This window comes from Strigops habroptila, chromosome 10 (assembly GCF_004027225.2).
Source record: "Strigops habroptila isolate Jane chromosome 10, bStrHab1.2.pri, whole genome shotgun sequence".
Lineage (NCBI taxonomy): Eukaryota > Metazoa > Chordata > Aves > Psittaciformes > Psittacidae > Strigops > Strigops habroptila.
In genome coordinates this window covers 36,300,333-36,442,026 of record NC_046359.1, presented here as the reverse complement: position 1 = coordinate 36,442,026, position 141,694 = coordinate 36,300,333, and the positions used below count along the sequence as shown (strand labels likewise).

Genomic DNA, 141,694 nt, shown 5'->3' with positions numbered 1-141,694 from the left:
CAAAGCTGAGAAAGAAAGCTTTAAGGGAGGTTATGAAGGGAGGTAACAAATGGTGATGGAGACCTCTTGCTAAACATCAGAGTCAGCATGAGTCTGAACACCAAGATGGGCATGGGAGCCAAGCCCAGCCTAAGTGGACAGCAATCCTAACATCTCAATAACAAATGAGAGAGGAACAAGGAGTGGTAGTAAGCTAGGATGGGCCTTCAAAGTGAAGGCTCACCAAATGGTGAGCACAGGGAGAAGCACAAAGAGAGAAGAGACATAAACATAGGGAAAGTCCAGGAAAGTTTGTTTGAAAGCAAACTTAAATGGGGGGGAAATAAGGAGGAAAAAAATGGCCCAAAGAATGTTGATAATCAAGAAATAAGGAGCTGTGTGGTTGGGTCAGATTGTGCTGGAGATCACACACAGACAGAACCAAGGCTTAGGCACAAACCTGTCTTGTTTGATCACACCCTGGCTGAGCAGAAGTCATTCTGCCTACAGACCTAGCTGACAGACAGAGGGGCAGCCCCGTGCACAGGATCAAACCCAAAGCAGGACACGGGCTGAAGAGCTCACAGGGGAAGGTAAAAAGCTCCACATAAGACTCGGCTTGAGCTAGTGATGATTTGTATCCCTGACAGGGTGACTGAAGCTGCACTTGAGGCAGAAGATGAGTGCAGACATAGGTTTGTAAGAGCAGAAAACTCACTGGTTATGGCCTTTTTGGTCACATACAGAAATAAAAGAGGGAGTGAGAGCAGACAGCTATGGGAACTCCCCAGAAACGCAGTGTGTGGCAGAAGAATAACCCACTCACACTGTCCTGTAACTAAAGAACAACAGAAAGCTTTAGTGCAGATGAGGTGTCTGAGAAACAGCAGTTCTACACAACCAAACAGCACTAACCCAGAAGCAAACAGGGTTTGAAACACTTTTGTTTCCTGTGATTCACCAGTGCGCTCCAGACCATGGACTGACATTATGTGTAACAGCCTGAAAATTACTCTGAAAATTTACCAGTTTTGACCACAGCATTGTTCCAAGAAGAACACCAGTAGATTAAGAATCTGAATGCAGCCACCTTTTCCCTGGCTATGTTCCCAAGCAGCAGCAGAGAGAAGATGGTCACACAGACTCTATCACAAAAGCTCCATGCCATTTGCTGCAGAGTGCAATTCCCTGTGGCAGGAAATCCCTCAGCAATAAGATGCTTTGCCTGCCATGCATCACAGAATCATAGAACGGCTTGGGTTGGAAAGGACCTTGAGATCATCTAGTTCCAACCCCCTGCCATGGGCAGGGACACCTTCCACTAGACCATGTCACCCAAGGCTCTGTCCAACCTGGCCTTGAACACCATCACCAGCATCCTGACAATCCCAACCCACCTCTGCACAGCAGTCTCATTCTCAACATCTCCAAAGCCCCAGGGCATCCAAACCCAGACACAAGCACATGGGTAGAGAAAGTGAGAAGTACTAAATGAAAAGAAGCAATGAAAACTAAAGTTTGACTCAATCCTATAAGCAATGTGAATGCTATTAAGGAGGTTATGGGTTGTTCTTTGCTAACGACCTGCTGGAATCAGCAAAGAGCTTTGTCACACACATATTTGCAGCACATTGCAACACCAAGTACCTAGAAAGCTGCTCCTCCAAGGCTGTATGATTCCTCAGCTTCCATTAGAGTGACAGCTACAGCCTTCCACTCAGACATGGCCCTCAGCCACAGACACTCATAGTATCTTTAATGCTCAGGTGAAATTAAATACCTTCACTAATTCAAACTCAGTAAGAATTAATTACTTAGTGTCATATTGAGGATTTCTGATTTTGGAATTTCTCACTGAATTTGGACTCGTAAATCACTGAATGCTCCCAATCACTTCCAAGAATAACCATTTACGATCTTTTTCCACATACATATTTTTTCCATATACATAATATATAAAAAACATACAAGAAACAACTTTGTGCTCAACAGAAAATAACTGCTTGTCTAACAATACCAAGGAAAAAACCCTACGGTGCCCAGGCAGACTGCATATGAAAATAAATCTATTCTAAATGGGTATATTGACTGCTCTCAGGGTTATTATACACAACACCCAGCTCAAAGTGGACAAATAGCATGTTACTCACAATCATTTTCTCAGCTAACCCCACACTCACCACTCAGGCAGTGAATAGGAGGTTTTCTACAGCTGTGTCTTTATCTTCGTATCTAATACCCTGCAGGGGAAATGAGCTTTTTATTTTCATCAGAGTATGGCCATAGTGAAGAGATTTCAAGCTGCATCTCTTGAAAGGATCTCAGAGAGGAATAAGAGCCTTGAAGCTATGGACCATTTATGCCTCAACATTGTATTTCAGTAAATGCCAAGATTTCTCTTTTTTCCTCCATGCAGACAGGCCCAAAACACTTGTATGCAGGTTTGGATATGGATTCATTGCTTGGATTTAATTTTCTTATTTGGTTTCTTTCACTGTTCCAAAGAAGCAGCCATTCCAGAAGGATGATGTCTTGACTATTTTTGGTGATAACAGTATGCAATTCTGTCATTTTGGGGTTCTTACACTGTACTCACACATCTAAGGTCCAAGAACCATAGAGTAGTGCATTCACAGTTGTTATAATCGCTTGCTTTTTTCCCCTCCTTCACTTCCTAGGGGAAAGGAGCACATAGATCAGAGTGCACTGCTTGGGAAAGCAATCTTCAAAGTGGAGGAGGGAATGATCCTGACTAATGTGATTTATTTTATAGCACGTTCCTGCACTAGTAACAGTCACAATAAAATGCAGCTGGGAACAACCTGAAGAGATCATCCAATCCACATTCTGCCCCAAGGAAGAGTCAGCTGTACCTTTGTCCTTTCTGACAAAGGTTTGTCTAGTAAATTTGTCTTCTACTGGCCCCCACTGCCTCTTCATGCAATATCTGTTTGCTTCATTTCCCAGGTTATCTAGTACCTGTCCTAAATCCTTCTTACTGCAGAATAAGCCCAATGATGTAGAGAAGTGATTACTCCCTTAAAAGTGTCATTATTTCCTCAGTACACGGATGGCTTATGCTCTCCCTTCATCCCTTTTCCAACAGATATCTGAATAGCTCCAATTCCCTCAAATTCCCTTTCCACCAACCCTGTGCTTCAGAGGATTCTCCTCATTGTTCAGAAAACCCCACAGATCTCCCTCTACCTGGTCTTCCTGGTGTGGTAAACTGGAGTAGGTCCTCATCTCGAAGTGTCCATGCTCTTCCCTCTTTCCATACCCATGAAACTAACTCCATTCATATTTTGGATTTCAAAGCAAGTATCCATACTGTTGATAAAAGGGGAAAGCCTTCTCTTGTGTTGCATCTCACTTCTTTAAGCAAGTGATGTTCTTTTTTATCCCAATTCACATATAGTTTTCCCAAGAGGTCTCAGACAGGCAGGTAAATCATACTGTTTAGCACATATCACAACTTCCCATTCCTTTTATTTATTCCCTTGCTTCAGTATAGCCTTCATCTAAGAAACCATTTGTTACAGGCATTATTCCCAGCATGTGTCATACTGCTAGAAATTTTCCCTTGGGATCTTCAAAATTCCATCTTTTAAAGAGTTTTCATTTTATGTGATTTGGTTCAAAGAAAGGCAACGGTTTAGAAGTTCTGCCTTGGTAAAACACACTCACCTCCAGTCCATCCTACGTAAGCAGTGGGTTCTAAAAAGCCTAATTTACACCCAGGATTTCTGTCTGCCTGTTCAATGTCATTCTAACATTAACACTGCTGTTGAAAGGTGAGTGTTGCCAGCAATAGGCTAAGTGGAAACATTAATGTGACAGTTTATTAAGCAATTCCATCCCACAAACCCTAATGTAACAAAAAGAAGCATAAATAAATGCCTGATCTGGTAAAGTAATATATGGCCTTCACACTGAGACATAGGCCTGCTTTAAACTTCTTGGCAGTTTTAGTTCAGGCTGCTAACACTTTGGAGGATAATATACTACCTAAATGCATTACTGGTTTAAGTTTGGTTTGTGTTTGCATTGGATTTCTAGTGAAGTTCAGCACTGTTGAAAGGTGCTGGATCGATAGTGCTGGTTTTGAGCCCATTCATCTTAAACTTTCCCCTGTGGTCTTAATGGCTCTCAGATGGGAAACAGGATTCAGCTTAGCTGGTACTTGGTTAGCACTTGCTGGTTGCTCGACTTGTGAGGCCCAATCCTAAGTAAAAAGTAATGTGGAAGATACCAGGCATGAGGCAGTGTGTTCACTATAGAGAAGGCTCAAAAGAGATCTTGGAGCTTTAGGCTGGCAGCATTTCCAGCTCTGTGTCCCCTTGCCCCAGCTACTCCTCTCACTCCCATGTTGCCCCTTCCCTTGTGCTGACAGGAGAGGCTGTGCCCGCACATGGGGAACCAGAGGGAGAGCTGGGTTAAAACAACCCCGTTCATCACACTTGCGCTGCCACAAGGCAGGGGGCTGGATGGGCAGGAATGACGCGGAGGGGTCCAGCTGCTTCTATCAGTAGCTGTGCTGGCTTCCTCCCTGCTTAAAGCACCCATGAAATCCTGATGTCCATTTACAGCCTAAAATCAGACAGGATGAATCCAGATCTCCCTCAGTTTTCCCTCTCTTGTACAGGAACCGTGCTGTTCAGCTTGGAAAACAGTTTCACATGGGGTGAAGGAGAACTGAGCGAGATAAAGTCTGTGACATTCCTTGTCGTAATCGGGTACAGATGTTCCATATTAAAAACTAATATTTACTGAAATACTTTCAAAGTTGCATCAGAGCTCCTCAGAGTGTGTTAAAAATAAGCACATGCAAAATATTACATTTAGCTGGGAGCCAGATTCCTTCATCACAACTACAGACAACTATACAACTGTATTATGTGATGAGCCAAATCAATCCCCCTTCATCTGAACATCTCTGAACTCTGGGACTGGCTTTATCTGAAACTGTATTTGGCCAAATGATTTTTACCCTCCAGTGAGTACATGGCCACATACAAAGAGTTCACAGCGTGATTAAGTTTGTTACATGAAGAAATGTAATAAACTGTAATTTAAAGAGTCTCAGACACATTTGCCTGTTTGTTCAACGGAGTGAACTGTCAACCTTGGCTCATTTACAGACACCCAAGATTCCTCCAATCCAAATTGTCTCAGTAATTCACAGAATCATCAAAAATCCACTACGGACACCCCTGTGGATGTTGGGTTTCATTCCTGATGAAGAATTCATCTTCTTCCAAACGATGCCTTTGTTTTTGTTATAGAACAACAGACTGGTTTGGGGTGGAAGGACCTTGAAGCTCATCCAGTTCCAATCCCCTGCCACGGGCAGGGACACCTTCCACTAGAGCAGGTTGCTCCAAGCCCCTGCGTCCAACCTGGCCTTGAACACTGCCAGGGATGGGGCAGCCACAGCTTCTCTGGGCACCCTGTGCCAGCGCCTCAGCACCCTCATAAGAAAGATTTGTTTCCCCTAATAATAAGTAACAATAATAATAAACCAGCACATGTGGTTCTGATAAGAACGAGCTAAATGGGATGGCTTCAAATTCCTATTTGATTAAGAGACCATCATGCGACAAATCCAGCAGAATCAAGTATCTGCCTAAAAAGCAGGGAAAGTGCTTGATTTACAGCACTAAGTAGATGTCTGCCATGGTTTTCGCACACTTTGCTATCTTGGCTGACCTCTTCCAGACTTATTTTCTGCACACCAACAGATTTCACATGTTTTTAAATATGGTGACAACTGGGAATTCATAAATAATCTATCTCCAGTGAAATATAACTGCCATGTCTGAGCAGTTCCGGCTCCAGGCTTGGGCTGCACCAAAAGCCAGACACAGCTGAGGTTTATAGCAGCTCTCCCCACTCTGCAGCTATTGAAATGACTCCACTTGCACTCAGCTGCCCAGAGGTAGACAGCTCAAGCTAATGGCACCTAAATAGAAGCATGAAATACTGCCTCTTTTCAGGAGAAGTTAGTGTCACGCATGATAAATTTAGGTAGGTAAAAGTGCAGAAGAAATGCATCAAGGTGTGGACATGAACATCTTGTTTCAAAACCCAAATATGAACATATCACATTTGTGTTTGTCAATAGATGTCTTCAGCATCATTCATGCCTATCACATAGGAATGGCAAACAGCAGCCATGCACTGGAATATCACTTCATCCCTGCACCCCAGGCCATGTGTCCTCCACCCCTTCCATAGTAGCGCAGGGAGAGCAAAGCCCAGAGGTATCACTTTCAAAAGGGACTACTAATTTGCTGGGTAGGTGCTAAGTATAAAAGGCTGGCTCGCTGGCAATCCCTCTGTTCTTTCTTGCCTCTCAAATCGTTAGAGCTGCCATCCTAGCAAAAACAGGATTCACTCTAGTCTTCAAATTTGCAATTCTAGCCTTCAGCGTGAAAAAGAAGTGATAAATAATGAACATACAGGGGAATTTCCACAGAGACAAGTACACGTTCATAGGTATTTCGGTCTTCTCACCATCTCCCTTCATCTATTTCCTTATTGTTTTAAAGTTTAGGTGGTTTTTCTTCTATGTTTCCTGAGCATCTACACTAAAGACACTGTGTGCTGCTTGGGACAGCTTAAATAGTCTACCCTGATCTGAAACCACCAGTCACAGACTGACTGATACTAAAACCTCTTCCTCTTCCTCCCCAGAAATAAACATGTTCTGCCCAATCACAACCTTAAGACACCATCTGAGACAGTAACAGCTCCTTGTTACTCATTCCAGATTCAACAAATTTGCACTATTAAAAGTCCCACCTCTCTCCCCTGTACAATACACAACAGCTCAAGCAAGAAAAGCTGCTCAAAATGCTCAATCACCCCTTCAAACAGCCATATGAGGGAAGACTTCTCAGTGTGCATGAAAATCTTTAGTATGTGGAGCGCTCAGAACAACTTCTGACCTTCTTTGAAATATTCCATGTAGTCACTCCCATACAGGTGATTTATAACTGTCCTGAAAGTTCTTAAAATACTTAGGAAGCATTTAAAAGCAGCCACCAAGATACCTTCACATGCAGGAGCCTGGTATTCTGTGGGTGTGAGAACCACAGAAGACAGCCAAGACCTTTTGGCACAGAGAAAGAGAGTCCTGTTACTCTCTTCACTCCAACACACAGTCCTTGAAAAGAGAGATGGGAAAGTCCAAGTCCATCTCGCACTCTAACAAGAAGGATCTTTCCCCTGGGCTTATCCACCCATCAGTTTCCAATTACTCAAGCGATGGATTCTTCCACCTCATGTCCTGGGAAAGTATCTGTTGGTCTAATGAATCCCACAGCTACACCCATTTCCTACCTCCTCGGCCGAAGCTTTCCTTTGTCCCATTCCCTTACTCTTAAACAGCACTCTCGGAATGTCTTCTTCTTCTGTGAGGAGTTGTCGATTCCCATTTTATGCCTTTTAAACATTACACTTGCATTTCTAATGAATCACATGGCTCTTTCCCACTGTTGATGTTGTACTGTGGTCATTTTTAATCTTTCATTGCTATTACCAATGATGTGATCTCCAAATCCAGCCAGGGTGGAACGAGGGTGGAGAACACTTTGTAAGAAAAAGTAGTAAGGGTCCCCAGGCAGTGTGAATTATTCTGTTTTTGAGACCCCACTTGGAGTACTGCGTACAGTTCTGGTGTCCTCAACATAAAAAGGACATGGAGCTGTTGGAGCGAGTCCAGAGGAGGGCCACGAGGATGATAAGAGGGCTGGAGCACCTCCCGTATGAAGACAGGCTGAGAAAGTTGGGGCTGTTCAGCCTGGAGAAGAGAAGGCTGCGTGGTGACCTCATAGCAGCCTTCCAGTATCTGAAGGGGGTCTACAAGGATGCTGGGGAGGGACTCTTCCTTAGGGACTGTAGTGGTAGGACAAGGGGTAATGGGTTCAAACTTAAACAGAGGAAGTTTAGATTAGATATAAGGAAGAAGTTCTTTACAGTGAGGGTGCTGAGGCGCTGGAACAGGTTGCCCAGGGAGGTTGTGGATGCTCCATCCCTGGCGGTGTTCAAGGCCAGGTTGGACAGAGCCTTGAGCCACATGGTTTAGGGCAAGGTGTCCCTGCCCATGGCAGGGGGGTTGGAACTAGATGATCTTAAGGTCCTTTCCAACCTTTACGATTCTATGATTCTATAACTCTGTAATGAAAAGAGAGTATGGTCTTCTACACCCCAGAAAAACCCTAGATAGCAAACAGATGGACACAATCAGTGACCACCTCTCAAATGCATCCCTCTCACTGCTCCATGCTGATGCTCCACATAAGAAAAAGCTGCTTTCAGCACCAGCTCCCAGACTCTTAAGTTCTTCCCAAAGCACCAGTGGACTGGCCTAAGGGTTCTTGAGTTGCTCAGGTTGTCTTCTCAGCACCCCTGCCCATGGCAGGGGATTGGAACTATATGATCTTAAGGTCTTTTCCAACCCTAACTATTCCATGATTCTAAACTCCTAGGCCTTTGGGTCCTCAGTTTGCTCCACAAGTAACTACACCAGCACAGTCCATGGTAGAATTTGGGTAGAGAAGAACAAGAGCATAGAAATGCCATTACGCTACTGTCACTGCTGGAGCATCTAAGCCCTTCCTCACTAGTGACAAATTTGCCCTCCCATGGTTTGCCCTTCCATCCTGGTCCAGAAAGAACCACGATACAGGAGGCAGGGGTTTTTTTTGGTAGAGCAAATGGTCTTGTTTCTTTTAATGTGCCCCTTGCCATGGATAAGTATGAGCCAAGGAAATGCATGTTGGAGTAGTGAGCAAGCAAGCCTAAGAGTTGTGCAGAAGATCAGATGGACAGTTAGAGGAGGCCTGTGAAATCCAGGGCTAGAAGAGGCACAGGGAGTGAGTTACAAAACACATTCTCTTCCATGCTCCCGGCTGAGTTCACTCCGAGCACTGTCTTTCCTGTGGAGAACTGAGACAACTCATGATGATATATGAATGCCCAAGTGCTAGTGCAGACACATCCATCTACTCCACTGAGCTATGGCCAGCTCAGATGGTGCTGACTGGCTGAGTGCTTGCTAATACCCTGCGCAGGCACTGGGCACTGAAATGGCTCTTTGTGAGATGTTTTCCAGGTACTGCCTTACTCTTCCACGGACACAAACTGCATCAATGACTGCAGCAAAACCCCAATGCTCTAAAGTAGTGCGGAGCTGAAAGAGGACAGGGAACAGCACTTGGCTGGAGTGCATCCTAGAGTCACACAGGGCCACCTCTGCTCTCAGCTCTGAACTTGTAAATGTGGTCAAACTCAGTCTAAGGGTCATATTGACTGGGGACAGGCATGTCTCATGGTTTGCTCCTAGCAAACAGTCAGTGACCGAGCTGCTCTAGAGAAAGGGCTGCAGTCAGACAAAAGCAGGCAGAGTCCCAGAGCCCAGCAGGCATGTGCACCCCATCAGGGTGGCTACACAACAAGCAGCTCTCGAGGAGGTCCAATAAGCAAACATGCACAAGGGTCTGCAGGGGCAAAGTCATGCTCTCCTCTGATCTGCTGCATGCCTTGTTCATTGCCTGTGGCAGGCCCCAAGTCAGAAGGACAGACCCTAAATCCCGCATTTACCTTGAGACAAACCACTCGAGCTAATCTAACATGATGAACTCTTTCAAACATTGTCAACCTTTGCTTTTGTAGGACATACCCAAACCCTTCCATGATTCTGTAACAACAGCAAAGGCATCCTTTTAAGAAATAAACTCCTTCCATCAGGAATGAAACCTCGCATCCACAGGTATGTCTATACTGATTTTCACTGTCACAGGTTAAGAAAAGTGCCCTTAGATGGAATTCTGACTTGGAGGTTTAAGTTTAAAAGCAGGTTTGTCCCTCTGCAACAAAAAAGTGGACATCACAAATACATGTAGCTTATGGAATGAGTGTGTATCAATGCCTGTTGCATTTTACTTTCACATAAGCTATTTACTGTGCTGGAACAAGAAGGAAAATACAGGTGAAGCCCCTGAAAACATCAGTGACAAGGATAAACACCAGCTCAGCTGATGGAGATAAAAAGGTCCTGTAAAAATCAGAACAAATTAAGCCAAATGTTTTCACTGGAGCAATGTAATAATCTTCTTTTTAATTTAGAGCTTACCAGAAATGGGTCCAAAGAGCAACTCAAACTCTGGTTTTATTTGAGTGCTTTTTAACGATATGGAGGAACTGATAGAACAATGCAATATAAAAGATGTTCCATATTCATTCATGTTGGGTCACAGCCAAACTCAGCTCCAGATTTGGACTCCAACCATGCCAAAGTTTAGACATAGTCAGCGTTGTTGTTTCTATTAATTCTAATTTTAATTATTTCTAACTTCTATTCTACTTCTGGCATCTGCTGGGAACTGGAAGAAATAATCCCAAAATAGGCCTATGCAGTACCATCCATTTATACACTGAAACAGGAAAGGAAACTACTAAAGTCTGCAGTGTGCAACGGGACTGTGAGTCAGACCTGCAACGGGAACCTGAATTCTGCACTTCCGGACCCTCAGCTATTTTAAACACGCAGTCTGAGCTGCCATGAGATTCTGCACTTCTAATAGAAAACAAGGACTCAGCACTCAAACACCACTTTATTCTCAGGAGCTGTGTCAGGAAGCAAAAGCTTTCCTGTAGCTTTGCTACTACTGCCTGCCCATAGCTGCTTTGTGGGCAGCTAAGTAAGAGCTGTCTGAGTAGGGGAGTATCTGTGCATTGCAAAATGAAGACACCAGGGGAGAGGGTCAGGAAATGAGGCTTCAGGCTTCTCTTCTAATTTAATAAATACTTCCATGAAAATCTGTCTCTCCATTTCCCACCTTTTCTTTGCTTTTGGTCAGAGAACCAAAAGGCCCTCTTTTCTCCAGGAGCTGCTGTAAGAAGCTCTTTACAGTGAGGGTGCTGAGGCGCTGGAACAGGCTGCCCAGAGAAGTGGTGAATGCTCCATCCCTGGCAGGGTTCAAGGCCAGGTTGGACAGAGCCTTGGGTGACATGGTCTAGTGTGAGGCGTCCCTGCCCATGGCAGGGGGTTGGAACTGGATGATCTTAAAGTCCTTTCCAACCCAAACCAGTTCGTGATTCTGTGATTAGCCTCATCATGAAGTACAAACCATCTTTCACATAGGAGCCCCTTTTAAGCCAGGGCTTTCACCCTCGGCCCTGCCAGAGCTATGCTGTACCATAGCCATGCCCAGCCACGCACCTCACTGCTCTGGACACTGCCACTATAGAATTGCTTGGCAACCACTGCAGTGCATCAACCCCAGTTACTGTCCTGACCTGCTCCTCAGCTAACCCCATACAATGGGCAAGGTCTAACAGGAGCTCACCATAACAGCAGTGTGGCTCAGGAGTCATCTTTTCATCCAGTATTATTTTCCCAGGCATCCACTCTCTTGCCATATAATGAGAAAGGAGGAAGACTGCACCTACTGCAAACAAGGCTGGACTCACAGCAAGGTCTTAGTTATATGCTGAGCTGTACGAATGCACAAGAGACTCAATATAGCTGGAATGCCTCCACTCTGCTTTTTTCCCCCACCACTGACAGACAGCAAAACTTGCCCCCCAATATATTAAAATGTGGCTTCTGTAACACCAAAGTTCATAGACGCCAACTCTTGCAACACCGCAAAGAAATAACAGAAGCATTTTACAGAACTGAAATCCATTTCAGCCTCCACACACCCCTCCAGCAATACAGCAGCAGCTACAGAGCAGCACAGGGCCCGCATGTATTTGTGCAGTGCCACCATCTCTGTCCTTGGCACAAGGGCAGTGCCAGGGCAGGGGGTGTGATGAAGGCATTCTGTGCTCCAGAAAGAGAAGCAGCTGGGTAAAGCGTCTGCAAGAGCACCCACGGGGGCTGCTCTAATTTAAACTGGCCCCTGAGCAGCTGAGAAGCTGAGGAATAGAAGCAGAGATGGCCTCAAGCCACTGTTGTACTCTCTCTTCCTGAAGCTGCACCTTCTGAAGCACAGAACAGCAGAATGTAAGAGAGCCAGGAATGAAGCTGGGCAGAACAAAGCCTCTTCACCCAGCAAAGTTCCTGTTACCCAGACACCAAAACCACCCCCAAACCTGCAGCCCTGCTGCAAGCTGGCACCGCTTGCTGTGTCACCTAAATAAAGGTGAGGAAGAGGGAAATGGCTCGGCTTCTCATCATTATCCCAGCTCTGCCACTGAATAATGTCGTTTCGTGTCCACAGCATTGCTTTTGAATTATTCCTAGGAAACCAGGAGCAGTCAGCCCCTCTTAGCATACGGAACTGATCACAGTTTGAGCTGTGATCTTGGGATCAGCCCAGACAGTCAGAGCAATCACTTTGGGACTTTTCCTCATCAGAGGAAGAGGGTTAAACAGGTAAGAACCAAAGAACTCCTCTGTGTCTTACAACTAATGAACGTTACTCAAGCACAGCACACTGACTGCCCACATCTGATAGATTAGATTGGTTGTGTAAAGCAAACTGTTCTTCCCTAATAATAAATGCTTTCAATAGGAACAACTGAGAAAAGGGTAAGAGAAGGAGAGACAGGAGAGCAAAGGGGAAGGAATAAAGCAGTTTGACATTTGTTCCATGGCACGGTGAACATACAGAAGCTGAAGCAAGAAGCTGCAAAGTCTCCCGTGTCCCACACAAGCTGTAAGTCTCCTGGATGCTCAGCCCTGCCAGTGAGACACTGGCAAACCCAGAAGGGAGAAAAGCATTTCCTTCTGCATTGCTGAACATCTGATGATGGAGTGTAAGTTCTAGCTTAGCACAGTTAATTCCTCATTTGGACTCACTTCCTATCTTAGCATTGGGAGGAATGGGGTGGCCTTCAGTTATGGTTTCAGGTTCAAAGACAGGGAAGGTTCAGGATTTTATTTCTAACCAAAGTTAGGCTTCTCCTGTAAATTTAAGTGTGATTCTCTTGAGCCTCAGGCCTGGAGAACCTTCTGTGGTCCACAGCATTTCTGGGAAATATGTATTCTTGGGCCTAAAAACTGACACATTCAAACACACAAACAGATCCCCAGTCTGCAAATAGAAACTCTTGGTTTATTGGCCAAAATAATATCTAAAACCAAGCCTGCAGTGGATACAATATGCAACTGAAAGCATTCCTCTGGCTGTCTCTCTTCCCTTTCAGCACTGTTCACCCTGCCTCCCCTTGCCAGCACTAAATACAGCTCATTACAGAAGAGAACAAAAACCTACTGCTGTACTTTATGTGGAAAGTCAGCATCCCCAAACCCCCTGAGCTGCCAGCACAGGACACACCAACCACATGATGAGAGGGCATTTGTAAGCTCCCCATCCCATTGAAAGAGGTGTTTTCCCAAGCGCACCACACACCATGTGTGCACGCTCAGCCTGGGAACATCCCATCTCCTCCAGGGAATCTCTCAGCAAGTTACTTGCAGAGTTTCTCTGCCTTGGGGAAGAGAGGGAGCACACAGGAACCAGCAGGTATAAACCAGCACTGAAGTGGCTTTCATGCAGCTGGTGTAGTCCTTAAAGCCACCTTCTCCTACATAACCTTCTTGCTCTGTACATCCTCCTGTTGCTACTACAAGGGTAACCATATTCCCAACTTCATGTGGGTGTTGCAAGAGGAAAAGCATCAAAGCTTCTATGTGCTGTAGTAATCAAGCCTTAACTACCTTAAAAGTCCACAAGAATTTGTTCTGAAAGCAGAGTGGGCTTTGTAGGTTTATAACAAATACAAAGCAACTGAAACAACAATGTCACTTGTAATGGTTTGGACTGGGGGTAGTCTCTTGACAAAGGCAAGAGAGTTGTATTTTTAGCCTGATAAATCAAAACTAATGAGCCCCTAAATCCTTATGTTTCTCTCCATCCACACACTATCAGCAGTGACAATATTGTAGCCTTCTCCATCAAAGAGCAGCCCAGGGGCCATCTAATGACACTCCAGCATGAGTGACTCAGAGTTCCTCCATGAAGTAAAGCTTGCCTACATTTCCAGAGCAGATGGTAGAGCTGTGAGACAGTGCATCAGATGGCTCTGAAGTGTTTAATACAATTAAGGATATGCAATCTGGAAATGCCCCAGGCTCAGACAATTTGTCCGCATGTTTCTATCAAGCTTTCTGCACAAATCTGCACAGGCTCCTTCTGAACAAGCTGCATGATTTCTTAGCCAACAGCAAGGGAATCAGCCAGTAAGGGAAGCAAACAGAACCCCCCTTGTTAATGCCTTCTCACTCCTGTAATGGGCAAGATGGCAAACAAAACATCAACTGTTGATAAACATGAAATAGGATCAGTTTCTCAATAGCAAACACTGTGTGTGCATAGTGCTTCTCATCCAAGCAATAGAAACATTCATTCTCTCCATGCTCCTCAAAGACTTGCAATTATACCTAATGTGCAGGTAGGAAACCTGAGGTACATCCCTACACACCTTGTGTCCATCCAGGAGATGGTGAGAGAACAGCACATACGGGGGCCTACCTGCGTTTTCCTCTTCACTCACCCTCTTCTCCCTTTCTTTGCTTTCCATCTGCACCACCACCAGCCTAAGGAAGCAGGTCCCAAAGCCCTGACAACTTCCCAAGCTCAGGAAGAGAGCTTGCCTTCAACACCACGTGAGACAGAGGACTCCCAGCGGAGGGGACAAGCTCACACTTCTCACTTCAGAACAGCAGAGCTGAGTGAAGGGTAACTGTGAACATCACCAACACATGGTCCTAAGCACCCTTCCTCAAATCATCACACCAGCAAGAGGATCTCGGTACCTGGTAGCAACCATCCCACATGTGACACCTCTCACACAGGTGTTTTGTCTATTGTGGAGAGACTTACTGCCTAAAACATAGGCCCACAGAGGCAGAAAAAGGAAAGGAGATGGATGGAGAAGAGTCAAACTGAGAGGCTGAGCTGCTCTAGGGCAAAGCTAAAAACTAGTACCTATGGCTGAGTTCCAGATCTCTTGCTTCCAGGTGTGCTTTGTGATCTGTCAAAGGGCAGCAGGGAGATGACAGCAATGCCATAGTGGGGTAACCCAAACCAATCCCTGCGCTCCAGGCAGGGATTTGTCCTCTTTGATCTCCGAATAGAAATACATGAAGAACTTAAGAGTGCTTCCAATAACTTGAGGTGCATTGTACAGAAAGCATATTACATGTGTTTCCAAAACAAGAAGTGAAGATCCAGGATATTCAATTTAAAGAATGTGGAAAGAACAGATAATAATTGCATGGCTACAACCAAAACCTGTGGGTGCTTAGAGTCACATGTTGTGGTTCCATTACTACCTTAAGCCAACATAACCACCAGCGGCTGCCAAAAACCAACTCTCCCACTTCCCACTCGTGTCACTCCTTCCCATTCACACCAGCAACTGGGAGCTGCACTAAGCTGTATTGGTTTATGAATGCTTATGCCAGCACCAGTAACAGGATTGGAGAAGCAGAGAAGAGAGCAAAAGGCTGGAAATGATTGTGGCATTGTCATCCCAAATTAAACTCATCTGCCTTTAAAAGATACATGTGACTTTCTACCCTTCACACTCACCTTGAGGGCAACAGGTCTGACTCCTCCTGCCAAAAAGGTGCAGGTTCTTCTGCCAAGACCCATGGGCTCCTCTCCAGGCTGAGCTTCACAGCACAGAACACTTCCTTGTGACCCTTCAGCTCATGAAAGAGGCTGTTGTGCAGCCACACAAGTACCACACTTACCGCTGCTCAACAACCAGAGAGGAAAACCCCATGTGCCTGGGCAGCTGAGAGCAGTACTGAGGACTGTGTTGGGTGCACATCCTCAGATGGACAAACTAACACCTTGCAGATGAGCTTCAGTTCCTGCACCACCCATCTCCTGCTGTTTGTTTCCATATATTTTTCTGCTTCAGGTTTTCCCTTGTGATACACAGAATAACCTCTTCCATTGGGCAAGATTGCTGATGTAGCTATGCCTGGGTAAATGGCTGTGCACTACACTTTAGGTATACGACAGCACACCTAAAAGCAAGTGAAAACCTCCTGCTGCATATTTTATTATGTACAATAAATGGAAATTATGTATTCTAGTGTATATATTCTAGTAAGACTAGAGGGTAGAATCTGATGGTAGAGTACAAGCAAAGAGCAAACAGGCCATAGGAGGTATTTCAGGGTGGAAGACCTCATCTGCCCAATGTCCTGGAAGGTCAGAACTCAGTTCAGTCAGTATATCCTTAACAGGCTAGCCAAGCCTGAAAAAGCTAGCCAAGGGTACCCAAAAGCCTTAAACTGGGGGTTGTGACAGATCAAAACTGAAACAATCACATGCATTACTGCCTTAAATATCATGTTTTATAGCTCTTTCAAAATGCTGGAAGATTATGACAGAACTTCCAGTGTTTGGGGTGCTACGCTTATTGCTGAGTGCAAGGCAAGCGCACAGGGACACAAGAGGAGCACTTACAAGGACACTGCATGCCTCCTTGCATGATGCTGCAGTGAGCCCGCAAGGATCACTCACTAGTTGGAAACTTCACCTGCTCAAACGAGTTCCAAACTGTCCCAGATTATATAGTTCAAAGACTATATAATCTGAGCTCCCTTCCAGGTCCTACACCATAAATCCACCCCAACACTTGGCTCAAGCTGGCAGATGCAGCAGGCACAAGAAGTGCAGAAGCCATATCAGTTGAAGCATCACTGTTCCCACTAGAAGACATTCCCATGCTTCTCCTTGAATCATTGCTGTACTAGGCTGGCAGGTTTAAGGGGTGAGAAGTGACCTGTTATGACCTTATAGCTGAGCAATTCTGCCACTCTTTAGAGCTGTCAAGCACTGTTAAATTTATAGTTTACATGCAGATTATTTGCAAATGAGTTCAATAGATACTGAATTTGTAGCATTACACTGGCAGTTGCACAAAGCTTGTCAGAGTCTGAGATGAATTCTCCCATTTCTCCAATATGTACTTGTAACCTTCTCCTGTTTCACAGGATCTCATCCTGCATGTAACACCTGCCAAAAACCCCTACACACAGCTCTGGGTCCACTCTCAACCTGCTACATTCCCTCTGTCCCCAAGCTCATGAAAAACAGCTTCCTTAGACAGCTGCTTCAAAGAAATACATGTCTACAGATGCTTTGATAACCAGTCTGTGTTACCAAAAGGATGTATCTATCAGGCAGTATAACTGGTGATTCACAGATAGGGTCCCCTGGTACACTTCCATAATGTTTTCTTACTGCTATTACTCAGCAGAACTACTGATGAAAGTCAGGGGGATGATAAGATAAATAGTAAAAGGCAAATAAAATCATCATGTGTTGTGCTGACAGCAACCTTCAAACACTGAGCTTCATTCTGTATGTGACCCAGTGCATTAGTGACACTGTACATTAGCTGCCAGGCCCTGGCTGGAGTGTGAGGGAAAGACAGGAGGGAGCATACAGGAGACTTTACTTGGCCCCTGCGAGTACTATGGGGGTCAGCAAATCACTTCATCCTGCTCTAAACCTGCAAGGTGTGACATTCTGGCTGACATTCTCTTTTTGCTAGCAACTTTGGACAACTCATTGTGTGTGTGGTTTTATGTACTCCAACTCTGACAGCTTCAGATGATGCCCTTTCCTGCACAACAAGGACATTTCAACCTGAGTGTGTAATTCAAGTATCATTTCACTGGGCACTTGCAGATTAGAGCTCTGAAAAGGTTTCACTTTCATCTCCCTGCTCCTGAGGCAGAAATGAAAACCAGAGGGGAGCACCTGATGAAGATTCTGCTGATGGGATCACCTCCCATTTTCTTTACTGGGACTGACCACAGCCCATAAATTCAGACATAAAGGATTATTTTTATTAGCTAGCATCCCACAAACCAGATGATTTTTTTCCATCCAACAGCAGCTCTGACAGACAGAAAGGATGTTAAACGTAAGGAGTCTAGTTTGAAATGTGAGCACCTCAAAAGCATGTCCAGATGCTGAATTACACAGCATTTAAAATCATCATCCTAGATATCATGGGCTCAGGTTGTCATCTGGCACAGATTAGGACAGCACAGTGTAAAGCAGGATTTGGGCTTTACAGTGTAAACACAGTACACAACTTGCTCCAATTTGCTCCTAGAAGAAAGAAACTCCATGTCCTTCACTTCTACTCTGACCTGCTGTGCAGCTTACGTAAATTGCTCATCCTGCACAAAGTACATCAATTGGATGTACCATAGCTCTAATACAGGGAGTAGGTGAACTCATGATCAGGTGGAAGAGCTTTGCACAGCTCAACCTCTAATGTTAATTGAGTTCAAGATTCCACAATGCAGCGTAATTCATGCTGCCAAGAGCACAAAGTGCCTTCACCCGTGTCTGTCACAGGGGCACCTGCAATCTAGGGTACACCCACAGGGACCTGCAGGGCAGCCACTGACAGATTCAGTGATCATCTAACATCTGACAGCTACCTCCAAGCGTAAGGATGTACTGTGAGGGTGCTGAGGCGCCAGAATGAGCTGCCCAAGGAAGTTGTGAATGCTCCATCCATGGCAGTGTTTAAGGCCAGGTTGGACAGAGCCTTGGGCGACATGGTCTAGTGTGAGGTGTCCCTGCCCACTGCAGGGGGTTGGAACTGGATGATCTTCAGGTCCTTTCCAACCCAAACTGTTCTATGGTAAGGAGCACTTAAGGAAGAAACTTGAAGGACAAAGTGTTGCAGTGTTCCATAGGTGAGGACTGATGCCATGAATCTGGAACTCCTTGCACCAGGCAGTGTCTACCTACGTGAGTAAAACTAATGATACAGCATCCAAACCAGCTGGGAGGTGGACATGCACACCTGGAAACACCATTCCAGCCTCTGAGGCTGTATTTGGGTACTATGTACCAAAACATCTACATGTCACCCCAGCCTGGGCCACAACATACTGATCCACAGAACGAACATCAGCCTCTGATGTTCCTTTCCCAAGCAACACTTAAAGAGAACATGAGCTACAAGCTTCATTCTGTTGCACCACAGGAGAAATGCTAAAATGGAAACTGGGAGAACGAGCCTGGAGAAGGCATTAAAAGGACTAACCTTAGGTCAGAAGGATGAGATAAAGGTTTTCAGACTGCCAATTCATCTAAACGTTGCTGTGGCCAGGGCCCAGGGGCTTTGGGATCTTCATCTACATAATCTTTAAATCTGTTAGACTGGGAAGTTTTCAGGGTTTGCTTTTTATTTCCTCTTGGCAAAGGTGTATTTGTAAAAGGAGAAGCATTACAATTAAGGTAGAAAATGCAGTCCCCCCCCTTCTTCCCTCAAAAACACACAGAGGACTCTAAATGCACACTGCAGCAGCCAATAGCTGGTGTTACTGAGGTTTTCTAATCTGTCCCCCAGCAGGTCAGGTGGAAAGGGTCATAGAATCACAGAACGGTTTGGGTTGGAAAGGACCTTAAGATCATCTAGTTCCAACCCCCTGCCATGGGCAGGGACACCTCACACTAGACCATTACAAGGTTCCCAACATGGCCTTGAACACTGCCAGGGATGGAGCATTCACCGCTTCTCTGGGCAACTTGCGCCTCACCACCCTCACAGTAAAGAACTTCTTCCTTGTATCTAACCTGAACTTCCCCTGTTTAAGTTTAAACCCATCACCCCTTGTTCTAGCAGTACAGTCCCTGATGAGTCCCTCTCCAGCATCCTTGTAGCCCCCTTCAGATACTGGACATTCTGGGGTTTCTTCAGCTGAAGTTCGATTGATCAGTTCTTGCTGTATGAAATTGTTTCTGTAAGTGCTTCTGCAAACAAACTAACAAAGCCCTACTAGACTGTATTTAGTTTACACATTTCGCATGGCATCTGAACAAGCTGAATCAGCCTGGAGTGAGCACACCTACTCCAGCACAGCATCTAATGGAAAAAACAGAAGACTTCTTTTTGTTCACAGTTTTTAGCTTCTTTCCCTCAAACCTGGTGACCCTCTGTGACAAAGATTCATAGAACCAGCAGTCTAAAGGGGGTCATTGCAGAGCAAGCATAAAATGAAACTGGAAGAGGTGGCCAGAGATTAGATTCATGTTGTACAATTATCCCCATAAATTCAGGAGCTCAGAGGAGCCAGCAGTGTGCTGCTGCTTCTCACTAAGCACATCTGAGTGATTTACAACAAGTGACCATCGGTTCAGCTCAAAACAACAACTTAGTCTTGAAACTACCTTGACTTGCTACTCGCTGCTTTGAACATGAGCTGCGACGCTCCACTTTCCGGTCTGCAATTCTCCATTCCCATGAGGAAAGGCAGCAATAGCTGAGATCTTCAGCAAGATATCTGTAAAAACATCCTTTTGCTGGGACTGCCGAGGAACATTCACTGGGGAAAGAAAAAGGAGAACTGAACATCAAAGAACAGAAAGCCTCTTTGCATTGATTTATTCTCCAGTTCACATTCTTAGGCACTGCATTATCCATCTTCCATACAAAATGATGTATTTATCGCTATCTATTTCCCAGACATCCCACAATATATACCAAGAATTCTCCTTACAGAGAACTCTCAGCCCAAGGACACATCTAAGGGGATGGGTACAAGCAAACCCAGGTTTCTTTGCCTTTCCTTCTCAACTTAATGCACTAAGAACAATGTGGGTCTCTGCTCTTGCTTCATAGACACGTTCAAGGACTCCAGATGTGTGTGAGGCATAAGAATGGTTTAGGACTGACCATGAGCACTCCATACTAACACAAAAGTATCTGGTGGACTAGAGATTAAACTAGTGCTTCTGTATTGCTGCTGCTGCTTCTATTCTCCAGAGGACTTTAAAATCATGTATATTTACTCTGGGAAGAATCCAAACAAGTTCCATTCACTTGTCCCATAAAACCATAATAGCTGAGTCAGTCTTTAAAAGCATTTCTCTTTTTAGTTTCCTTCCTAGAGTACTTATTTATTTACCATAAATAGGAATGGATCAATTTTTATTTACTTAAAAATGTGACCATTTTCTTTCCAGAACTGTCAGAAAGAGCTATTTCCCAATTGCAATCTCCTGTACCACATTAACAGGCACCAGTGCCTTCAATCCTGAAGGAATTCTGCCTCAACTGTAGAACTAAATGAAAATCAGTTTGGTTTTTTTTCAGGAAAACAACAATAACACAGCACAATCCCACAATTCAGTAATGTCTTAACTGGAAGACTAAGAACACTCCCTCAGTGATAAGGTTTAGTGGTGGTCTTGGCAGTCCTGGGGTAATGGTTGGACTTGATCTTAAAGATCTTTTCCAACCAGTTGATCCTATGATTCTGTTTCATAGATAAACTGTTAAATTATTCCCTACTTTGTAAGGTGTGTTTGATAGCCCAGAAAGTATAAAGCCACTGTAAGACCTAACAAATACCAGGCAAAGGATATTCCACGTAATCTATATTTAAATTGCCCTGCTGATAAGGAATGTGGTCTTAACACACTGGATCTCATGCTCTGGGTCACAGAGGATGACCCCAGTCTGTTTCACAGCCTGTACTTTGGTGAATGGAGTGACTCCCTGTTCCTCTCCTCATTCTCAATAGGAGATTAAAAGGAAAACCAACCAGTACAATAACAAATCCTGAAGAGCAGCAAGACTTTACACCACTCAAACAAAGACATACTAGAAGGTGCAGAAAAGGACTACGGACTGGTACAAGGCAGACATTTCAGCACACTTCTGAAGGCTATTGAAAGTGACACCACTTTAGTATTTTGCTGATCTGATATCTAAACAGGCTTCGATTCAGACAAACTCTTCATAGAATCAGAGAATAAGCTGGGGTTGGCAGGGAACATTAAAGATCATCTAGTCCAATGAGCAGGGACACCTTCAACTAGAACAGGTAGTTCTCACCTCCTTTCAATCCCACTGGACATGTAAGTCCTGTGTTTACCAATATAACTTGTAGAATGATTTGTTCATCATATATTTGGCAGAAGCACGTCTGCATCCTGGCCCTAATCACATCCCGACCCAGCCTTTCCACAGGGATTGAATCAGTTCCATTCCACACTGCGGAACTCCTGGGCTTGATGAATCCGCTGCCCTTCACCCAGACCTGGCTGGAGGTTACAAATGAGTCACTTCTAAATTTACTCACATAATAGCAAAGCAAATTGGGACAAGCATTTCCCAACACACTAAAAGCATTAATACACCAGTTACCTCAGTGAATTAAGATGCTTAAGATACCTTCTGTGCCCTATGGCAAGTTGAGGCATCCTTCTATTAAAGTTTGGTGAGGAGAATTAATATACATGTATAAGCTTTGAAAGAGATCTGTCATGTATGAAGAACAGCTGCTGCTATTTATGCCCTACAGAGAGGCTCACTTGGAGTTTGATTACAATAGTCTAATGCTCTGATTTGTGAATTACACTCAGGAACAATTTATCCCCTCACGCAGATGTGAGCTTAACCTCATCAGTCCTGTCTGACATTCTCAGTGGTGCTTTTAAAGCTTTTGAGCACATTTGATCATGGAGTCAGCTTGGTAATTCTGCTTGAGGGGATTTGTCAAAGCCATTAGAGCGCAGACTGGATGCCAGTGTCTGAAGGATGTAGTATCACCTGTGTTAGCCTTCATTAGCTGGTCAGGACTATTATATAGTGAGCTAATTTAAAAGAGACAAGCCTCAAAACTAAAAGCTTTACACAAAGCTTAATCCAAATCCTCAAGATTCAAAACATTTTCATTCATTCTCTTCCCATCCATTTTCAGCTCTGCATGATGCGTTACATTTGGGAAAGCCAAGGAAAACAGACAGTACCCCGAGGAAGGCTCTACTCTCAGTATTTCCAACACAATCAAAGGCAGGAAAAATGGCAAGGGAGACACAAACCCAATCCCAAAGATGAACTGTGGGTCCAGGCTTACTCAAAAGAAGGGAAGTTCAAGGGCCTGCAGGCAGTTTGGTCCTTCAGAAGCAAAGGAAGGAACCAAAGCCCTTGTTAGGTTTTACACAGTGAGGCTGCAGCACACGTATTACTAGCTGCTATCTTTGTTCACCTCATACACTGTAGATATTCATAACTTGGTCAGAGCATACACAGGATCCTCAGCAGTTTGGCAGCTGAAGACAACACACCCAGAACACGCAGAACTGATTGTGCAATCCACATTCCAAACCTCAACCAGCAAGGGGAACCAAGGGAATGGGTTGCAGAGGAGAGCTTTGATACAACACAGAATTTCACAAGTGGGAAAGCATACAGAAACCTGCCATCCAACGTTCTCTCAGTTCAGCTTCTTCTGTGGCCTATGTTGGTCCAGTCCAAGAAGTGGGAAGATGAATGTGTTCTGGGAGAGAAGACCAGAGCTGCTGAGCTCATTTCACCTACGGAACAACTGTTAGGCCTGTGTATAGACAGGACCATGCAAGTCCATCCAGTTTAGTCCTCAAACCAGAGAAGGGAATGTGAAAATTTCCACTCTTATTTGGTTTCCAGGGCCCCCCTACCTGGGGGCTGAAGCACCTGGTCCCAGCCACTGCTCCAGAGCACGTTTCTGCTCCAGCAGAGGTGTCCCATGCTGCTCATCCTGGAGTGGTGAGGACAGGTCTCCAAACGCCTGGAGCTCAGAGGATGAGCACACAGGAAATGGGAGCAGGATATTCTGAACTAACAGCACAGAAGAATAGTACATGGCCATTTCCGTGCCTCTAACCCACAAACCGTTGTCTCTAGCAGCAAACATATGGCAAAATCAGAAACAGAGCTGGGAACAAACCCATATTTTCAGTTCATTGACCTATTCTAAGAGGAAAAGTACAAACCACCCAGCTCCAGTTATCGTGTCCAGCACTTGAGCAACAGTTGGCTTTTTACAGTTTATGTATTCTTTATCATCCATGCACCATTCCTCCATCTACCCAAAGAGAGCTCTAGAACAAGGAGCAATTTATTCCTTCATTAGCATAGAGACTGCCTGCCTTTGGGACCTGGATGTGTTTTACAGCAAAGGGAATGCGAGCACTTGAGAAGGCTCCCGATAGTTGTGACAGGTCTTTTGCCTTTCCCAGGAATTGAAACCCAGAGCAGAGCCACACATTTGTGTCTTGCTTGAGTAGCTGCACCTTCACTTGAGCCAAATATGCAAACCTTTGCTGAGACAACAGCCTCCCATCCACAGCAGTGCTGACCACACTGGGACACATTCCCACTTCCCTACCTCCAAAAGGAACTTGGTGCCTACAGCTTTACAGCTCCTTGGAAGAAAACATCACAGAAAGTTTATTTAGAACACAAATTCTGATGCCTATTAAGCAGCAAAGAAATTAACTTGTTTGGGTTTCGTTCCCCGGAAGCAGGGAGGTTTTATTCCATTACAGCCCACTTGCAATCTTCTGAGTGTATTTTTATGCTGATAATAATAAGACTTTGCATTTATAGAGCATGCTACAAACACACGCATCCGCCATCCCTCTGGGAGTCGGGGAGGGAAGTGCTGGACAGCCGTGGAAACAGGGCACAGGGTCAAGGGGCAGAGTCCATAGCGGAGTAAGGATACGCACTTTGGATCTCCTGGTTCCTCTGCCTCACACTCAGCCCTGAATGGTCTGTTTTCCACAGAACTTTAAAAACTCGCTTGGAAAATGTGATCAGTATATTTTTAGCTTGGCTTTCCGTGGAAAAGGGTTCATGTAACCACACTGGTTGCCAATCCCAAGGAACTTTCAAATCTGCTCACTGGTTTCAGCCAAATTTGAGAGGATTAATGGCCTCAAAGCTGGTCCTATATTTCTGCACTGTTTGGAAACCAACAATCTGGCCTTCAGGTTAGTGTCTCCAGAGAAGGAGAACACAGCTCTACACTCTGCTTGGCAGCACAAATGTACATACATGTTCAGTGACAGACCAACCAGCACGTGCACAGGTCAGCTCTTTCCTTCCTTGTGGACTTCTGCAGGGACACTTTGAAGAACACTACGTCCTTCAGCTAAGATATGGGCCTCCTAAAAGTTTTCAACATGGAGATGATCTCTTTGATAGTAACATGGATAGACACAACTTATTTTAATCCAGGGCAAGAAAGAAATATTCTAGCTCTTCCCCAGACTACACAACGGTCATGAAAACATCTTTCACTTGCAGCCAATAATACCTTGATTTTGCAAAGATCCAAAGGATCACCAGCTACCTGATGTTCACAATCAGGAACACTTTATTAGAATAGCTTCAAATCTGATCTGGATTGGAGAAATAACTCTGAAGCAAAAAAAAATCAGATTATTCCTTTCCTGTTTCAGGAAGGTCAAATCATAAAGCATTTGAAGACAACATTCCTCCTGCTTGGATCCCTCACGTTATGAAAGTACACAAGATGCACATTAGCTTCATGTGCTAAAGCATGTTTGTCCAAAAGAAGAGCATTGAGACTACCAAAGTCATTCTGAAAGGGACTGAATCTATTGCATGTTTGAACTTTTTTCCTCTGGAAAGGAAAAGTATCAGAGCAGGGAGAGGCTGCATAACAGTATCTCAGGCCAGGATGGAGTAGGGATGCAAGCTTAAACCTGGAATCAGCCTTCATGGCACCTTACCCAGCCTCTGTTACAAATGGTAATGGTTAGTGGAAAAGTCATAGCAGGTTATTTTTGCTGATTTTTTAATCTAGTTCCAGCTCATGTTTTGTATCCAATGTTTCAAGGACAAGTGGATCATTCCTGTGTAATTCAAAACCAGTGGTTTTACAAGGATTGATTGGGTCAAAACTGCAGAACAACAGGATATTTCCTCAGGCATACCTCAATCAAACTGGACTTAAAGCTCCACATGCAGAAGAGAAGGCAGGCCTCAACCACATGTCAAAATCTTTCCATGCCTAAATACCCCAAGAACCAGCTCCAAAAGCCACCCAAACTCAGCAGGAAGCATTGCACTGATTTTAGTAACCTTTCACTCAAACTTTGCATTTGTACAAGACAAAGTAACCCATCAGCACTTGCCAATTAAAATGAACACATTAAACTCGGACACCTTCATGTTACTGCAGAGTTACTTTAAGAAATAAACCCAACAGGACTGAACCTGTCAAACCAACCCCCCAGAACATCCCGGTTCATGGGAGGCCTGGAGCTGTGCTGCAAGTCCTTTCTCTCAGTGGTTGACAGGGAAAGGCCCATTCTGCTGCTCTCTGCTTGTGCAGAGATAAACCCATATGCACTGGGCTGCAGCGACCAGATATGAAGAGGACAGAGGTAGGCAAGCCCCAAAGACCTATTAGGAGACACCCGTCACTGCTGTTTATCTCATACACTGCAGCCCAAAGCTGGTTTGTGCAACAAAACTGAACCCTGAAAAACACCAGTGCAACTGAATTGAGCAGGGAACTGGGTGGCAAACTGGGCAATGGAGTTTAGAAAGGAGAACACTGTAGTGTAAGAGAATTTCTAGGGTTAATTCAAGAACCAGCTGCCTGAAGAGTCGTTCCCTTGGTTCGCTTCTCCTGTTAGCGTTTGAATATGGCAATAAGATCGTATGGAATATGCATGAGATTAGCTCACTGCTCTTAGCGAGACGGATGTGAATTCACAGCAACACGGTTGACATCTGTGGCCTGACATCAGCTTTACACACAGTTACACACATATTTGTTCAGTGGGGCTGGTAAGGTCAGGCAAGGAGCTCATCAGGAACAACTAAGTCTTGTTCTAACAGCAGCCTTGGTCCAGACTGAGTGCAACGCTACATCTATTCTCTAGCTTGATGCCTATCCTTGTTGTAGAGGTAGTCTGGGATACATCTTTCAAATCCTGCTCCTTAACAACTTGCCTTAGGAAAAGGAAACTTTTCTGCACGCTGCTCCCAATAACCTTCAACATTGCTCCTACCTTGGAAGCACGTCTTGTGAAACTGAAAGGAAAAGCCCAATGGGTTGTATCAGCAAGGCAGCTTGCAAAGGGCACTTACTCCACTTTTACCAGTGTTAGTTCACTGAATCAGGCAAAAAGAACATGTGCTTGGGAAAGCCCCGACTTAGCAAGAGGGACACACTACACAAGTTGAATCTTGCTGCACATCAGAAGGAATTCTACACAGTATAGAGAAACGTGGATCTCTAGATGTTTGGCACGTCTTTAGAGGTAAATCATCCTACAGATTTTTAGATTTATTTAACCAGTGTGGTAAAAATCCACTCTTCTCAGCATTTGAAGGCTGGGTTTTCCTCATGTCTTCACACAGTACTTAGGTTCCACCTCGTGGCGTTCAACAGCAATGACCAGCAGGCTAGACAGGCATTTTATTGCCTCAATATTTCGTTTTCAAATCTGTGTCTACTTGCAGAGAGAACCAGAGAGCCTTCTTTAGATACAAAATTTCTCTTGCTATCTCCCCAAAAATGCTCTTGGTCCTCCGATGGGACTTTCCCAGCTACAGTTACTCTAGTTTAAACATCTAAAGCGCAAGGGTATGAAGTTTAACTTACTCTTATTCTTGTGCAAATGGGACTGAGAGGATGGGCTGAGAGCATTAGGAGCTTGCGGCCAAGCAATAAGCAGTGCTGATGTGCCTGTTAACGCAGCTGCTCGTCCCTCTGCAGCCAGGTCCCTGCAGGGTATCTGCTCAACACCAGAACTTACTTGGTACAAACCAAGTGAGACATGTCTCATTAACCACTGACATGCTCAGCTTCGACTCCCTTCACAGTCAACTGAGAAACAAGCACTTCCAGACCGTGATTTAGGTGAGTTATTTTCGAGGTTTACCTTCAGGTGAGATGATCTGCATCCCAGCAGTGTCTCCCTTCCCCATTTCCATTACAAAGAGAAGCTATAGGGCTTGCTGATAGCGTGGTACCTCCACCTTCAATCCCACCCAAGGTGTCCGACTTAATGCTCTACTACACAGCATTTGAAGTGCAGCCCGCCATGCAATGAGCTGTAAGCAGGCAGCAGTGGGAATCTGGAAGCAGGGCAACCACAGCAGTTACAGAGTGCACCTAAGTTAAAAAGCAACAGCAACAGGTACACCTACTACCACAGAAAGCTTGATTTCAACAACGTTCTGTTCTCAGAATACGTTTCACCCTCTTGCTGAGCCCTGTGAAACTGATGAAGGCAGGTTTGTTTCATAGACAGTTCTGCTCCTGCCTACTTTAAGCTTACAAAACAATTACGCTTTGTATTTCAGTTCCCTAAGGCAGTAGCACAACACTTGCCACAGACATTTTAGCCCTTTGGAAGAGCTTTACCAGCTCCAAAGAGTCACCATCTTCAAAGGGAAGGGGGGAAAAAAGCAATGAAAGAAATGTGAAACTTCACGAGTTTATCAGCTGCCCCATTAGAGGTCAAAAGCAGGTATTTTAGAGTCATTTTAGTGTTTCACATAAACAACAAGACAGAGTTCACCAGAACCAGTCTACTTTGCCCGCAGAGATCACATCCATTTAAAGAGAAGGCGAAATAAGACATAAAACAAGAGGAAGTTGCCCCAGTTCATGATTTGTGGAGTGCGGGCTGGATGAAAGGTCTTTAATTCCTTAATGCAGCTTTTTCTGTCCATTTTCATTTCAAGGAGCTTTCCTTCTGCTCACACGCAGTTTGGGGCTTGCACCCAGCAAATCATGTCTGCTTGGCTGGAAAGTGACTCCGACGTGCAGCACAACAGCTCAGATTTATGACTGCCTCTCAGTTTCCTCTCTTAGCTCACCTCTTCACCTTCACCTCAGCTTTAAGGGGGCTGCATGGGACAGGCTGGCTCTTTAATGCAGAGAAAATCTTCGCTGGTTTCAAACCTCCTTACTCTATCATAACAAAGAAGGAAACTAAGCCTACACAATGCCTATCCTGCCGTTGAGTTTATATCCCAGTCAACCTACACTTGCAGTTTATTTTAAACATAATTAAACCCGTTTTTCTTGTAACATTTCGCAAAACCTGAGAATATTTACCAATTTGACCATAATCTCTCCGTTTAAAACGACTTATTTTTAAACACTTTGCACAAAACCGTATGTTGGACAGCCTTACCTCCCCAAATCCTCAATCAGCTCCTACCACAGGGAGCAAGTGCTCTCTCCTTCACACCATGGCGGATACTGGTAGATGGGAGGAGAGCACGGCAGTAATCCTTGAAGCGACCTTCTCATGAGCCTCAATTGGCCACTCAAACACTTCTCAGTGCAATGGTAGTTTTACTCTCAGGTGCAGTTTTACCCTCAGGTGCGCTCCCCACTGATAAGGGGGAAGGAGCCTCGGTTACCCTCGGGCAACGCCATACAGGTGAGCTGGGATTTGGATTCACACACGCCTCGGCCATCAGTGGCTTCTCTCATGGAGGAAACCGCTGTGGGGGACGCTCCAGGGGCCGGGCTCTGAACCGGACGTGCCGCAGGGCAAGCGGCCGGCACAGCCGCATGGCGCGGGAGGGCTGGTGGGGGCTGCCGCCCCTGCCCTCCGCTGCACGGTGCCGAGGAAACGCGGCTGGTGCCGCCTCAGGTCGCACCGGGGAGGGCGGGACGCGGGGCGGGCGGCTGGTGCCCGCCGGGGCGGTGCCGCAGCTGCGTTAGTTTCACCGCCGAGGCTTAGCGGGCCACAGGACAGCGGGGCCGCCATGACACGTTCGTGCCTTAAGAAGGCTGATGAGCCCCATGGGCGGCGGCACCGCGACCCGCAGCCCCCCTGAGGCGGCGGCACCGGCACCGTGAGGCGGCGGCCGCGGCAGAGGGACACGAGCCGTCGGCAGAAATAGAACTGATAGGTGGCTCCATAGCTCAGTGGTTAGAGCACTGGTCTTGTAAACCAGGGGTCGCGAGTTCGATCCTCGCTGGGGCCTTTCGAGTTTTTCGCCTATATTTTACCTCTTTTTTTCCCCCTTTTCCTGCCCAGAAGCAGCGTCATGGTTAGAGGGGAGGAGACAGCGGACAACCGGGGATCCTTCCGCGCTGGCAGAAAGCCTCGGCTGCGATAGGAGGTTGCTGCTTTTTGCATACCAAAACGCCGCGACCGGAGGGTGGCGGTAGGAGACAAACGTTACCGGACGTTGCAGAACGTTAATGTGTGCTGCAAAAGGACGTCTTGTGCTTTGGCTCCCTCTTAGACCGACGGCAGGAAGCCAAGCCAGGCCGTGGCTCTGCTGTACAAAGAAATACACTTCTCTAGAAAAGAATATTCGAGGTTTGTTGCTGCCCCTCTTTCAGTGTGGAAAATGCAACCCCCTGGTCCTCGCTCCCCAATTCTCCATGCAGCAGCACAGCATATGAAAGAGCACCCCTCCAGCTCAGTTCCAAACCCACACTACTCCCAGGGAGAAAAGGCTGCACCCATCCCTCACATGCAGGCCAAGAGATGCTTTCCAGTGTCCTTTGGCACCTGCACGTTACCCATACCTTGGGAAAAACATTGCTTAAAAGAATGGTAATTTCATTGTCTGAATGACAACTACTCTTAAAATACAGTCTTCACTTCGGTTAAAGGACACAAAAAGAAGGTGAGGTCACTGACATGCTTATTTTGTGTTCTCGGATAAAAAGATGCAAGTCCTGAAAGTTGAAGGCACTTGGATTTATTAGGCAGTCATACAGAGCCAAATCCTACCTGTGAATGTCCACCACAGACTCTCATAACTACTTACATGAGAAGAGGACACACAGCAGGATTTACAAAGACAGTTAATAGTGGGAGGCTGGTGCTGTTGAGGTTTAATAAGACATACATCAGGACTGCTAACACTGACGTGGATGGAGCCACCCCTGGGAGCACTGGCGCAAGTCAGATGATTCTCTTCTATTTGGTCACTATCCAAAATATTTGTCTCAGCATCTTAGAAGTGACTTGGTTTCGTTGTGACATCACTGAGCTTCAAGAGCTGCTGCTTAACCTGCCCTTCTTCCTCCTCTCCTGTTTTTCCTTCCCTAATGCTGCTTTCTTTGGAAGAAGCTTCTTGGTTCTGGTTAGGTGGGAGCTCTTGTTTTTTGGCAAAGGTGATGCTGGTGTAGTTCTGTCAAGGCGTGCGACCTTCTCTTCCTGCTTTGGCTTGTGAGGCTTAGCCTCAGCTTTGATTTTCTGTCTCTTTTTACCAGATGGAGCTGGTTTTGCTGTTGATGCTTTTATTTTGGTGGATGGGGTCTTTTTACCTTTCTGAGAAGCAGCTGCTGGGGTAGCTGCAGTGGGGGTAGAAGTCTTCTTCAGAGGCTTGGTTGTTGAAGGTTCATTAAGCAGCTCAAGAACAGTCTCTGAGGAAAGTAATTAACATGGTTCAGCATCCTCATGCTTCAAGGCAAAAGGCTAATTCAGAGCTATTACTGCTATAAACCCTTATTAGAGCTAGTTAGGAGAAATAGCTGGCACTCTGAAAGAAGAAATACACACTGTATAAACCTCTTCCGTCACGAGAGCCATGGGTTTCTTAGAAGTAAGATTTGTTTAATTTTATGAACGATTAATGTGTATTTAAGGAAAATAAATGCAGACAGAATATGACAAAACCTCACACGCTTCTTTGGCACACTGCACAATAGGAATTTTTCATGCTGCACTAATATCGGGAAATCCCAGGCAAGATAACTTCAACTTGCTAAATGCTGTTTCTACTCCATAATAAGAGGGAACCCCTGCTCTAGTTGCATGAGACATAAAACAGAAAAAGGCCAGGAAAAAGGAAGATTTAGTCCCCAGATGTACTGAGAAGGGATCAGTTGACTCAAGGAGCTTATCACAGAGCCAGGGACAGGCACTCAAAACTTCCCAGACCAAATCCAATGCCTGAATCAAAGCCATCAGGTCCCTTGTGTGCCTGTTTACGCTATTACTTGGCAACACCTTGGGTTAAAAAGATGATCAGAGACTGGGATTAAGGAAAACCATGGCATGTAGTAAATGACGGAAGCACACATTAAATGTGATAACCTAACTTCAACCTTACTCCTGCTCATGCTTTAATGTTTAAGGCTGCTAAAGATTTCAGTCACCTGATGGTTCTGTGTTTTGCTTCTCAGTAAAATTAAAGCCTAGCAACTTACTTGCACGTGGAACAAACAGTATCCGTTTACTCTTTGTTTTCACTGGAATGGGCTTGTATTTACACTTCCCTGGTGGAGCTCTCCTTCAGAAACAGAAAGCCATATGCAGATATCAGGGATTGTTAAGGAAGTTTGTTTATTCCAGAGCACACATAAATCCCCCATTGTTCTTTGCCTCTGCTGGAAGAGGCATGAAGGCATTTTAGGCATTTAAGTGGAATTCAAGAGCCTAACTCAGGGCTGCAAGCCATAAAATCCCTGTCTGATCAGCAATAGCAGCTGGAAGGCTGCACCTTCTCTTTCACCACCCTTCTGGCCAACTCCCTGCCGTCAGGCAGTCTGGACTGACTTTATCCAACAGGGATAGCTGGTTTGTTTGTGTGGAGGATGTTGGCCTGCCTGTCACTGAACTCAAGGATGCTGATTAGGTGTGTTCAGCTACATGTCCTGCTGCTGGAAGCACAGCACAATGCTGTTTCTAGAAAACTGGTGGATGCCTTGGTTGATCTTCAGACTATCATTCACTTTGGGTTGACCTCACCAATACTGGCTCATGCATCCCACCTTGAAGTGGAGGGGTCCTATTCCTGCCCATAAGGCTTGTCAGTGACAGCACTTTCTGCTCAGGGTGCAGCATGAGGATCTCTGTACATGCAGCAGAACATTCCCACACAGCCCCATGAGGGATAATGTGGTCTTCGAAGGGTGCTGCTCTGGACACAGCATAGTGCTGCAGCAAGAGCAGTGAGAAAGGAAAAGAACAGGTAAAAGGGAAGAAGCAACAACTGCAAAGAAAGTATATCCACGTTCCAATTCTGCCATTCCCTGACAACTTCCCACAGTACAAAAGCACCCAAAAAGCAGCACATTTTTCCTCAGGTAAAGCTGTCACACATTAAATGACAGGAAGGGGGTACACAGACCTGTGATTTTTCTTACCCACCAAGGGAACTGCTCCAGGACAAACAGGAAGAGGCTCTTCCAATTTGGCATGCTTGACAGCGCAGAGGCAGGACTTAAGGCATCACGTTTTCTTGTGATTAGCATTCTCCTTCAGACAGGAGCAACAGCCAAGTGCTTCCTCCATACCATTTCAATTAAAAAGGTTACCAAAGCAGGGTCATTAGCATTGCTAATAACCTAAGTTATTAGAGTGCTGTTTGGGCACTCTCAACTTTTAAAAGACTTTAACACCTCTTCCCTCCACTCCTGACAAAGGGATTTGGTGCTAATCCAGGCAGGGGCACACCAGCCATTCTGCTATCTCCCAGAGCACTGCTGGAGAGGCAGTCTGAAGTGGGGACACTGGACGTTGCTGCTATTAGTTTTACTGGGAGTTTCCTAGGGAAGTTTGAATGCCATCAGGTAGATGGCAATGGCTCTGCCAGCCTTCTGAAGGTCATTTTTGGGTGGCTTGCAGCCCTTGCCAGCATGCTTGCTGAAGTGTGGGCAGGAAGCAGGGAGTGCCTGGGCTGGCACCCATCAGAGGAGGTGATTATCTCAGCCACTGCTCACAGTGAGACAAAATGGAAGAATCCTATAAACAGCATTAAAATGCTAAGGCAAATAAATTCCAAGCAGCCAAGGGAATAAATGCCTGGTCCTGCTCTGGAAGTGAAGGATATGAAGCTCCAAAAGCACAGGGAAGAGCTGGCTTCTTTCCACAAAGCCCCTTCGAGCAGTGGAGCCATGGCAGTCCTGGCAGGAGCCATTGTGACATGGTGCGTTGCTGCAACCAGACCTCGGGGCAGGCAGGCTCCGGGAAAGGCTCCCACAGGCTGCTTGTGACAGAGAAAGCTGCATTTCCCCCTTTACAGTGGGAAAAGAGGAGAGGATTTATCACCCCAATAGTCTTCACAATGCATTGAGGAGTGGCAGAGGGACTGCAGAGGGTTTGGGGTTTTTTGTTTTGGGGGGTTGTTTTGTTTGGTTGTTCTTTTTCGTGACACAGAGGATGCTTAAGATCATAATTTTACTTTTTATAGTTGAAAATACTCCCTTTTGGCCAGCCACAGTTAGTGCAGTTCAAAAGCTTCCTGGCAGACAATAAGCTGTTAAAGGCAGGAGTCTCCTCACGTAGTTGCAGCAAGGAAAAGACCCAATCTCCTATTCCCATCACCTTGGTACAGGGCCTGAGTTAGATAGGTAGCTTGGGATTTAACTTCTAAAGAAAACAGAACTGGTTTTCCTCACTTTGTTAGTGTCTGAGGTCTCAGCAACAGCACAGACACATTAGTACTGTATCTACAGGGCGATTTGAAACTCATTCAATGCTTTTTAGCAAGACCCAAAAACTTGGGGAGGGTAAAAACTCACATAAGTATGCTTATTATTGGAAAAACAGATAGCTGGGATAGCTGCTTAATGGGGAAAGAAAACATTTTGCTTGGAAGAACTCTGGTTCAGGCTCCAATTATTATTTGAACACTGCATAAAGCACTAGGGTTCATTAGAAAACTAAAGTGTGGGCTGCAATTTATTTATGTATATAAAAGTGCATCACATATTTGCTGTCATCACCCTGAAGGATACAGACTGTCATTTTTAAAACAGCACTGTGCTATACCTTAGGTAGGCAACCAAGGAGATGTTATTTGCATCCTTATTGTCCCAGCCCTTTAAGTTATCTGAATTCTGTCTATTTCTGGGTGCACAGATATGAGTGAGGAATAATTCACTAAAACTGGCTGAGCTTGCACTAGGTGTATGGTGGATGAACAAAAAACAAGGACTGGATGTGGAGGTCAGATCATCTATCAGTAGCACTTAGCAGTCTTTCTACTGCGGTAGCTAGAGAATGTATGGTGATTATAGAAGAATTTAGCATGGAAAAACATCTTTACTAACCTTGCAGGATCAATAAACTTGTAGAGTGATCCGTGTGGTGCATAGGCACTGGGATAAGAAGTGGACAGAAAATACAGCTCACCTAAACGGAAGTGAAAACAGAAAACTCAGCCCCAGGTTCAAGTGCCCAAGAAAAATCACAGTTCTCCATTTCCCTCTTTCCTGGCTCTTCACTAATTCACATGGTCAGAAAATCAGAAAGCTCCTTCAGGCACTCCATCAGTCATGTCTTACTTCCAGAAAGCGGGATTTGGTCTCCCTCTGGCCTGTGCAAGTGGATTCCCAGAGGCACCAAATGATGTCTTGGCTGCAGCAGGGTTCCCCACAGAACCAGCAGCTCTCAATCAAGCACAGTGCCTGAGCAGGACCTCCATTACCTCATGTCAGCGGCCCTCCAAAAGGTTACTTTCCTCTGTATAAATATGTACTTTTAACAACTTGTTTGTACCAAAGCAGCAGCCAGAAGCTACAAACAGAGGGGAAGATCATACATCAAATATTAGCTATCTCATAGTCGTCCAAAAAAACATCCAACAAGAGCCAACTTGGCTAATCCATAGGAGACAGAAACTTCTTATTCTTGTATGGTTGCTAAGGAGAGCAACTATTCCTCATGCCTTCCCTTCAGCACCCACTAGAACAATATCCAGGCAAACTACAGTGGATTGCAAAAGAGGCAGAACAGTTGTCTTTCAAGCTACATGATAACACCACAGTGGTTTCTAAAAGAGCAACCAGTAGAAGAGACATGTAACATGCACCCACTCTGCATGTTGCTAGAACAGGTAAAACTTGTTCATATTTCACAAAGAAGCCTGCATTTCCCTGCATCTTTGATGGGATATGCTGGCCAGGTGATCCAGGATCTTGCCATTACATTCAGATCTCTTTCCTGCTGAATCCTGAAGCATCAGAGCTCGCTAAAGCACGTGTGTTCTCAACACCCTTGAAGCCATTATCTGTATGACATAGCTCTCTGTCAGGAGACTGTACAAAAGTGACCCAAGTATGCTTTGGTACTCTCACCTTGGTGAGAGATCTGGTCATTGTAACCACAGCAATAATCCTGTGTACTGAGACATTCCCACTACAGTTTAAAATGAGTGGTTTTCCTCATTCCCCCCAAAAAAGCCTTGGTCAATAATCCACAGCGTGAAGTGCTGCTGTTGTAAGACTGAGGGATTTATAGTAATCAAGTAGGGGAACTTCAAATAAGCTGTAAGAACTCAAGGGAGGATGAGGTGTTACAATTAAAGAATAAACTGCATTAATATAGTCTTTTCATTAATGAAATGGCATAAATAGCAGCAAAAGGACAGGGAAAGGCTGAAACAGGAGTTCAGACTCCTAAAAGGACGTGGAGTGCTCAGACTGCAAGTTCACATGAGGATCTGTCTGCCGAGCTCTCCGTCAAGCCTATCTGCAATAGCCTCACAGGGCAGGAGACCTCTCTGAACCACACACCAAGCTATGCTGAGCTCGACACCAACCTGTTCTGCAGTGCCTGCTCTCCAATATATGTGAGGAACAACACGATCTTACACATTTGCCCTACAATAAGAACTGACCAGTAGTTTCCAGTAAAGGTATGGCCAGCACAATACCTACCTGCTTCATCCTCAGCAAATGAGATGATGAATTTGCTGTAAGAACTGATCATTCTAGGGAAAGCACAAGTTTTTGTGCTGCCAATGCAGATATCTTGCTTCTGCCACTTATTTCTCTTCTCATCTTCCTGTAAAGCCATAAGTCGACTAGACGAAAAATAAAACCCTGTGTTTTATGTTTCCATTATCAAGATTAGTTCCTGACAAAATTATTACCGAAAAAAGGTGGGGTGATTGGCTTTAATGGTTGTCTTTTTGAAAAATAGACATGAAAAAAAGCAAATCTAGCCTAAGAACTCTCAATTGGAGGGAGAGGCACTCTTCATCAGGGACTGTAGCGATAGGACAAGGGGTTTAAACTTAAACAAAGGAAGTTCAGCTTAGATATAAGGAAGAAGTTCTTTACTCTGAGGGTGCTGAGGCGCTGGCACAGGGTGCCCAGAGAAGCTGTGGCTGCCCCATCCCTGGCAGTGTTCAAGGCCAGGTTGGACACAGGGGCTTGGAGCAACCTGCTCTAGTGGAAGGTGTCCCTGTCCATTGCAGGGGGTGGAACTAGATGATCTTAAGGTCCTTTCCAACCCAAACCATTCTGTGATTCTATGAAGTGTGGATTCCAACCAACATGTTGTTATAACAATCAAACAGAGCACTTAATCTAATACATAGACATCTGCGAATCTCATTTACTCCAGCTCAGAAGGTTTTGGGATGCTCGGATGCTTATTTGCCCACATAAGGCAAATGTGGGTCCAGAATGGGAGCTGCAGAGAAGACAGTCTCACCCATTCATGAAATCACCAAAGATGTAAAGGCCATTCAAGTTGGGTGATTCACATCCTCTGTACACAAAACCTCCAGTAACTGACTTCCCCACGCTGCGGCCATATGCAAATATTGGAAGAATGTCATCTGTTAAACACAGAAGAGTAAGAAATGAGAAAATTTATATACAGAGAGTATCAAAAAGCACTTGGTCAATGACATAGACGGGCACAAACATTACTAGAAGGGCCAGTACAGATGCACAAACTATCCCTAGGAAGAGGTGGATTCCCCAACACTGGATACGTTCAAGATTCAACCGGACAGGGTGCTGGGACATCCAGTCTAGGTCACGCTTTGCCCAGAAAGGCTGGACCAGATGATCCTTGAGGTCCCTTCCAACCTGGTGTTCTATGATTCTAGTTAAATTTCAGTGAGAATACAGTAGTTTACTCCAGGACAGAAAAGACCCAATGATTCCATAGCAATCTCCATTTAATACACAACTCTGGATTATTCAGTTTCACTGGAAAACTAGTGCTATATCCCACTAAATACATATGTATAATAAAGTAATCTTCTATGAGACACTTCTTCCTTACCCAAAGAGGAATTGTGGCAAAGCCTTGTGTCGTAGCATTCAAATCCCTCCTTTGCTCTCCAGCCGTAGTTCCCTCCTTTAACAATGACGTCGACTTCTTCAAACCTGTTCTGCCCAACATCCCCACAGAATATCCTCCCTCTTCCCTTCTTTGTGACAGGGTCCCCTCTGTCAACTGCACAGCGCCACATATTCCTGACCCCATATGCATAAACCTCAGGGCGGGCCTTGGGATCAGACACAAATGGGTTATCGGGAGGGATGCGATAAGGTTTTCCATCAGAGCTTCTTCCATCCACATCAATCCTCAGGACTTTCCCCAAAAAAGTACTCCTAAAGAGAATGACAGAAAAAGAAATCCCAGCGTGAGAGGCAGCTGAAAACACAATTCCCCCTTTCCAAAGGAAAAGTTCTCTCTCCAAAATAAACCAGCCAGTGGCTGGTATGTCTTGTAACTGCTCAAGTCCTAGAAGACTCTCTCCTCTCAACATCACAGGATGGTTTGGGTTGGAAAGGACCTTAAGATCATCCAGTTCCAACCCCCTACCATGGGCAGGGATGCCTCACACTAGACCATGTCACCCAAGGCTCTGTCCAACCTGGCCTTGAACACTGCCAGGGATGAAGCATTCACCATTTCTCTGGGCAACCTGTTCCAGCGCCTCACCACCCTCACTGTAAAGAGCTTCTTCCTTAGATCTAACCTTAACTTCCCCTGTTTAAGTTTGAACCCATCACCCCTTGTCCTACCGCTACAGCCCCTGATGAAGAGTCCTTCTCCAGCACCCTTGTAGCCCTCTTCAGACACTGGAAGCTGCTCTGACATCTTGGATTCCCTCAGCTTTCAAAATGTAGAATGTTAACTGTTGCCCTACTGCACTGACCAGACTGGCAGATGCACAAGCACTTCCAGGAAGCATTCTTATTCTTCCACACTGTCTCAGTTCCAAAACCTTGTATCTCAGTGAAAAAACAAGCTCAAAGCTTTTACCTGCCCTCCTACTTACTTGTTCTGAGCATTCCCAAATGTTCCAAAAGGGTCTCCAGCTTTCCCTCCATCCCCTGTGAACAGATACATGTAGCCATCCACACCAAAGTGCAGCTGCCCACCGTTATGATTTGCAGCTGGTTCCTCAAGCTCCAGGAGATTCCTTAAAAAAAGAGGGAGAAATAAGTCCAGATGTAGCTACTGGGAAGGACTGAACATTCAGGTAGGCTGCAGAAACACTGCCTTGCTGCTTCTACAGAAGCAAGCAAGACTTCCACGCTGTATAGACTGCAGCAGGGGGGTTCTGCTTTCTTATATGAGCAGAAGTTGGTGAATTTGAGGGCTTCAGAACCATCTTGTGGTGATTGTGAAACTCGAGAGAAAATAAGTCTGCTATTAACAAATTCTTCTCCATAACTGAGGATTAGCTTCTTAGTGGGGATAGGGGGTAGGTGCACATGTCAGATTAAATGGATGTATAGTACCTTTATTTGTAGTGAAGCATCCTTGTTCTCTTACTGTCCAAAAGACTTTAAGAGCAGATGTTAATTCCACAATAGGCTTAAGGCCATAACTACTCTTTAGAAGCAAAGGTCCAAGATGGAGGGAGAAGACAACCTGGAATCCTAGATCCTCTTTGCAGTTTCATTTCTAGTTTGCTGGGTGACTTTGAGCCAACCTGTCTCTGGTAGCTTCATGCAGGCCAATCACACACCTGAAGCAGGGTAACTGGGAATCATAGACTGGTTTGGGTTGGAAAGGACCTTAAGATCATCCACTTCCAACCCCCTGCCATGGGCAGGGACACCTCACACTAGACCATGTCACCCAAGACTCCGTCCAACCTGGAATGTACAGGTTCTGCATGGGGGAAGGACAGGGCCAGGGACAAATACTTTCTCCTGGTGGCATGCAGCAGCATTCAACATGAACTTTACCTTTCTGAGCGTGGATCAGCTTTGTTGGCATCAGATGCCAAAACCTTCAGTTCACTGATCCTGATCTTTTCCACTCGGTTCTTATCCATGTACGAGTAATAGATATAAAACTTGCTGTTGTCCTTGTACTTGGGGTGGAAAGCCATCCCCAGAAAGCCCCTCTCATCCCCTAGCCATGGTGTAGCCAGCACTAGACTTCTAATATCCAGAAAGGGCTCCTCCAGCCGACTGCCATCAGGTAGATAAACCCAGATGACTCCAACCTGCTCCGCTATGAACATGCGGTGGGTATGGTCATTCGCATGCACCATGAGCACCGGGTTCCTCAGGCCATTGGCAACCTCCGTCAGACAGAGCTGGAGGCAGCCTTTGTGGTCCTCCACCACTGAGCCCAGGTTGTGGTTGAGGGCTGTGTTCTTCAGCACGTTGGGGAAGCAGTAGTCCTCATCGTGGAGGTGAAGGAGGTCGCAGAAGCGCGTCTTGTTTGTCTCGCAACATTCCTGGATGTGCCTGTCGCTGGTCAGCAGGCTGATGGCAGAGTGGCAGCTGGAATGAAACTCGGAGCAGTAGTCAAAACAAAGCCCTGGGAGGTTTCTCAGAGGTGTCCGAGGGTTTTCGGCATCATAGAGATGTGCAGCGTATGGAGAACATTCCTGGGAAGTGAAAAACTGAATCCATGGCTGTGTACACACATCCAGGAGAAGCCAAGACACCTTCATGGAAGCAAACTGGTTAGTAAATGAAGACTCAGTAAGGCAGAGAACATCAGTCACCTCCACACATGGTGTTTGCCTGGTGAACAATGCCTACAGCACACAGACCCAGCAGGAGATGGAGGCCAGTCCTCAGGATCTACATAAACTCCCAGGATTACGTTGCCTTGACAGTCACTGTTGTCTGCTTTCATTTCATTGTGCATTGAAACAACACAATTAATCCTGCTACTACACTAATTCCTATCCCAGGCTAATATCATGGCTTTCAATCAGCTTGAACAAGGTGTAATTGGCCTTTTGGGGGTTTAAGCCTCTCTTGTAGCTGTTGTCCTAACAGAGAAGCACCCTCTCAGCCATCAGCCAAATAGCTGTCCTAGTGCATGCAGCAAGGTTTCACCCAGGGCGTTTCTATAGCCATGCAACTTGCACAACACCTCCTTAAGAACATTACAGGCAGTTTTCAGAGTTTCACGTTCAGTTTTTAGGCTAAACCCTGGAACAGCTCAGCTGAAGGTCAGACTCTAACCTACAAATGCTTAGTACACATGTAGCTAGCAAAAATAAACCCACATATTGCCTGATGCAAACAGATGCAACTTTACCAACAGGGCCAGAATGCTTTAGATGCCTCTTCCAGCCTGTTTTCGGGAGAAACATATTTGGTTTAGAGTGACAGCAGAAAACCCATGATTCAGAACACATCCCCATTTAATCATCTTCTATTTGTTAAGAAACACACTTGGAGTGCCAAGGTGAGATGCACTCCATGGCATCCTTCTTGGGTTCTGCGGGATTAGCTGCAGTCCCCAAAACCAGGTTCCCGTGTGCAAGGCTCAGCACCACTGAGCACCAGGAAGGCTGGGAAGTTGTTTGGGTTTTATGGTCTGCTGGTTTTGGCACTGAAGGAACACCTAACTGAATGAGCTGCTTTGTTATGATGCATTGTTACTACTGTGATCTCCCCCAGAGGCGTGATAGAATGCTGTTCTCACCAAGTTAGAGCATCAACTAATAACTCAGGCTTATCAATAAGAACCTACTCTTCTTTCTTGAAGCTGGTTTTGTTCAAAAGACAAAAGCTGGTGCTATAATTTTGTCTACCACTGCTTCTGAGACTAATCTGTGTGTTCCATGTGAATAACATCAACAAAAGCACTTGTTACAGCAGCGGTTGATCTGAAGTCTTGCCATACACAGCAGAACAGCACTTGGCACAGTTATATCCTGATTACATATCAACATCTGCCTTTTTGATTTGACATGCCACTGAGTACATGTACTTAGTGACTAAAAACTATCAGGATACTGTGGAGGTGGAAGAATGGGGATGGCATTTTCCATCCCTTCCACAAGATCATCAGTAACAATTTGATGGAGCAAAGCAACTTCACTAAAGCAAAACCATTTGGTAGATCTTTGCTCCTCCACTGATCCAACAGCCAAATAAGATCTGCCGGAGAACCCAACCTCATTGTCACCAACCTGAACAGGAAGAGCAACACACAACACAATCACAAGCTCCAAATCCTAACAGCAATCAGACTCTAAAAGATATGAAAAGAGCAATAGCTTATTACTTGGAAAATCTAGAAGGAAATATAAGGGTAGTTTGGGGTTTTTTTTTGCTACATAATACACAACAAATGCAAAACAAATTGTACTCTGCAGAATGAGCAACGCAGCAACAGTCATTTCTATAGAGGGCTTTTTCTACTTGCAACATGTAGAAAACTCTTCATGACACCAACACTGGTGGTCTGCCAGGAGCTGTAATGTGTCTTTTTCTGGTTTACCAACTGTAAAGCAACAAACAACCCTGATGCTGCTTTTTCCAGCCCTGGTGCTGAAAGAGTGTCTCCCTCCTACCCCAAGGAGATGCCAGAATCTTGCCAGCATCCAAAAAGAATGGAAACATTTTGGTACACAGACTATATTTTAGGGCTAAGGAAATATTAACTAGAAAAGATTTATATGTTCTTAATGAGATTAAATGCGTCTTTTGGCTGCTGTGTGTTTTGGCATACAGCAAGTCCAGCTCTGCATGACTAATGGTTGTTAAAAAGGCAGGTCAGTTCTGCTCTCTGACTCCAGGGAGGCAGGGGAGCTCAGGAAGAACAGCGCTGTTGGTCTTTTCTCACTGCACAATCCCTGTTTCCCTGCACTTGGCAGACAGTGGGGACAGAGCACTGATGGAAATGCAGTGACTGAAGCCTCAGCTGTGTGAAACCATTGCCTGGTAAGTTTTGTTCTGCTTTAACCACCACACCATTTGGAGCATCCTCACCAGGAACAGAATCAACGCACATCCTTCACACAGTCCAGGGATCCAAACACTTGGCCTGATAAATCCTATCTGCCATTTGATCCTGTAGAATTTGTAATCCAGCACCCAGCAGCTGCAAGCAACAAGTAAATATTGACCTGTAACTCCCCTTTGTTATGAGAACATGAGCAGAGCAGCATGATTGCCATCATCAGCATCATCATCAATGTCACTAGATATTGCCAGATACCACAAAGGGATGCACCTTACACAAAGCACTTTGCAAAATGCATGCTGAGGATTAGGTACCATTACCCTGTCAGCCTACTTTTCCCCCGCTCCCAACACCTCTTCCCACAGCAACACAGACTGTCAGAACCACAGTTGACCCCCAAATCAGCCCAAAACATAGGATACAGGTATTGGTTTTCTGCCCTACCTGACAGAGGATGTCTTTGATATATGTTCCACACAGCTTATGCTCCCGGGGATCAATATAATCCATGATGTCCCAGTATTTTGCTGCAATGCTGTTGTCTCTCTCCTGGTCACAGCAGCCAAAATTCTCATAGGCAGAGCAGAATTCCAAGTGAAAAGGGGGCTGGAAGGGTGGCCCATAATCCAGACACTGAGGATGCGCCAGCAGACAGCCTATGAGGCACAATAAGAGGTAAAGCAAGATATGTGGGCAAGAAAAGGTAACTCCAGAGCTGCTGTTGCTCTTCCCAGTGCATGGCCAAACGTTCACTTCCTTCAGTGTAGGTTTCTTGAGGTCAGATGTATAGAAATCCTGCACCTCTTTGTAGTATAGTTCATTCATCCTCTGTGTTTTATTAATTGCCAGCCCCAGAGCTCTGCATTCACTCAGCTTTGCTTACATTCTCTCTCCCTTTTTCTCTCTGAAGTTTACAACTTGGCAGGAGAGAAGCCCTCCAGGCTGCCTCTCTGGTATTTCACACGTCACACAGCTGAACCCTCCCCTCTGGGCATCGCTCATGCCCCTAGAAGCACTCACAGATCTAATCCATATTAAATTGGCTGAGAAATCCTTCAGCAAGAAATACAAATAACAAAAATATGAACTATGATACCTATATACAGAACATGATCATCCCTCCCCATTTACAACACACAAGTGAATAGTTTTCAATTGCTAACTACCATTTTACTCAGCTTTTAAAATGCACCAAACCTAGGGCTGGTTTCATAAAGACTGAAGAAGGGTTGTAAAATACAACCAAATTAAGGCAGCAGTTTACCAACGGCACAAGTAACTTCAGGACACAAAGTTTTACAGAGAGATTGCTGTTACCCACAAACCCAGGTGCGCTTTCAGAGTTAAAATAAGAAGAAACTCATAAAGCGTGAAGGAGTAAAGACATACTTAAGGCAGCAGCACTGTGATGTTGTGTGTTAACCCTGTACTTCGGGTAATTGATTTTAGTGGGATTGATCCCAGCTGATGTTAAACTGATTTAAAGATACGTAAGATTCTTGCCCACTTTGCCCTCTGGTGAAGGATGCACAAAGCAAGCCGTGCAGTTAGTGAGGCACAGCATCAGCTGTGTGTGCAGGAATACACACAATGTGTACACACATTGTACCCAGCCTCTATTTGGGAATGATACTTCCCCAGCTCTGCTCTCCTACTGTTTAATCACAACCAAGCTCCTTTATCACTTTCCTTTGATATAGACATCATACTTATACCAAGGCAACAGAGCACTCCTCACCACTGTGCTGCATCACATGAGTTCAGGCTGATAGCGACCCAACGAAGAGGAGTAGCTTTACCTTGCAGTTGCAGGAGTGCTCTGCCATTCAGCTGCTGTTAGGAAGAGGCTTTAGCATGCACACACTCACTAAACATTTCCGTACAACAGAGCTTATTAGACAGCAAGGCATTGTGATCTGTTCACATCAGTAAGGAATAAAGCAATTTAGAAAAGGCTATTAGATATTCCTCCTCCGTACAAATCCTAGGAGAAGCTATTACAGCCAATGCACAGATATCCTTTGTGTTGTTTCTAGCAGCTTCCTACTTACTGCTTTCCCTCCATGGGACACAGGCAGAGAGTGGGGAAAGTGAAGCTGCAGGGGGAATCTCATGTATAGGAACTCCTCCACTCACCCTACACATCACCATTTACTCCCAGGAGCTATCTGTATGTAGCTCATGAAGTCAAAGCTCCCAGTCCTAGCTTCTCAATACAACCACCAGTGTAACATGACAGCTGAGAATACTCTGTGATTATGGAGTCAATATTGGGAAAGAGTTGTTTTAAAAACCTCTAGGGTTTTAACATGCACCTCTTTTGCTGTGGCTCTAACTTACGGCACTGCCAATAATCCTGTCTCTGCTTAGACTTCACTGAACTGGAAACACACCAATCACAAGATTCAGCACTGTCACGAGATAAAGCATTTTAAATCCAAGTATTTAGATCTGCTGAAGTATCAGCTTATCTCAGTTATTGCTCTCATACCTTGCAAACCATCACTGGAATTAAGGCATTAGTGTCCTGGGGCAATTGTCTTATTTTGAAGCCACAACAAACAATGAGGATCAGTGAGGATATTTGCATACTCTCCATTTGTAACTGCAGCCTGGGAGTTCCCTATACTTTTAATTCCTTTATCATTACAGAGCAATTTGGGATAACTGACATTACTAATTACTGACCAGGAGACAAGAACACTTCTTGCTGCACCCCTGATGAGAGCAGAAAAGCTAGCAGAGCCTTAAGCACATTCTGACAATGAGAGAACACACAGAGCTTACTACTTGCATTATCCAAGGTCTCCTTGCCGTGGGCAGTCTGGTTTTGTTTGGCCAACATACCACTTCCAGCCATTCTTTAAATGCAATGAAAGACTGAGTGGAACTTCCCATTTCCCACTGCAGATCAGAACACCAGTAACAGAAATCCCTGAAGAACTGTAAATTCAGACCAGTTCACAACACATCAATCCTCTGATTCCGCAGGGAGCACTCCAAGGGCAAGGTAGACACTTGTTCTGTGCTGACAATGTGCTTACACTGCTCTAAAAGCTGAGGCAGATCCTGCCAAGGTCTCCAGAATGAGACAGCTGCTGAGAATACAGAGAACCTGGTGGGGAAAAGCAAGGGGGATAGAGCACACAGGGTTGGCATGCTTTAAAAAGCAGCTGACACTTCACCAGCTTGCTTTTCTTGAACATCAGTAAAGACACTCTTAAAGCAGGAAAGCACAAGCACAGAAAACACAACAGGGAAAGCAAGAGAGTAGAGCTGAAGTGATTTTGTGTGCTTATTACATTAGGTTTTAATATTAACAAGAGCAAGAGGTGGAAAAACAGAAGGACAAGAGACACTGGGTCTGCACAGAAAACATGATTCCATGAACAAGTTCCTTGCCTCAGCATAAAGGGGAACAGCAAAGAAAAGATGTGCTATTTGTTTCATGGAAGGGGGGTGGAAATCCTCACAGAGGTTCTGCACACAGGATGAAGACCACAGTTTGTCAGAAACCTAGAGCAGAATTCAGAGCCAAAAAGGAATACTCTGATCCACTCACTTACCATATTCAAAGTACAACACACAAGCTTGAAAACCCAGCATGTCCTGAATAGTTTGCATAGGAAATTTCACTCAGGACTTGTGATATGCAGGTTTGTCTCAGGTGTAAGTACTGTGGTGTTAGGAAACAGCAAGTTTCTTGCAGGACATGAAAGCAATGAACAATGCTTAAAGATAGTTACATGAAAGCTGGGACTGTGCTGCTCTTCTGCTTGCGGACTGCAGCATGGTAGTTGTAGCACCAGGAGAGAACAGGATCCCTGGCAGCAATCCTGCTTTCAGAGGTCACAGGAGAAAGCTGCGAGCACAAAGGATTCAAGCTTCTCTTTGTCCTCTCATTCTCCTTACAGCATCCTTCTTACCTCCACCTCAATCCCTGCTGCTTTGTTTCACTTTTCTTCCTCAATAGATGGTTTCTCAGCTGCTGCAAGGCAGACATTTCCCACAGGCAGCTAAGGGGACAGAAGAGAAATGACACAGGAGCTCTCAACAAGCAGCAGGGGCTCTAGCATTCAATTCTTACACTATTTGTGTTAGGTTTTATGATAAAAGCTCCTCTGCATACCCATAAAGGAGCACAGAGAGACAATGGAAGGGGAAGCCCAAATACCCACCTGCTGGGATGCTCCAGGCCCATCACATGAGAGTCACCAGCCCACCAAAGGTCCATCTTTGCAGGTCCAAAGGAGCAGAACAGGAAGGCAGGGAGCCAACTAAGGGCTCCAAGGAAGGGATACCCTGCCTGGTTGCCTCCCAGGACAGCTTTAGCTGCACTGTGCAGGCAAGAAACTCATCTAGGTGAGTCATTTGGAGCAATGATGTGGATCACCTTTGGGACTCAGGGGAAGCAACCACTTCCCAGGAGTGTTGGACACCTTACAGGATGCTGGGAATAGCATTTTGAAAGCTCACAATCAACATGAAAATAGTCAAAGCTCAGTTGAAGATCTCCAAGAAAAAATAATCCCAACTATTACAGAACAAGGCTGTCTTAGGGAGTCAGAACTGGAAACAGGACAACAGCACACAGGTCAGGAACAAGGAATAACTGCCTCTTTTGATACAACATACAGTTATGGCAAATAGCTCAATGTTTAAGACACGTTGTCTTAAGGCACATTTCATGACACCCATATTAACCCAGCCTAAAATCCTAGATAAACACTCAGCTTTTAGAAGCAGAGCTGTACTTATCCATATACTACCATGCTATTAAAGACAGCTTTATTTCATTCCCAGCAGCAGTTCAAGCAGTTCATCCACCAGAGTTCTACGGATCTGCCATTAAAACAGAAGTAGTATTTGGAAACCATTTTGTTGTTGTTTTCGAGCAGCCTGGAACACCAGTTTGTGAGAACACATCAACATTTGCTTTCCAAACATGCCACCACTGCATATTTCACCCCATAGGCAAGACTGCAAGAAGATTTAGGAAGTCTCTTCCACCAGGTAGAGAAGTCTGCAGTAGTTCTGGGCCTTTGCTCTTTCAAAGCACTGCAGCATTAGCTTCCCTCTGCAGCCACGCAGCTACAGCAACCCTTCACTCTGCTACCAGTCATGTGAAAACAAGTCCTGAACTGGACAAACATGTGGAACTCTGCCTTTGGATACATTGAAGTGCATCATCTGAACAAGCCGCGGTAGATCTTCACAACCTGGAATTCTTCTCACTATACAATGCACACAGAAGTGACACCTGCCTCTCCCTTTCCCATAGATTTCAGGAAATGATCAGTTATAAGCAGCAAGCTATGTAACCTTTGCAGGTTGAGAAGGTGTTTTTACAGTGCACCATGTGCTTAATGCTCCTAGGTTAAGACACCACACCCATGAATGCCACTGCTAGTCCTGAATGGATTTTGAGCTACATTCCAGCAGTCATTCCATCTATGCAACATGAGGATCAGCCCTACAATACTCCTGACACAGAAGCTCCACACCATAACCACTAAATATTTGAAATCAATGCTGTTTGTATTTCACACAGAAATATGGGACTAACCTTAAAGAAACTCCTCAACCTTATCAGTTGATTTATATTCATTTTATTAGAAAATAAATAAAACCCAAAGCATTTTTTACAGCAATATATTCAAAAGTCTAGTCCCGAGTCAATAGGTGTTGCCTAGAAGTTCTAGAATGACAGCTAAAGAAGTCAGTTTCACAAAGATGAAAAAGCACAAGAACCTTGAGGATGCCTTCTAATCAAGGTTGCCCAGAGGACTCTGAAAGGCCAGATATTCTCATGTAGACAGGATTGTGCTTATGCACAAACTTCTTCAGTATCCGAAACCTCTTCATCCGAGCTTTGCAGCCTTGGTGGGATACATATTTAAAGTACTTGCCATCTAAAGGGGAAAAATAAAAAGGCACTGTAAGTTATAGCCATGACACAAGCAAATCCAAGGTGCTTTCATTGTTTAAATAACATGCAAGCATTTAAGAAAGTTTTCAGTAATGAAAGGTAATAAAATAACCCAACACATGCCCATGGCAGGGAGTTGGAACTAGATAATCTTAAGGTCCTTTCCAACCCAAACCATTCTATGATTTTATGCACACTGAAACATAATTGCAGCTTTAAATAATCTATCCTCATTTGAACCAGAAAACATTCTGCATGTATAGGACAAGGGGTGATGGGTTCAAACTTAAACAGGGGAAGTTCAGGTTAGATATAGGGAAGAAGTTCTTTACTGTGAGGGTGATGAGGCGCTGGCACAGGTTGCCCAGAGAAGTGGTGAATGCTCCATCCCTGGCAGTGTTCAAGGCCAGGCTGGACAGAGCCTTGGGCGACATGGTCTAGTGTGAGGTGTCCCTGCCCATGGCAGGGGGTTGGAATTGGATGATCTTAGGGTCCTTTCCAACCCAAACCAGCCTGTGATTCTATGTAACTGTATGCTGCATCTTACAAAATATTTTCTTCTCTTTAATTTTTGCTCTTCAGGTAGATCAGAAAGTAAAACTTTAAGAATGTAAAGCAGCCTTGATTTCCGACATGAACTGATTTTGTTGGATACGGAAAATAGAGGCTGATATTGACACCAACAAGCACAGAAACTGCATTAAACAAAATTGCAGCTGGAACCATTTTATTAACCATCTGGAAATAAAAACTGATAACACATTACAAAAATTTGATAACACATTACTGAAAGCAAAAAGACTTCCAATATGAGAAATTGTTTTATGAATTCCAGAAGGCAAAGTTACAGAAAAGCTGATACCAAACAAGTTGCCTATCAACAGAAATTCCAAAGCAGGGGATGAACCATCATCTCCACACTATACTCTCAGCCTCAGTTTAGCAGCTGCTTCTTGGCCTGATACTTGGGTTTGTCAGCACTTCAAACAATGCTACTAAAGAAGTCATGATCTTCACCTTCTTACCAAACTGCTGATGGCTTTGACTCAAGACACCACCACCCTTTTCCTGCTGCATTACACCACCTCTATGGTCCTTAACAACCAGCTGAGACACTGCCTAAGCTGCATCCAGCAAAGCAAACCCTCACGACATTCAGGAATGTGTTGTGCATGCTTGAAACTGTGGTTTGAAGGTAAAACAGCAAAATAACTAGTATTGTGACTGCTCAACAAGGCCAGATAAAGCAGAATTCTAAACCAGGATGCAAAACTTGCCTCGCTGTCAAATATCAAACCACTTTGAATATTTTTCTCATGTTCAGCTTCAAAGACAATCTTTCCTAGAAGGAAGAAACTGTATTTCTTCCAAGGAGTAGATCAGCTGCATCCCATCTGATTAGGGCTAGAACTAGACATTATTTGTTCTATGCAGTGAAAACAAAAGAACACTCAGTATTACCCTTGCCCAGTAAGATTCCAGCCACCAGAGCTTTTTCATAGGAAAGGCTTTGATTTTCCTGCCAATTCTTTTTTCCCAAGTAACGGCTAAAATGGAAGGCTGGCCACCAGTCCTTTCTGGAGCTCCACTCTTGCTTGAGCCAGTCAAGATGCTTCTCAGAGCTGAAAAAAGGTAGGAAAAGTTAGAAAAAAAAGCTTAAATTGGGATCAAAAGATGATGAGGAGACACCGGCTTTCACAATCAACTTGCTCCAAGTGTCTTAAGTTGCTAGCATAGGCACACAGACCTTACACTGCAGACAAACACTAAACAGAAACCACTTTATTTAATCCCTGGCAACACTACTGAGGCAGGAGGTGAACTCCAGCCATCTTCTTTAGACCTGGCAATAACACACGTTATGGTGTGAAATGAAGCCAGCCTTTGACTCGTGTGCCAGTTTGTCAATAGTAATAAGAAAGTTTCTTCAAGTTTGTCAACAGATTAGTAGCATGAATGGGTTGGTTTGTTTATAAGAAAAGCTTTGTGTTACTCTATGCATACTCAAGGACTAACTTATCCCAATTACTTATTCTCAAGACCTGTTAGGCAATAAAGACCTTAAACCAAGCATTTCAGAAATAGAAACTGCCTATACCAGGGAAGTGATATTCCCACAAAATGACCAAGATGCCCAGTGTATTTCAAGCTAATCTGAACTTGTCTCTTCAAAAAGAAAACTGCAAAGTTAGAGTATCATACTGGTTTTACTAGCTCTGTGCAACAACACTCCTAGCTGTAATCCACTAGCTTCTGGACCTTAACAGCAGATGGAAACTGATGATGGCACAAGGGCAGGTAGGGACAAGACAAGGGGAATGGCTTTATCCTGCCAGAGGGGAGATTGAGATGAGCTCTTAGGCAGAAGTTCTTCCCTGTAAGGGTGCTGAGGCGCTGGCACAGGGTGCCCAGAGAAGCTGTGGCTGCCCCATCCCTGGCAGTGTTCAAGGCCAGGTTGGACACAGGGGCTTGGAGCAACCTGCTCTAGTGGAAGGTGCCCCTGCCCGTGGCAGGGGTTGGAACTGGGTGAGCTTTAAGGTCCCTTCAACCCAAACCATTCTACGGTTCTATGCTGCAGAGGTGGAAGTGGCAATAAAACCTCAAAATGGATCAAATTAAGCTCTGAATTGATTTACTGTAAATATATAGGGCTGAAAAAACACACCACCTGGTATGTTGGTTAAAATAAAGTCTAGACATTGGAGGCCTTCTGGGCAAAGGCTGCCTGAGATGGCTTCTTCTGCAGCCAGAGGCCATGTCTGTCAGTGTTGGCAAGGACACATCAAGCCCCAGGCATGTGGGCTCAGCTTTAAAGAATACATTGGCTGCATTCTGTAAGTTACAAGCATCACACAACACACCAGTCTGTATGGTACCAGCCATGCCCTTATTGCAGCCCAGCAATTCTCAAATCAGCTTCAAATAATGCACACATAGTAACAGAGCAGAAGGCCCGACAACTTATTCCCCCCCTCCCCAAAAGAGGAAGATTAGTGATGGGCAGAAAATGCTACCCAAACTTCTGAGTAACTCTTCCTGCATAAACACATAACCTGGTAAAATAAACCGACCCCAAACCTGAACTAAACCAGTTTTCAGCCAATGACAATACTGGAAATTTGGAATTCTCAGTAATTTCTTCTTTCCAATTCTTTTCTTTCTCCCAACAAAAGCACAGTGCAGTCAAGCACTGCCACTGAACCCAGGGTAGAGCAGAGGACTCCTCACCAGCACCAAGAGAAAGGCTACAGTGACACTTTGTCAATTGCTCATTGACAAAGACTTGACATAGAGACTTGACACATGGGTTTTAGCACATTGCAGCAGAGATACTTACATCACAATTTGTTTCAGCTGCTTTGCCAAACAGCTCCATGCTTTCACATTCTCCTTCCAGCCAGCATAATCCAAGACTGCAAAAATAACTTCTAACCCCAGTCGACGTTTTTTCCTCTTCTCTGGAAAAACATCAGGTTGATTAATGTTTTACTTACATCAGGCTGAACTTGTAGTAGGCTATAAGTGAAAGGATTCTCCATTCTGCCTCCCCAAATGCTGCTACTGTCCCTATCATTGAGGGTTTCCCCCATTGCCTTCTCTCTCTTCCAAGAGATATGGAATACTTTCTGGCTCTAGAGCAGATATGAGCAGAACTCTTATCAGAGACACTCTGTCTCTACTCCCATGCTGCTCAAATCCTGCCGACGCAAAGCACACATAAGGCTGCTCACTTATCTCACACTGCCTTGCTTACAACAGTTGTTTTTCCAAACTCGCTACCCAGTGCTTCCAATCAGCATGTTCTTCCCTTGGGAAGGGAACACAGTGCCTTTGGAACACTTCAAATCCTGAGGTGCCAAAGATCAGATCTGAGACTGATAAAACCCAGACATTTCACAGCAGTAGTTATGTATCAGCAGAGTTCTTAAAACAGCACTTGAGCTGTCTCACAACAGGTAAAGGTGGGAAAAGTTGTGTTTATCAGTATAAACTTCTTCCAAAAAATATCAGGTTGTCCTCATTAACTATGAAAAGTTAATAAATGTGTCCTGAGTGAACAGAAAAAGGGAGGTTTCAGCCAGGAGGCTGGTTTTTCTCCTGCCAAAGAAAAGCAGAGAAAAAGTAAGCATTCTTTATTCAAGGACCAATCTGCTGACCTGCTAAAACATACCAGGTTGCAATCAGACAGCTTGGATTACAACTGATCAGCATGGAAAAAACAGTTTCCAAATGGGAAGACTTTTCTAACAGCTTGAAGATAAAACTCCCTTAAAGAGGAGGAAGAGTTTGTTCTTTGATCAGTAACGATGAACTAAAGCATAGATCCATCTCAATTCTTTCAGAAGAGAAAGAATCAATACACTGGAGACTCCAAAAAGGGAACAGAGACCCTGGCAGGGGGTTGGAACTAGATGATCTTAAGGTCCTTTCCAACCCAAACCATTCTGTGATTCTATTTTTGAGCTCCTGGCTGTGCCTTACAACAGTTTGCTTTGATCAGCCTTTAAAATGAGAAAGGCATTTGTCTGAATAAGTTCGTAAGTGTCTGCTCACGCATTCAACTTAAAGGTTCCTGTGATTGCAAAGTTGGGGTTTGGGCTGGTTTTTAACAAAAAGAACTACTTCAAAAGGCAGAAAGGAGGCTGCAGAATAATTTCAGAACATTCTTCTAGATCAACATAAAAGCACAAAAGATATTTGAAGACTTACTTGATTTTTGAAGCATGAGATGAAAATCTATCATCAGTTCATGAGAAGGAACAGTATCATGCAGGTTCTGAAAAATAAACCCACAAAACCCAGCTGCATTACTTTAATGCTGCAGACTTCTGCCCAGTCAAGAGAAGCAAAGGCTTCAGGGTTCTGGGGGTTCCAGTGAGGAAAATCAAGCAACCTGATACCAAAGTGCCTTGATATAAAGAATGAATATCTAGCTTCATTTTGCACATCTGTGACCCTACTCTGACACAATGGATGAAATACCTTGATGACTGCATGTGACAAATACAACGTTCTCAAGGAACAGCCCAAATCCATACCCAGTGTCCCCATTTTGGGAGGCAAAATGATTTCCTTCCTAGGCCAGCTCTAGCTCCCCTATCTACTGCTCTGTGCATTGGATCACAGACCGGTGCTTTGATTTGTCACCATCTTGTAGGTGATCCAAGATACCACAATTTTTATGCTATGGTTTAAAAGTCTAAACTTTATGAAGCTGTTTTAAAAGCTCTGCCCTAACAAAAGCACCTTAGTGCCATCAAGTGGCAAAACACAAGTGCAAAACATTGTTTGCAAGAAGCTACTAAGATCAATGAGCAAGGAAAGCAGGGATTTAAAAGCAACTATAGAAAAGCTTAATACAGGAAGGCCTTGTCTGCCAACACCAGTAGACGTTGACTTCTATTTTAGCTCAACTGCACAGCTAAGTGAACAGAAGCAGAGAAACTAATTGCAATATGTGGAAGAGTAAGCATCTAACAACTTCCTCAGCACTGTAACTATCAAGCTGTAACAGAAATCAGTGCATGTGATGTACAAGCCTGCTGATAGAGACTTCTGGAACCATGTAAACACGCTCTCTGAGCTTGCTTACTGACTTGAAGAAGCTATATGATGCATCAGTTAAAGGCAAAACAAAGACTTGAATTCAAAGACAGCAAAGGATACTGTTCACTCCACCATGAGCATCCCTACCACTAACTTCCCTCTAACCCTCTGCTTTCCACAAAGAATACAAGAGGGTAAATAACATTACAAGGAATTCAACTGAACCAACCTCTCAGACCAGCGTGCAATATGAATGACCATGGACTGCATCTACTATGGAATATATACCTTCAGTGCAGATATGAGCGATTTCTTTGATTCACCTTGCCTCTTCAGGAACTGATAGAGGTAAACATGAGCATTGGGATTAGCAGGAAACTTTGGGTTGTAGGCATACTCTTGTAATACTTGGCGGGCTTCATTATGGTCTCCGTAGAACTCCAACAACTAAGAGAAGTTAAGTCTGTTGTTAGTTTACCACATATTAGCAGTCAAACTCTCACAACCCATTTTGGGCTGCCACAGAACTGTCCAATAGCACAGCCTGGATTTAAGAGTGCAGCACATTAGATAAGGGGTAATGGGTTTAAACAGGGCAAGTTCAGGTTAGGTATAAGGAAGAAGTTCTTTACTGTGAGGGTGGTGAGGCCCTGGCACAGGTTGCCCAGAGAACTGGTGAATGCTCCATCCCTGGCAGTGTTCAAGGCCAGGCTGGACAGAGCCTTGGGTGACCTGGTCTAGGGTGAGGTGTCCCTGCCCATAGCAGGGGGCTGGAACTACATGATCTTAAGGTCCTTTCCAACCAAAACCATTCTATGATTCTCTACTAGGGTTATTTTCATTTTACTGGCTACTCTCATCACACATAGATGAAAATTCACACATGGAAGTCGCTACAGAAGATTCCTTGAGCACTCAATAGTCAAAGAATTACCAGCACTTGCTCACTGGAAGGACACTGAAGCAGCCATGTCTTTAAAGAGAGCTCAGTGAGAGAACTTGGCAGCTGGCAGCACCAAGCAACATTCTCTGAGATGTGCTTAGAGCAGTCAGTGCTTACCAACATTTACAAGGAGTAAATAATTTCAAAGATAATTCGAGATTAACTTAATTTCTTAATTACAAATTCTAAGCAGATATTTTCTATCCTAGCACCATGAAAACAAGATACACAAGCTGTTTGGCTATTTCTTTTTCTTGGCAATGCACAGATGAAGTCCTTTCTGTACACTGTACAGGCTCTGCTGTTCTACCAGGAGTAAACTGTGCTCTAAATCAAAGCCAGTAAGATACATGCACACATTTGTTGTCACCCACACACATCTTAATGAACGTTAGGCAGGGAAGCACAAGAGGAAGGTAACTGTAAAACATGCCCTTACATCCACGTAGCATTTCACAAATTGATCCCAGACTCCAGGTATTTTAATAATCTCCTTTAAGTTCACTGCTGCCTTCCGAAAGCAACTGTGCATTTCCTGTTCAACAGACAAGTCTTCAAATCCATCCTGACCTACCAAAACACAAACGAACACCACTATTAGCTCTGCTCATCAAAGAGGATCTTGAAGTAGTGCATCATCATTTGGTGCAAGCAATGATCATCGTTTTGCTAAGCAAGGGCTCCAGGTGGCTTTTAAGAAGAGAGACCACAGTTTCCTCAGTGCTGAAACAAGAAATGTTCACTGCTCTTCATTCAGATTTATTGTCACTCCATTTCAACTTATGGGGCGTGACAAGATGCCACCAGCACAAGGTCAATAAACCAAATTCAATACTGAGCTTTCACAGAAAGAAGTAGAGATACGGTGTAACTGATAATGCACAGTCAGCAGGTATCTGCAGAATTAGATGCCACACACAAGTAGCAACTCACATCTCTTTAAGAAACCGAAATTCAAACACAAATTTTGGGGGCTCTTTCCTAGCAGTCAAAATTCTAGCAGCAGTCAAGCACTTGTGCACCTATTAAGCCACTACTGTAAGTGAATACATTCCTTTGATCATTACTTTAGGTGATGCTGGCTGGATATAAGAAATGTGATTCAGTGGGGTGGAGAAAATGCTTCAGAGCACCATTTCAGGACACTTCAGAAAAGTGCAGGTCGATGTGCCGTTTTGGCACCACCATTTCTGATACAGGACTATTTATCATCCAATTCTGAAGTTTAGTAAAGAAAAAGGTGTCATTGCAAGCCATGGTGTCTGCATGGGCAAGCAAGCTGAAGTTTACACCTCAATACACCACCACTTACCATGCTCTAACAACATGTTCTTCTGCTTAGACCACTTACAGTAGTCCAACAGTCCCCTGTAAGCTTGAATCAGTTTAATTTCTTTATCCTGAATGACTGTTTGTTCTCCAAACCTCCAGCTTTCTGCCAGGGACAGGTTTTGATAAGCTTCATCTATGAGTCCATTGCAAAGGAGGTGAAAGACATGCTCTAGGCAAACCTACAATTCAAACAGACCATAGCACAGCATTTCACAGCACAAATTCAACTCTCAGCAATACAGCAAGGATCTACACAGCTGTGCAGGGAAAGGTGAGACTCATTACTGACATGCATGTAAAATATTGCAAACATGAATAGTCAAGTATTCTAATTAGAAGAGCATTTTATACTTTTTATCCAAACACTATCTTTACAAGGAATTTTAGATAAAAAAGCAGGAATGGGAGAATACAAATGTCACTGGGGGCAGGGAAATGAGCCAAGAACCTAAGTAATGTTTCCTGTCTGAAGATGCTGGAGAAACATTAGTAATTAAAAGCATATTTCATATACAGATAATTTCTGCCTCACAGATTAAGAGCTACAAGCTCTTGAAATCCATGGGGCAGAAAGTCACCCATCAGGTGGTAGACAATGATACTTGTCAAGGCAATAGAAAGCAATTGTCTCAAAAACCTGCTTGTTATTAGCAAGTGCTGCTATTTAAGATCCAGAAATGACCTGAGGGAATCCAGTTGCCTTTGCTGATCTTCTGTTTGGCTAACCAAGTGCAGAACACCTGAAAGAGGGGTGTCCTCCCACCCTATCATGTTCATTAGGCACTGGATAGAAGTCTAAACCTCTAGTTAGCTCTAGTAAACTCTTGTGCAGAGCTTCAGTTGAAGGCCTTGAACAAATACAACAGAATGAACGACAGAAGCTTCACCACACGTGAGAAACCATCACCAAAACCAAATATAGGTTTGAATGAGCCACCACAGGGGGGGGAAAAAAAAAACCCATAGAGCTGGGTGACACAGGGTCCACAGTATAAGGCTTGCTGCTTTGTATATAGATTAGCTACTTGAAAAGTTAATAGGTAATAGGTAAATGGCAAAATTTAAGCATAGCTGTTTAGTCAGGAGCACAGTGACCAAATTAAGGACAAAAAAACTAGGCTTAGCAGGTGTCAAAGTGTAATTCGATGTTACTGGGGCATGCATGAAAACAGTTTCAAATTAAAAGATTAAAGGATCTAGGCACTTCTAAGGGCTGACAATACACATCTGTGATCAAATACATAGACCAAATGAGATATGCTTAGGTAGAGAATAATCCTTAAAATATCATGCAATTGGTAACTCAGATGTGTTATCTTTTGGTTTCGACACTATCGTCAGGACTATATTTCAGAAGAGAGATTCAGAAACTAATACTCAAGTAAGTGTTCAGCTAAACGTGAAAAATCATCACGACTGCATTAAGTACACTCACCTTCAAATACCTTTTTACTCCTAAAGTCTTCATCTGTTCCATGAAAGAGTTGAACTCTTTTATGCTGCTATGGGAATGATGGCACAAAATTTCAGTTCCTATTCTCCAAATCATCTAATAATGGGAAGAGAGATTCAGAAATAACCTTAGTACAAAAATGGCAACAGTCATCACATATACAGTGTTCTCAAACTTATAGTTACTGTAGCACATGAAAAAGATGCACATTTGAATTGCAAATAATACTAAGTATTATCTACTGCTATAGTAACCTACATATTCATCTAGTAGGACTTTTACAGCCATTCAGAGGGTGCTTCACAGTTGCTCATGACAAATGTAGCACTCCAGCAAAGCTAATGACAACTGCAGTTGTTAGAAGGTTCCCTCTCCTGTGACTAAAAAGTTGTGTTTTCCTTTGACAGGATTCCACCAAGACATGAGGTTTACAGAATTCTTTGAACTTAGTAATAAAGATTATTTCTAGTTGGATGTAACTTCCCATCCACATGCACTTGTTTTCAAGGTCTGCCTACACAATGTAACCAAGTATTCCAGCAGACTAGCCATATTCAAGTACCCAGTCTGCTTACGGCTCTGATCCCTTTCCTCCTGCTCTTATGTCAGTACCTGCCAAGTGTTTTTCAAGTACTGGAGGAGCTGGTAAACCCCTAAATAAGCCACTAACTTCCAAAGAGATTCTGTTCTCTTTGGAAAAGCAGCAAAACACATTTACTGCTTTTCTGGTTTAGAGGACTCCTTTTAAGATGACTCTTCACAGATGTGCTCCTGATGGCATTAGCTTATACCAAGTCAGGCTTTTTTTCCTCCATCAGGAAAGACATCAGCACTGCAGATTCTCAGCACCCCTGGAAGTGAGACCTCAGCACAACTCCAGCAAGACTAGTTAAACCCACAGCAAAAGCATGCTTGTGCAGAGGCAGACCTGTGGTGACTAACTGGACAGCATGCTGCCTGAAGCACTAGGTAGGGGCTGGGGTACTTTCTGCAGCCTGCCATCCACGAGTTTATACATCAGCACCTGAGTAATTGCTTATTTGGGTTTGGAAGCTTCCAAGTCTTTTATTTACTTATTTAAAGAAACTAGCTTAGTTTACAGAAGTTGCCCAGCTTACCTCTGACGGACCCACGTGTTCTTTGGAATAGTCCTTCTCTAGTGACTCAACATAGAAGGTCAGAAACTCTGCAGCCCTTTTCCACTGCTTCTGTAGCATGGCATCCTGAATGTAACTTAAACATGCTTGCTTGCTCTTCTTGAAGTTTAACTTGTGTTCATGAGAAGATGCTAAACAAAGAAACAAAAAAATCAACTGAGTCCACAACTGCCACAGCCCTTAGTCAGGTAACAATGCACTTATTTCAGTATCTCTCTTGTTCCATCTTTCTTAGACACTACCAAAAGTGATCTTAAGCTAGGTGGGTTTTAAGTTCAGCACACCTACTAATCTCCAGGGAAGCAAGACTAAGGCAAAAGCTGAAAATATAATATGAAAAGGCATTTTCCACAAGCAGCACACAGCTGCAGACACTTGAAACAGTGAAGAGCCAATGATTACACACTACTGCCCTACCAGAGTTAGAAGACCTTTGGTAACATCACAACACTGTTATATTTGGGGACCACTCTCTTCTGTTACTAATCTTCATCTAAATTTGTGACCCAACTGTGCTGAAGATGTGCACGTACACAAACGAACAGGCCCTGCCAGTACTAAAGGCTAAGCAGTTCCCACTACAAAAAAAGATAAATGTAGAGAATTATTCTCATTTGAGTACAAGGCTGGAAAGGGGCAGGGGGGTGGAACTAGATAATCTTAGGGTCCTTTCCAACCCGAACTAGTCTACGACCTTTTTACATGGATACTGGTTCATCTGTGTTATAGCACAAAACTGAAGCCTCTTTTCCACATCTGTATGCTATGGTCTAACATGTCCCCTACAACAATGCTCAAGCCATAAGAGCATTCAGCAAAGGACATGCAAGGCTCACTGAATCACCTGGATGCTGTAGGTAAAGGATAACTTAAACAGTGGCTTGGAGCAGTTTTATTGCAGTGCATGCTACAAAATTACCTACCTGCAGGTTTACTCTTCATGCCTATTTCTAACCTCAAAGGTTTCCAAGTAGTAAGAAAATAAACCCCACAGTAAACACTGTAAGATTAAATACAAGGAGCATGGCTACTGCAGGTAAGTCAGAACCATAGAATGGTTTGGGTTAGAAGGGACCTTAAAGCTCATCCAGTTCCAACCCCCTGCCACGGGCAGGGACACCTTCCACTAGAGCAGGTTGGTCCAAGCCCCGTCCAACTGGGCCTTGAACACCTCCTATTAAGCAAGTTATTGAGAAATGACACGATGTGGATAGAATTGAGGTAAAGTTTCACTACAAAACCATTTCGAAACAACATTTCGCGAGGCTTTGCAGCCACAATGGTTTTGTTATCAGCCACATCACCCGCCTTTACTAGGAGCATACACGCCGCTTCCAAGCGCCTCGCACAGGGAACCCCAACCCCTTCCTCAGCGGCAGACCGACGGGGAGCCCGAAGGACGGGGAGCAGGCCGGCCACAGCGGGCGGCGCCCCTCCCTCAGGGCCGCAGCGGGAAGGGGACAGGGAGCCGCGGCAGTGCGGGGACAAACGGGAGCCGCCGGGGCCGCGCTTACCCGGCTGGTAGAAGTGCGGCGGCAGGAAGGGCAGGTACAGCGGCGGCAGCAGGGCGCTCCCGGCCGGCGGGGCAGAGCTCCTCACCACCTCCTCTTCCTCCTCCAAGAGGCCATTCTTCCTTGGGGCAGCTGCCATGTCTGACCTGGGGGGCAGACCTCACCGCAGGGGGAAAGCTTCTGGCCGCTCCAAGCTAACACAGCCGAACAGCAGCAACCGGCCGTTCCCTGACGGAGCGCGTTTTAACCGCGTCCGGCAGGCGGAGCTCCGGGAGGCGCATGCGGTCCGAGAGACAAGGCGCGCCCCCGGCGCTGTGAAGGGGAAGCCGGGTAATGCTGGAGCTATACCGCCATGGCTCCTGCGCGGCGGAGGGGTGGGATCATGTAAGCGGGAAGTGTGTGAGTGGCGGCACTGGTGGCTCGGCTCGGGCGGTGCTGCCGCTGCCTCTTCGTGCTTGTCTTCGGCCCCGGGGGGACCTCTCGTGCCCATAGGCTGGTGGGGTGCTCCGGGGTTCGGTGTGAGCCGAGCGGCTGGCGAAGCCGGGCTCGCTTCGGTCTGCAGTGTATTGATGGTGCGCATGGGTATGTGCGCAGCTGGCGGCCGGAGCGGGGCTGAGGGCAGCGGGTAAGGAGGATGCGAGCCCTGGAGGGATGAGAGTGGCAGAGCGGAGGGGCTGGGAGCTCTCCAAGCCGAGGAAACACAATGGGGAGCCGGCTCCTCTGCTGTTGTTGTAGGCGAGGTGCGCTGGCTCTGCTCCGCGTGTGGAAGTGCGGAGTGAGAAGTAGTAAATGGTGAGGCAGGAGGGATGGGGAGAAGCATGGGAGGCTAGCTAGGTGTGCTCCAGTGCGGCGGAGAGATGCTTTATTCTACATGTAGCATAATCAGAGGATTGCTACAACTGTGAGTAATGCCGTGGTCACTGAAAGTGATAGTTAACCAGGTCCTGTGGTCACTCTTCCCATTAGCTGTGTTGGTACTTTTAGTTTGTGATTTAGAACATGTTTGACAGAAGGAAAGGATTCTGAATCAAAAGTCTTGTGCACTGTAGAGCAACAGTGTTTCCTGTTCTCCCACCTGGATCCTGGAAGTCTGCCTCAACCACAGAATCTGTTTTGTACTGATTTGTGCTGAACATGTTTCTTTAAATCACTTTTGCCAACTGACTTTGCCATGGAGTGTTTTGGTATGTGTAAAGTCCAGGGTTTGGAGTAAGAATTTACTTGGGTTTGGTTTTTGTTTTGTTTGTTTTTTTTTTTTTTCCCAGAATGGCTCTGCCATGTGAGGGTGAGTAAATAATAAACTGGCTCAGATTAAAGGTTCATGTAATCCAGTATCCTGGTTCAACCGTGATTGATAACGAGTGTCAAGGGAATAGTACAAGGCAGAACAATTGTAGCGTCTGAACATTAAACCTCAGTATCATACCTTAATATGACATTTAATAATCATATGTGGGGATAACAGAAGTCTCCCTTTTTGTTTTGTTATTAATCCTGTGTTCCTCTAGTATATCATGAGTTTGTAAGTATTGTGTGTTATTGACAGTTAACTTGATTAACTTGATAAACTGTTATATGGCACCACTTCTTTAACAGCATCATCTTCCTTATCTGTCCTTTATAATTCTGTACGCCATATGAGTGTCTCATTGATCATTGGTGTTCCCCAAGCGTGGTGTCTCTTCCTGCATTTCTGACCTTTTGTTAGGTCAGTGCCCTGATCTCCAGCTCACCCCACTTTATTTTTGTTAAGTTCTCATGTTTGCTTAGAAGCACGTTTACATTTGCCTTGTTATTTTTATCTTCCTGTGTCATGCGTGAGCAAGAGTCTCTGCTGTTTCTTAGGTAAACTTAGCCAAGTGATGGTGCTAATGGGTATCAGTTTTAGTAGATACTTCAGTGTAGGAGAGGTGGGAGAACGGTTTTGTAACTGCAGACACACACAAAACATTGATTCCTCGTGTACAGCAGGACTACGCTCATAGTTGAATACATCCATTTCCAAGATTGGGGTTGAAGACTGAAGGACATTTTGTCTGAGACACCTAAACTGAACTAAGCGAAGTATTTATCTTCTATGTCACACCCTGGGGAAAGCTGGATTTGTTAATAAGTGAGTATATTATTACTATGAAATACTTGAATGTGTAGGGAATGCTGGACGGTTGCAGTGGTAAACTCATGGATATGTATTGACTGCAAGCTACTCATTATTGCTCAATAAAAGCAGTGACTTATGCAAGAGCTATGCGATCTTGTTTCTCTTCACATCTCCCTTTCTTGCCTTCATCTTTATGGCCACAGACACCGTTACTTTTTATCTTGCTCTTTTAATAAACTGGATAACCTCATACTAACAGGAGTGGGCTGTAGGAAATGGCAGGATGTCCAAGGTACGTGGGATGCTGAGGTACAAGAGCCATTCATTGCAGCACTGAGGAAGATACGTGTTTCTACCTTGATGTTTTTTCATCATGCGATTAAAATGAAGTTCTCTAGATGGGGGCTGAAATGAAATACTCATGTGTATTTCAGATTATGTAGCAGCAACTAACTTTGGATCTCGGGCCCTGCACAACTGGGCTGTGGAAATGAGAGTATGTAGCACAGGAATCAATAATCACAAGGATACAAGAAGAACACAAGCAGTGCCTCTAATGCAATTAGCAGTGGTGATTGCTAACTCCTGTGGTAGATCATTAAAAGGTCTCTCTAAAACAAACCTGAGCTGTCTGCAGTTGTCCTTTGACATGCAGAATCCTTCACCTTGACTATCAGTTCTGCCACGTGACTGTTGGTTTTGGGAGCAGCTTCAGCATTTGCCCTTTGGAAGGTGGAAAAAGTTAACTTTTGGCCATTTGATAAACCAGCAAGAAGACTCTCTCATGTTACTTATCCCTTCTTGGCTGCACCTTTTATTCTCTTCATCTGGTCAGTGCCTGTGCTGAACAAAGAACATGAGTCTGAAGAAAAGAAGGGAGAAGTAGTTTTGTCTGTTTTTCTCCTTTGTGTGACCATCTTCTGCCATTTCAGATCTCTAAAGCAATGTAGATGTGATGGATGTGGAGAAGAGGTAATCATAAGTGCAAGCACACTTGTAAGGAGCAGGTCTTTCTGTTTGCAACCATTAAAACATAGCAGCAAGTGGGAGCAGTTCAGCAGGACAAGGGCAGGCCTGTTGGATGCTGGGTGCCATCAGTTGGGTGTGCAGCCCTTTGCCTCCTCTTTCCTGGGTGCACGGTGGGCGAGTGAGGCTGTACACGGGTTCATCTCCGGGCATGGCGGGGGGAGATGACATCTTGCCTGGTGACATCGCTCCTCTCACGGGGAGATGTGAAAATCTTAGCGGGGCAGCGGTAGCTCAGCGAGGTGGGTCTGTTGCATCCTCACCCTTGTGAGGAGTGTGCAGTGACACCTTTTCTGCACCGCTGGGCTATCCGTGTTACCTCAGCCCTCTGCTAGCGCAAGCCACCGCCAAAGAGCAGGAGCGAGGGGCAGGACCTTCCCTCCAACCCCTCCGGGCGGGCACAGCCCCTCTGCTGTCTCAGAGCCGGGCTCAGCCGGCCGGGGTCCCGTCTCCGCCGGGAGGGAGGGGAGAGGGGAGGGTCCGGGCGCTGCTCTCCTCCCTCCGCGGCGGCGGGGCCGGGCCGGGCCGGTCCCTCCCCCGCCACATCGCCCTCCCGCCGGCGCTGCTGACGTGTCTGCTCCCTCCCCGCCGCCGGCGCCCGCCAACATGGCCGCAGCCGCGCCGCCGGACCGCCGGCTGCTGCTCGCCCTGCTGCTGCTCCTGCCCGCCGCCGCCGCCGGGCCCGGCCTGGGCCGCCGCTTCGCCGAGCGCAAGCGCTGCGCCGACCCCGAGTGCAGCAGTGAGTGGGGGCAGCGGGGCCGCGCCGCGGCCGGGGAGGGCTGAGTGGAGGGACCCCGGGGAGGGCGGAGACCCTGGCCCGGGGTGCCCGGCGGGGTGCGGGAGACCCCTGCCCGGTCCCCGGCGCTCGGCACGGCCCTCGCCGCAGGGAAGTTGTTACGGGAATAGATGCAAACGCCGCATGCCTCGTGGAGGCGCTTCCCAAAGCTCCCCCCGCACCCCACCCCGGCTTTGGCACGGAAATTGGGGAGAATCGGGGAAATGGAAACGCGCCTCGTCCCTCCCTCTCCTTCCGACCAAGTTTTCAGAGCCCCGCAGCTCCTTCGGGCTTTTTATTCTTCTTCCTGCAGAACCCTTTTGTAATAAACCCGCTCTGTGGGTGGTGGTTATGCGTTTCAGGGGTCATTTCAGGGCTGATTCTCTAGGACACCGATGTCATCTTTCAGCCCGTCTAGTTTAATATTAATAATTAGCTTCCTAATGCGTTTCTGCAATGTAATCCTCAAGTGCTTTGTCAAACGCTTGTCTTGATCAGTGAGTTTGCCTTATTTTTTAAATAACCTCTTGTTTCTTTTTAATGATCTCTTATTTTAGTTATACTTTAAGTTGTTATCTCTTAACCTCATCTGGAAAATAGGAGAACACTGTGTGGGGAGCTCTGGTTTTCTGCCAGTTAGCAAAAACCCTTTCTGCTAAATTGTTTTATTATCGTTGCTATTTTGGAAGTAATACTCTTCTTTTTCGTTTCCTTATGCAGTGTTAATGTGCCGAGGGAAGGCAATGCAGGATTTTAAAGGTCCAGATTGTCGCTTTGTAAATTTTAAGAAGGGAGAAGCGGTTTATGTGTATTACAAACTCATAGGAGAATCAACCGAGCTTTGGGCTGGAAGTGTAAGTACTGTAAAGCATTTGTTCTACTTACTCTTCTTGGTGCTTTCTGGTCATCTTTTTCCCTTCCTTTTGCCTTGTAGGGAAATGCTTAGGGCTTTGAACATAGCTAAATAGCATAATGAATGCCATTTTGTCTCGAGGCCCGTATGAAATAGGATGCGGTTTGATCAAACCTAAAGCATTAAGTGCTGTGGAAAATGGGCAATGCTAATGTGTGCTGAAAACTGTTAGAAAACTGCCTTTGTGCTGAACGCTTCCCATTGCAGCGCTGTAAGTGGTGGCCCATGAGCCTGCCTGGAAGCTGAGCTTCCCTACCCTTGTGTTTACCCATGACGTGGTCTCATCCTGCATGCTGTAATCCTGCTAAAGATTGTTCCATGTACATGTTTTAATCGTGCTTCTCTTCCTAATATCCAGCTACTGTCTACCCCTTTTTATCTGAGCTGCATGCAGAGTTGGGAAGAAAAAGCAGTGAAACTAAAAAGAATGAAGGAAAATTTGGGTTTAAAAAGGGCTGTCTCTCTTTCAGCTGTGTTATAGGAGCTTGCAGAGTTGTGGCCTTGTCTGAGTCGTTGTCGCCTTTGGGCAATCTGAGAGGGTGCTGCTAATGGGAAAAGAGGGTCCCCATCCTTGCAGTTATTTCATAGAAAACTCCTCTCTGCTTTCATGATAAGGAGCTTGTTTGCCTGACAGAAATAGAACTGAAATTCCCTGGAAGAATAGCAGGTTTTGTGGGTTTCCCTTGAAAATGCTCGCATCTGGAGGTTGCTTAGACCTAATCCCTGTCGCCTCCTCCTCATGCTTCCCTAACATACCTTTTTGTATTGGAATCATTTCTATCAACCTCCTTTCTTACTCTGGGCTTTTACAGGGGATAGACAATTGGCCATAACTGGGCTGCTCAAAGCCACACCAGGGTGTTGACTGTGGAACTAGTGGTTTAGTGAAAAGCAGGATGTATGACTTTCTCCAACCTGTTCAGGCTGGGTGTGGACAGCCAAGCTCTCAGCAGGAGCTGAATCCAATTAGAATGATACAGGAGAGAGCAGAAAACTGCAGCACGTGGTTAAAGAAGAATTTATAATTGTATCATGCTGGTAATTCCCTTCTGACATGAACTGTACCATAAATAATCTGGTTAATTAGCCAGTGCAGGTTTCCAGGGCTGCCAGTTCTTGAGACGCAGAGTAGCAGCACGGGCCAATTTTGCATCTTCTAACAAGGTGTAATAACAGGCTGCAAGATCAGACAGCAGCTTTCAGGTAATTACTGAGTTAATATTCACTTTAACTCTTCGCTGATAGGAAGCTCACACAACAGTTAGGTGTGTCTCCAAGTGAAAAGGATGTTTGCTTTGAGTTTAAAAAGTAAAAGCTGAAGTAGCAGGATTGCCAAACTCCATTTGTTTGTTGTTGGGTTTTAATTGTGTTACGCTGTTTTCTATGTTCTTTTTAGGGCAGTGATGACAGGCTGTTTCCTTTCAGTTGGTGGCTAGAATGTATTTCTTTTCTCCCTGGTTTGATTGACTGCTTCTGTGTTAATCATAATGCTGCAGCAACCAGCGTGCAAAGGCTGCAGCGAGGTCAGAGGTGCCTGGCCTTGCATGTGTGACCCTGTCCCTGACTTGCAGATAGCGCTGGGATCTCTCTCATGACTTCCCAGGCCTCATTCGGCTGGGCAGCTTGATTTATGCAGAGCAGGCGTGCCTGCCGTGAGCAGCCTTGGAGCTGGGGGAGGCTGCTGCTGGCTAATTCAAACCAGGTTACTGGTGAGGTCTGTGATCAAACAGATTCCAGTGGAAGGCACGTTACCTTCTGCCACAGCACTTTTGCGTTTGTGCATATCATTTGATGCCATGTATCTGCCCTACTAGTTTTTTCCTTTTCCCAAAGTTTTTAGGGGAAAGTATTAGGGCATAATGGAAAGTATGAGATCAAGGGATAACTGGTATTCTCATCTTCAGATGGGGGCAGAGGCTAGCGGAATGTGTGTATGAGAAATTTCTGCTACTGCAGCCTGGGGCTTATTTCAAACAAGCTGGAAATGCAGACTCTAATCCTGAAATTGATTTTGAGGAGCAATGAGAAATACAGTAGAATTTCTGACCTGAAGGGAGATGATCTTGATGAGAAAGGAGCCTTTTGCCAAGGCTGAAAGAATCTACAGCAGTTGGGTGCGGGATTTATTTGCCTTTGCTTTTCTAATTTACTCCACCCTTCTCAAGCCATTGTTGAGTATTTTATGATCCCAGCCTTGCACACTCCATTGCTCGTGGAACTCCCATTGAGCTCAGTGAGCATTTAGCATGTGAAAAAACCTCTGGAACCCAGCTATAATATCTATTCTATACATTATATGGCATGCAGTTTTTAGCAGAGCTGTCTAAACCTCATTAATAAAGCAAAGCCAAATGCTTGGTCAATATTCTGTGACCATTATTTAACAGTGATTTTATGTTATGAATTTCACGGATACTTCAGTTCTGGGAAAATACTTGATTTTTTTTTTCTCCCAGATTTAAGGTGAAGAACATTGGGTACTCTCATTGTCCAGTGCACTGTGTCCTGCTCTAAAATTAGTCTCCTCTTCAGCATCCCACTCACATTGCTTACACTGTCAAGTTGTGTTATGTAGACTAGCCTCCCATGCATTTCTCTTGCACTCTGCCCTCATCTTTAGCAGGGTCCAGAACTCCAAAACTACTTCAGATAATTCCAAGTAAAAACTGCTGCTTTTTAACAAAATGTTTCAGCAATTATGGCAGCCATAAGATAAAATAACAATCTTCTACAAAGGCCTGAGCTTTATTCCTTTAATTCAAGCTTGAGAAAACTGTATCTGGCCTCGCATTACAAGAAATGGACTTGGCTGCAGATTGTGGCTTTTTGGGGTAGTTTTTGTGTTCAAATCTTACACATGAGGTAATAAAAAGGAAGACAGGAAGGGTAAATTTAAGGGAAAATGGGAAGACAGATTATGTCTGGAGGATCTAGAGGATGAGGGCATTTTTTCCTATTGTTTCTGGTCTTCTTAACAAGTCCAGCTTTCAGCAAGGGTAGATCAACCCAACTCTTCTTTCACCAGTGTTCTGCAATTTGAGGTACCTGTGATGCCTGTGCTTTAGGGATGTGGGCTGTAAGCTTTAAAACCTTTGAACATCATCTTTCCCAGCTGTCTGTTTTCTGTCCCTGAGGTAGGTGGTGTGAGGGTCTGGCTCTTGGTGGTGGTTGGTGAATGTGCTCTTACCTGTGGGCACTGGTGGGGATGGGTGCTGTACGCACAGCTATGTGGTTCATCCACCCAGAGCATTTTAGCTGGGAACAGAGTGGAAATGAAGGATGCACTTTGTGTCTGCCTTATTTACTTGGCATTCATAATGCCTTTCCTCTCTCGTGTCTATAGAGAATGAAGAATGTTTCCTTTATGTGCACAATAAGGCATTTTTTTCCCTTACAAGAGAGGACTTGTAAGGAGAGGAGCAGATGAAATTTTGGGCATGCAGATCCCATATGGCTCATAAAGCACACAAGTGGCAAACTGGGGCACTGCAGAGGACTAGTATGGTCAGCAGCTTGGATTACACTAAATGAGTTTCAAATTGTGGTGCCTAATTATAATGGTAGTCACAGAGATTAGGCTGTAAGGAGACAACTTGGAATCTTTGGCTTTTGTTTGCAGAAAGATCATTTCAAACTGGAATAGAAGTTTGTAGAGAGAAACAGGCCAACGTAGAATAAAACTATAGTATACCCCACAAGGACAAGCTTTTGATTTGGCTAGTCTTGTTTAATTTCCCATTCCCAGCAATTCCCAATAATAACCCTGCAGGCATTATCTCTTTTCCAGAAGGCAATAGATTGATCTATTTATTTTCCCAGCTATGGAAGGTTGATATCTCAAGATTTGAATGAGAAATGGTTAAGAAAGGAAGCCCTTTAATGTATCAGTGCTTATTTTGCTTGCATAACAAAACCCCAAAAGTATTAATACACATTATCTACTGGATATCATTTTCCTCATTATTTTTTTTGTTATGCCATTGTACATCCAGAAACCTTCAGCCCTGTTTAACCTATTTCAGTGATACCAGTGCAAAAATGCATACATTTATGTATCCCTGATTGTCGTGACATGATTTTAATTTGCTCTTCAACTGAGTGCTCTTACCAAAGAAGTTCTCCAAGAAAATCAGCAATTCCTGAGGAAACGACAAACACTTTTATTTCCCTCCCTGGATATTTTGGTTGCCTAGGAAAGTCTGTACCTCTCTAGGTGTGTTCACCAGGCTCTAATTGCCTGGATTATCTGATCTGCATAGTGATAGCATTCTATCAATATTGGCTTCTTGTCAGAACTCTCAAGTGAGAGCATTACCCTGTAGATCTTACCTGGGGAGTGATAAGTGAGATTCTTGTCTTCCACCATTTTTGCCTTGGCTTAGCACGTTGACTTGCTTGAAAATAGCCATCTGTGGCTGATTTTTGTGTGTATTAGTCACCGAAGAGCAGCAGTGCATTCGCATAGGGAGGATATTTTCCACTCAGGTTGTAAAATAGAGGATTACCTCAGGTACAATTCTGCATTTTCCTAAAGATTTAAGATTTTTTTTCTTAAGCTACAAAGTGTGCCTATTTCAGGCTATAATATTATGCAGTCAAAGATCCTCATGCTTACTACTTGTGAAAATACTTGAGGCGTGTGTGGTGCCAGTGAGAGTGCTCAGCAGCAGTTAAAGCACATAAGCCTGAGTTCCTGGGCTTCACTCCCAGCTCCTAATAATCTGTTACAAGTTAGGCTTTAGAGAAACGAACAGTAAAACTCAGCAACCTCACAAGGGTGTTGTGAAATGTGAGTATAAAACCTCAATGAAAGCTCTTGCATAAACAGAGTATTGCTCATCTTTTTGTTCTATTCACTGGGTTAAACTTCATTTAGAAATAGTTGAGTTTGATGTGTTTGCTGCTGGTGGCTGTCATTAGGATTTTAACATAGTCACACGATGTTGAAAGATTCTTCACTGCTTTTTGTTTGCTTGTGTTTTGTTTTCTGGCAGGTTGGAAGCGATTTTGGATATTTTCCAAAGGATTTACTTGAAATAAATCATAATTATTCCAACGAGGAGCTAGAATTACCAACAGATGTAAGTCTTATTTGTTATTTTTTAATTGGGCTTCTTCCTGTTTCTTACCTTGGCATTTAATAAAATCTCTGAGGAGGAGAATGGGAATATGTCATCCATAGTTAACCTTTTGTTAGTAAGCAGCTACACATGTGCAGAGATCCCAGGGATGGGATGTTTGTGCAGCAGTGTATGTGTAAGCATCAGCCCAAAATGTGGGCATTGATCTTTCTTTCCTTGCATATTCTGGTTTTCTTCTAACACAATCTGCTTGGATTGAGCTCTAGAGATGCTGCTAGCTGGCTTGCACATAGGCTTTTTGGGATGTATTCAGGGTTGTTTCTTTACCCAAACTTTGGAAGTTTAAAGTACTATCAGAAACAAACAAAACCTGATACACTTAGCCCTTTGATTCTAGTCCTTCAACCTTTACACACATAAAAGGCTTTCGCACACTAATAGTAAATCCTGAGTTGTGTGAGTAAGGCCAGTTTGTGGATGCAGCTTCAGACCCTGATGAAATTGTGTTCAGTGGCTTGTGTTGCTGTTTAATTTTCAGAGCTTGTATGACAGGCAGCTCTTGCTTGGAGGACTTGGGCATTTGAGGAGAGACCAGCTAAAATAAACTGTAACAAACAAGCTTAACAATGTCTGGTTTCTTCTCCTCACTGGCACTTGGCAATAGACTTGCTCTTAATTCAGGATATATGTGATGAGTCAAATCCATTGCCTCTTTCCAGTTTGTTCCTTGGCAGGTCTTTGATGGGCCTAAGCCATAGCTTTTTGTTTAGTGTTTTAAGAGTCCTTGGGCAAAACTTCCACTGATTTCAAAGAGAGTTCTGGTGAAGGACTCCAGGGGTTAATTCTGCATGATGAATAGAACTTCCTTTGCTGCTGCATCTCTCTTACCCAACCAAATGGATTTGCTCTCCCCACTGTAATAAAGCAAATAATATTTGTGACTATATATTGGTTTTCATTTCAGGAAACAGACTTTGTTTGCTTTGATGGCGGAAGGGATGATTTTGATAATTACAACGTGGATGAGCTTTTGAAGTCATTGCAAGAGACGATAGCAAATGAAGAGGAAACTGAATCAAGTGATCCAGGGACAAAACCAGCTGAAGGAACTGAAAGGGATGGGGAGATGGATCAGGTTGATTCAGTAGAGTCCTTTGATGCTTTGGAGACAGACAATCTTGAGCTAAGCACAGAAGATGAAGAAGCTCCTTCTGTGACAGAGGAAGCAGACAGTTCTCTTACAGAAGGAACTGAAAACACTGGGGGAGACTCCAGTGTCAATAGTCATGAAGAAAACTCTCAGGGAGATCAAATTGCACACGAGCACTTGAAAGGAATGCTACATGGGAAACTAAAAGGGCTAGAAAGTGAAAATACCAAAAACACTAGTATTCCTCAGGGTGAAACCAGTCAACTTGACAAGGAGAGTGAAGATGTCAATGCCTACACGCTTTTAAACAGAGAGCTTTCTGTGAACTTGAAAACAAATTTTGGCTCAACTGCTGATGCTGTTGTATCAGATGATGAAGTGACTGGCCTTGTTACATCTCTGGAAGATGATTTTAATGAAGATTTGAGCATTAATGCTCATGATGCAGAGAAGGAACCAGACTTTGCAGATCAGTCTGATGAAATTCCTTTGCTGTCTTTTATGGCAGAGGAAGAAATTCCATCCCAGGTGGATTTAGGAGATTATGAAAATGACGATGTTGAGTCACAAAATCATGAACCTGATGAAGATGCAAAAGGTGCTACAGAGCTAAATAACCAAAGAGACAATGAGGAAGAACCTGATCCAGATGCATTTATTCATAAGGATGCCTTCAGTAAGAGCAAGAAGTTGGGTGACAGTATAATCATGGACAGGTCTGAATCCAAACAAACAGAGGAGAAACAGGATGAGGTGATGCTAATTAGTAAAAGAGAAGCACCAGCAAAAACTCAACCTGAGGATCTCTCCAAAGAACTCCATAGAAGGGAACCTGTAGGTACAGGTGATCTGGGTTCAAAAGAAAAACCAAACAAAACTGAGCAGTTTGAAGAGCAGCTCATGGTTGATGGAACTGAATCACGTACTGAAGAGCTGAAGGGTACAGCTGTGCCTGATCCTCATGTTTTGCCTAGTCCAGGAGATGATGTGGAGTCCAAATCGTTTGTTAAAAGCAACCAAGATGCGTTAAAACCACCTGTTGGTGATATCCACAGAAGTCCAGGAAGAGTGCTACTTGCTCAAACAGAGAGAGATGAGAAGAAGGTTGAAGATGACAACTTGGAAGAGGTCTTGGAAAGCGATTTAAAGCACAAAAAGTTATGGGAGAAAACAGAGGAGAAAGCAAGAGCTGAGAACAAGCCTTCTGTTGATGTTGCAGCTAAACCAGTGGAAGAGGTAAAAAATGCATCTCAAAGTGACGTAAGAGATACTGACCTCTTGAAAGAGCAACTGGAGCATGGGGTGCCTGCTGTGGAGAAAGAACTTCTAAGACATGAAGGAGATTTGAAACAAACAGAGAAGAGTGATCACGAAAATCAAAAATCCATCTCTCTTAACAAAGAACCTGAAATGAAAAGGAGAAACATGAAAGAAACCCCTGCAGGGGAGGGGGATGCAAGCCATAGAGGAGCTGTTGAGCAACCTAGGCCATGGGAAAATGAGACTGAGTATTCAGAGGCAGATGTGGAAGAAGAGCTTTCAAGAAACCCTGGCAAGACAACAGTGCTTGAAGAGAGCATTGAGAAACGTTCCCCTGAATCAAAATCAAAAAGTACTACACAGAATATTAATACAGAGAATCTTACTCAGCAAAGAACCGCTCGTACTGGGAGTGCAGATTCAGACACAAGTCTTGGCACAAATTTAGCTAAAGAAAGAACACTAAGATCAAAATTGCCATCTGAAGAGCCAGGTGCTGAAGATGACCCTGACCTGAAACAAGTAGTGGAAGAGCTATTAGAAGATGAGAATGCTGCAAGTGCAAAGTTGTCACAAGCAAGGGCTGCAAATGTACAGGGTAATAAGCTACATATTAAAAGTGCAAATCCTGAATTACAAGTGCCAAGCGAAGCTGTTTTGGGAACCACAAGCCCTGCTTATGAAACAGGGGAGGAAATGAACTCATTCTCTAAGGAGGCTGAAAAACATACCGGCATGCAAGATGCCAGCAAGACTGGGAAGGGAGAGGTTGACATACCAGGGAGTGAAGATGCTAAATTGGATGAGATGGAACATGTCATGGACAATGATGCCGATGAGTTTTATGAAGCTAAGGAACCATCAGCTGTGGAAGAATATGATTTCCAATCTCCTGACATAGAAGACAACAATGACTTTGACCATAGGAAATATCATCTCCCAGAGGACATTTCACAGAAAGACTCGGAAGAGATGCAGGATTCCGAGCACACAGTAAATGACCACCATCACTCTGTGCATTTCCACAGCCCTGCCGACAGCTCAGCAGCCCCCAATGACTCCATAACAGACTTCAGCGAGTCTGTGAAGCGGCTCACGATAATGAGAGATTTCCTTGATGAAAAGCGCATAACACGTCTACAGAAGTACCTTGGGCTCCAGCACGTGGTGAGGATAGAAGCCATGTTTCATGACATGAAGGTAGAGATGGAGCTGGCTCAGAAGGCAAGCCATAATAATGAAGATATAGAAAAAACTTTGGACCAGATACTTGAGTTTTCGGAAACGAGCATTATGGATTTTGTAGGAAAAGTTCTGGATTCCAGAGTGGCAGAAAATAAAGAGGAGGTGGTGAAAGAGATGGATTTGTATGACGAGGAGAGCGCACTGATGGATGATATTCAAGAATTAATATATTCTTTAAGGAGTAAATACTCGTCTGCTAGTGAGAGTGTCCCACTTGCATCTATTCCAGAACTGGAAGATGATCAGCTGCACGTCCAAGGTAGGATGTTAAACCGGTCAATAAACAGATGAAAGGGAGGTAAAACCCTATCCCAGACAACACTGTGTAACCCAGAGAAGCTTTAAGAAGAGGGTGAGGGAGACCTGAAAGAGACCCCGTGGAACCTGCTGGGAATGTGCTTATTTTCAGTGTGTATTTTTAGCATTGCGATGGGTGGCCCAGGGATAAATCCTGACAGAAAGTGTTGAGCTCAGCATGTCTCTGTTACTATGGGCCAGGCTCTGTGAAACTTAAGTAAATAGATATGGGTAGAAGGAGGCTTTCAGGTCACATCTGTACCTCCTCTCAGGAAATAGGGATTCACATATACTGATGTGCTATATTTTCTGGAAGGTGTAGAGCAGCCTTTTTTCCTCTGAACTAGCTAGCACCTAATTATGAAAGATTCAGTGATTAATGCAAACTTCGGGCACTAAATCCATGTACCTCAGATTTCAGGTGTCCCTATCATATTTTTGCCCATATTCATAAAAGGGTGTATAAGTACAAATACTGAACAAACAGGTCTTTTGATGGGGAAGAACCAGTGGTAGTCTGCTGCAGACTTGCTGGTTTTTCTAATTAATGTGCAGGGTGCTAAGATACACTCTTAGCGAGGCTCCTTTTCCAGTAGTAGATGTTAAGTACGTGATTCAAGATAAAGTCATGAAGGATGATGGTATTTCACTTTGCAATATTTCATTGCAAGGTCAGTGGTTGATACCTTGTGTAAATTCCATATAAGCATTTAATTAGATGTTGTTAAAGGTTGATTGGGAATACACTGGGAGCAATACACAAACTGAAGTGTTTATAAAGTGCCAGGAAAGCCTCGTCAAATGCAGTATTTCACTGGAGACAGCTGTGGGTAAGAAATACACATTTGCTCAGTCCTTAATTCATGTCTCCTTGTCTGTCGCAGATGGTGCAGAAGAGGCTGAACATGATGGAGTTTCCATCAGAAACCCAAATGCCATTGATGAGAGCAATCAGGAATTTCAGCAGCTTGAGGATAAGAGGCCAGAACAGCTTACTGAGGAGGAGGAGAGCGCTGTTAATGTTCCACCTGAGCATGAAGAGGCCAACTTCTCAGATAATAGAGAAGCTGAAGAAGGGAGTGATAGTGAAGGAGGATCACTGCTGCAAGATACTTCCTTTGGGTCAAATGATTCGGGACAGAGTGCCAGGGAAGATATCACTGCAGGTAACCTTTTGGAATTGGGTTATTTTGCTTCTGCTTTTAGGGAGGAGCCTGGTGGAATGGCCTTTAGACAAATACTAAGGTTTTTCACTAATGTTTTCATTGTACGTTGCTGTAATCCTGCTGGCTTTCACTGACCCGTGACAGTCCTCTAGTGGCAGTACTGTAGTGCTACCTCTCGTCTCAGCAGAGCAGTTCTTCTGCTGTTTCCACTATAGAAATGAGAACAGTTCTCTTGTAAGTGCCACAGTCTGAGCTGGAGCTGCTGCACTGTGTCTCAGGATGGTAGTGGATAAAGAGCAGAAATCCCTGGAAGCATACCACCAGCTCAGGTTTCCTCCTCCTTGCAGGCAGGCTGACAGTCTGTTAGGCTATAGAATCATGTGCTCTCCTCACTCATTTTAACCTGTGACACTGGGCTGTATTTCTAGGAAAGATGGAGTGTGGCTTCCCTCTATCAGTTCAGTAATTTCTAGCTGTTTGTGGGAGTAGGAGAAATGTTTGACTCTGTTTTGCTGACGCCTTCTCCCTCTGGAACAAGTGTGCCAACTCATCAGAATGCCAGGGAGGGAACTTAGTACCATCACCTTCCCCAGCTCTGTTTTGGCATGAAACTACCTTTGACTCCATTCTCAGTGCTAAACCCAGCTTTACTATTCTGCATTCACCTCTGATTATGCTTAATAAATGAGTCTTCACTGAGCATATAGAAGAACTTCAGGCGCATCTTGCTTAGCTTTTGTACACTACTCAGGTACTGTACTATCCCCATAGCCAAGTGCTTTTGATCAGCTTCTGAGGGAAGCTCTAGGTTGAATGCAGATATCTAATGAATTTTAAATGGCTGGTGGATTACTTACGTGGTTAAGCAGTCAGATGTCCTGCTGTATTTTAGCCCATCTTCCATGTTGTTGGATGCTCTTTGCCAGGAATTCCTGTCAGGACTGCTGGTAGTGCTGAGAAGACACAAGGTGGATGTTTGTAGAACTGCTGTTCCACAGTGTAACAACACGCTGGTTATTTTTACCTGCTAACTTGAAATCATTGCAACAGTAGCAGTGGGAGCAGGCAGGCTGCGGATCAGGGTAGAAGTAAAGACGGTTTAAAGCTTGTCCTGTACTAACAGTGCTGTGAACTTACTAGAAGACATAGGTTTATTGGTTAGGAATTGAGTGCTTTTCCGTTGTTGCTGATTTGCGGCTGAAGGAGCTCATTGTGCTCTGAGGCAGGCTCGGCGAAGCGATAGTGTATGTGTCCCTGTCTGCGGTATGTCTCCTAAAGCAGCCTGGGGAGCATCAAACACCCTTTCTAAGGATTTCTGCCTGTTTCTTCCCTGCCCTGGAGCACCGTCATTTGAAATCGCGCCTCAGAGACTGGGGGTGTGTGCAGAATCAGGCTGCCCTGTCAGCGACAGAACGGCTGACATGTGAGGTAACACATGTCCCTCTGTCCCCGCAGACACCGAGGAGGACGCCGGGCCGCCTGTGGGACGCGGGTCGGAGGCGGCGGCGGCCGCCTCAGAGGGAGCCGGGTTCGGAGCGGGCACCGCCGCCCGGGAGCTGCTGCGGCGGGTGAGTGGCGGCGGCGGCGGCTGCGCATGCGTGCGGCGCGCGGCGATGACGCGGGGCGGGGCGGTGTGTATGTGTGTGTGTGGGGTCACTCCGGGCTGACGTGTGACACTGGCGGCTGGCTCGCGCCGCCATGGAGCAGGTGCGCGGCGGGATGAGGTGCGGGGAGGGGGGGGGGGGGAGTTATGGCGCGCCGGCCGTTGGGAGCCGTTAACGGCCGTTGCGAACCGTTAACGGCCGCTGGGTCGGACGTGACGAGCGGCGGAAGCGCCCCGAGTGACACCCCCCCCACCTTGTTCCCTCCCCCCGAGGGAGACGGGCCGAGGCGGGAATAGCGCCGCCACAACGAAGGGTTCAGCCGTGCCCCGCTCCCTGGCCGCGATGTGGGGCGGTCCCGCGGGAGCGGAGGTGTCTGCCGGCGGGCTCACGGGCAGGGGCGGCTGCCTGCCCTCTGCCGCGCCCCGGGGTGCTTGGCAAAGCTCGCCCCTAGGGTGGGCTTTGCGGGGGGAGAAGTGTGTGTCCTCCTTTTACTGTCATGTTCTGTCCGCGGCGGCTGTCTGAGAGGCTCGTACGGTTTGTTTTGCGAGCGCTGTGTCTGTGACACAGTAAACCAAGGTGCTCGCACCTTCCCACGCGTTCGGTGCTCTCTGGCCCTCAGAGCCGTGTGACGAGGCACATAACGTATGACCCTGTGGCCAGGGTGGCAGCTGGGAAGAGATCCGAGCCGTTGTTACAACACCCTGATGTAAAGCTGCTTGTTTTCCCTATATTTTTCCATCCTGACAGCTTTATTTGGAAACGGATCACATAACTGCTAGTGCTGTGTGACACAAAATGTGTGTTTCGGCTTATTCTGGTGTAGCTGTTCCTTGCCAGCAGGTTGTTACTGTCAGGTGTCTTGCACATACTCAGACTTAAGAGCTGAAGCGCAGGCATCAAGCTGCTTTGTGGTTTCCTTCAGTTTCAGTTACCAGTTTACATTAAAAAGTGCCAGAAAGATCCAGGTGGTTCTCTGGTTTTAGGAAGGGGATAAAAGCCTTTGGCAAACTGCTTATTTTGCCTGAATATTTAACAAAAACGTACTCATAGTTGTCAATGCTGTTGGTTTTCAGCTGGTTGCTACCCTGCCTGAGGAAATTCGTCCTGGGCCTGATTTCCATGGACTTCCATGGGAGCCTATTATTATCACTGCCTTAGTGGGAATTGCCACGCTTGCTATAATTTTCTGGAGAACATGCCTTTCAGTGAGTATACTTCGTGCTCGCAAGCCTGCTGATATTACACTTGCTGAGTGGTCTTTTGTATGGTTCAACTGTTTCAGCATTACCGGGGTCGAAGCAATATGTAGTCTTTCATGGTTTAACTTCTACTGTTTAGAGCGTTAATGTGAACTAAATGCTGGGCTTGATAGCTAAAGTAAGTTGCAGCTTAAGAAGTGATTCCTCTAAGCTATTAATTGAGGATTACTTAGTAAGAGGCAGTTTCAAAGTATAGGGAGTATGATGTAAATGAAGGAGGCCGAGTTAAGGGTCATCGTATCTTTGAAATGAGAAGCCTTCCACGTGCTTGAGCCTATTGCTGACTATCTCCTACCTCCAAAACAAGCAGTTAATCCTCTCCCCTTCGTGTCGTCCAGCTTGCAGGCACTGCATTTAGAAACCTAAAACCTGATCTTACTTCTCGCTGGAGAGCCCCTTTCCCACTCTTTTCCTCACTCTGCATTTGTCCTCCCCTTTCCTACACAGATCATTTCCTGTGTGAGAAAAACACTATCACCAGCTCTCAAGCATAACAGTGCATCTCCCTGGGGTTCTGATAGATGAAAATCAAATAGGGCAGTTTATTTTACAGCTGGCCAGTTCAGTGGTGATATATTCTAGAAGTCTGTGGAATACTTTATCAAACAAATTAAAACTAAATACTGTCTGTAACAATATTAGTAGTTTTTTTCCTTGCTTAACTTTAATATTGAATACACCAGATCAGTTTCAAATGCAAAATAACATTAATAAAGCAACATAAAAAGAAAGCTTCTGAAACTCTTCTCTGAGGGTGTTGATTTCAAAATAGGCAACTGTCGTGAACTGGGGTGCAGGTGTGTTTTGTGTTTGCAAGTCCATGACTGGTTTATGCAAAATGGCTTCATAGTCTTTGTTGCAGATTGGATGTGGGCAGTTACTGCTACCCTTGTTGTGACAGTTACAGACATTTACCAGGGCTCTGAGACAGGGCATTAACCTAGAAGCTTTTATTAGAAAACAGCTTAAGCTTGTTCACAGTGTTATTCAACACTCTTGTTGGCAATGAGGGATGTGTTTTCCATATGCTGCTTTAACCTGTGTATAAGTAGTGACTTTTTTATGGCTAATTTTGGTTTTCTTCTTCTGTAGGTAAAGAGTAGAATATATCAAGGTAAGTTTCTCTGCTTTTCAGTGTACTTGATGCTTATGCATGTAAAAGTTTTGAAGTTTGTTTTAGATCACCAAGTACTCATTTTCACTCCCTTTCAAAGAGAATGCTCAGTCTAAGGTTACTGTGTAAGCTAGGCCAGTAGATACTGAATCTGAGGATTTCAGGTTTGCTTTTGATAATGCCTTTATTAGGAGAAACAATGCAGCTTGCACCTGCAAATTAAAGGACAAGGAAAAGCTCCACCTTGTTCAATGTAAATGTGATCCATATTGGTACGATGGTAGTAGAGCAGAGTTTGGTTTGGTCTTTTGACTAGAAGTGGATCTGACTTTGCTTGTTGCTTCTCACAAAAAGCATTAGCTAGCTTCCCTTGCCTTTTTGGATTGAGGGGAGCCTGAACCTGACTGCTGTGCAGTCGCAAAGAGACCTTCTAAATGCAGACCTAACTATGCAGATACTCCTGTGGCTAGCACATCCCTTCTTACAAGAGCATTTCTCCAGCTTCAAGTAGATAAAACTGAAATCTACTTCTTTTCCATTCAGTACACTTTCAAGAAGGATGATTACTGAAATTCATAGTTGAATACAAAATGAAAATATAGAAGAATTGTCTTCACATGAACTCTGCCACTTTCTTCCTCACAAACCATACTACTTATCAGTCATTCCTCTCTAGCTTAATTGTAGTTATACAGCAGTTTCCTTCCATATAATTAATGCAGAATTGGTGAGCTGGAGAAAGTCCATCTCAGATCTTCAAGGTGATTTCTATGCTGCAAAAGAATTATTGTCGTTGGAGGGCAAAAAGAGTTGGTATTGGTGGTGCAGAAATCACTTAGCAGCATGCTCCCAAAAAAGTGAGGAACATAGGTCTCATCCTCTTTCCTCTCCTCCACCCCCCCCCAAATATTCTTCTATATGATACTGTATAGACACCACTAAAGCTGAGGGCAAACGGATATTCTTAAAGCATGATAAAGATGATGTTATTTTTAAAATCTTTATCTAAAATAGAGGAATATTAACAGTGACAAAAATGCTTTAAAAGGTAGATTACATTTGGAGTCCCAAAGATAAAATCTACTATCCACTCTTCACTACAGTAGTAAAATTGGGAGACGAAGCTAATGCAGGGATTCCTGCCCCCCTTAAACCTCTGAGGACTGCCTAGTACCTCAGCAGATCCTTGTTGGCTCTTCTCCATAGAGGAGGAAGGGCTGGGGATCTTTTGGCCTAGGAGCCCTCATGTGGGAGGGGAAGGAGGAGCAGCAGTTGCCATTGCACCCTGTGGGATGCGGTTGGAACAACCAGTGCTTCCCGTTTGTGCTGCAGGATTTGCTGTGAGGCAATCGGGACTTGGGGTGTTCAAATACGGGGGTGGTTTAGGACTTGAAAAAGCACAGTTGGATGTTCTCTAAATTCGTTTACAATAAAGTAATTTAAGTATGTTAATGATTTTTATTGAATCCTAAGCGTTGGTTGAGAACTTGTTTAGGCTGAGAAACAAATGCATGCCTAGAGAACTGTTGCTCAGGCACAGCCCTTTTGAAGTCTCTTCGAAAGCGGTGCAGTTCCTTGAGGCTTAATGGTGCCATCTGCTAGCTGAGTCTCTTTTCTGTTCCCAGTAGGTCTTTCAGAGCTTTCATCCCATTATCTTTGCTGACCAAATGTGTGGTTTCAATAGAGCAAAAAGGGGGGGTTGTTAGGGAAGGTGTTGTGTCTCCCTGAGTGTCACAGCAGCAGTCTGAGACTGCTCTGACATCCTCGCTGCCAATTCTTCCCTTCAATATACCCCATCTGTGTACAGCCAGCACCCTACTCTGCTCCACTGTGTGTTCTGCGACCAGCTTCTGTGAAATGGATGCAAGAGCAGTGAGCTTTGTGTCACTCTTCAGTGCTTTACTGTCTTGTTTTCAATCCTAACTTGAATTGAAAGCTGGAGATGCTCAGGCTCCTGCAGAAGGGGCTGACAGCCATGGAATCGACACTATCCTGGTTTATGTTTTAGTTGTTACTAAAAAAATGTTCCCTAAAGTGGTAGTAATGGTAGCTCTGCTTTGCTTTTATTTCCCCCCACCCAGGATATAAAGTACAGTTACTGTAAGCTTTCTTTTTCTTCCTAGTGACTGAAAAGCAACTTGCTGAAAAGATTAAAAACCTTCTGCAAGAAAAAACAGAAATCTTACAAAAGATATCAGAATATGATGAAAAGGTATTGTTCTAGGTTATCATCCCTTGCTTTCTAATTTTCTGTTACTGGTTTCATGACACAGTCCCTGCAACAGTTAGTACATATTTCTTTTCTGTTCTTACTCAATATTATGTTGATGATCTCCTCAGTTCTGTTTGGTTGTTTCTCTGCCTAGATAAAGGAAGCAAAGGAATCTGTGAAAGTAGCCCAAGAACAAAAAGATGTTCTCTCCGATGAAACTGCAGGGCTTAAGGTAAGGAACACTTAACTGTCTGTGTGCCAAAAGCAAAAACATCAGTGAAAACATATCAGTAAAATCATCAGTAAAATAACTTGCTTTAGTTGCTCTTTTTATTTTCTCTTTTTATTAGGATACTGTGAAAGAACTGGAAGAAGCAAATCGTCAGTTAGATGACAAAGTAAAAAATCTGCACACATTGCTTGAAACGGAGAGAAAAAAGAATGAAAAGAAACAGAACAAGGTAAGAACAATCACGCTCATGTCTTGTATTGTCCTTAATTTGCCCTAAAAGCTGGTCACAACCTGATAACTAAACAGGTAGAGGTAAAGGAGACAAGATAAACCCCCTCAAAAGGAGAACTGAAATAAATATCAGGTTCATCCCAAGCTCAAAGGGGAGAATCAGTTGATTCTGTTGTTGTTGCATTGTTTGTTTGGGTTTTGTTAATTTTTGGGTTTGTGTTGCGTTTTTTGAGAGGGTGGTGGTGGTGGTTGGCTTTTGGTTTTTGTAAGATCTGGTGGACTTGCATGGTTACCTGCTTTCACACACAAATGGATATATTCAAGTCATGGGCTAGTCTAGTACTTCCTAGCTGGAGCCAGAAAGCTGCTTAACAATAGGAGCTGAAGGTTTCAGATTGGTAAGAGATGTTTAGGTGTTTTCTTGTACTTAGAGGAAGCACCTAGTTCTGTTGTAAGTGTGAAGCTCTCTAAGCTGTCCCTCATTCTTGTTGTGCAGAGGCATTTATGTCTTTTTTTTTCCCCTTCTTTTTAAAGCCTGATTTTCTGCCATTAATGATAAGCTTCAGTAGGTCCTTTGGTCTTGTTTTGATCAAAGGTTGTTGCTAATGACAGGAGCATGTGTTACTTTCATTCTAGACTGCGCAGGTGTACAGAGAGCTTTACCAGCCACAAACAGGCAGAGGCACAGGGGAAAGTTGGTTCTAATGTGCTGTATGTTTCTGTTCCTTCCCTTGCTGATAAGGCAGCGATATGTTGCTGCTAGTCTAACAGCTGCTTTAAATGGGGATTTGGTGGTGTTTTGACTTTCCATTTATTCTTCCAAATGACTCAGGCTAAGGCATGTACCAGAGTAATACAAAGTAATTTTCTTATATAGATCTCGGAAACTCAGAAGTCCCTGGAGAAACTACAAGAGGCTATCAGTGTACATTCTGTAGAGCTTTCAGAGGTAAGGCGTTATCTACACCCTCTCAACAGTCACAAGTTCTTGTACCAGGAAAATTCATATCTAGGGTGTAACAGAAAACACTAGCTTGGCAGATTCCAGTTTGTTTGTGCATATGTTCCTTTTCCCCATTTTATCAGGTAACACATAGCTCTTGCTCCATTGCAGTTTGACGTTGTCTTTTTGTTCCTTTTTGTGTCATATGTAGGTGCAGATAGCCCTTAATGAAGCTAAACTAAGTGAAGAAAAGGTGAAATCTGAGCTTCATCATGTGCAGGAAGAGAATGCCAGGCTGAAAAAGAGCAAGGAGCAAGTAAGTTATGCCCAGGCCAGGCAACTTTGTTCATCTTTTGAATGAAGTATTGGGGCTTTATTCCTGCTGTTCTTGAGTATAGCTTCAGCATGTCCCTCTTTTCTTAATTCCACATTTCATATTATCAAGATAAACCTCAAACCCCTTGTGGCTGCCTGCAGAGCTTTTTGTACAGGTGAGTCACAAGTCTTTAGCATGAAGGCATTGCCAGTTCCAATGATTCAGGCTTTGTCAGCAACTTCACAGAAATTCTGTGGTCAGGAGATGGCTACTTGGGATCAGGACTGAAAGAAGTTGTGGTAAAAGATTGCCAAAAAGCAATTCCGAAGCTAAGCTAAACAGGGGAGGCCTTTAGACCTGAAATGTCATCACAGTTCTTTTACATATAATTGTAAATATCTGTCTACTTTCTTTCTCTGTATGAGAACTAAATGGCCTTTTAAAGAATGTAGTTTGATTACCTCTGGACTGCAACTGAGTCTTCATATCTTTGAAGTGTGGGAGCACTTTGGTTCTGATGTTGGGATGTTAGCTGAGAAAACATAAGATTTGTAAAATCCCCTAATAATATAAACTGCAGAAAGATTTTGAGCATCCAGTTCTACCAATGGGCTAGTGATGAGTGTGCAAACTGAAGTTTACCCTTTTTCTGTCACCTGTGGTGGTCAGTTGTCAGCAGAGCTGGCAGTGAAATAGACTTTAATTACATACACCCTGTGCTAAAAATAAAACAAGTAATCGTCTTGCCTTGGTGCTTCATACAGCTGCTAAAAGAAGCTGAAGGTTGGAGTGAGAGGCATACTGAGCTCAGTGAGCAGATCAAACTGTATCAGAAGTCTCAGAAGGACATAGAAGAAGCACTTGCCTACAAGGAAAATGAAATTGAAGTAGGTTCTTTATAACACGCTTGCTTTAAATATTACACATCATAAAATACTTGGAAATACTTAACAAAACACAGTGATTCTTTTTCAGTGAACCTTTGTTTTCATTACTAGGTTTTAACTAACTGCATTATGCAGCTGAAGCAGCTCGACACGGATTCAGCATCTGAAGGCAAGAAGGATGATGAAGGGCATGAATGGAGCACAGGAGAGGACCTGGCCAATGGAGAGCTGCCAGGTACAGTCACTCTACCTCCTGGCTGATATGCCCAGTGCCTAAAGCGTATGCAGTGGTATGTTCATGTCATGTCATACAGGGAACAAGGGGAATCCATCTGTGTTGCTGCCTGTGGGTTAAGAGACTGCCAGCTTCAACCCTCAAACACAAAGTATCTCCTAACTGAAGGCAGAAACTGTTACAAAGGCCAATAGCTGCTTTTAGATTACCTTTCAGGTACATTGTATGTGTCATGACACAGTTGTAAAGATGGCATATAAAGATTAGTAACTAAGAGCATTCTGAAAGCTAAGAATCTCAGCTTTGGTGTTACACTAGATTTATCTTTAATGTGACTTGTTAATGAGTGTTGTGCTTACCTCCAGATAGATAACTAAAATAATCACATCTTTGAAATCTGAAAGACCAAACTAGGTGTTTTCAAAACTACTGGCACCCCAGTGCTGACAGTTTGTTGTTCCTGATGTTGCACATGGTGCTACATCTCTGGTTTTGAAGTCCTTTTGTTCCACACCCCCCTTTTAATTTTAATAACCATATGGTATATGTGGGCTGCAAATTCCCACATTTTTATTGTTAGATACTATGTCCAGTAGCAGATACTGCATCCAAACTAATATTAGTGTAGTGCCTGGAAGTAGTGACAAGAAAGAATCTTCTGAATACCTTTTGGAGTAAATCTAATAGTTCTGTTGTGGTGGTTGTGGAATTGCTACTGTGCATTGTTCCCCCTGGTTTTTGGTTTGGTTTGGTTTTTTTTACCATGTAAGGTAACCCAGACTAAAATGTAGGGAGTGTTATATTTAACAGCTATAGAGTCCAGGGAATTGGGGTTAAGAAACACCTCTTTCCTCTTCTAGATAACGAGAGTGAGAAGATGAAGACTCAGATTAAGCAGATGATGGATGTCTCCAGGGTATGCTGCACAAGATATCTCATAGAATCATAGAATGGTTTGGGTTGGAAAGGACCTTGAGATGATCTCATTCCAACCCCCTGCCATGGGCAGGCACACCTCACACTAGACCATGTCACCCAAGGCTGTGTCCAGCCTGGTCTTGAACACTGCCAGGAATGGAGCATTCACCACTTCTTTGGGCACCCTGTGCCAGTGCCTCAGCACCCTCACAGTAAAGAACTTATTCCTTATATCCAACCTGAACTTCCTCTGTTTCAGTTTGAACCCATCACCCATTGTCCTATCACTACAGTCCCTGATGAAGAGTCCCTCCCCAGCATCCTTATAGGCCCCCTTCAGATACTGGAAGCTGCTGTGAGGTCTCCACGCAGCTTCTCTTGTCCAGGCTGAACAGCCCCAATGTTCTCAGCCTGTCTTCATACGGGAGGTGCTCCAGCCCCTGGTCATCCTCGTGGCCTCCTCTGGACTTGCTCCAACAGTTCCATGTCCTTCTTATGTTGAGGACACCAGAACTGCTCCAAGTTGGGGTCTCACAAGAGCAGAGTGTTATCTAATAAATGCAGCTACATTACTGCAATGCCTAAGATGATAACTTTCTGCTCCTCTTTTCAGGTAAAAACTATGTTATCCATAGTTGAAGAAGACAGAAATCTTCTGCAATCCAAACTGAGTGATGAAGTAACAGCAAGACATGAGCTGGAAGGTAGGCTTAGCAAAAGTGTTGTTTAAGATGAAACGCTGTTTGTGGTTTAAAAAGAAATGGAGCATTTGTGGGGCATAATGGTTCTCATTGCAACTTCCTTCAACTTCCTCACTTACCTTTGCTTCTCCCACAGAGCAAATAAAAAAATTAGAACATGACTCCTGTTCACTCCAGTCGGCCAAAACTCGGCTAGAAAATGAATGCAAAACACTACAGCAGAAAGTGGAGATTCTTGGGGAGCTTTACCAGCAGAAGGAGATGGCACTCCAAAAGTAAGCCTTTGAGTACTGTTCCTCAACAGAGCGTGTTATATCATAGGCACTATCTAAATGCTCTTTGCTCAGAATGATCAAGTTACTTGAAGTGGTGTTTGGAATGAAAGGTGATGGCTACTGTTTCAGTATGGTTGAAGCTAGTACCCCTTCTTTGTGTTTTCCACTGTTCCACACAATATTGCCTTCTACTGTTAAAAACAAACAACCTTTGGAGAGGAGAGACGTGTGGCTTGAAAATTCTGTGGTTTGTCCAGAAATGACAAGAAGAAGAGTGGCCATTGAAATTTGTTTCAGTTACTCTGACCTCAGCTCAGTGAGTCGAACTCTCATCCTGTAGGAGACTCAGTATTTTAGCTGTGGGAGCTTTGTGCATTCTTAAAGGGATAAATGAAGGCTGAGTTTGTGGTGCAGCTGAGATGAGTGAGTTGCTAGCAGTGAATTAGTTGTGTATCTATGTTCATTCCTTGTTCATTTATTTACTTACTGAAATGCCTGTTCATACCATCTCAACTTTGGGGGGAAAATTTGAGATAGGATTCAGGGACGTTTTCAGCTGAATTCTGTAGGAAGGCTGAAATTGTGGTGGGAGAAGCAACTGGAAGTTCTAGGGTTCAGGTATGTAGGTTGGGGGAAGTTGGAACAAGCTAAAGAACCTCAGCAGTGAAACTTCTGACCTCATAGCTTCAGGATCCAGGTGTAGTAAACACATAGTGGAGAGGCAAAGGGTAGCCCACCTTTCATGGAAAACTTCCTTTTGACCTCTCTGAAGAGGTTTTATAACTTCCAAAACTTTTAGGAAGTTACACTGCCTGTTACTACTTCTTGGCTAGAATGATTCTATGTATGCTCATGTAGACAAGGAATGGTTATTAGCAATAGTTAACTTCCTGCCAGTTTAATGGTTCCAGTTCTGTGGGATAGCTCTTGTATGTTAGGATCATATTAAGAACCTTTTAAATACTTCCAGAAACATGAAAAATGAAAAAGTTAGTGAACCATGAGGTTATAAACAGACTGTGGAAATGTGTCATGGAATAAATTGGCACAGAGAAAACTTAGAAAGAAGCTTCTTTCCACATGGTTGAATGTGTTTATCACCTGGGTCCTGATTTTCTCCTTTTCCACTGCACATTCGTTTCTTCATTTCCCTTGGTTTATGTTAGTTCTGTGTATTTCCTTGTTTGTACCTTGGTAAATCTGTAGAATTGGGATTGAAAAGAGACAAACTGTCTGCAATTGTTAGATTCTGACAAAACTTAGATGCTGACAGAACTTTCCAGTCCTTAATTTTCAGGTTTTATACACAAAGGGTTTGGCTGGTGGTTTCAGAAAACAGTATTTCTGTCTCTTAAAAAAACCTCAAACCTGCTTTATTCTCTCTCTGTAGTCTCACCCATTTTTATAGATTCTGCTTTATCACTGTTGTTAGCAGGGGAATACTTTGATTTTGAGATGTCGTAGATGTAGGATGGTGGAATAGATGGTGTTTTGTTTTGGTTTTCCATGCAGAAAACTAACTCAGGAAGAGTATGAGCGTCAGGAGAAGGAGCAGAAGTTGTCTGCTGCAGATGAAAAAGCCGTGCTGGCCATCGAGGAAGTGAAAGTTTACAAGTAACTTCAGTTTCTAAAGACTCTTGTTTTCCTTTATTTCAGCTGTGGAAGAAAATTCATTTAAAGCTTTCTCCTTCCCCTCTTTTTCCCTTTGTACAGGCAAAGGATCCAAGATATGGAAGAAGAATTGCAAAAAACAGAGAGATCTTACAAAAACCAGGTAAACTTCTCGCTTGCTGGTTATTGTGTCACCTTTTACTGCCTCGTTCCAATACTCTGTAGTGAGTTAATGGAAATACTAGGAGTTGGATGAAATAAACCAAACCACTTCTTATCTTCTCAGATTGCTGCTCATGAGAAAAAGGCACATGACAATTGGGTAAGAACATTCTTCCTTTCCCAGCCCAAACAGTTTGTATGTGATTCCAGGTTGATGCAGTTAATGCAGTTGGCAAAATTTTCCCTAACAGCTTATTGCCCGCTCTGCTGAGAGAGCTCTGGCTGAAGAAAAGAGGGAAGCTGCCAACCTGAGGCAAAAGTAAGTACAGTACAGACCATTGGTACTGCTCTTTGAACATGCTGCCTGTTGCTTGAGAGAGAAGGAGCTCAAACAGTGTGAGGTGCTCAGGCAGCCTGCTTGCTCAGAGTGTGTAATGCATCTTCGAGTCACTACTTTTAAAGCTTAAAGTAAGATTTCTTGGTGAAAGCTGTAACATTTTACAGTGCCGTTTGCCTTGTTACATTATAACGAATGTACCTGGTGTATTTTTTGAGTAATAAACACTTTGTGTTTTTAAATCAGATTAATAGAGGTAAACCAAAAAATCGTCATGCTTCAAAGACCATTAATTGTAAAGCCAACTCCGGGCAGACCCGACCGCCAGGTCCCACCACGGCGAGGTAAATGCTGCTTTTTCTCCCAAAACTTTGGTCTTTGAGCCAGAATATCCTAAAACAATAGGGCTATGATGTATTGTAGGAAAGTAAATCAAGTTGTTTTAATTCTTTGGCATAGGGCCCTTAAGCAGAGATGGCTCTTTTGGCCCATCACCTGTGAGCGGAGGAAATCCGTCCCCCACACAGATGATTGAAGTTCCTGCCCGGCCGCTTTCTGCTCCTCGCAGGGAAGGCTCCAGAGGTGAATTTGGTAAGCAGTGAGGCTTCCCTGCTGTGATAGCTGTCTTTTGTGCTACAGACCCAGGAAAAGTAGAAACACCTCAGGTATATATTGATTAGGTTCTTGTTTCCCTTAAGGTACAGTGGTAGATGGCCCCCCTCCTCCACGAAGGCCACCAGAGTTAGCGGGAAGGATGTCTGTTCCGGGTAAGTTACATGGGACTTGCAAACAACTGCAACTTATTCACTAGTCTTTCACTTTAGAAATGTAAATTGAAAGCCATGTTCCTTACCCCAAGTGTGGCAGGACATGCATTTGTGTGTCTCTTTGCAGACCTTGGGCCTGCTGTAGCATCCCTCATCAGTAGTGGGCCAAGAACCTCTTCCCCTTCCTCAGCAATGGATGGAGTGGTAAGCTGAAAAAACCCTGACCTTCAGGAAGTGTTTCTAAGACATGATTTGCTGTACTTCCTGCTGCTTCTTTAACTGTATCATGTTCTGTCTTGTCTATACCCTGTCACTATCCTTATTTGCTGTCCAAAAAACCCAAAAAGCAACCCTCTCCCAAAGAGTCTGAAGCCCCCTGGGCAGCTGCTGATTCACCTTCATCTCTTGAACCAGTTACAGTGAGTATTCAGAGGCTGCACATGGCATTACTCTGCTTTGATGGAGAGGAATAACAGGCTTGGTGTTCTGAACTGCTAAATAACAGAATGCTCTGCAAAACTAACCCAGGGCTTATCCATCTGTCTCAAAAGGTTTCTCTAACGATGAACAGTTGCTGTCTGGTTTTTATGGAATTGAGATGTTTCTTGTTAAGGACTGCAGGCAAAACACTGTGGAGTGACTACAACAATAATCCTAAGAAGCTGACTTAACTGTGGTATTTAAGCACAATTCCATATGTAATTCCAGGTGCCAGGCCCTTTTCCAAAGGGGTGTCCACTGAGGACACTTCAGAAGGGATCAAACTTTTCTTTAGGACAGCTTTAGCTAAAGAAAACCTGTCATCTCAGAGGGTATGCTAGGCACTCACTCCTAGGTAGTGCAAGCAGTGCTCTGGGTGAAGGGACAATGGTGGTGCAGTAACTTTCCCTGTTTAATGTGTTTGGGGATGTGTGTTTGGTTTTCTTCTTTTCCTCTCTTCCACCTTTGGGCAAGTGGTCGTGGTGTTCAGTGGTGTCCATGCTTCTCTGATGCAGTGAGTAACGCACTCAAGTGTAACCTCATCTCGCACAGGCTAATGCCAGTCCCAAAGGCCCACCTTCTTTCCCTGCGACACCTATCATGACCTCGCCAGTGATGGGACCTCCACCTCCACCGCCTGTTCGCTATGGACCGCCACCGGCTCCTCTCCGTGGGCATTTTGGGCCTCGTCCTCTCCCTGTGCCCTTAGGTATTGTCATATTGCTGTGTGCTGAAACTCAAACCCACTGTGCTTCTCGGAAGCCTCCCGCAGAGCTGAGACCTGCCATCCTCATGCTTTGTGGGGTCTGCTGCCTTGCCCAGAAAGCTGGGACAAGTGGGCTTTTCCAGGCTTCTTAGTGCCGAGGTATTCCTTGTTGAGTCTAAAATGGAAACAGCAGCCAAAAGTCGCTGGGATAAAATTCATGGCCTGTGAAGTCTGCATGTGACAGTGACCCACCCCAGAGCTGCTCTGGAAAATGAAGGAATGAGGAGTGAGGCTGGAGCATCAGTGCTTAGGTTAAAGCAAGCTTTAATTTAACTCCATGTTTTCCTTCCCTTCCAGTTCGTGGTGCTCCCTTGCCACCTCCAGCTGCGAGAGATTTCTTACCCGGCCCACCCTTAGGGATGAGAGATCTGCCTCCTGGCCCACTCCCACCACCTCCAGACCCCAGGGGCTACGGACGTGGGCAACCTCCTTTTCGACCCCTAGGTCCTCCTGGCCCCAGAGATTACCCTCCAGGCCCACGGCTCCCCCCGCCTGGTTCCAGAGACTATGCACCTTCTCCCAGCAGAGACTTGCCTCCCTCGGGAGCCAGGGACTGCCCCGCAGCCCCACCAGCACCTGCAGCCCCAAAGGACTACGCACAGCCTCCAGCGCAGAAGCCCTGACGCAGCGCCCGGGCAGCAGCTCAGCACAATGGGACTCGAGCGCACTTCCTGCGGTCAGGATTTTAGGAAATGGCTCTCTGGTTGAGGCCATTTGTCTCATTTCAGTATATTTTGGCTTTGGCAGGATTAATTTTTATCCAATTGCTACAGACATGTGCATTTATGATCACCTTAAACTCATCCATCCTCTTGGGCTGCAAGAACCTTTTTGTGATGGACTTGAACCTCCTCTAAACGTGCAATAGAAAGGAAGTACCTGTGTGGCTAGTTTTAATTAAATGTAGCCTCTGTAACCAGTTGGTGAATGAACTAATTCCGTGACAAAATGTAAAACGAATCATTTCCTGTGGAAATAATTTTTTAAGTAAAATGCTCTCCTACCTGCCTTCTCCACCACATCATTGAGCTGCAGTTGTTGTAGGCCAGGGGTTTACATCAGGACTGGGAGGTCGTGTTGGGGTGGGTTTTTTTCAGAGGAAAAAGATGCCTGGTCTGAGATCAGAAGCACAAATGACACTGTGTGCAAAGGAAAGTCATAATAAAAAGCAAAATTCCTTTTGCTAAATCCTAAAGGCTTTGGTTCAGTGCCATTTTTTTTGTCCAGGAAGGATATTAGATCAGTAATGAAACCAGAGACTTGAATCAAGACTGAACAACTGCTGCTGCTGTGAGGGGAATGACGGTGTTACCCTGAACTACTCTTGCTTCAGGTGAATGAGGACAACGGCGGGATCTCGCCCTCCTCAGCTGAAGGGCAGTGCAGAGCTGGACATCTTTACCAAGGTGTGTAGTTAGTTTGGAAATGCAGCTGAATGCTCCAGGATTCCAGAAACTAAGAAATTTCATGGTAGCTTTTGGCTTTCCTGACTGGCTTGCAGCATTAAGCATGGTTTGAGAGAGCAGTTTTCCTCTTACTCCATAGTTAAGCCCAATTCAGCTTCCTCAGCAGTAAGGCCACTGCTATTTACTGTACTGTACTTACTGCTACTGTACTTTTACAGCCTTTTTCACTTCCATCATGGAAAACTACTATTTTTCTGTCTTTTTTTAAGTGGAGTGGTTGTATGTGAGCTGTATTCACCTGCAGTGCTTTAAATGGGTTTGCATACACAGAATAGCTTTAAAAGCACACCCTGTGTTTGTAGATGCTCAAGAAGGCCCTGAATGTTGGTGTTAGTACAAGGCTTACCTAGACACTGGGGTTTTTCAGAAGTGCTCTGTACTGAAGTAAGCTTTAGGGAAGGAGAAAGGGAAAACAGCTTGGAATAATAAAACCCCCCTGAAAGGCTGTTACACCTTTACTGCCAGAGCACGAGCAGCCTCTAACCTCACCATCTGGGTTTTGCATTCTTACAGTGCAAGTACTAAGCTTTAGATTTAAGGTGAAAGACAAGGTAGAAGGTCACTGCAGCATAAAGCAATGCAGGAGGAGGTGGTGGGAGCAGGAGGTTGTCCTGTCAGTAAAAGAAAGGTCACGGAAAGAAGCGCAAAGGAGAGAAGCAACTTTAAAAATGGTATTTCACACTCTACAGCCATCGGTTCACAATTAGTTAAATACAAAGCTCTACTTGTGTATTTAACAAAAATACTTCAGAGTTGCCATTTGATATAACTGGAGTTAATACAGACATCTACAAGCTGGGAAGAGGTGAGCAGCTGGAACAAGGGGTTTGCAATTCAAGCGCGAGTGTTCCGTTTGTGTGGTGGCTGTCGACACACACGTTGATCAACATCCATCTTGGAGAGGCAGCTTCTCAGCATCCAGGAGCACTCCTTGCCCAGCACCGAGCTGGGTGATGTTCAGTGTCCCCTCCCTTGCCTACCCCAGGTGCTGTGGGTCATGGGGACACAGGACCAGCCGGCCATGAGCAGCACCAGCAGCCATTGGAGACAGTGGAGCCAGATGGAGCCCCAGCATCATCCTTGGCCAAGGAGATGGGCTGAATGCGCTGCAGGGACGCTCCATGCTGCAGCTTCTTCACAGGCTGGAGAAACCCAAAAGCAGGAAGCACTTCAGGTAACACAGCTGCTGCCCAAGCTGGGATTTATTTGCCACCACAGCCCAATGCTCCTCTCCATCCTTTTGCAGGGTTCAAAGGACGATTTGAGTTTTTAAGAATGTAGGTGTCCTCCTTTTGTCCAGTATCCAGAACGCTGCCTTCAGAGGTACTCCATAACTCAGAGGGATGTAATTTCAGGGCTTGATCTTCAATGTATCCATTGGGGTATTGTAAAAGACCCGTAACCAGGAAAATTCAATTGCACTTTTTTCCCCCCCTCCAACCAGTAGTGGAATATAAGGAAGTGTTGCTGACTTGTGTCATCACACCTAACTAACATCATCCCTACTTATATCAGAACAGGGGGAAGGCAAGAAGATTAGGACATTCAAAAAGAGCTTTTTATCCTCAGCAATAGGGTAAAGGCAAAACTGCTGAACACTTGCCTGCAGTCAGCCAAATACCACGAGGAAAAGTAACATCCCTTCCATTAAAGCATCGTGTAACATCTCAGGATTACAGGACAGAAAAGAGGAATGGGTGATGCAGCTGCATCCAGACTTGGAAATAAACCCAATAATTGGCACTATTCTGGGGGCTGGGTCTTGAGTTAGCATAGCAGAGTATTTAGGCACTAGTTAGATATGCAAGAAGTATTTCAAACCTTATTGTATTAAATATCCACGCAAATATAGGAAAGGTTTGACTGGGTTCTACTTCTGTCCCTTTATTAGGTCAACAACTGAATGCATGTGTGTCATAATAAGCCAATGTCCTGCAGCTTATTACACACCAAAAAAATATAGAAAATAAATGATAATCCTATCTACTTCCATAAAAAGGTAATTTTTAGAGTTAAGTTTCCAGACTTGCACAAAATAGGCAGAAAACTGCATACAATCAGTTTCCCCAAGAACAGCAGTTTCATGTCAAAGGTGGGTCCACCTGCCAGCCAGCCCTGCTCTACCAAAAGCTCTGCTGCTGGCACTGAACTGGTGACAGCCTCTCTCCATCCTCCACCACCTTTGCAAATAACTCTATGACAAGATACAGAAAAAATCAGCTCTATGAGGGAGAAACAGTGAATTAAAGAACTGTAACATGTATCCAGAACTGAGCACGAGTGGATCAGGCAAGGCTGTTCCATCGCAGTTGCGTGTTCTCATCTGCAGTTGTCCTCCTCCTGGCCTGACCAAAGCAGAACCGCTGCCACAGAGCTCCTCTATGGCCACCCAACTCGGCCTAGCATCCTCCTCTCTCTCATCTTTAACCACATACAGCACCTCAAGCTCCTTTTCCCACCTTACCTCACCTTTCTCTTGGTCTTCTCTCACCCAGCCTGCTACAGAGGACTCCAAAATGCAGATGAGAGGAACTACAATAGCACAGCAAGTGTAAACAGTTAGTAGGCCTGCCACATCTTTATTGCTACAGGTTTGGCAAAGGGGCAGTCTCCATCCTTGGGTGGAGTTTGAGGCAAAAGGATAATAACGGTTAAGATAAAAAGGGATGAACAGCAAAAATGAGGAAAAGCAGTCAACAGATTTCAGGGCTCTCAGAAAAACCTGTATCTGGAAGATACTGAGAAACTAATCTTGCACTGGAATGGTGGCTTGCCCCTGACCCTGAAGTAGTGCTGTGCAGTGTGTGATGGTCCCGTCTGACCTACTGGCATGAATAGTCGTTCTCCTGCCCCACGAAGGCTACTACACACAGCTACCGCGACTGGTGGTGCAGTTCACAGAAGTCTCACAACTAGGGCGGGTCATTCCTTGTGCAGGGTTTGATGGAGGTGAAGGTAAAGTGGTTTCTTGGTCAACAGTTGCAGTTTCTTCCTTTTAAAGTCAGTGGGTTTTTTGTACCTGTAACCACAAGAAAATGAGTTAATCTGAGTGCTAATGGCTGCGAGGGAAGATGAAAAGCTCCTCTTGTACAGATCTTATTACCTTCATCTTTTAAATACATCTGATTCTCCAGATACAATTCTCCAAATACATTCTGGAATTCTCCAGATTCTTATTTTAACAAAACAAAGATTTCTGTTTTCAAATGAAGCCCTTCTACTAGCACAGCCTGAGCACCCAGAACTGCAAGCTTCACCCTCTTCCACACAAACAACTCACCCCCTTCACTCAGTCCTTCAGCCACACAGCAAGGACAGGATCCACCTCACAACCACAGCAGTGTAACTGCCTCATTTATTGCTTTGTATAACACAACCACCCAGCAGTGCTTTGAAGTGCTCATAATATTCAACTGCAAAGCAGAGTCCCAAATCTCAAATCAGTTCTCCTGTACAGAAGTTCTGTACCAAAGGGCTGTGTGAGTTGATTTTCTTTTCAACTATAGCTGATCTGATGCTCAAGCTAAGGTCAAAATCAAAGTCTCTCACACAGAATTTAACTTCATATGAAATCTAGTTACAAATACCAGCATTTTATTTGGAAGAAGCCTAGGTTGAGAAGGGCCCCCAGCCATTTCATTTGCCTAAAAGCATTCTATCTTCCCTTTAGTAAAAGCAGAATATTCCTTATGGAAGGAATATCCATCTAATGAGTCCAAGAACACAACAAGCCACACATTGTAACTGAAGTCTAGGTCATTTCCTCTGTCATTGGCATCTATAATCACAAGTCACTTACAGTTCTATAACAATTGCCCCAGGTTTAATTTCATCCATCTCCATGAAAGCAAAGCACTTGGTGCTAGTAAACCTTTTCTTAGGCTTGTAGTGTTTGAATTCAAAGAAAATAGCTGCACCTAGAGGGGAAAATGGTTTAACAGAGAAGTTAGCAATTATGGCCAGTAGTTAACTGAAAACTTACCTGCCATTAAATGCTCTACATACATTGGAGGGAATTATCTCCAGCACTTGTGTGATTTACTCAAAAGTTATACCATGTTCTTACAACTCTCACCACGCTCACAAGAGCTTCTGCTCTTCACTCAATGACTCATATCCAGGTAACAGTATTTCCAATGACTAAGAAGGTGATAAGGCAGCTCAATACCTGGAGTAGAGCAGACTGCTGTATTTCTCTCTCTTCATTCCTCCCCCTGTCTGCAAGTCATCACAGTGAGCGATTTGCAAGAGACAGGATGCAAAGGTCTATTTTTATCCTTGTCTGGATCCTGAGCCCTGCAGCAGCAGCTCAGGCACAGCCTATTTATTAGATCAGGAGCAGCCCGGTGTCTGGCTATGCCTGCAAAGCTCCTGGGCCCTGTGTCTGGTCTCCAATGCCACATACCTTTTGTTAGTCTTTCAATGTGTTTCTGAATCTCGATGTCCACGTTAAAATGGACATACATGTCCTCCTTCCTCACAGCCACAGGAGTGTCTTGCACAGGAGTCAGGTCTATCCCATTCAAATCTGCAGGAAAGAAACAGCATGAGAATGGCAGAAGCTTCTTCAACTTGAAGGTCCTGCTTTAAAAGGTTTATGAATCACTCCTAATGCTGCCACAAAAACTTCATGCCCATCTGCATTTTCTCCCTAAACTCAGAAAAGGGAGAATCATGCCCCCGCAGTAAGTGAATTTTCTTTTTGATTGTGACATGAAAGCAGGTAAAGTTCTGACAATGTCTAAGATAAAAACTTGGAATTACCCCTCTTTTCATTTGTAAGAGCACATTTCTTTCTGGCCCCAGTGAAGGAGCCCATTCCCTCTGCAAGTGGGACTGCCAAGCAGGCAGAACAGGATACCCTCACACTGGGTCTATAGCCACAGCTCAGACACGCTGCGTACACCCGGCATTGCTCAATGTGAGCTCAATGTGCAGGACTCCTCTTGGTTTCTCCACTGGCAGAGGCATGGTGGGCCCATGGGTTGGAATTCAGCTTTCAGCAACTGCCACCAGTTGTATTGCTTGGGCACAGCCACCACAGACAACATTGGTTCTCACTAAGCCTCTGCTGTTCACATGAGTACATTTGTCCTCTTGCTCCTTCTCTTCTCGCTAGTGATCCGTTTCCTCAGGTGCGGCCAAGACTCCAAGTACAGAGCACATGCACTGTGCTTGAGGTACAAGCAGGGGCCATGGAGCACCACTGATACACAGGAGTGGGATGGGATCACCCATGTGGCATCAGGAACAAGCCCCTCCCCAGACCTTCAGAAGAGCAGCCTGGTACAGAATGCAGGAAAACAGCTACTAAGTGCCTTCACACTCCTAATAGGGACAAAAAGACCTTTCAGAGTTACTTTTCCTCCCCAAAAATCTCAAAAAATAAAGCATAAAAAGTCACCAGGAGCAGCAGCCACCATTTATAGGAGCTTGCAAATAGAGCAGCACATGTTAACAGAAAGACCTGTTGGGAAAGTAAGCCTAGCAATGCACAGTCCGCCTTAGCTCCAGAAAGGAAAGCAGAGCTAGCTCTGAAGGCAAGCACCAGTTTTACCAACATGGAGTAAGTCAAGACAGACAAACACTCCAGTGGCAAGGAGCAACGCCTGCTTGTGTTACAAGTTCTGATAAGTTCCAGGATCCAATGTTAAAGCCCTGTCAGTGCTGGTATCTTCCTTTTGGCCAAGAGAAACTCAGTATGGAAGAACTACATTTGATTAAACCCACGCCCATGCAGCCAGCCCCACCATTGAAGTCACCCATCCCGCAGCCCTCTGGCATACGAGAGGCAAAGCAAGATCCACAAGTGACTAGAGAACTGGAGCCCAAAGAATAGCTACCCAATCTAAAAGCAGTGCAGCAAACCTAAGGCAGCACAGCATAAACAAAGAAATACTGTGTGTTTCCAAGACAGAAAACTCCAAAAGGCAGTTGTATCTGCTGGGGAACAGGTAAGAGTCATGCTCCAGCTTCCACCCCAACCAAGTGAACTCCTCAAAGCTCCAGGGAGAAGTGGAAGGTTTCACCATTGAAAAAAACCCAGAGGAAACAGGATTAAAGCTTTCTAGCTGTGTATTTAGGTAAGTAACACTTGAGAACATCGCTGGGATTCAAGTGACATTCAATACTGTGACCCTTGCTTCTGCCAAAGAACTTGTCTGCTGGAGGAAGCACTTGATCACACATCTAACAAGTGTTTTATCCTGACGTTTGGTATCCAGTAGCACACTGAAAGAGGACACGTACAAGGTCACTATCACAGCTGAAAATAGCAAGAGGCTGGTGGCCCAGCTACAGGTAAGCAGAAAAAATCATATACCTTAAAAGACTGTACAGATAAGCAGAAGTCAAGCAGGGCAAGCTATGGCAAGCAGTTCTGACTACAGGGGCTTCCTGCTAAGAGGCAGATGCTCTCACTAGAAAGAGTCTGAACACCAACAATCTTAGCCTCAAGCAAAAGTTGTCATCTGAAACAGGGAGAAATCCTAATGTGTCTATCATGCACTGACACAGTCAGTCCTGTCAGTGCAGGGGGCTCTCAGAGGGGGAAAGCCCATCAGCCTTTGGCTGAAATATTTCACTGCCAAGTCTAAAACAAATGTTATATTTCATTTCACTTGCAAGCTTTGCTTCCCAGCTCCATACCCATTCCTCTGAACCTTAAGCCTTGCTAAGATGATCTTTGTTTTACTAAAAATTAGTTTAATGCCAGGGCAAGAACGGAGTCAGCAGAACTGTGGTTCACTGTCTCCAGAAACCAGTATTTGGTTGTGGAGTACAAGCAGTCCAAACAGATCTGTGCTTAACAGCCAGCTGAAGCAGCTGGAATAGAGAAGCACGGTGCTTCTGTCACTGATGCTCAGCTCCCTGCACAGGGAATGCACCCAGAGTGCACAGCTTAGTGTGCTTCCTGCAGGGATTCACCTCCCAGGATCTCTCAAATCCAAAATGTTTCCACTCTTGATTAAAGCAGAAGCTTTAAGTCCAAAACAAAATGCAAGTACCAGGGAGTATTTTTCCCAGCAGGTTGAAAAATCAATACAGCTTTCAGAAAACACGCTCCCTCCAAACGAGAACGAAGAGCCAGGAACAGAAATCATTACCCTTCACACTGACTGTGATGTAAGGATCAATGCACTGCCCAGCATCTTTCAGACCAATTTTCTCTATGTTGATGGTGAGTAATGTCATCCCGGGTTCAGATGGCAATCTGGGTAATAAAGTACCTGCAAAGAGCAAAGTATTACCATTATTATTATTAACTATTAACCAAAATGAATGTCATCTTACAGCAGAGGCTTTGCTTATCCCACCAGCTCTCATGGAAGATGCTGTTCTCCAGGTTCAAAGCCCAAGGATTCATATCCCAATAGTACACAGCACTACAGGGAAGCCTGTACAGCTTTTGACAGGTTTCAAAGCCCACACCAAAACCAACAAAACAGGACTGCCACAAGTCAAATGAATTCATAACAACCTAATGCCATAAGAACATAGAGTAGCTTTGTTTCAAGTGTTCTTGCTTGCTCTCCTGCAGAATAACTCATTCATGGAACTCACTTCATGTCATTTCAAGGATTAAATCGGGGAGGCTGGATTCAGTCTACAGTTGCAGGAAGTTCAGACACTTAATCAGTCCCACCCCACTGAATATGACTTGGCTGCGTGGTGAACATTTAGACTGGGAGAATAAGGAGGGAAATGGCATTGCTGCAAATCCCATTGGACATAAGGGAAGAGAAATTCCTCATTACCCAAGTTCTCCTGCCCTCTACTTAAAGGAAAAACAAAGAAGAAAGTTCCCTTCTGCCTTAAGGAGGGAGTTCCCAGCTCTGCATCAAGAACATTTAGTATCAACACTTTGTGGTCAGCATAAATCATCCTCACAGTGCTGAGGAAGAAAGTGGAGCTGGCACGAAAGCCAAACTGTTCATTAAAAGAGGGTCATCAACAACGGAGTGGGTTTCCTCATGCTGCTTTTAATGACACCTGGCAGGCTTCAGGCCTCTCTCCAGTATTAGATGAATAAGCACCAAGTCAGAAAACGCTTAGACTCAAAAATGAGTTTGATTTAAAGCTTTGGTTTTCTAATTACAGAATAAATGTTATCCCAAGGCTTGAGAATCAAAGTAATAGTTTCCTTTGACACGTCCAATATGGGTTTTCCTTGATACTTATTTTCCCCTCTTGATCTGCTCGAGGAGCTGGAGCAGCAAGGAGTTTCTGTCCTGTTAGAGAGACCGGCTTTGCAAGAGGGGACCATGTATTCTGCACTTGGAAGGAGAGCCACAGCCTCAGCAAAATTCCATGAGCATTCCCACACCCAGCCCCTCTTTCAGGATCAGAAGCAAAGCTTCAGTTCACATCTATGATACAGTACACGTCTGTATTCCCTGTCTTGGCTGCTGGCAGGCTCATGACCTCCAAGGTACCGCGTCTGCAGACACATCACAACATATCATGGCAGAATTCGACCCACCACTCTGAAGTAATGGGACAGACTTCTGACTATAGGATGAGAAATGGTAGAAGGCAAACTTTGTAGAGAGCACCCATTTCTGCCAAGCAGCATCCACTGTCTCTCTTGATCAGGAGTTCAAAGGCAGAGTTCTTATTTCAATCTAAATGAAGGCAGAAGCAAACCAATCCTTGGAGGCACAAAACTGCTCTGCCATCTTTCAGTTGTCTCCTAAAAGCAACATGCCCCCGAGAGCCAAGAACAACTGTACCCTTCAGTTTTCCTATCCATCGCTTCAAAGGACTAAGTGATGCGATACTTGACAGATAAATCACTTGAAAGATGCAGCAGACTGGCATTTATTATAAAAACAGTGGCTGAAGTTATTCTGTTCTTGTAAAATGCTTTCCAGAACGTGTGACATTGCAGAGTTGCTACGAACAGAGAAGTCCAGCTCCTCGCTTCCAGCTGGTAAGGGAACAGAAGGACAGATGGTCTCCAAGGAACATGGTTTTCTTTCTGCCTCAGCAGGAGGAGCAGCCAAACCAACAGACTGAGGACTGTAACCTGTCTCATGTGAGCTACAGCCACCCAAGCAGGTCATCTGTAGTCATTCCACAGAGGAGCCACTGGCTGACCTTAACTCCCTACTAGGGCTGGGCATCTCACCACCAGGCTGCCACCACAGCCTGGGCCCCCTTGCCTTCAGCAGGCTCACACTGAGGCTTTCATGAGCAAACTGCCAGCCAGCTCAGACACAACCACAGGGCATCGCTGCCAGAGGGGAAAGGGAGCATCTACAAGTGAAATGAGTGTCCTCCTATCAGTGCATTTCAGGTGAGCCAACCCAACAGCCACCAAGACAGGCTGAGTTCAGTCTCTCCGTTCCCAAAGCCCGATTCAGGGAAAGGGGAAAAAGTGACAAGTCTCCTGCTGGGTTCACAAATGGAAATGGTTCACAGAAGGATCCATTGCCAGCACAGCACTGGAATAAAATAGTATATAACCAGGAGAAAGGCAGGAAACCTTTGCTGTTAGAGGCAACAAGCCATTGGTCAGTTCAGGTCTGCACAGCTCAGAAGACTAACTACATAAGTACTCTTTGTGTAAGATTTCCCATAAAATGTGTGTTCCACTAAAGAAAAGCTAGCTGCACCTACCTTTGGCTACACTGCAAGTCAGACTGTCTTTATGAGCACAGTAGGACTTGTGGAGAACTATGTCAGCTGGGTCAACAAACACGACCTTTCCTTTTGCTGGTACAGATGGCAAATGCAGATCAACACCTAGATGCCAATACCATAGATGCTCTACTATGATTGTTACTACAGATTGTATTTTGAGGGTTGAAACTAAGAGCTGAATGAAGAACACCACAGCTACATAAATATGATCAAAGACATAACTGTATATACTAAAAGGTTATCATACCTTCATTGGCTCCTGGGTTAGATGAATGGTGCAATGTGATAACGATGAAGCCATGCATGTAGAAGACAAGACCACGATCAGTTAGACAATACAGTTATGCACTAGGGATTAAAGGCATATAGAAGCAAAGAGTGCAACACAGTCTTATCAATTCAATATGGAAAGTCCACTTTATTCATAAGGCTCACCCTAGAAAGCTGCAACCTGCTTTTGTTTAACCCTTATCACCCAGAGAAAGAGCAACAGACCAACCTGCAGTCAGGTAAGAAATACCACATTAATTTACACTTGGTGGAGAAAGGAGATCTGTGTTCAAGTAGTACAAAACCTCCTTAGCGGTTTAGATTATTGTAGCCATGGAGAAATTTACCTTAATGCCAAAAAACCAACAGAAAGGTTAGACTTGCAGTTTATTCAGCGGATGGCAATGTAAAATATCAGTAAGTCCTGGAGTTGCTCTCACCTCCTCTTAAAAGCAAGGTCTTACTGAGGAATGATTCTGTATGAAAGTAAATGCCCCAAACTTCTGCTCTTTCTGATTTGGCTACCACTTTGAAAATGATTTAACTGTAAAACTTTATCTATCATCAACTTAGAGCCTTTCTTAAGCACATACTGTCTGTCTCCACTATATATGCACAGCTCTAATGAGTGGCACAGAGGTAACTGTTGGCACTACAGTACTGGTCACAGCCTTATTGATTCACCCCCATACCAAGAGCCACTCAAGGTCTCTCTGCCATACTTTGGACACACAGAATGCATTTTCATAAATGGATTTATCATGGTGAATAACAAGGATCAAGATAGTCAATATCAGCAATAAACTTTCACAATCTATTACAGCCTACTTGTGAACTTAGCATGAACAACTGTAGCTGTGCATCCCTACATGAGTACAGCCTGCAGGGATCTTATTCTATAGCATGCTTTGGCTCAGATCCAAGGACAAAAACATGCTTTCTCCAGGCATAATTAATGCAATACTCTTCCAATCCAGCTTTTTCGACCATAATTCCAGTACCAGTTTCCCTACTTGTCTCCTTCCTAAAATACAAAGTTTGCTAACCTGCTCCGAAACTAGAAACTTGTTTTTCTGCAAAAAAACTACACCAGCAACCAAAAGAACATCTGTTGAAATGTCCTACTCCTTTATGTGGTAAACTGTCAAAAGCTAAAGTTACAGATCCTAAAGAAGGTCTTCCTGTAGGTATACCCAGTTCCATGAGTGCTTTCACACTGACAAGGGCTTAAGCTATCAAAATCAAAGCTCTTTATCTTCTCAGAGCTTGCCTTTAGTCTAAGCCACTGTCTCACCAGAGGATGCAACACAAAAATAACCAGCAACACCTTATCACATCTCCAGCAGGAAGTGATGCTCCTTGCAGGAGAAACAGTGCCACAATTTACATTTGAATGCATGTGAAATGCTTAACAGCACAGTTAAGAAAGTGCATAGAATTAGAATAGTGAGTTTGAACAGGAATTAAAGCTAATTATTTGAGGTAGATGGTACCACCCTCACAGGTTATCCATACCACTGTTTCACAGTAAGATATTGTTTGCTGAGTTAAAAACAATCCACTGGCCACCTTTGTGGTTCTCTAGTACAGCATTACAGTTTACATTAGCCTGCTGCTCCTCACCCAAACTCTGCAAATGGGCTTCTCAGAGACACAACTTACACATGGTACATAGGCTGGCATGGCAAGGCTAGTGCCCTTACCTGGAACTCTAGCAGGAAAAGAGTCTGGAGACCCTGCTCCAGCTCCTCCTTCCTCATCATCCTCCTCAAACTCCAAGTGTTCCTCTTCTCCAGGTGCTAAAATCTTCCTGTAAAACATGAGAAAGAAGGATGAGACCAAAGATCATTCATCATCTGGCTTTCAACTCACAGGTCAGCATCTGCGTATAGAGCAGGGGCAATACGCTTTAATGTCATTTCATACTTACTAACCACTACCTGTGCCCACAGCCTCAGACAGAGATTGCAGGAGCTCAGCCCTATAGAAGCACAGAGTCTAAACTCAAGAGACAATACAGAGAGATGGAGGGATGTGCCACGTCCTGATTTTACCAAAAGCAGGGCTGTGATTGTTTGTGGTACCCAGACAGACAGAACTCAGAAGTTCTGTTATTAACCAGACCACCCAAAGCAGCGCAGCAAGTAGGTGGCTCTGGGAATTGTGCTGTTTCAGGTGTACTCCAGGCTATGCTCCCGTGCAGATACATAGCTGTACATGAAGTGCCCCAGTTCCCTCTTACCTGAGTGGGACAGGCTGAACATCAAAGGGGAACTCCTTATTGTAAGTGAGGATATTCTTTAAGACTGCAGAAAGGGGAAAAAAATTAGAATCCATACCCATGATCAAGCATTAATTCTAGTGCTCTGCACAGCTACGTCCATTCTCACAGCATCTTCACGCAAATAATATTAGCATTTAAAAACATAATCAGATTATACAAAACCCACCACCTCTCTCATTTTAAACACCGATTTATCATCAACTTAGAGCCTTTCTTAAGCACATACACTTTATGTCCACTATATACATACAGCTCTAATGAGTTGCACAGAGGTAACTTGGCACTACAGTAATGGTTGTAGCTATACCACAGCAACATTCAGACAGGTTAACTGCAACCCCAGCACATAATCACCACCACGTATCTTACACAAGATGAACAACAGCATCATGAGAAAAACTGGAATGTAATGGTAGCAATCTGGTGGCTGCTGAAAGGAGGGTGGTGCTGTTCTAGGCATCAGCTCCAACAAATTGAAGTCTGTGGAACTGACACACTTAAGCACACACATAGGCTGCATATTCAGACAGCCACCAGGGAGTCCAAGCATGCTGGTAACACATTGCTTAGTTGAGATTTCCTACTCTTGCATGGGGCTTAGAAAGGGGTTTGTTAGTGGGGGGTTTGGTCTGGTTTTACTTTCTGGTCTGCCTCAGATGTCCGGGCAGATTGGCAAAATTCAGAAGAGACACAGTGCAACATCTGAGCATCAAACCCCAGAGACACCCACTATAGTCTCCAGCATCCACTGGAGCATGACTTTGTCATTTGTATTGGAAACTTACTCAAGTTTTAGTAATTGCAACTCTAGCTGTTATTTCCAAGAGATGAGTAAAGGCAAAACTTCTAAAAGCATGTCAGAGAAATCAGCATTTCCTGACAGCACATGGGCCTACACATTTAGAAGGAAATGCCTGCAGGGAGAGGCACTCTTCTACCAGAGCAGGAGTATCCCAGACTGGGCAGGGGCAGGGAGACAAACTGAGTCCTCTCACTGAGCCTCGCTTTGCAATGAGCCCTCAGAGCACAGGAAATCTCCCTTTAGGACTACTGAATGAGAACAAACAACGTTAAGATTACACAAATACCCAGAGGTACTTAAGTACCAATTACATTGAAGGAGCCGCTGCCCTTCTGCCTCTGCACACTGCAATTCAGGCAGTGTAGGAGAGCCTCTCTGCCTGTTTTCACATGCACATCACTCAGGATGGGCTCCATCGTTAATTTATCAGACACCATGTGCATGCTACAATGGATAAATAATCCCTCCAGGAAACTATAAAGAATCCAGAAGGTCTTTCCAGCCTTTGCTCATTCTGATTTTATTTCCAGTTCCTGTACCACTACCTGAGAGGTCAGGTACTGCCTGCTTCCAGCTGGACACAACACCTGAATACACAGAAAGCTTTAAGTTCCCTTCAGTCAGAGAAGTGACAGACAAAACTGATGCCAAGTCTCCCTCTCTAAAGACTTCTGCTCTGAGGGATTGGTATTGCAGACCTCAACATGGTGGCCAAGAATCACAGCCACTTCCCACCAGAAAAGCAGCTGATTAATAGCAGCCAGTCACCTTCCAGCACAGCTGAGGTCCGGGGAAAGAAGGGGATTTTTATTACTCAGAATTCCCCAGCTCTTGGAGAGCTACATCAGACCAGAGACAGAAAGTGAAACTGCCCAGGCAGAGAAATCTCAGTAAAGCGAGATCTCTTCCAGATCATAGGCACGTTATACAGAAGCAATAGAAATCACAGCAGTTCTCCTCCCATCTTCCAAAGGTCGGCAAGCACTACATTCCTCTCTTCCCAGCAACCAGTTCCTCTTACTACGTGAACGAACATCCCCCGAGTAAAACCTTCTAGTAATACATTTCAGCCATCACTAGAGGGCACAAAATACTCCACTGATGGGAGCGCAGGAAAAAGGAAAACAGTTTTTACAGCACCTAAACTCTTGCTGCTGCCCGGAGGCACTGCTGAGCATCCACCCTCCTGCCACAGAGCCGCAGCCCCGCACACGGGCCTTGGTACCCGCTGCTTTCGGGCATCCCTCGGGATGGTAACGGAAAGGATGCTCGGAAACGCTGCTGGAAACACCATCCAGAATCCCCTGCCTTTTGCCACAGAAAGCTGTGGATCACGTTATTAAAGGGCCTTTGACTCTGTGTCATCACCAATAGCAAATCATTCTGCCAAGTTGTAATAGGGCGATTTACTAAAGTGCTGCTTTAAACATCAGCAGGGTAAGAAGTAGATCTACAGCACTCAGCCTGGTGAAATGCTTGCTCAAAGCCACTAAGGAAAAGCAAAGCAATAAAACAGCAACACTAACAATCTTCCTTTAAGGTCAAGGAAAATCCTCTTTGCATCTATCACAGGGGAGAGTTTCAGCTGGTTTAGATAAAAATAACCAGATCACAGAAAAACCCCATTAGGTTACAACGAACAGGAATCTCCCTTGCAACACTGTGTAAGACACCCAAGTGTTAAGAGGTTGGCTTGGGCTTTTTTGCTTTAAAACCACACATCACCTCTGGGAGAAAAATCACTTCCCCTCTGTGCTGCTGAGAATATGATTCACAGAGTTCTCCACGTGTGTAACTAATGGGCAGATCCCAGCATCGTGGCCTCCAGTTATGTTGCTTTTCCAAGAGGAATCTATTTCAAATACTGTTCTGCAGGCTCTCGTGCTGAAGCTGCCTGTTCTTTAGTGGTGCTGGGCAACATCACATTGATTTTAACAGCTCTTGAAAGTTTTTAACTGAGATTATCAACACCAGCACATGCTAACTCGATAAAGACCACTGTCCACTTACATTTTTAGTGATATGATACAAGCCTATGATACTTGCACTGATTTATGCTTTTTTAAATAGACAACACAAAATAAGTCACATACCAGGCTCCCCAGTACAACCCTGCATCTCTTATAACACATATATGGAGTTTGAAACTAGTAACTTAGTGCCTAGAATTACCCACACAAACACAGGCCCATGGGACATCCCAGCCTACCCATCTGAAATGTGTGTAACAACCCCGGTAGAAGCTTTCACAACAGGACTTGTGAGATCCAGTGTGTTAGCCATGATTTCACACAGCGTAGTCTCAAAAGAACTGTTTGAATGTATAGACCCTCCTATATTCTCTTCTAGCACAAAAGAGTCAGTGACAAATCCTATAAACAAACAGAACTAGCCAACTGCTTCACGTTCCAAGCAGCGTGAAATGCAATTTAATAGGAAAAGTTAGGACTTGACAATGCAAGACACATAAAGAAAGTTAAAACTAAGGGCTGTGGTTGTTATAAACACCACCCAAACCAAATTTCTCAGCCATTTTGACAGCTTCAGGCACAAAAGTAATTAAAACAAGCCAAATGGTGTGAATAGCTGTTTTTGTTCCACCCTAACGGATTGGTTTGCCCTAACAAAGGAATCACTTCTTTGCATTGCCAGCCCAGATTTATTTTTAAGCTTTTTCTAGTGGAACACAAGAGCAAATTGACAACACATAAATGAAAACACTTCACAGTGTATTTTATAAAATGCTTGGTGTTGGCCTGATTAAGATTTACTCTATTCAAGATATACTTAAAACCCACAAAACAAAGGCATGATTCAGAGAGAAAGAGGCCGGAACAATCCCAGTCAGACAGCAGCATTAAGAACATCAATGTTCAATTGTTGTCGTGGAAGCACCCGTTCTCCTCCAAGGAAAATAAGTCAGTGTCTTTGAAAACCGATGGCCACACACTCTCCCTCAGTTTTAATATAGTTTCCTGTTGTATGAGGCATGGGCTGGATGCACTTCACACTGTTCAGCAGGTTTTGTGACAGCTAAAAATCAATTCTCTGATGGAGGGCAAGATAAGCAACAGGACTGCTGCTCTGTGATGGACATGCTGGCTTGTAAGAAAAGGAGGCATTTCAAGGGAAGCTTTATGTCTGTTGGCAGAATGTAAATTCTGACTGAAACCTTCAATAGTCACTTTTGATTTGTAGAACAGTTTGATCGATTAAAACATGATTCCTTCTCCCCCTTCCATCATTCAGTCACTCAGAGGGCATTTGCACAATGGAGTGTGAAATCCGCAGTCATCAAATAATGACAACATCTTAAATACTTTGTAAACAGGGAGCAGGAGTATCTATACAAAATAATGCCAAACCAGAGGGTGCAGAGGCCAGACATGCAATATGTAGATTGAGAAAGACTTAACACTTCCAACACATCGTTAAACCCTTTCCTGAGTTAAGGCCTTCAGTGACATAGACATCTCGTAACATACCTTTCCATTTTCAGGGAATAGTTTGAAAGTATTTGGACTGTTTTGGTAAGAGACATTAGGAAGTTCAGTTCAATGCCCTGCTTCTTGATCCTGTGGGATCCTGTGCCAGTTACTTAGAGAATGGAAGTGCAGAGAAGCTCAGCTTATTTATGAAGTGGAAATACTTGCCTGCCCATCACATTTATCACCAACATCCCCCTTAATGATACAGTTGTGACAGGAGCAAAATAAACTCAGCTTTGCCAGCATGAAAGCAGCTTTTCCACATATCCTGGTCCCCCAAAATTGCAGAAACGTTAGCATTCAGGATAATATTACTTAGATGTGAAAGTTCTGATCATAAGGATGCTTTGAGAACAAAGCAGCCAGTGTTATGGAAAGGAAAATGCAGCAGATAGATAAATAGATACTTCCTACATGAAGAAGTTTTTTCTGGACTGACATAGCAAGAACTGACCCAGGAGCAGTTGGGAAAAACCAACATCACACAAACCCCTTCAAAGACTGACTCACATCCTCTTAACCTGCTTAGTCTGGTGGCATTGCAGTGCTAGGTGACAGGTGATTGGCTGCTATGAGCACAAGTTAAATCTTTTCAGATGAGAAAACAAGTTTCATGCTGCAAGGAGGAAGACCACAAAGTCTTGAAAGTCAGTTCAAATAAGAAACATGCAGGTCGATTTTCCAGCTGATCATGTACTGTACTACTGACAGCTGAAATTACTACTGTGTGCAAAACTCAGCAGCAGCCAAAGAATTATTGATTTGAGAATAAAGCTGAATACATCATCTGAAACATTAGGACTACTACACTTTGAAATTATCCTCATTACATTCTTTAATATACATCAGATTTTGTCTATGTAGTAACAGATATTTGGAAGAACCACCTAAACCAGTGTTACCGTCGAACCATGTTGTGGTCAGTTGGTATTCATGCTGCTGTTGTATTTTCCACTATAATGATAAATGTCATTCACTTAAAATACACAGGTACTACTTACTTGGTTCCAACTTCTTCAGATCCTCGAGCTTAAATTCATCCTGTGATTGGGTGGACTAGGACATTACAAAGAAAGAGTTAGATCTTAGTGCACACCTTCCCCTCAGACAGAGCTACCATACGTTAGAACAAGCATGCAAGGTGCTTCTGTTGTTCCAGTGTACCACGTTACTTCAAAGCTACGTCCTAAAGAGTCCCAAACATCTCCCCAACACAGGCTAGGTTCACAGGCGAGACAGAAAGTACATTACTTCTCACTCAGTGAGAACAAACCTATCCCATGTTTCAAGCTCTAATGCAAGATAACTGTTTTTAAAGCAGCTTGTTGCTCTTTCATACTGACTACACACAGAAACATTAAGATAGAGGGACCTGCTCTAATTCTTCCCCAGCCAAGTTGTTCTGAAGCAAGATCAGCTGTAAGACTGCACTGCAAAGTGATGCTCCAACAGGAGCATTCACAATTCAAGACACATCCAACAGCCTAACACGGGTAGAAAGCACAGTATATAGGATAAGCTTGACAAAACACCCAGCTAAGAGCTCACTGCACATGGAAGAGGGCTTCCCATCTCCCCTTTCTCCAACTCTGTAGATGCAGTTTCCTTATTGTCTGTAGCACGTCTGCTTCTCAGTAAACCTGTTTGACTAACTCCACAGAGAAGTCTGTAATCTTTCATTCTGAGGTAGTTCACTGACAGTTTGGAAAGCTGGAGTAGCCTATTCTGAGATGAAAAGTGGCAGAGCTAGCATAAAAGAAGTGCTGCAAGTTAGCGGATTGGCACTGCCCATCCTATTTTAGGCAGAGGGTCAGGTCTTACCTATTGTGTCATTGCACCCTTGGCATCTCTTAAGATTACCCACTGTTGTCAATGTTTCTTTAAGGCCCAATTGGGTTTTTTCCTTGATTTTGCCTAAGTGCCACTAGGGACCTGCTGCAAGACTCCAGAAGGACAGTAAAGCAGCTGTACCCATACTGTAAGAATGGGAAAAGATGATCACGCTCAACTGCTTTAATCTCTAACAAGTAAAATACTTGCCAAAGCGAAGTGGATGAGAAGTTTTAGTACCCTCACACAAGGTTATAAAATCCTGGAGTTACAGCTGAGGAACCAACAGCAAGGAAGGCTGCTCTTGCAACACATCATCTCTTCACTGGGGCAGCTTATGACATTGCTGCATCTTCTGCTGTTGCTCCGAGACCTGACCCACGAAGCTGTCCCACAACAGAACACGCCTGCCCTTGTCACAGTGACTCAGAACAAGTGCAATGCTGCTCAAACACCCCAGCTTAGATCAAAATAGAGACAGGAAGAGCTACCCAAATAATCCTTCAAACCCTGCACGGCCTCAACACTGCTCAGCCCCCACCTCATCAGTCCACCTCCAGCATCCTGCCTAAATCATCCCTGCATCCCGGCTTCTCAGGCAACTGAAGGCAGCACAATGGAGCTGCTGCACCTTGTACAGCAACGTGAGGAACTCAGGAGCACTGCTGTGAGTAACCTGATGTAAAATTTGCCTGCCACCACTCTTTGTTGGTAAAGAGGTAATCCAGTAAACCAAACATCGCTTCAGCTGATTCATCCCTCCCCATCCACACTCTTCTGGAAATTTGACTCACTTCCCTTTTGTTCTGGGGATAAGATTGTGCTGAGAGAAAAAGAAATTCACTTCCATGAGACCTACTTTCAGTCCAGAAAAAGAAGACCAAAAAATAGCCTCTAAATCACTATTTTCACACATCTGCCTATATAGACCTGCCCGTTTTCATGGCTGCTACAAGAGTAGTTTTTATTCTACACACACATGCTTCCTCATGCTCTATTTTGATTCGAGTTTTAGTGCAAGGGTCACTCTGAATTAGGCAGAATTAGTGCAAGGGTCTGAAGAGCCTAAACTAGCTTTAAACAGCTCTAAAGTTACCTATCACTGAAGTATGAAGTCACATAGGAAAAAAGAGCTATACCTGTAAAGCTGCACTTCTCAGTTCCAAGCATGTTGCAATTTTAGCTATGGTTTTCTGAAAGGAAAAACAAAATATATTACTAATTCAGTACAGAAACTGTATTCTTCCATATTCACATTTCATAAACAAATATAAATACCAACAATTGCCTTTTCTTGCAAACATTTCAGGTCCATTATTCAGTATCAAAAGCTTTTTTGTACACAAGCAAAAATTCACTCAGCAGAACCTGTAAGGATGCCTCCCACCGCATAAACCGTTTAGAAACTCAACTGCTCTGAAGTGACAGGGGAGAGAAAACCCACAAACATCCAAACTAACCAGTGTATTACCTGCTGAGAACCCAAGTGGCGTGTTCTAATTTGCCCTTACAGGAGCTATGCCTCCAGTTCCTCTATCAGGCCCACAGCAGACCAAGTCACCCCTCCTCAGAGGTTACAGAAGGCAGTATCTCGGCACTGAAACACAGGCCACTGTTGTAGGTTTCGGTGGGAGAGGAAGTATAAAGGCAGATTATTTTCCCAACTTTCTATTTTTGCAGCTTTACAGAGATCTCAACTGGGTGAAGCATGAGATCTATTGATCCAAACTTGTCAGCTACCTAAAATATCTCCGAGTAGAACTGGGAAGTCATTCCTCATATTCATTTAAAGATGTAGAAGAAGGAAGGGCTTCAAAATAGCCCGTTGCTAGCAGCTTTACTTTGAAGACAGTGCTACTTCAGCTTTTATTTCTCCCAAAATAAGAAGCTCCAGCAACAGTCACATTTGTTTCTATTACTACCAGCTGAAAGGAGGAGTTAAGACTTCGATAATAGACATCAAGAAGGCACAACTGCAAGGCATATTTTACCTTGCCTGACCATCACGTGTTTGTTCATCAACTAAAAGATTTTAGTGAAGAAAAACTGTGACTATCTGCAGAGCTAAGGGCAAAATATCATTCAAAATGCTCTGTGGAACGTTTATAGGGCAAGAAAAACAGCAACAATGCAGCTACAAAGAAAGGCAGCTTATTTTCAAAATGAGTTTTCCCCCCGAAAGGAAGATTAAAGTTGAAATACGCACCTGTAACTCATTCTCTTTTAAATCAGGTAGTATAAAACCAGCTCCCCCCTCAGGCTGGATGCAAAGGGAAGGGAAGGTTTCCTAGAGCTTAACTCTAGCATCGAAGAATTCAAGAGTGTGGGCATCTGTGAGATATCAGCCAAAAGCCAAACCTTCCTTTTAAAGGAGGGTTATATTTTAGGGCTCCAAGAGGTTTGCAGCAGCAGATAAAAATGAGACATGCTCTCCCAGCCATCTGCCCTGACTCTCCTTGCAGGGATGTCACAACCCCCTTCTCAGTCAGCCGCCCCTCGTTCCAACAGGCTGTGCTAAAAGCTAAGTGCCTCCAGTTGCACTTCACCTTATGCCACACTGAAAGTTGAAAGAGTTCAGGAGCTGAATCATAAGCAGATCAGACACCAATACCTCAAGGGCAAAGCCAACAGCTGAAGCGTGTAAAAGCCTCAGACACCTGATTTTCATCTGCCACCACAGGCTCTCACAGCTTTCAAAGCCATTTCTCCCCAGCTGGTAACCCCCCTTGTCTTAAACACTCTGTTACAACACAATTTTACATCCTCACAGTTTATATACTGTTGATTGCATGGAGGTCTTAGAGAAATCTAGTTCTTTTGAGCACCTTCCAGGAAAGCAGGGAATGATGCTTACCAGCACAGGACACATACTGTTTTCTTCTCTGCCAGTGTGCTGTTTGGGAATTTTAATACAGAGCACCATGGCTGTATGCTTGCATGCAACACGGCAGAGTAAAAATACTACAGGCTCCAATACCACAGCTCCATTTCTGTGGAGGTTCATTTTGTAGTCTAGGTTCAGTCACTGAACTTCTACCGGTCCAAAATAAATCCTGCTACATAACAGAGATTCATGGCTGGATCTCCAGCAGAGCTTGGAAACCCCCAGACTTTTGAAAAAGAAAGGAGTATGTACAATCCTGGATTCATTTTGACACTTTCAGACCCACATATGGGTGTTGTGGATCTACATGTACCTTCAGGCTGGATGGGAAGACACCAGGTAGTACTAGAGAAGCAGATTCTCAGTCAGTAGGGTGAGAACGCACTATGTCTGTCTAATCAGCTGCAGTGTAACAAAAGGAATTCCTTTTTCTATTTGAGAACATCTGGAAAGATACGTTTGCAGCAAAGGTAGAATCTTAAAGAGGAAGGTGTGAAGTAATGGGTAAAAGAAAGGAATCCAGCGCTTCCCCAGGGAAGGGACGGGAAATCTCTGAGGTTTGACTACAGCTCTAACATTTGCAAAAGCCCAGCTGTTTGGATGGTTTGGGTGTTGACTGCTGAGCAAAGAGCATGCCCATTCCCCCTCTGCACCACATAGAGGGCTACAAGTTCCCAGGGTGCCCCAGCATGGATTCAGAACATGGAAACAGATTTTCAAGTGCCTCTTCCCCTCCTGCTCTCACATGCAGAGCACTAAACCCAAGCTGTAAACGAGGTCTCAAGAAGCACTGTTCAACCCCTAGCTCCTTTGTCAGTACACTGATAAGCTCAGCAACACCCCTGCTCCCTCTCCTGCAGATTCAGAACTGTGTATTCCTAAAACTGCCTGAACTAGGTACCTCCTATCAGGACAAACAGCAATACAAAAATGTGTGTCCTCTGGCTCCTGGGGGCTGAAGGGCACTAATGCCTCTAGAAACACATTAATTGAAGAGAGTTTGGAAGTCTTAAAATAGTAAAGAATAGGTTTTATATGGAATCTATTGAAACATGGCAAGCTCCCAGCAGGCATTATTCATAACTATTTTTTTAAGGGACCACACCCAGCCCAAAAGTTAAAACTGCAGCTGAACGCTGCTATCATTTTCAGCTGCAACTGTCCCATGCGGAGGCTCCTTTTTGAAGCAGGGAAAACATCCTGCATCTCCTGAGAAAGACCGAAGCCATAATTAACGTTGCTAGTTTACAATAGTTAAGATTCAGTTTTATGTAAACTCGTGATTAGAAAGGGGAAAAAAAAGTCAGTTGATCTCATAGTCAAGGTTTCTTCAGTGCAGTCGTGTGAGTAATGACTGTGCTAACTGTAATGCAGTCAAAGATGTTTGCATAAATACAGAGCCAGAGCGGAGTTTGGCTTTAAAGAGAGGTCTAGGCTGTTAGGAGACCAGTAGTTTAATGAATCATGCTAAGAGTGTTCAACAGTGCTCTTATTTCAGTGAGTTACCATTGCATAAAGCAGCGCATGATTTTCTAGTACCGAAGAAAATGCAGCCCAGCACAAAAACATTTACACGAGAAGCAACAACTGCGGTTAGAAGAGGGCTTGAAAGGTCAAATTGACTGCATAGAGAACTGGGTGAGAGTAACTATAGCTGGAGGCAAGCGGAAAACCATGGCCAAACCTAACTGGAACAATTCATGTAGCAAAATACAGTGGTTGATCATGAATGAAGATGGGATTTTGTTAGAGAATCAAGGTAAAATAAAGAACAGCAGGATGCGGAGGGTAAGAGTGGGGCAAATCCACCAGTAACTGTATCTGTCAGTCTTTTATACATGCAGCTTCTAAGTAGTGAAACTGTGGCACAGCCTCCTGAAAGGGTGACTAGATTGAAACACAATCATTTGTTCTTTACAGCATTTATCGGCAGAGAAATTCTTCAACAACATTCACATTCACTAAGGAAGACTCCAGCACTGTCAGTTACCCAAGTCAAGACAGAGCCTTCCCTAAGGACTAGAACTCCAGAATTATATCCAGCAGTAAATATAAGACAACTTATATCTACTCAGAAAACGAGTATAACCCCTCAGAAAACGAAAATCCAGGAATGAACAGCAATTCCAAAGACTGCTCTATCAAGGGAAGCAGCATACAGTGTTTCAAAACAGACTCTCCACATTGACAGCAAAAAGGCAAGGTACCAGTATTAAAAAGTCTGAATTCTTACCATAAACACCACATTTATTATAAGATAAATGATAACTGGCTCACAGTGTGCCTAGGAAAGAAATTGGTGGTATCTGTCAAGTGTTGTTAGATTAACATATAGCATGATTACATTAGCAAGTAATGCACCATCAATTGTGGTGTGGCCATATCTGCACTGGAACACCACCTGTGGTGCATGAAATAAACCCAAACATGGTAAAAGTTTATACAGACAGATGGGGCTGAGGATCTGAACCTCGCCTTGGCCTTTCCCTGTAGCTGTAAAGCTCGTAGTTTTGCCTTGGTACAGAGGAATCACTGCTGAAATCCATCTTCTCCACAGAGTAAGAGAGACAATGACAGTGTCACAGTACGTATGGTCCTATGGACAACAGCTAACTGTAAATCTACACAAAGACTGAAGCGAGGGTAGATCAAGCAGCTGGAAATGATATTTGGCCTCACAGCCTTGCCTTCTCCAGCCTACAGAATTCTGTGCACACTCCTGGTCAGTAATACCAGATAAGCAAACCCGAAAGATGACAAGCTCTTTTACACTGGTCAGAATTAAAGAGGTGGCTCTTATATGACACACAGAACCTCAGAAAGACTAGATATTAGGAACCAGGAGGAAACAGCGTGCTGGAATAGCATGCATTGGCAGGAACTTAGTTGAGCAAAGGTAGCTGGTTTGGTATGTAGAAGTATTTGAAGGGTGGCAAGAGAAGATTTAACCAAACAGAAGTGTATCAAATACCAAACAGAAAACCCAGAAGTGTGCTAAATTTTACTCCTCCATGTCAAGTAAATGATACTTGCAATGATAGTAATTGGTCATGATCACTAGATTGTACTGGCTGAGCTCCTGCAGAAATAGGGAAACCCAGAACAGCAAGGAGCTTAGCATCAAGGTAAAAGATTTTTAAATGCTCCTTTCAAAGCAATAGCAAGACTTATTTTCCTGGTGACTAGAATTCCTCATGGTAGGAGAGGGAAAGAGAATATTCTCTCAACAAAATGTTGGGGAATCCGGCTGTGTATGTGGCTAATGAAATAGGCACCACCGTTTGATAACCAGGCACAAAGTTTGAGTGCATCAGCCCCTCACTGATCTGCAAATAAGCACGAGATAGAAACGTCAACCTCTTCTGTGTCAGCTTTAGAACCAGCCATTGCCCTGTAAGGATTCAAAACAGCCATGCATTTTTCTTTACAAAAGACTGTCATCTTAAGACATGATTGCAGTTGCACATGTAACATCTGAGGTCAGTTATCTCTGCTTCCTGAGCCCCCCAGGCCTTCCCTCGTGGCTGACCTCACTCACTTCCACAATCTGGTCCAAGGTCCTTTCCACAAGATTCAGGGAACATCTGGAAGCAAAGCCCTGTGTGGTTCTGGTTCCCACATTCACAGGAGATGATGCCTCCAGCAGTAAGATTAATAGCTTCACTTTCATGAAGTAACCATATTTTCAAAAGCATCCACAGAGGGGAAACACGCTGTAAAGATGCCTGTAGCTGAGAATGGTGGAGGAAGCTACCAGCAAGGGATGGAGAGCAGAAGCAATCAAAGAGCAAACAGCTGTCCAACATTAACAAAGCTCCAAAGCTTTCAGTTCAGGAAAGGTGGATCAAATCCTTCTCCAAGATTATGACTGTTTAAGATGACCGAAAGCCTTATTTTCTTCTTTGCAGAAGGTAAAGAGAACACGGAAGACTGGCTCTTTGCTTTTCTCGTTGGTACATGTCGAGGAGGCACTTACAAACCTCGGCCAGACTCTGTACAAAGGTATATTTCTTTGCAATGAGTTTCTTAAAACAGATGAAGTTCATCTCCAATTTCTGTAGCCAGGGCTTGTTTTCAGGACCAACACTTCCAAACACAGATCCCATTACTCTAGCACCCTGTTACCATAGATGAGATTCTGGGCTAGAAAATGTCAATTTTCAGGCAATGCCATTGCTCAAACAAGTGATTTTATGACTTGGGAATCTGGAAATACAGAGATTCTCTAAATTGTATTCCCAAGAAAAACATGCCTTTAGACAATGTATGAAAAATGAGCAGGGCCTCATATCTCACCAGATTTTATTTTGCTGAAAATGATGAAGTGTGTGAGACTTCAGCTAGCATTTTCCACTTAAATCCTGTCACAGAGTTGCATGAATATGATGTTGAGACAAGAAACAGCCTTTTCAACTGAAGGGAGGGAGGAAGGAGTAAAGTAATTTCACTATTTTGAAGGATTATAAACAAAGAACATTCTAGGAGACTGTTAGGGACTATTCTGCCAAGACCCTTCCCCGTCAGGTGTTCCATGTTAAGTGAACATCCTCCTCACACACCCTCCATGTCTGCAGCTCAAGACATTTCATGTTCAGCCTTCACACCATAAATCGTGCTAATGTTGTACAAGCAAGTTATCAAAAGGTCACCCAAAAAAAGAAACACCCAGGTTCTGGAGGGTTCTGGCCAGCACACGTGACATTCAGTATTACACAGCAGAGCATCTGCCACATCTAATGACAGCAACTGTTTGAGCCACACTGGGCTCTGGTTCTGTTTGCGTATACTGAGGAAGGAAAGAAGGTCTCATAAGGCAAGATAGAAAAACACCATAATACCCATCACCATCTACGAGTTAAGCTTCTTGACTGAGCAAACACTCACCTTTTGATCTTCTGTGAATTCCGAGTTGTTGTGCTGAGACTGTGCCTCTTTCTGTAGATGCCTTGCTAAGCTGGATGGGGGGGAAAGAAAGTTGGAGAGTGGGAACACAACACAAACACACCCACCCCAGTCTCCAGGAAATGTGTCAGCCCAAAGGTCCAGTCTGCTGCTCCAAATAGGTTTTGGTGTGGCTTTTTTTTTTGTTTGTTTCTTTGGTGGTTGTTTTTTGTTATTGTTCTGGTTTTTAGGGGATTTGGGGTTTTTTTTTATACAAAGGTGTCTATAACCATGGTAGGCCACACTAAAAAAAACCCAGAAGATGGACAAAGTATGCAACTGCATTAGGCAGAAAATCATAGAGTGGTTTGGGTTGGAAAGGACCTTAAGATCATCCAGTTCCAACCCCCTGCCATGGGCAGGGACGCCTCACACTAGACCATGTCGCCCAAGGCTCTGTCCAACCTGGCCTTGAACACTGCCAAGGATGGAGCATTCACAACTTCCCTGGGCAACCTGTTTCAGCGCCTCAGCACCCTCACAGTAAAGAACTTCTTCCTTACATGTAACCTGAACTTGCCCTGGTTTAGTTTAAACCATCACCCCTTGTCCTATCACTACAGTCCCTGATGATGAAAAGACTACACATAGAGAATATATCACAAAGAGAGAACAGGTAAGAAGGTCCTTCTAGCCAACAGCCCCTTTTACAAGCACTGACCCTTTTCCTCTGCCCATCCCCTTACTTTATAGCAGCCACCCATAACCCTGTGGGGACCCACTGTGGTGCAAGCCCACATGCACTTCACAGGGAGTGTTTGAGGCCAGTGTGGCTCCAGGAGCATCCCAGGCGATGGCTGCTGGGAGCCAGGCACAGGGCCAAGCCGGGGTGTATCAGCTCATATTCGGGCCCGTCAGCATCACATGTGGAGCAGAGCCCCCACCCCTGCTCACCACGGAGACAGGAGCACCGAGGGGTTTGGAAAGTAACAGTAAGCAAACAGCTCCAGAAAGCAAAAGGAAACTATGGGAAGAGTTACAGTTTCCGACTGGGGAGGAAGGAGAACATTAAACAAGCAAAACCTCTGGGCAATTGTTGCCATTCCCTGCAAATCATAACTTTCTTCAAAGCAGAGAGGGAGGGGAAACCCAGGGACAGCAGCAGTGCTGGGGCATCACAGCACACTTCTGTCTGGAACCTCCCAACTTTGCACTGTTAAAGGGATTCAGCTTCTTGCCACCGCTGCAGTGGCAGGCATCAGCCTGGGGTATTTCTTATTGTGCCTGTGTGTATAAAACACATACACCAAGATGCATCCACCAAAACAGGTTACCAGCAAAGCCTGCCAGAAACAAAAATCACAACTCGATTATTTCTTGGCTTTTCCTAAATGTAAGCTCTCCTAAAAAGCCACAAGGATTGAGGCCACTGTAGCACCAGTGAAACACAACCAAACAGGGCAAGGTAACTGCACAGTTCAGTGGCACTGTCCCCCTTCATAAAGGGCGAAACAATGGTGGCTGAGAAAAGCCAAAAAGCACAAATATGCCTGAACCCAAGCAGACACTCATTCCCTACCACCCTGCCATATAATATACAGGACGCATAGAAAGGTTATTTAAAAGGAACAACTTAAGAAAACGTGTCACCATAGCAGCAACATGCCACCCACAACATGCAGCATCACAGTATTAGCTTTTCTGCAAGCATCAGTAACACAACTCTCTTTCCATTTGTCACTAATGCAAAGAAAACCCACCCTAATCCAAATACACGCATGTGGCATCCCACTTGAAGCTTGTTCAAAGCTGGATCAGACCAAGTTCCATAGATGGGGACATTCAATGGGGAAGCACTGCTGGCAGCTCGGTGAGCTCCCATGTGAGCAAGCACCTGAATGAACAAGGGCCAATCTTTGCACCACGCTTCCTGCACTTCCAAGGAGCAACATAAAGACCTGAGGAGATGCAGGTCCCCCTGGACACAGGAGGCAAATAATTGTGTTTTACATCAACAGCCATTAAACCCGTGGAATGAACGAGCATAGATTCAGGAAAACGTTCCTGTGTCAGCAAGCAGCTTCTCCCCAGCCTCCTCGTGCTGATCAGAATAGACCTCACTAGCAGCAGTGACGTGCTTGTGCATCCCACCTCAGGAACAACAGCATCAAGCCATGCTGTTAGGTCTCTCCAGAGCTACAGGTATCTTGCCCTGTGCTTCTTATTTGCAGCTTCCACCTTAGAGATTGAAATTGTTATTGATTTTAGCTGCTGTATCTACAAGAAGCAGATATGCACACTGAAAAGGTTCTGCTCCTCCCTAGGAAATATCTCCCTGTAACCCTTTGATCTTCTCCCTCCTGGAACCGCAGAGTCCATCTACTGACTACTCAGTAGAAACTCACTGATAAGGCTTGTAAGAGCAGCTTACAATACTGCTACCCAAGAGGAGCTCTCTTACAAAGAGATCACACTGCTCCAAAGTCAGAGTAAAGCAAGAGCACAGAGATCCCCTTGGTTCCCATCACACATCAGTGATGCTGGGAGGAAGGGAGCAAAAGTTACACTTCAACTCTCAAACTGGACTGTCTGCAAATATTTAGGGACTTTAAATTCTCAATGAAGTGAGCTCAGAATGAGAAGGGTGAAGAGTTTTCATTCTTTGTAAATGTTGTGACATGAAACTGACTGCTGAGACTGCCAAGACAGTTTTACATTTAGGATTAAAGTTTTAAACTTAAGATCTGCATTAGGATCCTCCTGGACTCCTCACAGCTGTTCGCATAAACATATCTTCTTCTACTTTCCTATAATTAGTTTTCTTTTCTTCCAAGATACAGATCTGGAAGAGAACTACTCATCCCCGTGCCAAGGTTTGTAGTAACAGCTTGCCCTACTCTAAAGACCATCAGCAAACTGCAAATAACAGACCTTGCATCATCCTGTCTGGTGAGTGAATGAAATGGTGAGATTATAGCATCTCATGACTGTGCTGTACACAGCCAGCCATCTATCTACTCTGAATGGCAACTGAACGGGTAAAGCCAGCGTGCTCACAGTAACTTGAATAGTGCTAGAAGGGAGCGTGTGTCCTCAGGTAACTCTCTTGGGGAACAAGTGCAAACCCTCCAGAATTCTGCCAGAAAATTCACCACAATAAACTTTGCCTGCATTACTCACTTCATAAGGAAATAACTTCCATCTTCCTAGTGAACACAATAGTAGAGGGCAGCATTTGATCAAACCTACCAGGTGTGTTTCTAAGGATACCATCACCCCTACAGCGCCCATACTCCACCGATACCAAAGGACTCAGACGGTGCGGTCCCACCCGGCACAACCCAATCTAACTGGGGCTGCCCAGGTCCCCACTCTCCCACCCCGGTTTCCTCAGGGGTGGAACACACACGCGTGCCATGGACCAGTTTTCACACTGGTTGGTTCTTTTTGGGTAAGGCTGATGCTTCGGGGGCCCATTTGCCACAGCCGGGCCCCCCCTTCCCCACCAGCATGGTGTCAGGCGTACAGGGCCATGGGACACCGCGGGTACCCGGGCCACCGGCGCCCTGGGGCTCCACCAACCAGCCCCGCAGCCCATCACCAGCCGCCTGCCCCCCTCGCACCAGCAAGGGCCGGCTCCCGCCTCGCCCCCCGGCCCGCGGGCAGCGCCCGGCCGAGCACCCGCCACCGACCGCCGGTCTCGGCGGGGCGGCTCCGGTGGGTTCAGCCGACACCCCTTCCCCTCCCGCCCCGCCTCGCCTCAGCGGCCGCCCGGCCCGCGGCCCTCCGCCCCACAGCACGGCGGGGCACCCGCCGCCCGGCCCCAGGGGTGAGGGGCCGCGGCCTAGGCCCGGCGGCGCCCCCCTGCCCTGCCCCGTCCCGCCCTGGGGCCGCTCCCCCGCCGTCCCCTCGCCCGAGGCCCGCCGGGGCAGCGGCGGGCTCCGCCCGGCCCCGCACTCACATCTGGTACTCGTCGATCGCCTCCACCAGCTGCCCCCAGGAGTCGAAGTCGGTGCCTTTCCTGAAGCTGGCGCCCCAGCGCTGCAGGAGGCTCCGAGCCGCTTCCGACATAGCCCCAGCACTAGGGCACCATGCTCACCCCGGGCCGGGGCACCGCGCCGGGCAGCCGCTCCCGCCAGCCCCGCGCCCGCCGCCGGCCCAGCCCAGCCCGGCCCGGCCCTGCCCTGCCCGGCCCAGCCGCCGCGACAACCAAACGCGGCGAGCGCCGCCCAGCGAAGGAGGGAGGGAGGCTGCGCCAGCCGCGCCCGCCAGCGCCATCGCTACCGAGGAGCCGCGGCTTCCGCCTCGGTACGTGCCATGGCGGCGGTCACATGCCGCCTCAGGGAGCCCGCCCTCCGCTGAGTCCCGGCGGCGGGGACCGGACGAGAACCGCCCCGCTCCTCCCCTGCTCCCTCCGCCGCTCCCGGCCGCGCCGCCGCGGGGGTCCTGCTCCCTCCTCCTCCCCGGTAAGCAGCGCCGCCGGTGGGTCGCCCGTCCGGGAGGGGTGTCGGTGCCTCCCGCTGTCTGTGGTGCTGAGGGGTCCCTGCCGGGGCCGGGCTGCGGGGCCCGGCCGCGTCTCTCGCGGCTGTCCCGGGTCAGACCCCGCCGCGGGGCTGGCGGCGGCGGACCGGGGGGCACCAGGCGAGGAGGGGGGTAACCGGCGCGATCGATGCGGTCGGGCCGGGACGATGCCATCGGCTGTGCGCTGGCGCTGCCTGCGGCGGGTGCGTGACGCCGGGCAGGGCCGGAGGTGGCGGCGGGCCCGGAGCGGAGGTCCCTGTGCCGGTGCGGGGCTCGGGGGGCCGGGCGGGTGTCGGTCGGTGGGTGCCGCTGGCCCGGGGCTGAGGCGGTTTGGGCACGGAGGAGCTCCTGTCCGTGCGGCGGCACCTCTCCGCTCTGCAGGCCGCTGCGCAGGTGTGTGGGGATGTCGCGATAGGCGCCGATACGGTAAAACGAGTGACCTGCTGGGCGGCCAGTGGCAGGGGGTGGCTGCTTGGCTCCTTGTCAGCAAAGCTACAAGACGTTTTGTAGCGACGGAGGAGGATTCGGAGAGGAGCGTGAGGTGATGGAGGGAGCTCTGGCGGTCTCTGGTCCAAGGTCCCGCTCAGAGCAGCATCACCTCTGAGGTCAGGGACTCATCCGTGAGGTCTTCAAAGCCTTTGAGGATGGACAGACCACACCAGCTCTTTGGGCAACTTGTTCCTCGGTTCCGCTGTCCTCACGGCGAAGTTTCTCCTTTCATCCAGCACAGACCTCAGTGTGCACCCATTATCTTTCATCCTCCCACCGTTGAAAGCTCATAGGAATGCTGATGTTGTACATGTTTGCTAACATTGAGGCGAAAGATACAAAGATGGTCTGGTTTAGCGTACTCTGTCAAACTTCTAGGTCTGTTACATGTATGTAAATACATCGCGTGTTTTCAGCAAGGGCTACTCTGTAATTTCAGTTTCATTGCTACCAATGGTGCCACAATAAAGGCTATTAATAGATTGACCAGCGACAACAGAATGACCTCAGTGAATGGAAATTACATGGGAAATATGCAGCCTTATGCAGGAGGCAACAAATGTGGGGGTTTTTTTGAGCAGGAAGGTATGCAGTAATACAGAGCAATATAATAAATACAGAGCAATATAATAAATACAGAGAAATATAACAAAAATAGCTTTTTGCCTGACTTAAAATAGTCGCCTCAGAAAGCAAAGAGGGAATTTCAAGAGAGTGACTTCTCTTGAAATTCTCAAACTAAGCACGTGGATGATGCAGACGAGGTGTATGGAAGCTCAGTGTTTCAAATAGGAAAAATAAAGAAATATAATTGCTTCTGTGTGATTATATGCAACTTTGCAAATGAATTTCTTTCATAACTGTTAACATTTGGAATACATTTTTGTGAGCCGAGGAGCATGACATGTGTAGCACCTGAGCTGTTCCTGTTCATTTCTTTCCACACTTTAGATTTGGCGTTAAACAACACAACAGAAAGAAAATGACCCACTGGTTTCACCGCAACCCTTTGAAGGCTACAGCTCCCGTTTCATTTAATTTTTACGGGGTAGCTACCACTCCAGCTGCAGCAAAGGTTTGCAAGTAAGTGTGCTTGTGGTTAACTTCACAGTGTCTCTCACAGTTTGGGGGGCATCCTTAAAAGTAATGGTTACTCTTCAGTTTGTGTTCTGAAGATGACAAGAACCGTGTAGGCTGGGAGACATTGAGTATTCAGTTACAAAGAATGAATTATCCAGTTTTCAAGTCTCTGAGTGTATGGCAAGGCCTATTATAATAATGCAGAGGCGAAAGAGTGAACATTTCATTGTCTTTCTGATGACTGTGCATTCTTCTGCAAAAGATTTCTTAATGTAATTTCCATAAGTGAGTAAAGCATGAATGTTCCATTGTAGATAGGGAGAGAATGAAAAGAGATTTCAGTTTGTTTGGTAGATCTATTCTTATCTCTTCAGATGCTCATCCCATTCTAATGTTGAAGAATGTTCCTGCTTGTTGTTTCCCTTCCCCTGCACCCAAGATCTCAGTAGATAAAGGCATAGTTATTTTAGTTTGGATGAGTAATGAGTACTGATTATCCATTGCTGTCTGTCCAAAAAGGTGGTGGTGTACATGGGTGGGTACATTCTTAATAGTACATTTTGGGGTAGAATTTCTTAGAGATCTTTGTTTTGTGTTTTTTCCCCTCCATATAGTGATTTGAGGTTATCTCGATCCCGACTGTTGGAGCTGTTCACAGACTCAAGTTGTAATCCAGAGATGATGAAGAATGCAACTGACCTGTACTTCTCACTCTTGCAAGGTAGGAACATTTATTAGCAATACTGCTAATACATCAAGAGGTGTGTGATTTGAGGTTTAATGACACTTCTCAGAATGTGTATTGTGCTAATCTTCCACAAAGAAGCTTTGCACTTCTCAGGAAGGAGAGTATCCTCATGGGTTCTAAGCTTGATACCAGTCATGGTTACTTTCTACAAGTTCCAGTGTCCTTTGTGACCCTGCCAGTACAAAGTGTTGGCAGTTCTGACCTCTTGCTTTTAATGTCTTTGTGCTTCCTGCTTCCTTTCCTGGAGGAGAAAATGTTTAGGATGTAAACTTCACTCTTGGATGTAAACTTGTGGTTTGTCTAATGCTGGAGAATAGACTTGTTGCGAGTTTACATTTCTACTGCTGCTTCTCTTAGGTGTATATATAGGTGCTCATTAGAACAGTATCTACCTTATCAGTAGATGGTCACCTAGGATGGTGCACTCCCTTGAAACCTTCCTCCTGCTGATATTTTGATAACTCTCTCTTAGCAGTCAGGTGCTCAGGCAAGATTTTTAGGACTCAGTTTCCAGGAATCGGCTCATTCATGGAAACTATGACCCTTCAATCTGTGGGAAGTGAAGCAACTCACGTTGGTTTAGTTCCCTCAGTCCCTGGGAGGGTGTAAACCAATGTGACGTAAAGGTAAAATAGCAGTCCGTGTTGCTGCAGGCAAGATTTGGAGAGTTTCTTCAGGAAAGCATCACTCTTGATTGCTAAAACCTGCTGCATATGAAAGGAGCCAGTATTTTCTGACTTTATAAACATGTGACGGGACCTAGAGCACCAGAGCCCAAATAGCTGCTGTTGCAAATCTCAAGTTCTTGAGGTCTTTAAGACCTGATCAGACCAAGGCCAGTCTTAACTCTTCCCTGAAAAATACCTTGTGTCTGCATGTGGTAGGGTTTGAACATCCCACAGCATAAACTTCATTCCACTGACTGCTGCTTTCTGGGCTGCTGGACATAAAGGACCAATTTCCTGTAGCCCTGGAGGCAAAAGGGATGATGAGTAGGTGAGTAGGTCATAAGCCTTTTTCCTGTTGACCAGGCAGCTCTTCCTGGAATTTCCCAATAGCCAGATGGTGGCAGGGACAGTCACTCACTCACCTTAAGCAGTCTCAGCCATCCTGTACCTGGGTCAGCCCAACTCCCAACTAGTTACCACACAGGACATGCAGACCCCTGCAAGGTTTTCCTTGAGCAGTCAGGACTCGCAGGGTTGAGTTGGAGACCTGCTGGGCAAGGAGTTTCTTGTAGCTAGTTTGGTGGGTTTTGCACATCTTGTTCTGAAGATAATGAGGAATAAAAGCCTCAGGAAGTAACAGAGGTTTTCTACAGGTTTTATCCTTTCACTGGATGACTCTTCCCAAGAATGCAAGTTGAGATATATTCAGAACTTCAAGTGGACAGACACATTGCAAGGACAAGTTCCAAGGTACATATGCTTTTATGATCACAGGGTATGCATCTGGTTTTTTTGGTCTGTTATGTGTATGCACATCTGTGAAGAAGACTTAAAAGTGTAGCAAAATGCAGAAGTGCAGCAAAGTAGTTTCCAAAAACTTGTTGCTGTGTGGTTTTGATAATTGCTGTAGTGTATTAGGTGCTCTGAAGCATGTGCTGCCTTTATGTAAAGGTGTGATCATAGAATCATAGAATGGTTTGGGTTGGAAAGGACCTTAAAATCACATGGTTCCAACCTCCTGCCATGGGCAGGGACACCTTCCACTAGAGTGGGTTGCTCCAAGCCCCATCCAAAACTTAAACACGTCCAACATTTGAACACTGCCAGGGATGGGGCAGCCACAGCTTCTCTGAGGAACCTCTGCCAGTGTCTCACCACCCTCACAGGGATGAATTTCTTCCTTATATGTAACCTAAATCTCCCTTGTTTAAGTTTAAACCATACCTGTTGTCCCTGATGACTACAGTCCCTGATGAAGAGTCCTTTTCCAGCATCCCTGTAGACCCCAAATGCATGATAATAATAAAATAAAGGTTTTGGTGATAAATGCATGATAGTGGTAGAAGGATCTATTGTGTCTTAGTCAATCTACAAACTATATCTACAGTTAGAGCAATACAAAGAGTATTGGTGAATTGCATACGATAACACAGGTTACTACAGTTTAAAACTTCCATTTGGCACTATTGCCTGACCAATATCTGCTGAGTTTTTTGAAGCACCTTGCTGAAGATCTCATTTTGTTCTTGTCCTCTGAAGCTCGCAGTACACGTACTCCTGGTACAACCAACCAGAGCTTCTGTTTTAAGTAAGGATACAGATCTATAACCTCCTGGATGATTCAGTTGGCTCTTGCTATTGTAATTGTGTTGTATAACCACGCTTACAAATTTGTCAAGCTTTATCTAGAAGAAATGCTCAACTTCCTCAAAGCTTTTATTCCTCTTGGAAGACAATCTGTTGTTTAGGGCTCTCTCCTGATTTTCTCATCGCCATACGCACTTGTCCTTGTGCCAGCATGATTCTTCCCACTCCCACACCTTTCTTTTTAAAGTTTACTAGTTCCTAAGCTATCCTGAGCTTGTGATTGGAAGTTCACTCTTTCCACAGGCCACGTTTTTAGCTTCTGAAATTCCCTGCTATTTGCACATGCTGTTTGACTGCAGTTACATAAATACTTGCAATAACATTCGTTCGAGGGAGATGTAAATAGACTCTGACTTATTAACTCAGGAGCTACAAGTTTAAAGGAGACATTCCAGAGCAAAGCTTTCCACAAAATGTGCAATTTAAGGGGAAAAAAAAAAATCATGGAAAAATGTCAGCCACACCCAAAGCTAAACACATCTCAAGTTACTGTTTTAAAGTAAAAGTTCCCAAATGGGAAGGGGAGGCATCTGAATATGGGAGATTGCGAGCTCTTAGAGGGAATAAGTGAAAATTGAAGTCTCTTTTAGGCAGTTCAGCAAGTTGGAAACTGTTGACTTCTGAAACGAAAAGTGTTTTATGGAGAGAGACATTGACTTATGCTATGTGAGCTATCAGCAGAGAGAGCTCGTCAGAACAAAATGGAAAGCATTAAATTGTTTGGGGGGGCTGTCTGTCTGTCTGTAGTGCCCAGCAGGATGCAGTGTTTGAACTGGTTTCCATGGGATTTAATGTGGCTCTGTGGTACACAAAATATGCATCAAGACTCGCTGGAAAAGAAGAGTAAGTGTTTTTCTTTTCTTAGTAATTCCATTGCAGCAATATTCCACCCAAAAAAATGAGCAGGTTCTGAGTTCTGGCTGTTCTAGTGCATGTCTGTCTGAGGCAGCAGGAGTTCGAGGAGGCATTTGGCCTTCATTCATGTGCTGTAATGTTCAAGTGCACTTAGAATCGTAGAATAGTTTGGGTTGGAAAGGACCTTAAGATCATCCAGTTCCAACCCCCTGCCATGGGCAGGGACACCTCACACTAGACCATGTCACCCAAGGCTCTGTCCAACCTGGCCTTGAACACTGCCAGGGATGGAGCATTTACCACTTCCTTGGACAACCCATTCCAGTGCCTCAGCATCCTCACTGTAAAGAACTTCTTCCTTATATCTAACCTGAACTTCCCCTGTTTAAGTTTGAACCCATCACCCCTTGTCCTATCACTACAGTCCCTAATGAAGAGTCCCTCCCCAGCATCCTTATAGGCACCCTTCAGATACTGGATACTTCTGTCCCTTTTCTCATCCCTGAACAAAGTGACTGTGATATAGAGAAAGTTTCAGTTGTGAATAAACCCTTCATCAGTCCTGCTCTAAATGGCCAGGTACAAAATGAGGATTCTCAGAATTACAGCTCTGCTGACTTTTAGCCCTACAGAGTTCTAAAGCTTTGGCTTTTAACACTTGAGGTTACCTTTTACTTGAAAGTCATTACAAGGTCTTGCATTTCTTTTGCAAGTGAGTTCTGTTTCATTATTTAATGACTGGACACTGTAAGAAGCTTCTTTACCATGAGGGTAGTGCAGCAGTGAGATGGATTACTTGGAGAGTTAGTAGGCTCTCCATTCGTGTAGGATTCAAGATCCATCTAGACGAAGCCATAACTGACCTGATCTACTGTTGTCTGTAGTTCTCCAAAAGTGAGAGGTGGGACTAAACGACACCTAGAGGTCCTTTCTCACTAAGATTTCATCCATGTGTTCTGTATTCTTAGTATAACAGAAGATGAAGCAAAAGATGTTCACAGAAGCCTGAAGATAGCAGCTGGGATCTTTAAACACTTGAAGGTAAAAAAGCTGCCTTTGCTGTGCGTTCTGTAAGTTGTCTCCAAGCACTTGACTTTTTGTCTTAGAAAAGCATTTGCTTTTCTGACAAGGTTACAGGATAAACAAATACCTCAGACTGGCTGAATGATACAGGGAAAAAGAAAGATACTACTGTGTTGTGCAACCACTCAATCCCTGCTACCCTTTCCCAATGGCAGTGGAAGAGAAATCCATCTGTCTTGCCCAGTAGCACAGTGCAGCCAGTTATCTTGGGGCCTTCACTCAGTGTCCCATCCATGCGGGAGTAAGGGACTTGCTTTGCATTAGCAGCTGTGGTATTAAGCCTAAACTAACTTTGGGACTTGCTTTGTCCTTAGGAAAGTCACATTCCAAAACTGATTACACCTGTAGAAAAGGGAAGAGATTTGGAAGCTCGACTTATAGACTCTTACATCATCCAGTGCCAAGCTGAAGCTCAAGAAGGTATCTTCAAGTCTACGTTTGTTGGGGATGGGAAATGACAGTCTTTGTGGGTTACTTTGGTGTCTCATGAAGTCTGCTTGGCAGCAGCGCCTAGTTTTAATTCTCCTGAAGTACTGTGGCTTAGTGGGGCGGGTTGCTTTTAAAGAAACTTCAGTTACATTTGTAGGAGGAAACTGCCAAAAATCGGTCTGATATTACACATGTAACCACTTTGAAAGAACTTGTGTGTGACATTCCTCCCCTCTTCATTTTTCCTTTCATGCCATCTCTTCACCACCATGCTTGCCTAACATAAATCCCCAGTTCCTTTACTTCAAATACTTGCAGCTTGTTTACTGTCCAGTCTTCAGACTAACCTGTCTTCAGCTTTTCTGTGAATTTGGAAACATTCTATCCAAGAAACATTCTGTCTTCATTCCACAGTTTGCTTGACTGCACAATACTTGTTTTCTGCTCATGCAGGGGGTTTAAAACACTAAATACCTTTGCTCTGATGTGACATCCTCGATTAAACTTTAATACTGTGCTATGGAATTTCTTTCTTCAGTGACAATTGCTCGGGCTATTGAGCTGAAACACAATCCGGGACTCATAGCTGCTCTTGCTTATGAAACAGCTAACTTCTACCAAAAAGCTGGTGAGTGTCTTGTTTTGTATCCTTAGTGACCTGCTTTGTGCATTCTTGCCAGCAGACATACTTTACCCACCCATCAGTTGTGATAGGAACAGTTTCTCAGTGGACATGCTTTGTATATTTAGCTTCTATTTAGCCCACTGAAGGCTTTAGTTATCAGTGTAACAGATATATCTTGAGAAGGCCTTTTGGTTTTGTGGGAATCCTTTTCTGTAGCTAATGGAAGGAAATGTTAGGGAGGGGAGACAGAAGACAGAGTAATGTCTTGAGGATGTATAATAGCAGCAAACAAATGGCTTGATGTAAATGGAGTGTGTTTCAGCTACCTTTGGACAGCAGGTGATGATGCAGACTATAAAGTGTGTGTAAAGCAGGTTCATTATGTACATCCGTCCAGATGAGTGAACTGATCTGTGGCCTTACTGAGGCAAGTAGGGAAAGTGCAGAAATATGGGAGTCAATGTAAGAGATGGAATATTGTAGCATACTCAGGCTTTTATAAATCATTTCTTGAAATTAAACCAGGAACAAGCTTTGAAACACTGCCTAAAAATACTTAGGAGAATTAGCCTTCCAAACTTAGTGGACAGCAGTTTTAGGGATTCTAGGAACAACTGCATAATAGCTCAATAAACTGCGTACTTTTGGTTTTCTCTGTGTTTTTGCAGGAGTAATTTATGTCACTTGTTGCTGGCAACTTTATACTTAAGATCTATTGCTAAGTTAAAGAATTCTGGTCTTTGTGGGGGTGTGTGAGTTTTCTTTTCGGAATGTCTTAAAGAATAACTTGACGTATGTGTTCATAGACCAAACATTATCCAGTTTGGATGCTACCTATGCAGGAAAATGGAGGAAGTACTTAAACTTGAAGAACTGTTTCTATATGGCCTATGTAAGTACTTTGGTTGACAGCTGCCACAGTTTTTAATGTTGTCCTAAGGGCTGGAGAGGGAATGGGGGCAAGTATTGCCTTGACTTTCTTTCTGTGCTGTGAAGGGAGATGGGACAGCGTTGGTGGCATTTGAAGTGGTTTTGTAGAGCCAAGTTATTGCAGTGTGGAATTAATTGTGATCCCATATTGTTAAGTGAAGCAGTTCGGGTTGAGCATAACACTGCTCTTCCATTATCTGCATCACAATCTGATTCTAACTGATCATCTCTTTGAATGCCCCGAATGAAACTGCATTAAGCAACATTAGGTACCATTCCAAGTGGTGTCTCTCTTAGCAAGTGCAGTGCCTCTCTTGGGATCATTGGCTGCTCCATTTGCTGTTTATTTCTTGCAGCCTGCCACAGCCTCTAATCTGGTTCTTTCATACTGCAAAAAAGGCCCAAACTAAGCTGTTAACACAGTTGTCTTTCTCTTACGTAGCTAAACCTGTAGTTCAAAGCTGCTTGCCTTGTTAGCAAGTTTGAGAGGCGAGGGAGGCTCAGAGCTGTGGTACTTCTCCTTTCTTTTTAATTTGTGTAATTTGGGCAATGGCAGATTTAGGTAACACTTGTAATACTGTAAAAACAGGCATTAAAGGAAGGAATGCAAGGTAGGCATTAGTTCATGGGATTGTTCCTTTACCTATGGTGTTTAGTATTTAAACTCAACAACACCTGATAATAGAAAAGAGGCAGTTCAGTTCTCACTGGAATACAGTACTATATTCAAGAGTAAGTGTGAAGGAATGGGACTTTTGGGGCTGGAAAAGTTATTTGGACTATGGCAAAATAAGCAGCAGAACATTTCTTCTGGATCAGTGATGTTTGTTGCAGGTTTGTTTTTTGACAGGTTGTTTTTAGTCTTTGCTCTGTAAACTTGACTGGGGGTCATCCTCTTTCTGTGATGGGGCTTAATAGAATCATAGAATGAACTAGGTTGGAAAGACCTTTAAGATCATCAAGTCCAACCATTACACCAGGATTATGCTGCACATTGATGCAACAAGAAAGAGGTTTGAACTAGACTGTATACTAGTGCTTTTGGTAAAACAGCTCAAAGACTCTCACCTGGACTTGAGAGAGCTTGCTTCCTACCTACCTGATGGTGTTTATGTTGGACTGCATTGTTCAGTGAATGCTGCTTTGATTTGCACCCCCAAATTGTCAACTATCTGCAGGGAATGGCAGCTTCAAAGAGCTGCAGCTCTGATGTAAAGAAGAGCAGAAGTGAATCAGTGCAGGAAGTGCCCAGTGGTGTTGGTAATGATTTTGTCCTCTCCCATTAGGCATATTGTTACCATGGTCAGACTTTACTGGCGAGTGATAAATGTGGGGAAGCAATCAGATCTCTGCAGGAATCAGAAAAATGTAAGTGTGATTGAGCCTGGATTACAGGGTCTGATGATGACATCCTGGTTTATTTTGCTGTATCGTGTTTATTTTGGTCTCCCATGAACTTAAGCTTTTTATCTGTCACCTGATGAAAATCCAGCCCAGTTTTGAATAGACACAGTGTATTCTTTCCTATGTCTTACCAAAAATTGTCTTTCTAATAACAGTGCTCCAGAAAACATCATCTTCACTTCCCAGCCTGTTAGAGACTGGCTCTGAACTGCCTGCAGTACAGTGTGAATGTCACTTGTCTGGTATTGATGGACATTAAGTTACTGCAGCCTTTTCTGCTGTGGAGGTTGCTCTGGCTTACATGAAATAGTAAACCTAGATCATGTTTATTTGTTTCTAAACAGGTTTCAGTAACTTATTTCCTTTGTATTTCTTTGAAAGGTAGATTGAGGGGAAGTAAGCAGTAGTTCAGGGTCTTCTGCCTATCCTTGCCTCTTCAAAGCAACCTGCACTGCATAACTTTACCACAATGTGTAAAAAATGCTCAAATCATCACATTGGAAACCTTTAATATTAATTTTAAAAATAAATTAAGAATTTATTAGGAGCAAACTATTTGCAGTAAATCAAATACTGTGTTTTTTTACTGTGCCTGTTGTTGAGAGAAGAGTGTTTCTTTGCCCACTCCTTATTAAGTGCTGTTTATTTTGGGGCATCACCTGTGTATGGACACCTTCATATCCTCTTTTTTTCCCTACCATGTGGGACAGTTCTTGGCTTATTGTTGCGTTTTTCCCCACACATAAGAATGCTTTCATGCATCTTCCTACCCCAAAAGCTATCTCTTGTTTTTTCCTGTTCCTAGTCACTTTTTGGATGCAGTAAATCTTGGCTGGAAGTGCTGCCTTTGAGCTAGTTTATTTTTGTTTCTAAGAAACAAAAAGCCTAAATGGATGCTGGTATCTCCTAAAACTGAAGCACTGTAGATCAGAACCCTGATTCAATAGAGTCATGTAAATGATTTTTATTACATTTCTTTCTTGCGAAGTTTTTGCCAAGGCTGAAGCATTGTGCAAAGAATATGGAGAAACCAAAGGGCCCGGGACCACTGCCAAACCTTCTGGACATCTCTTCTTCAGGAAGTTGGGAAGTTTGATTAAGAACACACTAGAAAAATGCCAGAGAGAGAATGGGTTCATGTAAGTAATTCATGGTTTGCTACAGTGCTCTATAGGAACTGTTATTACCTCATTTGCCTTTATTTCAAGTAGGATGGTAAATTTTGCTCTCCAGTTCTTACATTCCTTTAGGGAATGGCATGTAACTTAAAGCAGATTTGCTGTGGGTCTGTGCTGTCACCCTCTGGGCTCTGTGCCAGTTCAGCAGGGCAGGTTGGACTGACATGGAGAGGTTAAGTGGTTTTCTTCCTTCATTCCTCAGCCACTTTGTTTCATTTCCTTCTACGCCAGCGAGAGTCCTGCAGCAGTTGCTGTGTGGCTCTGATGCCCTTTTCCCAGCTGCTGGGATCTAGTGGTCAAAAGAGGACAGAAGGGAAATAGTGAAGACTGTCAGGGTGCTAGGAGCTTTACCAGTCTAAGTACAATTAATACTGTGAATAGGGCTTTCTGTTAGTTAATAGCCCTTCCAAAAAGAGTTTGGAAGGAGTTTAAAATAGCAAGATTAGCTTGGCTTTAGAATTCTTTTGCTCATTTCTTTCTCCCTTCCCCTCCTTTTGTGATTTAGTATTCCATAATAGTTTTGTCATTTCCTTTTTTATGGTATTTAAAGACCATAATAGGGGAATTGACTAAGCAAAAATAGTTGTTAAGTACATCAAGCTGAATTTTATACCCTCATTGAGGCTTCGTGTTGTACCCAGCCTTTGTGGGTGTTGCAGTGTTGTTGCTGTTATGCACTGTGGCACATTAAGGCTGATTGAGGAAAAGAACTGTCCTTTTCATCTTTCTTGGGAAGTATTTTAAATCCTCCTTGTAAGATTCAACTGGACAGGGTGCCAGGACAGCTAGTCTAAGATCATGCTTTGCCTAGAAAGGTTGGACCAGATGATCCTAGAGGTCCCTTCCAACTTGTGTTCTATAACTATGATTTTTAAGGTTTTTTTTGGAACAAAAGGTGCTCTTCTCATCAAAGTACTGGGAATAATGGCTATCCAGTAGGAAAAAACCCCACTTGGTTATTAGGGTATGAACAATACCAAGAAGGAATTGCTTTTGTTCTTCTGAATCTTGCTGACAGAATGCATGTTGGACAGTATCTTAATAAAGGAAGAGAGCAGCCTTGATGGCCACTGTAAAACCCCAGATTGTTCTTCTTTAGAACTGCAAACAAGACTTGCAGAGATGGTGCATTGTGTTTTGACTATATTGCTGTGTTCTCTGACAGCTATTTTCAGAAGGTGCCAGCAGAGGCTCCCCAGCTGGAACTGAAAGCAAACTATGGCTTAGTAGAGCCTGTTCCCTTTGAATTCCCTGCCTTGAACGCACACTGGACTCCTGAAACGCTTGCGGCATTTGATCTCACCAAGAGGCCAAAGGACGACACTGTAAGATCATCTCATGTACTGTTCTTTCCTGTTACCTTTATTCTGTGTCTAATACAGAGTTACTGGTTTACTCTTCTGCAACATTCCCAAGCTCAGTGCAGGATGTAGGCAAGGCTACCACCCGAGTCCACGTTTCCACTGTACCAGCAGGCAAGTGAGTTAACCTCTGCCACGCTGTCAGCACCTGGACATGAGGAGTCACTGTTTTCTAAGTCCTGAATAGGAGGAAATTCTTTAAGATGTATAAGATGCTGCAATCTTACAGGAGTGAGTGCTATAGAAGGTTCTGGTTTAGAAAAGGATTCATTTAAGGATGCTGAAATAGAGAATATGTGGCTTTTTCAAGGCTTGCTCAAAGCCTTCAGCCTTGAAAAGAGAGGCAGCTATTAAATTGGAATATGTAAAGTTAGCCATGCATAAATACTGTGCAGGCACAGTGGTTTGTACTTGTGGTACTTAGGGTTTTTTCTTCTTGTTTGCAGGCTAAACCAAAACCAGATGAAGAAGTAAAACCTCTGAAGGAACCAGATATAAAGCCTCAAAAAGACAGTGGATGCCAGATTTCTTAAGTGCCATTAAGTGCTATGAATTCACTTTGAAACTGTATTAATGGGACTCTGGGGCTTTAGTTCTGATCTCCCTTTTTCTGATCCTTCTTTTTTAATTTAGAAGACTAATTTAATTTACTTTTGTTAGTGTGCATCTATCTTGCTTGAGAATGTGGTGGATTTCTAGGAGTTTATTTATATCTGACATATTTTGGGGTTTAGTGGGATATCATAGAATGAATGGGCTTAAATGTTCCTATTGTGCCTCTAGAGAGTTTCTTTTTGTGGGTTTAGTTTCTACCCACAAATAGCAAAGGCAGTATCATGATTGTAACACTTGAGGATGTTTCCATTTATATTATATGCTATATAATGTTAAATTGTGCAAACAAAAGTTTGCAGGAACAGTTCTATTTGTCCAGGTTTTGCCATTCAGGCTCATCACCCTGTCGTGTTCAGATTCCCTTAATTGCAGTGAGGGAAGCAAATCTGGGTTTGGTTTGCAACACCCCTATGGCATTTCACAGGACTTAGCCTTAAGTTCTGTGTAACTGGAGCACAGTTTATATTCTTCTGAAATGATTAGTACCTGTTCTTTCCTCTACAGATGAGGGTTCTTGTATCAGAATTCGTAGTAAGGTGCTTTAGCTTGTCTGTCCTTAAGTTAAAATCCTTTAATATCAAAGTGTATATGAAAGTGATGCAGCAAGTAATACGAAAGTGCTTAAAAGCCAAGCCCAGTCAAGACTGTGACTCTTCCATTTCTGCCTTCTGTGGAAAACATGATAATGTTCTTTAGTGCTGAGCACTGCAAAACACCCATGTCAACAAAACCACAGCTTTCTGATTTGCTGCAAACACAAAAGACTGATGCATGTGTTGCAGTCTCTCGTACCAGTTGCTGCACTTCACTTTACCTGAGACTGGACAGCCTGGAAACGCTCCTGTTTCAACATGGTGGCATATGCACTTACCACGAGCTATACTGTAAACGCATTCCTCACTTGGTACTGTTTGGATTGGTTCATCTTGCACTTGGTAATTCTGTCTAAAATCCTTCATGGGACTTAGAGTAAGTTAGCTTAGAGGCCAGGTTTGTAGCTCCTTGAAGGCCTGTGGAACAAAAGCTTTTGAGGAGGTTAATAGGAAACTCAAGACTCTTCATGAGATACTGGACCAAAGTGCAGAATTTGTTGCTGCAGAAGGCACAGAGGCTCTTAATGCTGCCTGACATGGGTGAATCAAATGCAGATTGATTCATTGTTTCCAGTGATGGATTTTTCTTCCAGCCAGTTTTGCACACAAAAATAAGTGTAAAATCAGCTGAATTGCTTTGGAAGAAGTTTCTGTTCTGCAAGGGCTTGGGTGGGTAGAAAACTCACTGTCCTCTACCCAAGATTCAAGAAGAATTTATATCTAAAATTGGTCCATTTGTTCTGATGCTGCACAGGGGCCTGGGGTATGTTTTATGAAGAGTTACTCATCTCTGTTCATAACTTAATCCACTGACTTTTTAGTCTACTTGCATTGTTAAAAGACCAGCTTAGGTTTTGCCAGAATGGAGTGTGCAGCTACTTTGTTTATACAGATTTCAGTTCTGAAAATGTTTAAAGCTGTAGTCATCACCATCTGCTTAGCCGGCCCCCTTTAAGGCTCAAGATACAGTTAACTCAGTTTCATAATCATGGTTTTATAGTTACTCATTGTTTTTCAGATGCCTGCTAATGTGTACATGTCTCAACCCAATTAACTTCCTCTATGCAGACTAAGATGCCAGTTTCCTTCCTCCCCTCATTTCCCCTCCCATCTGCTACATGTGTAGGTCTTGGGACTCATTTCCAATGAGGCTTTTGCCCAGGGTATAATTCAATATAGGAAGATCTTCAAACAAAATGAACTGATCATGTGTAAATCATTCCCAAACAACTTCTTGGGAAAGATTAGGTTTAGGGACTTGCAATTCTTTGGACTCTTTTTCGAACCAAGTGGTTTGTTTGAATCAAGTTCACTGTAAATAGTTTGGGCCATAACCAAGTGGATTATGTCAGATTATGGCATTACTTAAGCCTAGCTCTGTAACCTCTTATGCCGTAGCTGTTTCAGTAAATATGATGTAGTAGTTTAAAAATAGACTAATGGAACAAACTAACTCACTTGACATGTGTTGCTTTTCGAGGCAAACTTTGTTTACTTGTAGTTCAAATCCTATAGCAAACATTGGATAGTTTTGCCCCAAAATAAGAAACTGGAGACTGTTTAGTTTGCAAAGTGTAGAGAGCTGTGTGTCAGCGAGCAGTTTTCTCTGGGTTTTGTTGGGTAGTGGCAAGAATAACTGTAAATACTATGTAGATTAACTGCCCAGTATATTTAGGAGTATGGGTGAATAGACTAGGAGTTCCAGCTAATCTGGAAACCTAGCAGCCATGTTCCTTCTCTTATGATTTCCTTTAGTAATCTTAAGAATGAGGTATTTTGAATGGTGACTTTTTAATACTCTAATGCTGCAAGAGCCTGTTTTTGTGGCCTCTCTCTCGTTTTAGAGGCTCTCATGGCTAAACCTGCAAATCTTGTTGGTATAAATAGTCCTGAAAGATTTGTGTCCAGCCTGAACTAGGACAAAACTGCAGCTAAATAAAACATGGAGTGCTGGGCCCTCTATTTTCTGCTTTAAAAGATGCAGCGATTGTCTTTAATCTACTATAAAACAAACCATTGAGCTCTTTGTAAGTTTTCTATTCAAATACCTTTCTCCATGTATTTAAATACGCTTCCTCCTTGTTTCGTGTTCCTGGTTTACAGTAGTTAATCTCCATCCAGCATGTGACACTCCTACAGTGGAGGGACTAAATTTGCCCATCGGATGCTGATGTCTGCCTCCCACTGGCTGCAGTAGAGGAGTTTTTGCCTGTCAGCCTAAGGATGATGTTTAGTCACTTCAGTGTTCAGCATGGATATGTGGTGTGTCTGTAATGATGGTGGTGGTTCATACTATAAGCAAGAAAGCAGATCCCTGTATCTGTGTAGAATATAGGCAACTTTGCACTTTAGAGAGTTCTGGTCTTGCAATTTTGGAACGCTACAATATGGTTGTAAATATTCTTTCCTGTCAGTTTGATTTCGTTGCACTGATTTCAGTACTGTGCTATGGGTAAGATTTTTTTATGGGAGACATTACTAAAATGTATTGTTAATTGTCTGTGTATAAAACAAACTCATGAAGCATATCTTTAGTATTGGGGGAACATGAGAGGAGGCCATAGTTCATCTGCCTTCAGTTCACAGAAATGAAAGGTTTCTATCTCTGGGGTGATACATTTCATCCCATCCCTGCATCTAAACTGTTTCAGCATTAACACAAATCCTGTTCATGCCTGTTAATTATCTTTAAAAACTAAGTAATCTGCCTCTAAAGATCATTGCCAAATTGTCATAGCAGCATGAGCTGCTCTGGGGTTTTCTTCTCTCGTTTTTCTTCTCACTGGCCCAGTTGGGTGAGGAATAAAGCACAGTGAGTGTGACCAGCACGGGAAAGCCCCTGCAGTGGGTACCTGTCTCAGGTTCTGAGTGCACAATAAAGAAGGGCCTTTCCACCATGACCTCTGCTTTCACTCAGATCTTTCCCTGCTGGTGCTGCTCTCAGCTTCAACAAACGTCTCATGGTAACTAAGGGGACCTTTGATTAGCTTTCAGTGCAGGAAGGCCTGCCTCCTTTGGTGTTGGTGCCTTCATGGATTACAACCTTGAAGCCATCCCGTGCTCCCAATAATGAAACTTCAGTGGCATCAGCTCCAAGATCGACCACGCAGCCTGATTTTGTGCAGCCAGTCACCACGCAATCTTAAGCTTCATAGTTTGCAAGTTTGTATTTAACCAGGAGTTTCAGAATACCACTTGAAATAAACAATCTCAATGTATCAGGTTTTGTTTCGTCATTTCAAGTTTAACGTTAAAGGGTTTCTCTTGAATGTTACTTTCTCCAATGTAATGTAAATGTAATGATTATAGAGTACTTTATCCTTGCAGTATGCCAAAGGAGGACTTGAATGAGGAAGATACGTGAATTGAGTGCATATGGAGGTAGTAGCTACAATGAAGCACTTCAAGTCATGGAGCAGAAAGAGAAAAGATGGAATTTCCAAACTTCTGGGGTTTAAAAGCAATTAGGTATGATTTCCTATGCCTATACAAATCCTAGTGCTTCCAAAGCTCTGGGACACTGAGATACTCTATATGCCATATGAAGGGGTTATTTGGGAAGTTATTTGCTGGCCACTTCTCTACGTTGCCAGCAGGTGGGAACATAGGATTTGTGGGAAACATATTGTTTCATTTTCAGATGCATGGTTGGCTCGTTCCATTTTTAGTGTGAATACACCTAATGCCTTTCAGCCTCTCAAGGTTCAGCACAGTTTCTAGCAGAAATAAATAGTCTCTGTTGGACTCTGATGGCTATTTCTGTCTGAAATAAATCTTCTTCCCTCAACAAGGTCCATTGAAAAAACCTACAGAGGAGGTGTTTCATTCATGCATGTCATGACATCAGTAAAAGTAGCTGTATCTGTATATTTTTCCTCCTTCCTTAGTGATTTAAAGGTTTTCAATTTATATATAGTCCTCAGAGAACAATAGTTTGGCTGTTTAAAACCATCTTCTCCTTCATTTTGATAATACCAAATGATGTTATAGGGATGTGAAGGCTGCACTATTTTGAGCGTAGCACTGGGAATCTGACAATGTCCTGGATGGCAACTTGAAGACAAACTTTCCTCACCAGTTTAGAAACTAAATTGTTTCTAATTCACAGGGAGGTTTTTTGACTGACACCAGACTCATCCCTTCAACCAGGGCACCAACCAAGCATCTGGAGAGGGTTCATGATTTTAGCATGTAGCTGCTGGGCTGGATTTTGGTTTTCTTTCCTCCATAAAGACAGAAATCTTTTCAGTAGCAGTCTCTGCTGAAACGGATTCACTCTGAAGCAGGTTTCCAAGTCACAGAAATTCACTGGTTTGTGTTGGGAACTCTTAAAGACCCCCAGTTTCCCTCATGTTGGTTTAAAAACAGCTGATGAGTTCCTTGGAACACTTCAGACTCGAGGAAGCTGACCAGCTCCTTGAATGTAAAAGATCTACCAGTGTTACAGGCGGCTTTTTCAAGTGCCTTGCAGGCTGCTTTTCATGCCTTCACTTTCTAAGTGACAGGGAAAGACCTTAGAATTCCATGCTTTGTTGCTTTCCTTATTTTCTTGCACATTTGAGTAAGAAGTGAAATAACCACCAATGATGCTTATAGGTAACAGCAGTGGGATGAAGTGGATGAGCGGACACTTCAAAGCAGTTTTATAACTGCCTTTTCAGATGGTATCTAGATGTGTGCACATGGCTTGCTTCGGTTTATGTTTGGAAGTTTTCTGTGGAAGCCAGATTTGGCTTTCTGAAGGTGAAAACAGATTCTGAGTAGCAAGTCCTATACTCATTTGTTATCGGTAGCTTTGGACAATGCAAGGCTCAATGTTGTTATCCCGTTGGAGGAAAAGCCTGCAGGATTTTTTCTCTAAACTGTGACTTCAAACAGATCAAAGCTAAATAAATTGTCTCACACTTTCAGGGCTAGCACATTCATGTCATTTGGGCTGATGGTTTTGCTCAGATTTCTCACTCAATCACAAATCTATAGTCCTTCTTCCTGAGATGGATGGAAGTTGGCCTTCTTGCACTTTTCAGCTGTGTGTGTGCTGTGGAAACTCCTCTGCCAGCACAGGCTTGCTGTCTTAAATTACTTGCCTTTTTAAAACCACAGCAAACCTTACAGTTCTGCCCTCGTTCTCACAGGCAACTGGTGTATAATATACACACAAGAAAGAGATGCTCTCTTGTGCAGCTCAACTATCCACCTCATCAGACATACCTAGCAGTTAGCATTTTAGAAAGCCCAGATGAAGTTTTCTGTCAGTGAAGAAACAGCTTGAAGCAGCACAGGGATACCACATGTGGGCTCCTGTTGGTTGCTTAATAAGCAGGTAACG

General features: G+C 44.4%; 5 protein-coding genes and 1 non-coding gene across 10 annotated transcripts; 3 read left to right on the top strand and 3 right to left on the bottom strand.

Annotated features, from left to right (window-relative positions):
* The first annotated feature begins 29,678 nt into the window (after positions 1–29,678).
* Positions 29,679–29,751, top strand: TRNAT-UGU. Its single transcript has one exon. It is a non-coding gene; the product is annotated as a tRNA-Thr (tRNA).
* A 712-nt stretch (positions 29,752–30,463) lies between these two features.
* Positions 30,464–43,682, bottom strand: HHIPL2 (HHIP like 2). Its single transcript, XM_030500226.1, has 9 exons — positions 43,098–43,682; positions 39,680–40,332; positions 38,761–38,904; positions 37,755–38,086; positions 37,173–37,299; positions 36,392–36,537; positions 34,784–34,865; positions 31,937–32,019; positions 30,464–31,150 (listed from the first exon to the last, which is right to left on the bottom strand). The coding sequence occupies exons 1-9, from the start codon at positions 43,476–43,478 to the stop codon at positions 30,777–30,779; spliced, it is 2,322 nt and encodes a 773-aa protein (XP_030356086.1). The 5' UTR covers positions 43,479–43,682; the 3' UTR covers positions 30,464–30,776.
* Positions 43,683–48,246: 4,564 nt separating this feature from the next.
* TAF1A (TATA-box binding protein associated factor, RNA polymerase I subunit A) lies at positions 48,247–60,806 on the bottom strand. The gene is made up of 10 exons (XM_030500227.1): positions 60,529–60,806; positions 58,976–59,145; positions 57,840–57,953; positions 56,385–56,583; positions 55,512–55,642; positions 54,418–54,576; positions 53,293–53,359; positions 51,920–52,040; positions 50,044–50,204; positions 48,247–48,565 (listed from the first exon to the last, which is right to left on the bottom strand). Exons 1-10 carry the CDS (start codon positions 60,662–60,664, stop codon positions 48,423–48,425), a joined length of 1,401 nt encoding a protein of 466 aa, XP_030356087.1. The 5' UTR covers positions 60,665–60,806; the 3' UTR covers positions 48,247–48,422.
* Positions 60,807–64,212: 3,406 nt separating this feature from the next.
* Positions 64,213–91,784, top strand: MIA3 (MIA SH3 domain ER export factor 3). Of its 2 annotated transcripts, XM_030500224.1 has the most exons (29): positions 64,213–64,391; positions 65,148–65,281; positions 70,335–70,421; positions 71,386–74,335; positions 75,258–75,539; positions 76,995–77,107; positions 78,217–78,348; positions 79,495–79,516; positions 81,640–81,728; positions 81,883–81,960; positions 82,079–82,189; positions 83,069–83,140; positions 83,346–83,450; positions 84,215–84,337; positions 84,449–84,572; positions 85,433–85,488; positions 86,104–86,194; positions 86,328–86,466; positions 87,979–88,080; positions 88,180–88,240; positions 88,364–88,399; positions 88,491–88,558; positions 88,823–88,920; positions 89,036–89,167; positions 89,275–89,343; positions 89,471–89,547; positions 89,691–89,762; positions 90,376–90,532; positions 90,887–91,784. In XM_030500224.1, the coding sequence occupies exons 1-29, from the start codon at positions 64,259–64,261 to the stop codon at positions 91,210–91,212; spliced, it is 6,039 nt and encodes a 2,012-aa protein (XP_030356084.1). In that variant the 5' UTR covers positions 64,213–64,258; the 3' UTR covers positions 91,213–91,784. The 2 variants fall into 2 exon arrangements, with proteins under 2 accessions (XP_030356084.1, XP_030356085.1); XM_030500225.1 differs by lacking the exon at positions 89,691–89,762.
* Positions 91,785–92,701: 917 nt separating this feature from the next.
* On the bottom strand, positions 92,702–122,359 carry AIDA (axin interactor, dorsalization associated). 2 transcript variants are annotated; one of them, XM_030500231.1, is made up of 11 exons: positions 122,101–122,359; positions 118,143–118,212; positions 111,514–111,567; positions 109,546–109,600; positions 104,213–104,276; positions 103,674–103,780; positions 101,948–101,959; positions 99,162–99,284; positions 96,461–96,583; positions 95,855–95,972; positions 92,702–95,074 (listed from the first exon to the last, which is right to left on the bottom strand). In XM_030500231.1, the coding sequence occupies exons 1-11, from the start codon at positions 122,208–122,210 to the stop codon at positions 94,978–94,980; spliced, it is 933 nt and encodes a 310-aa protein (XP_030356091.1). In that variant the 5' UTR covers positions 122,211–122,359; the 3' UTR covers positions 92,702–94,977. The 2 variants fall into 2 exon arrangements, with proteins under 2 accessions (XP_030356091.1, XP_030356093.1); XM_030500233.1 differs by lacking the exon at positions 101,948–101,959.
* A 133-nt stretch (positions 122,360–122,492) lies between these two features.
* Positions 122,493–139,583, top strand: BROX (BRO1 domain and CAAX motif containing). Of its 3 annotated transcripts, none has more exons than XM_030500228.1 (13): positions 122,493–122,605; positions 124,101–124,232; positions 124,844–124,950; positions 126,299–126,395; positions 128,040–128,135; positions 129,116–129,188; positions 129,545–129,650; positions 130,198–130,287; positions 131,091–131,176; positions 132,501–132,582; positions 133,607–133,757; positions 134,962–135,121; positions 135,604–139,583. In XM_030500228.1, exons 2-13 carry the CDS (start codon positions 124,132–124,134, stop codon positions 135,688–135,690), a joined length of 1,236 nt encoding a protein of 411 aa, XP_030356088.1. In that variant the 5' UTR covers positions 122,493–122,605; positions 124,101–124,131; the 3' UTR covers positions 135,691–139,583. The 3 variants fall into 3 exon arrangements, with proteins under 3 accessions (XP_030356088.1, XP_030356090.1, XP_030356089.1); XM_030500230.1 differs by lacking the exon at positions 122,493–122,605 and adding an exon at positions 122,860–122,918; XM_030500229.1 differs by lacking the exon at positions 122,493–122,605 and adding an exon at positions 122,871–123,053.
* The last annotated feature ends 2,111 nt before the right edge of the window (positions 139,584–141,694 follow it).

Bases quoted from the DNA above. Each gene is read 5' to 3' on its own strand.
- HHIPL2 (XM_030500226.1), bottom strand. From the start codon at position 43,478: ATGAATGAACTATACTACAAAGAGGTGCAGGATTTCTATACATCTGAC. The intron at 40,333-43,097 runs GTAGGGCAGAAA...TTCACTTCCCAG, and splicing joins TCAAAGACATCCTCTGTCAG to GAATGTTCTCCATACGCTGC. The intron at 38,905-39,679 runs GTAAAGTTCATG...TCTTTTTTTAAG, and splicing joins GCTGATCCACGCTCAGAAAG to GAATCTCCTGGAGCTTGAGG.
- TAF1A (XM_030500227.1), bottom strand. From the start codon at position 60,664: ATGGCAGCTGCCCCAAGGAAGAATGGCCTCTTGGAGGAGGAAGAGGAG. The intron at 57,954-58,975 runs GTAAGCTGGGCA...TCCCATTATTAG, and splicing joins AACACGTGGGTCCGTCAGAG to ATGATTTGGAGAATAGGAAC. The intron at 54,577-55,511 runs GTAAGGGCATGT...AACTTCTCTTAG, and splicing joins TTGTGAAATGCTACGTGGAT to TTGTTGGAGTTCTACGGAGA.
- MIA3 (XM_030500224.1), top strand. From the start codon at position 64,259: ATGGCCGCAGCCGCGCCGCCGGACCGCCGGCTGCTGCTCGCCCTGCTG. The intron at 83,141-83,345 runs GTAAGGCGTTAT...TGTCATATGTAG, and splicing joins ATTCTGTAGAGCTTTCAGAG to GTGCAGATAGCCCTTAATGA. The intron at 89,168-89,274 runs GTAAGCAGTGAG...GTTTCCCTTAAG, and splicing joins AGGCTCCAGAGGTGAATTTG to GTACAGTGGTAGATGGCCCC.
- AIDA (XM_030500231.1), bottom strand. From the start codon at position 122,210: ATGTCGGAAGCGGCTCGGAGCCTCCTGCAGCGCTGGGGCGCCAGCTTC. The intron at 104,277-109,545 runs GTAAGTAGTACC...CCCTTTCTGCAG, and splicing joins TCTGAAGAAGTTGGAACCAA to TCTTAAAGAATATCCTCACT. The intron at 95,075-95,854 runs GTAAGTGACTTG...TTGTGGTTACAG, and splicing joins GGGGCAATTGTTATAGAACT to GTACAAAAAACCCACTGACT.
- BROX (XM_030500228.1), top strand. From the start codon at position 124,132: ATGACCCACTGGTTTCACCGCAACCCTTTGAAGGCTACAGCTCCCGTT. The intron at 130,288-131,090 runs GTGAGTGTCTTG...ATGTGTTCATAG, and splicing joins TAACTTCTACCAAAAAGCTG to ACCAAACATTATCCAGTTTG. The intron at 133,758-134,961 runs GTAAGTAATTCA...GTTCTCTGACAG, and splicing joins CAGAGAGAGAATGGGTTCAT to CTATTTTCAGAAGGTGCCAG.